Source organism: Homo sapiens, chromosome 19 (assembly GCF_000001405.40).
Source record: "Homo sapiens chromosome 19, GRCh38.p14 Primary Assembly".
Classification (NCBI taxonomy): domain Eukaryota; kingdom Metazoa; phylum Chordata; class Mammalia; order Primates; family Hominidae; genus Homo; species Homo sapiens.
The window spans coordinates 24,561,512-24,705,690 of NC_000019.10; the positions used below are offsets into that span (position 1 = coordinate 24,561,512).

Consider the following 144,179-nt stretch of genomic DNA (forward strand, 5'->3'; position numbering starts at 1 on the left):
AGCAGTTTTGAAACACTCTGTAGAATCTGAAAGTGGATATTTGGAACTCTTTGAGGGCTATGGCGGAAAAGAAAATATATTCACATTAAACTAGACAGCAGCATTCCCAGAAACTTCTTTAGGATGTTTGCAGTAAACTCACAGATTTGAACATACCTTTCCGTAGAGCAGTTTTGAAACACTCTGTTTGTGGGATCCGCAAGTGGATATTTGGACCGCTTTGAGACCTTTGCTGGAAACGGGAATATCTTCACATGTAAACTGGACAGAAGCATTTTCAGAAACTTCTTCGTGATGTGTGCATTCTATTCCCAAATTTGAATCTTCCTTTTCATGAAGCAGTTTTGAAACACTCTGTTTGTGCAATCCACAATTGGATAATTGGAAAGCTTTGATGCCCATGGTAGAAAAGGAAATATCCTCATATAAAAACTAGACAGAAGGATTCACAGAAAATGCTTTGTGATGTGTGCATTCAAATCACGGAGTTGAATCTTTCTTTTGTCAGAGCAGTTTTGAAACACTGTTACTGTGGAATCTTCCAGCGGACACTTGGAGCGCTTTGAGGGCTATGGTGGAGAAGGAAATATCTTCACATAAAAACTAGAAAGAAGCATTCTCAGAACCATTTATGTGAAGCGTGCATTCAACTCACAGAGTTGAACCTTCCTTTTGATAGAACAGTTTTGAAACACTCTTTTGAACAATTGCAGGTGAATATTTGGAGGGCTTTGAAGCCTTTGTTGGAAATGGGAATATCTTCACACACGAACTAGCCAGAAGCATTCTCAGAAACTTCTTTGTGATGTGTGCGTTGAACCCAGAGAGATGAACTTTTCCTTTGATAGAGCAGTTTTGAAACGTGTTTTTGTAAGATCGGCAAGTGGATAATTGGCTTCGCTTTGTGTCCTTTGGTGGAAACGGGAATATCTTCTAATAAAAACTAGACAGAAATATTCTCAGAATCTCCTTTGTGATGTGGGCATTCAACTAACACAGTTGAACATTTCTTTTCACAGAGCAGTTTGGAACACTCTTTTGGTAGAATCTGCCAGTGGATATTTGGAGCGCTTGGAGGGCTATTGTGCCAATGGAAATATCTGCCCCTGAAAACTAGACAGAAGCATTCTCAGAAACTACTTCGTGATGTTTGCATTCAACACACAGAGTTGAACATACCTCTTCACAGAGCAGTTTTGAAAACCTCTTTCTGTAGAATATGCAAGTGGATATTCGGACCACTTTGAGGCCTTCATTGGAAACAGTAATATCTTCACATAAAAACTAGATAGAAACATTGTCAGAAAGTTCTTTGTGATGTGTGAATTCAACTCACAGAGTTGAATCTTCCTTTAATAGAGCAGTTTTGAAACACTCTTTTTCTAGAATCTGCCAGTAGATATTTGGAGCGCTTTGAGGCCTTCGTTGGAAACCGGAATATCTTCACATAAAAAGTAGATAGAGGCATCTCAGAAACTTTTTTGTGATATGTAGATTCAACTCACAGCGTTGAACCTTTCTTTGGATGGAGCAGTTTTGAAAAACTCTTTTATCGAATCTGCAGGTAGACATTTGGGGTGCTTTGAGGGCTGTGGTGCAAAAGGAAATGTCTTCCCATAGAAACTAGACTGAAGCATTCTCAGCAACTTCTTTGTGACGTTTGCATTGATCTCACAGTGTTGAACATACCTTTGCATAGAGTAGTTTTGAAACACTATTTTTGTAGAATCTGCAAGTGGATATTTGGACTGCTTTGAGGCCTCCATCGGAAACGGGAATATCTTCACATAAACACTGGACAGAAGCATTCTCAGAAACTTCTTTGTGATCTGTCCATTCAACTCACAGAGTTGAACCTTCCTTTTTATGGAGCAGTTTTGAAACACTGTTCTTGGAGAATCTGCAAGTGGATATTTGGAGCGCTTTGAGGCCTGTGGTAGAAAAAGAAATATCTGCCTCTAAAAACTAGACAGAAGCATTCTGAGAAACTTCTTTGTGATGTTTGCCTTCAACTACCAGAGTTGAACCTTCCTTTTGATAGGGCAGTTTGGAAACACTCTTTTTGTAGAATCTGCATGTGGATATCTGGAGCGAATTGAGGCCTACCGTCCAAAAGGAAATATCTTCCTGGGAAAAATAGACGAAAGCATTCTCAGAAAGTGCTTTGTGATATGTGCATTCGACTCACCGAGTTGAAACCTTTTTTTGATAGAGCAGTTTTGAAACACTCTGTAGAATCTGAAAGTGGATATTTGGAGCTCTTTGAGGGCTATGGCGGAAATGAAAATATATTCACATTAAAGTAGACAGCAGCATTCCCAGTAAACTTCTTTAGGATGTTTGCAGTAAACTCACAGAGTTGAACATACCTTTCCGTAGAGCAGCTTTGAAACACTCTGTGTGTGGGATCCGCAAGTGGATATTTGGACCGCTTTGAGACCTTTGCTGGAAACGGGAATATCTTCACATATAAACTGGACAGAAGCATTCTCAGAAACTTCTTCGTGATGTGTGCATTCTCCTCCCGAATTTGAATCTTCCTTTTCATGAAGCAGTTTTGAAACACTCTGTTTGTGCAATCCACAATTGGATAATGGGAACGCTTTGATGCCCATGGTAGAAAAGGAAATATCCTCATATAAAAACTAGACAGAAGGATTCACAGAAAATGCTTTGTGATGTGTACATTCAAATCACAGAGTTGAATCTTTCTTTTGTCAGAGCAGTTTTGAAACACTGTTTCTGTGGAATCTGCCAGCGGACACTTGGAGCGCTTTGAGGGCTATGGTGGAGAAGGAAATATCTTCCCATAAAAACTAGAGAGAAGCATTCTGAGAACCATTTATGTGAAGCGTGCGTTCCTCTCACAGAGTTGAACCTTCCTTTTGATAGAACAGTTTTGAAACACTCTTTTGAACAATTGCAGGTGAATATTTGGAGGGCTTTGAAGCCTTTGTTGGAAATGGGAATATCTTCACACACAAACTAGCCAGAAGCATTCTCAAGAAACTTCTTTGTGATGTGTGCGTTGAACCCAGAGAGATGAACCTTTCCTTGGATAGAGCAGTTTTGAAACGTGTTTTTGTAAGATCTGCAAGTGGATAATTGGCTTCGCTTTGTGTCCTTTGGTGGAAACGGGAATATCTTCTAATAAAAACTAGACAGAAATATTCTCAGAATCTTCTTTGTGATGAGGGCATTCAACTAACACATTTGAACATTTCTTTTCACAGAGCAGTTTTGAAACACTCTTTTGGTGGAATCTGCCAGAGGATATCTGGAGCGCTTTGAGGGCTATTGTGCCAATGGAAATATCTTCCCCTAAAAACTAGACAGAAACATTCTCAGAAACTACTTTGTGATGTTTGCATTCAACTCACAGAGTTGAACATACCTCTTCATAGAGCAGTTTTGAAAACCTCTTTTTGTAGAATCTGCAAGTGGATATTCGGACCACTTTGAGGCCTTCATAGGAAACAGTAATATCTTCACATAAAAACTAGATAGAAGCATTGTCAGGAAGTTCTTTGTGATGTGTGAATTCAACTCACAGAGTTGAACCTTCCTTTAATAGAGCAGTTTTGAAACACTCTTTTTCTAGAATCTGCAAGTAGATATTTGGAGCGCTTGGAGGCCTTCTTTGGAAACCATAATATCTTCACAGGAAATGTAGATAGAGGCATTCTCAGAAACTTATTTGTGATATGTAGATTCAACTCACAGCGTTGAACCTTTCTTTGGATGGAGCAGTTTTGAAAAACTCTTTTATCGAATCTGCAGGTAGACATTCGGGGTGCTTTGAGGGCTGTGGTGCAAAAGGAAATGTCTTCCCATAGAAACTAGACTGAAGCATTCTCAGAAACTTCTTGGTGACGTTTGCATTCATCTCACAGTGTTGAACATACCTTTCCATAGAGTAGTTTTGAAACACTGTTTTTGTAGAATCGGCAAGTGGATATTTGGACTGCATTGAGGCCTTCATCGGAAACGGGAATATCTTCACATAAACACTAGAGAGAAGCATTCTCAGAAACTTCTTTGTGATCTGTCCATTCAACTCACAGAGTTGAACCTTCCTTTTTATGGAGCAGTTTTGAAACACTGTTTTTGGAGAATCTGCAAGTGGATATTTGGAGCGCTTTTAGGCCTATGGTAGAAAAAGAAATATCTGCCTATTACAACTAGACTGAAGCATTCCGAGAAACTTCTTTGTGATGTTTGCATTCAACTAGCAGAGTTGAACCTTCCTTTTGATAGGGCAGCTTGGAAACACTCTTTTTGTAGAACCCGCATGTGGATATCTGGAGCGGTTTGAGGCCTACGGTCAAAAAGGAAATATCTTCCTGGGAAAAATAGACGAAAGCATTCTCAGAAACTGCTTTGTGATATGTGCATTCGACTCACCGAGTTGAAACATTTTTTTGATAGAGCAGTTTTGAAACACTCTGTAGAATCTGAAAGTGGATATTTGGAGCTCTTTGAGGGCTATGGCGGAAAAGAAAATATATTCACATTAAACTAGACAGCAACATTCTCAGAAACTTCCTTAGGATGTTTGCAGTAAACTCACAGAGTTGAACATACCTTTCCGTAGAGCAGTTTTGAAACACTCTGTTTGTGGGATCCGCAAGTGGATATTTGGACCGCTTTGAGACCTTTGCTGGAAATGGGAATATCTTCACATATAAACTAGACAGAAGCATTCTCAGAAACTTCCTCGTGATGTGTGCATTCTACTCCCGAATTTGAATCTTCCTTTTCCTGAAGCAGTTTTGAAACACTCTGTTTGTGCGATCCACAATTGGATAATTGGAACGCTTTGATGCCCATGGTAGAAAAGGAAATATCCTCATATGAAAACTAGACAGAAGGATTCACAGAAAATGCTTTGTGATGTGTGCATTCAAATCACGGAGTTGAATCTTTCTTTTCTCAGAGCAGTTTTGAAACACTGTTTCTGTGGAATCTGCCAGCGGACACTTGGAGCGCTTTGAGGGCTATGGTGGAGAAGGAAATATCTTCCCATAAAAACTAGAAAGAAGCATTCTCAGAAACATTTATGTGAAGCGTGCATTCAACTCACAGAGTTGAACCTTCCTTTTGATACAACAGTTTTGAAACACCCTTTTGAACAATTGCAGGTGAATCTTTGGAGCGCTTTGAAGCCTTTGTTGGAAATGGGAATATCTTCACACACAAACTAGCCAGAAGCATTCTCAGAAACTTCTTTGTGATGTGTGCGTTGAACCCAGAGAGATGAACCTTTCCTTTGATAGAGCTGTTTTGAAACGTGTTTTTGTAAGGTCTGCAAGCGGATAATGGGCTTCGCTTTGTGTCCTTTGGTGGAAACGGGAATATCTTCTAATAAAAACTAGACAGAAATATTCTCACAATCGTCTTTGTGATGTGGGCATTCAACTAACACAGTTGAACATTTCTTCTCACAGAGCAGTTTTGAAACACTCTTTTGCTAGAATCTGCCAGTGGATACTTGGAGCGCTTTGAGGGCTATTGTGCCAATGGAGATATCTTCCCCTAAAAACTAGACAGAAGCATTCTCAGAAACTACTTTGTGATGTTTGCATTCAACTCACAGAGTTGAACATACCTCTTCATAGAGCAGTTTTGAAAACCTCTTTTTGTAGAATCTGCAAGTGGATATTCGGACCACTTTGAGGCCTTCATAGGAAACAGTAATACCTTCACATGAAAACTAGATAGAAGCATTGTCAGAAAGTTCGTTGTGATGTGTGAATTTAACTCACAGAGTTGAAGCTTCCTTTAATAGAGCAGTTTTGAAACACTCTTTTTCTAGAATCTGCAAGTAGATATTTGGAGCGCTTTGAGGCCTTCGTTGGAAACCGGAATATCTTCACATAAAAAGTAGATAGAGGCATTCTCAGAAACTTTTTTGTGATATGTAGATTCAACTCACAGCGTTGAACCTTTCTTTGGATGGAGCAGTTTTGAAAAACTCTTCTATCGAATCTGCAGGTAGACATTTGGGGTGCTTTGAGGGCTGTGGTGCAAAAGGAAATGTCTTCCCATAGAAACTAGACAGAAGCATTCTCAGCAACTTCTTTGTGACGTTTGCATTCATCTCACAGTGTTGAACTTACCTTTCCATAGAGTAGTTTTGAAGCACTATTTTTGTAGAATCTGCAAGTGGATATTTGGACTGCTTTGAGGCCTTCATCGGAAACGGGAATATCTTCACATAAACACTAGACAGAAGCATTCTCAGAAACTTCTTTGTCATCTGTCCATTCAACTCACAGAGTTGAACCTTCCTTTTTATGGAGCAGTTTTGAAACACTGTTCTTGGAGAATCTGCAAGTGGATATTTGGAGCGCTTAGAGGCCTGTGGTAGAAAAAGAAATATCTGCCTCTAAAAACTAGACAGAAGCATTCTGAGAAACTTCTTTGTGATGTTTGCATTCAACTAGCAGAGTTGAACCTTCCTTTTGATAGGGCAGTTTGGAAACACTCTTTTGTAGAATCTGCATGTGGATATCTGGAGCGATTTGAGGCCTACGGTCAAAAAGGAAATATCTTCCTGGGAAAAATAGACGAAAGCATTCTCAGAAACTGCTTTGTGATATGTGCATTCGACTCACCGAGTTGAAACTTTTTTTGGATAGAGCAGTTTTGAAACACTCTGTAGAATCTGAAAGTGGATATTTGGAGCTCTTTGAGGGCTATGGTGGAAAAGAAAATATATTCACATTAAACTATACAGCAGCATTCTCAGAAACATCTTTAGGATGTTTGCAGTAAACTCATAGAGTTCAACATACCTTTCCGTAGAGCAGCTTTGAAACACTCTGTTTGTGGGATCCGCAAGTGGATATTTGGACCGCTTTGAGACCTTTGCTGGAAATGGGAATATCTTCACATATAAACTAGACAGGAAGCATTCTCAGAAACTTCTTCGTGATGTGTGCATTCTACTCCCGAATTTGAATCTTCCTTTTCATGAAGCAGTTTTGAAACACTCTGTTTGTGCAATCCACAATTGGATAATTGGAACGCTTTGATGCCCATGGTAGAAAAGGAAATAGCCTCATATAAAAACTAGACAGAAGGATTCACAGAAAATGCTTTGTGATGTGTGCATTCAAATCACGGTGTTGAATCTTTCTTTTGTTAGAGCAGTTTTGAAACACTGTTTCTGTGGAATCTGCCAGCGGACACTTGGAGCGCTTTGAGGGCTACGGTGGAGAAGGAAATATCTTCACATAAAAACTAGAAAGAAGCATTCTCAGAAACATTTATGTGAAGCGTGCATTCAACTCACAGAGTTGAACCTTCCTTTTGATAGAACAGTTTTGAAACACTCTTTTGAACATTGCAGGTGAATCTTTGGAGCGCTTTGAAGCCTTTGTTGGAAATGGGAATATCTTCACACACAAACTAGCCAGAAGCATTCTCAGAAACTTCTTTGTGATGTGTGCGTTGAACCCAGAGAGATGAACCTTTCCTTCGATAGAGCAGTTTTGAAACGCGTTTTTGTAAGATCGGCAAGCGGATAATTGGCTTCGCTTTGTGTCCTTTGGTGGAAACGGGAATATCTTCTAATAAAAACTAGACAGAAATATTCTCAGAATCTTCTTTGTGATGTGGGCATTCAACTAACACAGTTGAACGTTTCTTTTCACAGAGCAGTTTTGAAACACTCTTTTGGTAGAATCTGCCAGTGGATATTTGGAGCGCTTTGAGGGCTCTTGTGCCAACGGAAATATCTGCCCCTAAAAACTAGACAGAAGCATTCTCAGAAACTACTTTGTGATGTTTGCATTCAACTCACATAGTTGAACATACCTCTTCATAGAGCAGGTTTGAAAACTTCTTTTTGTATTATCTGCAAGTGGATATTTGGACCACTTTGAGGCCTTCATAGGAAACAGTAATATATTCTCATAAAAACTCGATAGAAGCATTGTCAGAAAGTTCTTTGTGATGTGTGAATTCAACTCACAGAGTTGAACCTTCCTTTCATAGAGCAGTTTTGAAACACTCTTTTTCTAGAATCTGCAAGTAGATATTTGGAGCGCTTTGAGGCCTTCGTTGGAAACCGGACTATCTTCACGTAAAAAGTAGATAGAGGCATTCTCAGAAACTTTTTTTGTGATATGTAGATTCAACTCACAGCGTTGAACCTTTCTTTGGATGGAGCAGTTTTGAAAAACTCTTTTATCGAATCTGCAGGTAGACATTTGGGGTGCTTTGAGGGCTGTGGTGCAAAAGGAAATGTCTTCCCATAGAAACTAGACTGAAGCATTCTCAGCAACTTCTTGGTGACGTTTGCATTCATCTCACAGTGTTGAACATACCTTTCCATAGAGTAGTTTTGAAACACTGTTTGTGTAGAATAGGCAAGTGGATATTTGGACTGCTTTGAGGCCTTCATCGGAAACGGGAATATCTTCACATAAACACTAGAGAGAAGCATTCTCAGAAACTTCTTTGTGATCTGTCCGTTCAACTCACAGAGTTGAACCTTCCTTTTTATGGAGCAGTTTTGAAACACTGCTTGTGGAGAATCTGCAAGTGGATATTTGGAGCGCCTTGAGGCCAATGGTAGAAAAAGAAATATCTGCCTCTAAATACTAGACTGAAGCATTCCGAGAAACTTTTTTGTGATGTTTGCATTCAACTAGCAGAGTTGAACCTTCCTTTTGTAGGGCAGTTTGGAAATACTCATTTTGTAGAATCTGCATGTGGATATCTGGAGCGGTTTGAGGCCTACGGTCAAAAAGGAAATATCTTCCTGGGAAAAATAGACGAAAGCATTCTCAGAAACTGCTTTGTGATATGTGCATTCGACTCACCGAGTTGAAACTTTTTTTTGATAGAGCAGTTTTGAAACACTCTGTAGAATCTGAAAGTAGATATTTGGAGCTCTTTGATGGCTATGGCGGAAATTAAAATATATTCACATTAAAGTAGACAGCAGCATTCTCAGAAACTTCTTTAGGATGTTTGCAGTAAACTCACAGAGTTAAACATATCTTTCCGTAGAGCAGTTTTGAAACACTCTGTTTGTGGGATCCGCAAGTGGATATTTGGGCCCCTTTGAGACCTTTGCTGGAAATGGGAATATCTTCACATATAAACTAGACAGAAGCATTCTCAGAAACTTCTTCGTGATGTGTGCATTCTACTCCCAAATTTGAATCTTCTTTCTCATGAAGCAGTTTTGAAACACTCTATTTGTGCAATCTACAATTGGATAATTGGAACCCTTTGATGCCCATGGTAGAAAAGGAAATATCCTCATATAAAAACTAGACAGAAGGATTCACAGAAAATGCTTTGTGATGTGTGCATTCAAATCACGGAGTTGAATCTTTCTTTTGTTAGAGCAGTTTTGAAACACTGTTTCTGTGGAATCTCCCAGGGGACACTTGGAGCGCTTTGAGGGCTACGGTGGAGAAGGAAATATCTTCTCATAAAAACTAGAAAGAAGCATTCTCAGAAACATTTATGTGAAGCGTGCATTCAACTCACAGAGTTGAAACTTCCTTTTGATAGAACAGTTTTGAAACACTCTTTTGAACAATTGCAGGTGAATCTTTGGAGCGCTTTGAAGCCTTTGTTGGAAATGGGAATATCTTCACACACAAACTAGCCAGAAGCATTCTAAGAAACTTCTTTGTGATGTGTGCGATGAACCCAGAGAGATGAACCTTTCCTTTGATAGAGCAGTTTTGAAAAGTGTTTTTGTAAGATCTGCAAGCGGATAATTGGCTTCCCTTTGTGTCCTCTGGTGGAAATGTGAATATCTTCTAATAAAAACTAGACAGAAATATTCTCAGAATCTTCTTTGTGATGTGGGCATTCAACAAACACAGTTGAACGTTTCTTTTCACAGAGCAGTTTTGAAACACTCTTTTGGTAGAATCTGCCAGTGGATATTTGGAGCGCTTTGAGGGCTATTGTGCCAACGGAAATATCTGCCCCTAAAAAGTAGACAGAAGCATTCTCAGAAACTGCTTTGTGATGTTTGCATTCAACTCACAGAGTTGAACATACCTTTTCATAGAGCAGTTTTGAAAACCTCTTTTTGTAGAATCTGCAAGTGGATATTCGGACCAGTTTGAGGCCTTCATAGGAAACAGTAATATCTTCACATAAAAACTAGATAGAAGCATTGTCAGAAAGTTCTTTGTGATGTGTGAATTCAACTCAGAGAGTTGAACCTTCCTTTAATAGAGCAGTTTTGAAACACTCTTTTTCTAGAATCTGCCAGTAGATATTTGGAGCGCTTTGAGGCCTTCGTTGGAAACCGGAATATCTTCACATAAAAAGTAGATAGAGGCATTCTCAGAAACTTTTTCGTGATATGTAGATTCAACTCACAGCGTTGAACCTTTCTTTTGATAGAGCAGTTTTGTAAAACTCTTTTATCGAATCTGCAAGTAGACATTTGAGTGCTTTGAGGGCTGTTGTGCAAAAGGAAATGTCTTCCCATAGAAACTGGACTGAATCATTCTCAGCAACTTCTTGGTGACGTTTGCATTCATCTCACAGTGTTGAACATACCTTTGCATAGATTAGTTTTGAAACACTGTTTTTGTAGAATCTGCAAGTGGACATTTGGACTGCTTTGAGGCCTTCATTGGAAACGGGAATATCTTCACATAAACACTAGACAGAAGCATTCTCAGAAACTTCTTTGTCATCTGTCCATTCAACTCACAGAGTTGAACCTTCCTTTTTATGGAGCAGTTTTGAAACACTCCTTTTGGAGAATCTGCAAGTGGATATTTGGAGCGCTTTGAGGCCTAGGGTAGAAACAGAAATATCTGCCTCTAAAAACCAGACAGAAGCATTCAGAGAAACTTCTTTGTGATGTTTGCATTCAACTACCAGAGTTGAACCTTCCTTTTGATAGGGCAGTTTGGAAACACTCTTTTTGTAGAATCTGCATGTGGATATCTGGAGCGATTTGAGGCCTACGGTCAAAAAGGAAATATCTTCCTGGGAAAAATAGACGAAAGCATTCTCAGAAACTGCTTTGTGATATGTGCATTCGACTCACCGAGTTGAAACTTTTTTTTTGATAGAGCAGTTTTGAAAAACTCTATAGATTCTGAAAGTGCATATTTGGAGCTCTTTGAGGGCTATGGCGGAAAAGAAAATATATTCACATTAAACTAGACAGCAGCATTCTCAGAAACTTCTTTAGGATGTTTGCAGTAAACTCACAGAGTTGAACATACCTTTCCGTAGAGCAGTTTTGAAACACTCTGTTTGTGGGATCCGCAAGTGGATATTTGGACCGCTTTGGGACCTTTGCTGGAAATGGGAATATCTTCACGTATAAACTAGACAGAAGCATTCTCAGAAACTTCCTCGTGATGTGTGCATTCTACTCCCGAATTTGAATCTTCCTTTTCATGAAGCAGTTTTGAAACACTCTGTTTGTGCAATCCACAATTGGATAATTGGAACGCTTTGATGCCCATGGTAGAAAACGAAATATCCTCATATAAAAACTAGACAGAAGGATTCACAGAAAATGCTTTGTGATGTGTGCATTCAAATCACGGAGTTGAATCTTTCTTTTGTCAGAGCAGTTTTGAAACACTGTTTCTGTGGAATCTGCCAGCGGACACTTGGAGCGCTTTGAGGGATATGGTGGAGAAGGAAATATCTTCCCATAAAAACTAGAAAGAAGCATTCTCAGAAACATTTATGTGAAGCGTGCATTCAACTCACAGAGTTGAACCTTCCTTGTGATACAACAGTTTTGAAACACTCTTTTGAACAATTGCAGGTGAATCTTTGGAGCGCTTTGAAGCCTTTGTTGGAAATGGGAATATCTTCACACACAAACTAGCCAGAAGCATTCTCAGAAACTTCTTTGTGATGCGTGCGTGGAACCCAGAGAGATGAACCTTTCCTTTGATAGAGCAGTTTTGAAACGTGTTTTTGTAAGATCTGCAAGTGGATAATCGGCTTCGCTTTGTGTCCTTTGGTGGAAACGGGAATATCTTCTAATAAAAACTAGACAGAAATATTCTCAGAATCTTCTTTGTGATGAGGGCATTCAACTAACACATTTGAACATTTCTTTTCACAGAGCAGTTTTGAAACACTCTTTTGGTGGAATCTGCCAGTGGATATCTGGAGCGCTTTGAGGGCTATTGTGCCAATGGAAATATCTTCCCCTAAAAACTAGACAGAAGCATTCTCAGAAACTACTTCGTGATGTTTGCATTCAACACACAGAGTTGAACATACCTCTTCACAGAACAGTTTTGAAAACCTCTTTCTGTAGAATCTGCAAGTGGATATTCGGACCACTTTGAGGCCTTCACAGGAAACAGTAATATCTTCACATAAAAACTAGACAGAAGCATTGTCAGAAAGTTCTTTGTGATGTGTGAATTCAACTCACAGAGTTGAACCTTCCTTTAATAGAGCAGTTGTGAAACACTCTTTTTCTAGAATCTGCAAGTAGATATTTGGAGCGCTTTGAGGCCTTCGTTGGAAACCGGAATATCTTCACAGGAAAAGTAGATAGAGGCATTCTCAGAAACTTTTTCGTGATATGTGGATTCAACTCACAGCGTTGAACCTTTCTTTTGATAGAGCAGTTTTGTAAAACTCTTTTATCGAATCTGCATGTAGACATTTGGAGTGCTTTGGGGGCTGTGGTGCAAAAGGAAATGTCTTCCCATAGAAACTAGACTAAAGCATTCTCAGCAACTTCTTTGTGACGTTTGCATTCATCTCACAGTGTTGAACATACCTTTCCATAGAGTAGTTTTGAAACACTGTTTTTGTAGAATCGGCAAGTGGATATTTGGACTGCTTTGAGGCCTTCATCGGAATCGGGAATATCTTCACATAAACACTAGAGAGAAGCATTCTCAGAAACTTCTTTGTTATCTGTCCATTCAACTCACAGAGTTGAACCTTCCTTTTTATGGAGCAGTTTTGAAACACTGTTTGTGGAGAATCTGCAAGTGGATATTTGGAGCGTCTTGAGGCCAATGGTAGAAAAAGAAATATCTGCCTCTAAATACTAGACTGAAGCATTCCGAGAAACTTCTCTGTGATGTTTGCATTCAACTAGCAGAGTTGAACCTTCCTTTTGATAGGGCAGTTTGGAAACACTCTTTTTGTAGAATCTGCATGTGGATATACTGGAGCGGTTTGAGGCCTACGGTCAAAAAGGAAATATCTTCCTGGGAAAAATAGACGAAAGCATTCTCAGAAACTGCTTTGTGATATGTGCATTCGACTCTCCGAGTTGAAACTTTTTTTTGATAGAGCAGTTTTGAAACACTCTGTAGAATCTGAAAGTGTATATTTGGAGCTCTTCGAGGGCTATGGCGGAAAAGAAAATATATTCACATTAAACTAGACAGCAGCATTCTCAGAAACTTCTTTAGGATGTTTGCAGTAAACTCACAGAGTTGAACCTATCTTTCCGTAGAGCAGTTTTGAAACACTCTGTTTGTGGGATCCGCAAGGGGATATTTGGACCGCTTTGAGACCTTTGCTGGAAATGGGAATATCTTCACATATAAACTAGACAGAAGCATTCTCAGAAACTTCTTCGTGATGTGTGCATTCTACCCCCAAATTTGAATCTTCCTTTTCATGAAGCAGTTTTGAAACACTCTATTTGTGCAATCTACAATGGGATAATTGGAACGCTTTGATGCCCATGGTAGAAAAGGAAATATCCTCATATAAAAACTAGACAGAAAGGATTCACAGAAAATGCTTTGTGATGTGTGCATTCAAATCACGGAGTTGAATCTTTCTTTTGTTAGAGCAGTTTTGAAACACTGTTTCTGTGGAATCTGCCAGCGGACACTTGGAGCGCTTTGAGGGCTATGGTGGAGAAGGAAATATCTTCACATAAAAACTAGAAAGAAGCATTCTCAGAAACATTTATGTGAAGTGTGCATTCAACTCACAGAGTTGAACCTTCCTTTTGATAGAACAGTTTTGAAACACTCTTTTGAACAATTGCAGGTGAATCTTTGGAGCGCTTTAAAGCCTTTGTTGGAAATGGGAATATCTTCACACACAAACTAGCCAGAAGCATTCTCAGAAACTTCTTTGTGATGTGTGCGTTGAACCCAGAGAGATGAACCTTTCCTTTGATAGAGCAGTTTTGAAACGTGTTTTTGTAAGATCTGCAAGCGGATAATTGGCTTCGCTTTGTGTCCTTTGTTGGAAACCGGAATATCTTCTAATAAAAACTAGACAGAAATATTCTCAGAATCTTCTTTGTGATGTGGGCATTCAACTAACACAGTTGAACATTTCTTTTCACAGAGCAGTTTTGAAACACTCTTTTGGTGGAATCTGCCAGTGGATATTTGGAGCGCTTTGAGGGCTATTGTGCCAACGGAAATATCTTCCCCTAAAAACTAGACAGAAGCATTCTCAGAAACTACTTCGTGATGTTTGCATTCAACACACAGAGTTGAACATACCTCTTCACAGAGCAGTTTTGAAAACCTCTTTCTGTAGAATCTGCAAGTGGATATTCGGACCACTTTGAGGCCTTCATAGGAAACAGTAATATCTTTGCCTAAAAACTAGATAGAAAGCATTGTCAGAAAGTTCTTTGTGATGTGTGAATTCAACTCACAGAGTTGAACCTTCCTTTAATAGAGCAGTTTTGAAACACTCTTTTTCTAGAATCTGCTAGTAGATATTTGGAGTGCTTGGAGGCCTTCTTTGGAAACCGGAATATCTTCACAGGAAATGTAGATAGAGGCATTCTCAGAAACTTTTTCGTGATATGTGGATTCAACTCACAGCGTTGAACCTTTCTTTTGATAGAGCAGTGTGGTAAAACTCTTTTATCGAATCTGCAAGTAGACATTTGGAGTGCTTTGGGGGCTGTGGTGCAAAAGGAAATGTCTTCCCATAGAAACTAGACTGAAGCATTCTCAGCAACTTCTTGGTGACGTTTGCATTCATCTCACAGTGTTGAACATACCTTTCCATAGAGTGGTTTTGAAACACTGTTTTTGTAGAATCGGCAAGTGGATATTTGGACTGCTTTGAGGCCTTCATCGGAAACGGGAATATCTTCACATAAACACTAGACAGAAGCATTCTCAGAAACTTCTTTGTGGTCTGTCCATTCAACTCACAGAGTTGAACCTTCCTTTTTATGGAGCAGTTTTGAAACACTGTTTTTGGAGAATCTGCAAGTGGATATTTGGAGCCCTTTGAGGCCTATGGTAGAAAAAGAAATATCTGCCTATGAGAACAAGACAGAAGCATTCTGAGAAACTTCTTTGTGATGTTTGCATTCAACTACCAGAGTTGAACCTTCCTTTTGATAGGGCAGTTTGGAAACACTCTTTTTGTAGAGTCTGGATGTGGATATCTGGAGCGATTTGAGGCCTACGGTCCAAAAGGAAATATCTTCCTGGGAAAAATAGACGAAAGCATTCTCAGAAAGGGCTTTGTGATATGCGCATTCGACTCACCGAGTTGAAACTTTTTTTTGATAGAGCAGTTTTGAAACACTCTGTAGAATCTGAAAGTGGATATTTGGAGCTCTTTGAGGGCTATGGCGGAAAAGAAAATATATTCACATTAAAAAAGTAGACAGCGGCATTCTCAGAAACTTCTTTAGGATGTTTGCAGTAAACTCACAGAGTGGAACCTACCTTTCCGTAGAGCAGTTTTGAAACACTCTGTTTGTGGGATCCGCAAGTGGATATTTGGACCGCTTTGAGACCTTTGCTGGAAATGGGAATATCTTCACATATAAACTAGACAGAAGCATTCTCAGAAACTTCTTCGTGATGTGTGCATTCTACTCGCAAATTTGAATCTTCCTTCTCATGAAGCAGTTTTGAAACTCTCTATTTGTGCAATCTACAATTGGATAATTGGAACCCTTTGATGCCCATGGTAGAAAAGGAAATATCCTCATATAAAAACTAGACAGAAGGATTCACAGAAAATGCTTTGTGATGTGTGCATTCAAATCACGGAGTTGAATCTTTCTTTTGTCAGAGCAGTTTTGAAACACTGTTTCTGTGGAATCTGCCAGCGGACACTTGGAGCACTTTGAGGGCTATGGTGGAGAAGGAAATATCTTCCCATAAAAACTAGAGAGAAGTATTCTCAGAAACATTTATGTGAAGCGTGCATTCAACTCACAGAGTTGAACCTTACTTTTGATACAACAGTTTTGAAACACTCTTTTGAACAATTGCAGGTGAATCTTTGGAGCGCTTTGAAGCCTTTGTTGGAAATGGGAATATCTTCACACACAAACTAGCCAGAAGCATTCTCAGAAACTTCTTTGTGATGTGTGCGTTGAACCCAGAGAGATGAACCTTTCCTTTGATAGAGCAGTTTTGAAACGTGTTTTTGTAAGATCGGCAAGCGGATAATTGGTTTCGCTTTGTGTCCTTTGGTGGAAACGGGAATATCTTCTAATAAAAACTAGACAGAAATATTCTCACAATCTCCTTTGTGATGTGGGCATTCAACTAACACAGTTGAACATTTCTTTTCACAGAGCAGTTTTGAAACACTCTTTTGGTAGAATCTGGCAGTGGATATTTGGAGCGCTTTGAGGGCTGTTGTGCCAATGGAAATATCTGCCCCTAAAATCTAGACAGAAGCATTCTCAGAAACTACTTCGTGATGTTTGCATTCAACTCACAGAGTTGAACATACCTCTTCACAGAGCAGTATTGAAAACCTCTTTTTGTAGAATCTGCAAGTGGATATTCGGAGCACTTTGAGGCCTTCATAGGAACCAGTAATATCTTCGCATAAAAACTAGATAGAAGCATTGTCAGAAAGTTCTTTGTGATGTGTGAATTCAACTCACAGAGTTGAACCTTCCTTTAATAGAGCAGTTTTGAAACACTCTTTTTCTAGAATCTGCAAGTAGATATTTGGAGCGCTTGGAGGCCTTCGTTGGAAACCGGAATATCTTCACAGGAAATGTAGATAGAGGCATTCTCAGATACTTTTTCGTGATATGTGGATTCAACTCACAGCGTTGAACCTTTCTTTTGATAGAGCAGTTTTGTAAAACTCTTTTATCGAATCTGCAAGTAGACATTTGGAGTGCTTTGGGGGCTGTGGTGCAAAAGGAAATGTCTTCCCATAGAAACTAGACTGAAGCATTCTCAGCAACTTCTTTGTGACGTTTGCATTCATCTCACAGTGTTGAACATACCTTTCCATAGAGAAGTTTTGAAACACTAATTTTGTAGAATCTGCAAGTGGATATTTGGACTGCTTTGAGGCCTTCATTGGAAACGGGAATATCTTCACATAAACACTAGACAGAAGCATTCTCAGAAACTTCTTTGTGATCTGTCCATTCAACTCACAGAGTTGAACCTTCCTTTTTATGGAGCAGTTTTGAATCACTGTTTTTGGAGAATCTGCAAGTGGATATTTGGAGCGCTTTGAGGCCTATGGTAGAAAATGAAATATCTGCCTCTAAAAACCAGACAGAAGCATTCTGAGAAACTTCTTTGTGATGTTTGCATTCAACTACCAGTAGTTGAACCTTCCTTTTGATAGGGCAGTTTGGAAACACTCTTTTTGTAGAATCTGCATGTGGATATCTGGAGCGATTTGAGGCCTACGGTCAAAAAGGAAATATCTTCCTGGGAAAAATAGACGAAAGCATTCTCAGAAACTGCTTTGTGATATGTGCATTCGACTCAGCGAGTTGAAACTTTTTTTTGATAGAGCAGTTTTGAAACACTCTGTAGAATCTGAAAGTGGATATTTGGAGCTCTTTGAGGGCTATGGCGGAAAAGAAATTATATTCACATGAAACTAGACAGCAGCATTCCCAGAAGCTTCTTTAGGATGTTTGCTGTAAACTCACAGAGTTGAACATACCTTTCCGTAGAGCAGCTTTGAAACACTCTGTGTGTGGGATCCGCAAGTGGATATTTGGACCGCTTTGAGACCTTTGCTGGAAACGGGAATATCTTCACATATAAACTGGACAGAAGCATTCTCAGAAACTTCTTCGTGATGTGTGCATTGTACTCCCAAATTTGAATCTTCCTTCTCATGCAGCAGTTTTGAAACACTCTGTTTGTGCAATCTACAATTGGAGAATTGGAACGCTTGGATGCCCGTGGTAGAAAAGGAAATATCCTCATATAAAAACTAGACAGAAGGATTCACAGAAAATGCTTTGTGATGTGTGCATTCAAATCACGGAGTTGAATCTTTCTTTCGTCAGAGCAGTTTTGAAACACTGTTTCTGTGGAATCTGCCAGCGGACACTTGGAGCGCTTTGAGGGCTATGGTGGAGAAGGAAATATCTTCCCATAAAAACTAGAAAGAAGCATTCTCAGAAACATTTATGTGAAGCGTGCATTCAACTCACAGAGTTGAACCTTCCTTTTGATACAACAGTTTTGAAACACTCTTTTGAACAATTGCAGGTGAATCCTTGGAGCGCTTTGAAGCCTTTGTTGGAAATGGGAATATCTTCACACACAAACTAGCCAGAAGCATTCTCAGAAACTTCTTTGTGATGTGTGCGTTGAACCCAGAGAGATGAACTTTTCCTTTGATAGAGCAGTTTTGAAACGTGTTTTTGTAAGATCGGCAAGTGGATAATTGGCTTCGCTTTGTGTCCTTTGTTGGAAACGGGAATATCTTCTAATAAAAACTAGACAGAAATATTCTCAGAATCTCCTTTTTGATGTGGGCATTCAACTAACACAGTTGAACATTTCTTTTCACAGAGCAGTTTTGAAACACTCTTTTGGTAGAATCTGCCAGTGGATATTTGGAGCGCTTGGAGGGCTATTGTGCCAATGGAAATATCTGCCCCTGAAAACTAGACAGAAGCATTCTCAGAAACTACTTTGTGATGTTTGCATTCAACTCACAGAGATGAACATACCTCTTTATAGAGCAGTTTTGAAATCCTCTTTCTGTAGAATCTGCAAGTGGATATTCGGACCACTTTGAGGCCTTCATAGAAAACAGTAATATCTTCACATAAAAACTAGATTCAAGCATTCTCGGAAACTTCTTTGTGATGTGTGAATTCACCTCACAGAGTTGAACCTTCGATAAATAGAGCAGTTTTGAAACACTCTTTTTGTAGAATCTGCAATAGATATTTGGAGCGCTTTGAGGCCTTCGTTGGAAAACGGAATGTCTTCACATAAAAAGTAGATAGAAGCATTCTCAGAAACTACTTTGTGATCTCTCCATTCAACTCACAGATTTGAACCTTCCTTTTGATAGAGCGGTTTTGAAAAACTCTTATATCGAATCTGCAAGTAGATATTTGGAGTGCTTTGAGGGCTGTGGTGCAAAAGGAAATGTCTTCCCATAGAAACTAGACTGAAGCATTCTCAGCAACTTCTTTGTGACGTTTGCATTCATCTCACAGTGTTGAACATACCTTTTCATAGAGCAGTTTTGAAACACTATTTTTGTAGTATCTGCAAGTGGATATTTGGACTGCTTTGAGGCCTTCATTGGAAACGGGAATATCTTCACATAAACACTAGACAGAAGCATTCTCAGAAACTTCTTTGTGATCTGTCCATTCAACTCACAGAGTTGGACCTTCCTTTTTATGGAGCAGTTTTGAATCACTGTTTTTGGAGAATCTGCAAGTGGATATTTGGAGCGCTTTGAGGCCTATGGTAGAAAAAGAAATATCTGCCTCTAAAAACCAGACAGAAGCATTCTGAGAAACTTCTTTGTGATGTTTACATTCAACTACCAGAGTTGAACCTTCCTTTTGATAGGGCAGTTCGGAAACACTCTTTTTGTAGAATCTGCATGTGGATATCTGGAGCGATTTGAGGCCTACGGTCCAGAAGGAAATATCTTCCTGGGAAAAATGGACGAAAGCATTCTCAGAAACTGCTTTGTGATATGTGCATTTGACTCACCGAGTTGAAACTTTTTTTTGATAGAGCAGTTTTGAAACACTCTGTAGAATCTGAAAGTGGATATTTGGAGCTCTTTGAGGGCTATGGCGGCAAAGAAACTATATTCACATTAAAGTAGACAGCAGCATTCTCAGAAACTTCTTTAGGATGTTTGCAGTAAACTCACAGAGTTGAACATACCTTTCCGTAGAGCAGTTTTGAAACACTCTGTTTGTGGGATCCGCACGTGGATATTTGGACCGCTTTGAGACCTTTGCTGGAAATGGGAGTATCTTCACGTATAAACTAGACAGAAGCATTCTCAGAAACTTCTTCGTGATGTGTGCATTGTACTCCCAAATTTGAATCTTCCTTCCCAAGGAGCAGTTTTGAAACACTCTGTTTGTGCAATCTACAATTGGAGAATTGGAACGCTTGGATGCCCGTGGTAGAAAAGGAAATATCCTCATATAAAAACTAGACAGAAGTATTCACAGAAAATGCTTTGTGATGTGTGCATTCAAATCACGGAGTTGAATCTTTCTTTTGTTAGAGCAGTTTTGAAACACTGTTTCTGTGGAATCTGCCAGCGGACACTTGGAGCGCTTTGAGGGCTACGGTGGAGACGGAAATATCTTCACATAAAAACTAGAAAGAAGCATTCTCAGAAACATTTATGTGAAGCGTGCATTCAACTCACAGAGTTGAACCTTCCTTTGGATACAACAGTTTTGAAACACTCTTTTGAACAATTGCAGGTGAATCTTTGGAGCGCTTTGAAGCCTTTGTTGGAAATGGGAATATCTTCACACACAAACTAGCCAGAAGCATTCTCAGAAACTTCTTTGTGATGTGTGCGTTGAACCCAGAGAGATGAACCTTTCCTTTGATAGAGCAGTTTGGAAACGTGTTTTTGTAAGATCTGCAAGCGGATAATTGGCTTCGCTTTGTGTCCTTTGGTGGAAACGGGAATATCTTCTAATAAAAACTAGACAGAAATATTCTCAGAATCTTCTTTGTGATGTGGGCATTCAACTAACAGAGTTGAACGTTTCTTTTCACAGAGCAGTTTTGAAACACTCTTTTGGTAGAATCTGCCAGTGGATATTTGGTGCGCTTTGAGGGCTATTGTGCCAACGGAAATATCTGTCCCTAAAAACTAGACAGAAGCATTCTCAGAAACTGTTCGTGATGTTTGCATTCAACTCACAGACTTGAACATACCTCTTCATAGAGCAGTTTTGAAAACCTCTTTTTGTAGAATCTGCAAGTGGATATTCGGACCACTTTGAGGCCTTCATAGGAAACAGTAATATCTTCACATAAAAACTAGATAGAAGCATTGTCAGAAAGTTCTTTGTGATGTGTGAATTCAACTCACAGAGTTGAACCTTCCTTTAATAGAGCAGTTTTGAAACACTCTTCTTCTAGAATCTGCACGTAGATATTTGGAGCGCTTTGAGGCCTTCGTTGGAAACCGGAATATCTTCACAGAAAAAGTAGATAGAGGCATTCTCAGAAACATTTTTTGTGATATGTAGACTCAACTCACAGCAGTTGAACCTTTCTTTGGATGGAGCAGTTTTAAAAAACTCTTTTATCGAATCTGCAGGTAGACATTTGGGGTGCTTTGAGGGCTGTGGTGCAAAAGGAAATGTCTTCCCATAGAAACTAGACTGAAGCATTCTCAGCAACTTCTTTGTGACGTTTGCATTCATCTCACAGTGTTGAACATACCTTTCCATAGGGTAGTTTTGAAGCACTATTTTTGTAGAATCTGCAAGTGGATATTTGGACTGCTTTGAGGCCTTCATCGGAAACGGGAATATCTTCACATAAACACTAGACAGAAGCATTCTCAGAAATTTCTTTGTGGTCTGTCCATTCAACTCACAGAGTTGAACCTTCCTTTTTATGGAGCAGTTTTGAAACACTGTTTTTGGAGAATCTGCAAGTGGATATTTGGAGCGCTTTGAGGCCTATGGTAGAAAAAGAAATATCTGCCTATGACAACAAGACAGAAGCATTCCGAGAAACTTCTTTGTGATGTTTGCATTCAACTAGCAGAGTTGAACCTTCCTTTTGATAGGGCAGTTTGGAAACACTCTTTTTGTAGAATCTGCATGTGGATATCTGGAGCGGTTTGAGGCCTACGGTCAAAAAGGTAATATCTTCCTGGGAAAAATAGACGAAAGCATTCTCAGAAACTGCTTTGTGATATGGGCATTCGACTCACCGAGTTGAAACTTTTTTTTGATAGAGCAGTTTTGAAACACTCTGTAGAATCTGAAAGTGGATATTTGGAGCTCTTTGAGGGCTATGGCGGAAAAGAAAATATATTCACATTAAAGTAGACAGCAGCATTCTCAGAGACTTCTTTAGGATGTTTGCAGTAAACTCACAGAGTTGAACATACCTTTCCGTAAAGCAGTTTTGAAACCTTCTGTTTGTGGGATCTGCAAGTGGATATTTGGACCGCTTTGAGACCTTTGCTGGAAATGGGAATATCTTCACATATAAACTAGCCAGAAGCATTCTCAGAAACTTCTTCGTGATGTGTGCATTCTACTCCCAAAGTTGAACCTTCCTTTTCATAAAGCAGTTTTGAAACACTCCTTTTGTACAATCTACAATTGGATAATTGGAACGCTTTGATGCCCGTGGAAGAAAAGGAAATCTCCTCATATAAAAACTAGACAGAAGGATTCACAGAAAATGCTTTGTGATGTGTGCATTCAAATCACGGAGTTGAATCTTTCTTTTGTCAGAGCAGTTTTGAAACACTGTTTCTGTGGAATCTGCCAGCGGACACTTGGAGCACTTTGAGGGCTATGGTGGAGAAGGAAATATCTTCCCATAAAAACTAGAAAGAAGCATTCTCAGAACCATTTATGTGAAGCGTGCATTCAACTCACAGAGTTGAACCTTCCTTTTGATAGAACAGTTTTGAAACACTCTTTTGAACAATTGCAGGTGAATCTTTGGAGCGCTTTGAAGCCTTTGTTGGAAATGGGAATATCTTCACACACAAACTAGCCAGAAGCATTCTCAGAAACTTCTTTGTGATGTGTGCTTTGAACCCAGAGAGATGAACCTTTCTTTTGATAGAGCAGTTTTGAAACGTGTTTTTGTAAGTTCGGCAAGCGGATAATTGGCTTCGCTTTGTTTCCTTTGGTGGAAACGGGAATATCTTCTAATAAAAACTAGACAGAAATATTCTCAGAATCTGCTTTGTGATGTGGGCATTCAACTAACACAGTTGAACATTTCTTTTCACAGAGCAGTTTTGAAACACTCTTTTGGTAGAATCTGCCAGTGGATATTTGGAGCGCTTGGAGGGCTATTGTGCCAATGGAAATATCTGCCCCTGAAAACTAGACAGAAGCATTCTCAGAAACTACTTCGTGATGTTTGCATTCAACTCACCGAGTTGAACATACCTCTTCATAGAGCAGTTTTGAAAACCTCTTTCTGTAGAATCTGCAAGTGGATATTCGGACCACTTTGAGGCCTTCATAGGAAACAGTAATATCTTCACATAAAAACTAGATAGAAGCATTGTCAGAAAGTTCTTTGTGATGTGTGAATTCAACTCACAGAGTTGAACCTTCCTTTAATAGAGCAGTTGTGAAACACTCTTTTTCTAGAATCTGCAAGTAGATATTTGGAGCGCTTGGAGGCCTTCGTTGGAAACCGGAATATCTTCACAGGAAATGTAGATAGAGGCATTCTCAGATACTTTTTCGTGATATGTGGATTCAACTCACAGCTTTGAACCTTTCTTTTGATAGAGCAGTTTTGTAAAACTCTTTTATCGAATCTGCAAGTAGACATTTGGAGTGCTTTGAGGGCTGTGGTGCAAAAGGAAATGTCTTCCCATAGAAACTAGACTGAAGCATTCTCAGCAACTTCTTTGTGACGTTTGCATTCATCTCACAGTGTTGAACATACCTTTCCATAGAGTAGTTTTGAAGCACTATTTTTGTAGAATCTGCAAGTGGATATTTGGACTGCTTTGAGGCCTTCATCGGAAACGGGAATACCTTCTCATAAACACTAGACAGAAGCATTCTCAGAAACTTCTTTGTGATCTGTCCATTCAACTCACAGAGTTGAACCTTCCTTTTTATGGAGCAGTTTTGAAAGACTGTTTGTGGAGAATCTGCAAGTGGATATTTGGAGCGCCTTGAGGCCAATGGTAGAAAAAGAAATATCTGCCTCTAAATACTAGACTGAAGCATTCCGAGAAACTTCTTTGTGATGTTTGCATTCAACTAGCAGAGTTGAACCTTCCTTTTGATAGGGCAGTTTGGAAACACTCTTTGTGTAGAATCTGCATGTGGATATCTGGAGCGGTTTGAGGCCTACGGTCAAAAAGGAAATATCTTCCTGGGAAAAATAGACGAAAGCATTCTCAGAAACTGCTTTGTGATATGGGCATTCGACTCATCGAGTTGAAACTTTTGTTTGATAGAGCAGTTTTGAAACACTCTGTAGAATCTGAAAGTGGATATTTGGAGATCTTTGAGGGCTATGGCGGAAAACAAAATATATTCACATTAAAGTAGACAGCAGCATTCTTAGAAACTTCTTTAGGATGTTTGCAGTAAACTCACAGAGTTGAACCTACCTTTCCGTAGAGGAGTTTTGAAACACTCTGTTTGTGGGATCCGCAAGTGGATATTTGGACCGCTTTGAGACCTTTGCTGGAAATGGGAATATCTTCACATATAAACTAGACAGAAGCATTCTCAGAAACTTCTTTGTGATGTGTGCGTTGAACCCAGAGAGATGAACTTTTCCTTTGATAGAGCAGTTTTGAAACGTGTTTTTGTAAGATCTGCAAGCGGATAATTGGCTTCGCTTTGTGTCCTTTGGTGGAAACGGGTATATCTTCTAATAAAAACTAGACAGAAATATTCTCAGAATCTCCTTTGTGATGTGGGCATTCAACTAACACAGTTGAACATTTCTTTTAACAGAGCAGTTTTGAAACACTCTTTTGGTAGAATCTGCCAGTGGATATTTGGAGCGCTTGGAGGGCTATTGTGCCAATGGAAATATCTGCCCCTGAAAACTAGACAGAAGCATTCTCAGAAACTACTTTGTGATGTTTGCATTCAACTCACAGAGTTGAACATACCTCTTCATAGAGCAGTCTTGAAAACCTCTTTTTGTAGAATCTGCAAGTGGATATTCGGACCACTTTGAGGCCTTCATAGGAAACAGTAACATCTTCACATAAAAACTAGATAGAAAACATTGTCAGAAAGTTCTTTGTGATGTGTGAATTCAACTCACAGAGTTGAACCTTCCTTTAATAGAGCAGTTTTGAAACACTCTTTTTCTAGAATCTGCAAGTAGATATTTGGAGCGCTTTGAGGCCTTCGTTGGAAACCGGAATATCTTCACAGGAAAAGTAGATAGAGGCATGCTCAGAAACTTTTTTGTCATATGTAGATTCAACTCACAGCGTTGAACCTTTCTTTTGATAGAGCAGTTTTGAAAAACTCTTTTATCGAATCTGCAAGTAGACATTTGGAGTGCTTTGAGGGCTGTGGTGCAAAAGGAAATGTCTTCCCATAGAAACTAGACTGAAGCATTCTCAGCAACTTCTTTGTGACGTTTGCATTCATCTCACAGTGTTGAACATACCTTTTCATAGAGTAGTTTTGAAACACTATTTTTGTAGAATCTGCAAGTGGATATTTGGACTGCATTGAGGCCTTCATTGGAAACGGGAATGTCTTCACATAAACACTAGACAGAAGCATTCTCAGAAACTACTTTGTGATCTGTCTATTCAACTCACAGAGTTGAACCTTCCTTTTTATGGAGCAGTTTTGAAACACTGTTTTTGGAGAATCTGCAAGTGGATATTTGGAGCGCTTTGAGGCCTATGGTAGAAAAAGAAATATCTGCCTATTACAACTAGACAGAAGCATTCTGAGAAACTTCTTTGTGATGTTTGCATTCAACTACCAGAGTTGAACCTTCCTTTTGATAGGGCAGTTTGGAAACACTCTTTTTGTAGAATCTGCATGTGGATATCTGGAGCGATTTGAGGCCTACGGTCCAAAAGGAAATATCTTCCTGGGAAAAAAAGACGAAAGCATTCTCAGAAAGTGCTTTGTGATATGTGCATTCGACTCACCGAGTTGAAACTTTTTTTTGATAGAGCAGTTTTGAAACACTCTGTAGAATCTGAAAGTGGATAGTTGGAGCTCTTTGACGGCTATGGCGGAAAAGAAAATATATTCACATTAAAGTAGACAGCAGCATTCTCAGAAACTTCTTTAGGATGTTTGCAGTAAACTCACAGAGTTGAACATACCTTTCCGTAGAGCAGTTTTGAAACACTCTGTTTGTGGGATCCGCAAGTGGATATTTGGACCGCTTTGAGACCTTTGCTGGAAATGGGAATATCTTGACGTATAAACTAGACAGAAGCATTCTCAGAAACTTCTTCGTGATGTGTGCAGTCTACTCCCGAATTTGAATCTTCCTTTTCATGAAGCAGTTTTGAAACACTCTGTTTGTGCAATCCACAATTGGATAATTGGAACGCTTTGATGCCCATGTTAGAAAAGGAAATATCCTCATATAAAAACTAGACAGAAGGATTCACAGAAAATGCTTTGTGATGTGTGCATTCGAATCACGGAGTTGAATCTTTCTTTTGTTAGAGCAGTTTTGAAACACGGTTTCTGTGGAATCTGCCAGCGGACACTTGGAGCGCTTTGAGGGCTATGGTGGAGAAGGAAATATCTTCCCATAAAAACTAGAAAGAAGCATTCTCAGAAACATGTATGTGAAGCGTGCATTCAACTCACAGAGTTGAACCTTCCTTTTGATACAACAGTTTTGAAACACTCTTTTGAACAATTGCAGGTGAATCTTTGGAGCGCTTTGAAGCCTTTGTTGGAAATGGGAATATCTTCTCACACAAACTAGTCAGAAGCATTCTCAGAAACTTCTTTGTGATGTGTGCGTTGAACCCAGAGAGATGAACCTTTCCTTGGAAAGAGCAGTTTTGAAACGTGTTTTTGTAAGATCGGCAAGCGGATAATTGGCTTCGCTTTGTGTCCTTTGGTGGAAACGGGAATATCTTCTAATAAAAACTAGACAGAAATATTCTCAGAATCTCCTTTGTGATGTGGGCATTCAACTAACACAGTTGAACATTTCTTTTCACAGAGCAGTTTTGAAACACTCTTTTGGTAGAATCTGCCAGTGGATATTTGGAGCGCTTGGAGGGCTATTGGGCCAATGGAAATATCTGCCCTTGAAAACTAGACAGAAGCATTCTCAGAAACTGCTTTGTGATGTTTGCATTCAACTCACAGAGTTGAACATACCTTTTCATAGAGCAGTTTTGAAAACCTCTTTTTGTAGAATCTGCAAGAGGATATTCGGACCACTTTGAGGCCTTCATAGGAAACAGTAATATCTTCACGTAAAAATTAGATAGAAAGCATTGTCAGAAAGTTCTTTGTGATGTGTGAATTCAACTCACAGAGTTGAACCTTCCTTTAATAGAGCAGTTTTGAAACACTCTTTTTCTAGAATCTGCCAGTAGATATTTGGAGCGCTTTGAGGCCTTCGTTGGAAACCGGAATATCTTCACATAAAAAGTAGATAGAGGCATGCTCAGAAACTTTTTTGTCATATGTAGATTCAACTCACAGCGTTGAACCTTTCTTTTGATAGAGCAGTTTTGAAAAACTCTTTTATCGAATCTGCAAGTAGACATTTGGAGTGCTTTGAGGGCTGTGGGGCAAAAGGAAATGTCTTCCCATAGAAACTAGACTGACGCATTCTCAGCAACTTCTTTGTGACGTTTGCATTCATCTCACAGTGTTGAACATACCTTTCCATAGAGTAGTTTTGAAGCACTATTTTTGTAGAATCTGCAAGTGGATATTTGGACTGCTTTGAGGCCTTCATCGGAAACGGGAATATCTTCACATAAACACTAGACAGAAGCATTCTCAGAAACTTCTTTGTGATCTGTCCATTCACCTCACAGAGTTGAACCTTCCTTTTTATGGAGCAGTTTTGAAACACTGTTTGTGAAGAATCTGCAAGTGGATATTTGGAGCGCCTTGAGGCCAATGGTAGAAAAAGAAATATCTGCCTCTAAATACTAGACTGAAGCATTCTGAGAAACTTCTTTGTGATGTTTGCATTCAACTACCAGAGTTGAACCTTCCTTTTGATAGGGCAGTTTGGAAACACTCTTTTTGTAGAATCTGCATGTGGATATCTGGAGCGATTTGAGGCCTATGGTCAAAAAGGAAATATCTTCCTGGGAAAAATAGACGAAAGCATTCTCAGCAACTGCTTTGTGATATGTGCATTCGACTCACCGAGTTGAAACTTTTTTTTGATAGAGCAGTTTTGAAACACTCTGTAGAATCTGAAAGTGGATATTTGGAGATCTTTGAGGGCTATGGCGGAAAAGAAAATATATTCACATTAAAGTAGACAGCAGCATTCCCAGAAACTTCTTTAGGTTGTTTGCAGTAAACTCACAGAGTTGAACACACCTTTCCGTAGAGCAGTTTTGAAACACTCTGTTTGTGGGATCCGCAAGTGGATATTTGGACCCCTTTGAGACCTTTGCTGGAAATGGGAATATCTTCACATATAAACTAGACAGAAGCATTCTCAGAAACTTCTTCGTGATGTGTGTATTCTACTCCCAAATTTGAATCTTCCTTTTCATGAAGCAGTTTTGAAACACTCTATTTGTGCATTCTACAATTGGATGATTGGAACGCTTTGATGCCCATGGTAGAAAAGGAAATATCCTCATATAAAAACTAGACAGAAGGATTCACAGAAAATGCTTTGTGATGTGTGCATTCAAATCACGGAGTTGAATCTTTCTTTTGTTAGAGCAGTTTTGAAACACTGTTTCTGTGGAATCTGCCAGCGGACCCTTGGAGCGCTTTGAGGGCTACGGTGGAGAAGGAAATATCTTCACATAAAAACTAGAAAGAAGCCTTCTCAGAAACATGTATGTGAAGCGTGCATTCAACTCACAGAGTTGAACCTTCCTTTTGATAGAACAGTTTTGAAACACTCTTTTGAACAATTGCAGGTGAATCTTTGGAGCGCTTTGAAGCCTTTGTTGGAAATGGGAATATCTTCACACACAAACTAGCCAGAAGCATTCTCAGAAACTTCTTTGTGATGTGTGCGTTGAACCCAGAGAGATGAACCTTTCCTTTGATAGAGCAGTTTGGAAACGTGTTTTTGTAAGATCGGCAAGCGGATAATTGGCTTCGCTTTGTGTCCTTTGGTGGAAACGGGAATATCTTCTAATAAAAACTAGACAGAAATATTCTCAGAATCTTCTTTGTGATGTGGGTATTCAACTAACACAGTTGAACCTTTCTTTTGACAGAGCAGTTTTGAAACACACTTTTAGTAGAATCTGCCCGTGGATATTTGGGGCGCTTTGAGGGCTATTGTGCAAATGGAAATATCTTCACCTAAATACTAGACAGAAGCATTCTCAGAAACTGCTTTGTGATGTTTGCATTCAACTGACAGAGTTGAACATACCTCTTCATAGAGCAGTTTTGAAAACCTCTTTTTGTAGAATCTGCAAGTGGATATTCGGACCACTTTGAGGCCTTCATAGGAAACAGTAATATCATCACACAAAAACTAGATAGAAGCATTGTCAGAAAGTTCGTTGTGATGTGTGAATTCAACTCACAGAGTTGTAGCTTCCTTTAATAGAGCAGTTTTGAAACACTCTTTTTCTAGAGTCTGCAAGTAGATATTTGGAGCGCTTTGAGGCCTTCGTTGGAAACCGGAATATCTTCACATAAAAAGTAGATAGAGGCATGCTCAGAAACTTTTTTGTCATATGTAGATTCAACTCACAGCGTTGAACCTTTCTTTTGATAGAGCAGTTTTGAAAAACTCTTTTATCGAATCTGCAAGTAGACATTTGGAGTGCTTTGACGGCTCTGGTGCAAAAGGAAATGTCTTCCCATAGAAACTAGACTGAAGCATTCTCAGCAACTTCTTGGTGACGTTTGCATTCATCTCACAGTGTTGAACATACCTTTCCATAGAGTGGTTTTGAAACACTGTTTTTGTAGAATCGGCAAGTGGGTGTTTGGACTGCTTTGAGGCCTTCATCGGAAACGGGAATATCTTCACATAAACACTAGAGAGAAGCACTCTCAGAAACTTCTTTGTGATCTGTCCATTCAACTCACAGAGTTGAACCTTCCTTTTTCTGGAGCAGTTTTGAAACACTCTTTTTGGAGAATCTGCAAGTGGATATTTGGAGCGCTTTGAGGCCTATGGTAGAAAAAGAAATATCTGCCTCTAAAAACCAGACAGAAGCATTCCGAGAAACTTCTCTGTGATGTTTGCATTCAAGTAGCAGAGTTGAACCTTCCTTTTGATAGGGTAGTTTGGAAACACTCTTTTTGTAGAATCTGCATGTGGATATCTGTAGCGGTTTGAGGCCTACGGTCAAAAAGGAAATATCTTCCTGGGAAAAATAGACGAAAGCATTCTCAGAAAGGGCTTTGTGATATGCGCATTCGACTCACCGAGTTGAAACTTTTTTTTGATAGAGCAGTTTTGAAACACTCTGTAGAACCTGAAAGTGGATATTTGGAGCTCTTTCAGGGCTATGACGGAAAAGAAAATATATTCACATTAAAGTAGACAGCAGCATTCTCAGAAACTTCTTTAGGATGTTTGCAGTAAACTCACAGAGTTGAACCTACCTTTCCGTAGAGCAGTTTTGAAACACTTTGTTTGTGGGATCCGCAAGTGGATATTTGGACCGCTTTGAGACCTTTGCTGGAAATGGGAATATCTTCACATATAAACTAGACAGAAGCATTCTCAGAAACTTCCTCTTGATGTGTGCATTCTACTCCCGAATTTGAATCTTCCTTTTCATGAAGCAGTTTTGAAACACTCTGTTTGTGCAATCCACAATTGGATAATTGGAACGCTTTGATGCCCATGGTAGAAAAGGAAATATCCTCATATAAAAACTAGACAGAAGGATTCACAGAAAATGCTTTGTGATGTGTGCATTCAAATCACCGGAGTTGAATCTTTCTTTTGTTAGAGCAGTTTTGAAACACTGTTTCTGTGGAATCTGCCAGCGGACACTTGGAGCGCTTTGAGGGCTATGGTGGAGAAGGAAATATCTTCACATAAAAACTAGAAAGAAGCATTCTCGGAAACATTTATGTGAAGCGTGCCTTCAACTCACAGAGTTGAACCTTCCTTTTGATAGAACAGTTTTGAAACACTCTTTTGAACAATTGCAGGTGAATCTTTGGAGCGCTTTGAAGGCTTTGTTGGAAATGGGAATATCTTCCCACACAAACTAGCCAGAAGCATTCTCAGAAACTTCTTTGTGATGTGTGCGTTGAACCCAGCAGAGATGAACCTTTCCTTTGATAGAGCAGTTTTGAAACGTGTTTTTGTAAGGTCTGCAAGCGGATAATGGGCTTCGCTTTGTGTCCTTTGGTGGAAACGGGAATATCTTCTAATAAAAACTAGACAGAAATATTCTCAGAATCTCCTTTGTGATGTGGGCATTCAACTTACACAGTTGAACATTTCTTTTCACAGAGCAGTTTTGAAACACTCTTTTGGTAGAATCTGCCAGTGGATATTTGGAGCGCTTGGAGGGCTATTGTGCCAATGGAAATATCTGCCCCTGAAAACTAGACAGAAGCATTCTCAGAAACTGCTTTGTGATGTTTGCATTCAACTCACAGAGTTGAACCTACCTCTTCATAGAGCAGTTTGGAAAACCTCTTCTTGTAGAATCTGCAAGTGGGTATTCGGACCACTTTGAGGCCTTCATAAGAAACAGTAATATCTTCACATAAAAACTAGATAGAAGCATTGTCAGAAAGCTCTTTGTGATGTGTGAATTCAACTCACAGAGTTGAACCTTCCTTTAATAGAGTAGTTTTGAAACACTCTTTTTCTAGAATCTGCAAGTAGATATTTGGAGTGCTTTGAGGCCTTCGTTGGAAACCGGAATATCTTCACAGGAAAAGTAGATAGAGGCATTCTCAGAAACTTTTTTGTGATATGTAGATTCATCTCACAGCGTTGAACCTTTCTTTTGATAGAGTAGTTTGGAAAAACTCTTTTATCGAATCTGCAAGTAGACATTTGGAGTGCTTTGAGGGCTGTGGTGCAAAAGGAAATGTCTTCCCATAGAAACTAGACTGAAGCATTCTCAGCAACTTCTTTGTGACGTTTGCATTGATCTCACAGTGTTGAACATACCTTTGCATAGAGTAGTTTTGAAACACTATTTTTGTAGAATCTGCAAGTGGATATTTGGACTGCTTTGAGGCCTTCATCGGAAACGGGAATATCTTCACATAAACACTGGACAGAAGCATCCTCAGAAACTTCTTTGTCATCTGTCCATTCAACTCACAGAGTTGAACCTTCCTTTTTCTGGAGCAGTTTTGAAACACTCTTTTTGGAGAATCTGCAAGTGGATATTTGGAGCGCTTTGAGGCCTATGGTAGAAAAAGAAATATCTGCCCCTAAACACCAGACAGAAGCATTCCGAGAAACTTCTTTGTGATGTTTGCATTCAACTAGCAGAGTTGAACCTTCCTTTTGATAGGGCAGTTTGGAAACACTCTTTTTGTAGAACCTGCATGTGGATATCTGGAGCGGTTTGAGGCCTACGGTCAAAAAGGAAATATCTTCCTGGGAAAAATAGACGAAAGCATTCTCAGAAACTGCTTTGTGATATGTGCATTCGACTCTCCGAGTTGAAACTTTTTTTTGATAGAGCAGTTTTGAAACACTCTGTAGAATCTGAAAGTGGATATTTGGAGCTCTTCGAGGGCTATGGCGGAAAAGAAAATATATTCACATTAAACTAGACAGCAAGCATTCCCAGAAACTTCTTTAGGTTGTTTGCAGTAAACTCACAGAGTTGAACACACCTTTCCGTAGAGCAGTTTTGAAACACTCTGTTTGTGGGATCCGCAAGTGGATATTTGGACCCCTTTGAGACCTTTGCTGGAAACGGGAATATCTTCACATATAAACTAGACAGAAGCATTCTCAGAAACTTCTTCGGTGATGTGTGCATTGTACTCCCAAATTTGAATCTTCCTTCTCATGGAGCAGTTTTGAAACACTCTGTTTGTGCAATCTACAATTGGAGAATTGGAACGCTTGGATTCCCATGGTAGAAAAGGAAATATCCTCATATAAAAACTAGACAGAAGGATTCACAGAAAATGCTTTGTGATGTGTGCATTCAAATCACGGAGTTGAATCTTTCTTTTGTTAGAGCAGTTTTGAAAGACTGTTTCTGTGGAATCTGCCAGCGGACACTTGGAGCGCTTTGAGGGCTACGGTGGAGAAGGAAATATCTTCACATAAAAACTAGAAAGAAGCATTCTCAGAAACATTTATGTGAAGCGTGCATTCAACTCACAGAGTTGAACCTTCCTTTTGATACAACAGTTTTGAAACACTCTTTTGAACAATTGCAGGTGAATCTTTGGAGCGCTTTGAAGCCTTTGTTGGAAATGGGAATATCTTCACACACAAACTATCCAGAAGCATTCTCGGAAACTTCTTTGTGATGTGTGCGTTGAACCCAGAGAGATGAACCTTTCCTTTGATAGAGCAGTTTTGAAACGTGTTTTTGTAAGATCTGCAAGCGGATAGTTGGCTTCGCTTTGTGTCCTTTGGTGGAAACGGGAATATCTTCTAATAAAAACTAGACAGAAATATTCTCAGAATCTTCTTCGTGATGTGGGCATTCAACTAACACAGTTGAACCTTTCTTTTCACAGAGCAGTTTTGAAACACCCTTTTGGTAGAATCTGCCAGTGGATATTTGGAGCGCTTTGAGGGCTATTGTGCCAACGGAAATATCTGCCCCTAAAAACTAGACAGAAGCATTCTCAGAAACTGCTTCGTGATGTTTGCATTCAACTCACAGGGTTGAACATACCTCTGCATGGAGCAGTTTTGAAAACCTCTTTTTGTAGAATCTGCAAGTGGATATTCGGACCACTTTGAGGCCTTCATAGGAAACAGTAATATCTTCACATAAAAACTAGATAGAAGCATTGTCAGAAAGTTCTTTGTGATGTGTGAATTCAACTCACAGAGTTGAACCTTCCTTCAATAGAGCAGTTGTGAAACATTCTTTTTCTAGAATCTGCAAGTAGATACTTGGAGCGCTTTGAGGCCTTCGTTGGAAACCGGAATATCTTCACAGGAAAAGTAGATAGAGGCATTCTCAGAAACTTTTTTGTGATATGTAGATTCAACTCACAGCGTTGAACCTTTCTTTGGATGGAGCAGTTTTGAAAAACTCTTTTATCGAATCTGCAGGTAGACATTTGGGGTGCTTTGAGGGCTGTGGTGCAAAAGGAAATGTTCTTCCCATAGAAACTAGACTGAAGCATTCTCAGCAACTTCTTGGTGACGTTTGCATTCATCTCACAGTGTTGAACATACCTTTCCATAGAGTGGTTTTGAAGCACTGTTTCTGTAGAATCGGCAAGTGGATATTTGGACTGCTTTGAGGCCTTCATCGGAAACGGGAATATCTTCACATAAACACTAGAGAGAAGCATTCTCAGAAACTTCTTTGTCATCTGTCCATTCAACTCACAGAGTTGAACCTTCCTTTTTATGGAGCAGTTTTGAAACACTCCTTTTGGAGAATCTGCAAGTGGATATTTGGAGCGCTTTGAGGCCTATGGTAGAAAAAGAAATATCTGCCTCTAAAAACCAGACGGAAGCATTCCGAGAAACTTCTGTGTGATGTTTGCATTCAACTAGCAGAGTTGAACCTTCCTTTTGATAGGGCAGTTTGGAAACACTCTTTTTGTAGAATCTGCATGTGGATATCTGGAGCGGTTTGAGGCCTACGGTCAAAAAGGAAATATCTTCCTGGGAAAAATAGACGAAAGCATTCTCAGAAAGTGCTTTGTGATATGTGCATTCGACTCAGCGAGCTGAAACTTTTTTTTGATAGAGCAGTTTTGAAACACTCTGTAGAATCTGAAAGTGGATATTTGGAGCTCTTTGAGGGCTATGGCGGAAAAGAAAATATATTCACATTAAAAAAGTAGACAGCAGCATTCTCAGAAACTTCTTTAGGATGTTTGCAGTAAACTCGCAGAGTTTAACATACCTTTCCGTAGAGCAGTTTTGAAACACTCTGTTTGTGGGATCCGCAAGTGGATATTTGGACCGCTTTGAGACCTTTGCTGGAAATGGGAATATCTTCACGTATAAACTAGACAGAAGCATTCTCAGAAACTTCTTTTTGATGTGTGCATTGTACTCCCAAATTTGAATCTTCCTTCTCATGTAGCAGTTTTGAAACACTCTGTTTGTGCAATCTACAATTGGATAATTGGAACCCTTTGATGCCCATGGTAGAAAAGGAAATATCCTCATATAAAAACTAGACAGAAGGATTCACAGAAAATGCTTTGTGATGTGTGCATTCAAATCACGGAGTTGAATCTTTCTTTTGTTAGAGCAGTTTTGAAACACTCTTTCTGTGGAATCTGCCAGCGGACACTTGGAGTGCTTTGAGGGCTGTGGTGGAGAAGGAAATATCTTCCCATAAAAACTAGAAAGAAGCATTCTCAGAAACATTTATGTGAAGCGTGCATTCAACTCACAGAGTTGAACCTTCCTTTTGATACAACAGTTTTGAAACACGCTTTTGAACAATTGCAGGTGAATCTTTGGAGCGCTTTGAAGCCTTTGTTGGAAATGGGAATATCTTCACACACAAACTAGCCAGAAGCATTCTCAGAAACTTCTTTGTGATGTGTGCGTTGAACCCAGAGAGATGAACCTTTCCTTTGATAGAGCAGTTTTGAAACGTGTTTTTGTAAGATCTGCAAGTGGATAATTGTCTTCGCTTTGTGTCCTTTGGTGGAAACGGGAATATCTTCTAATAAAAACTAGACAGAGATATTCTCAGAAATTTCTTTGTGATGTGGGCATTCATCTAACACAGTCGAAGATTTCTTTTCACAGAGCAGTTTTGAAACACTCTTTTGGTCGAATCTGCCAGTGGATATTTGGAGCGCTTTGAGGGCTATTGTGCCAATGGAAATATCTGCCCCTAAAAACTAGACAGAAGCATTCTCAGAAACTACTTTGTGATGTTTGCATTCAACTCACAGAGTTGAACATACCTCTTCATAGAGCAGTTTTGAAAACCTCTTTTGGTAGAATCTGCAAGTAGATATTCGGACCACTTTGAGGCCTTCATAGGAAACAGTAATACCTTCACATAAAAACTAGATAGAAGCATTGTCAGGAAGTTCTTTGTGATGTGTGAATTAAACTCACAGAGTTGAAACTTCCTTTAATAGAGCAGTGTTGAAACACTCTTTTTCTAGAATCTGCAAGGAGATATTTGGGGCGCTTGGAGGCCTTCGTTGTAAACCGGAATATCTTCACAGGAAATGTAGATAGACGCATTCTCAGAAACTCTTTGTGATATGTAGATTCAACTCACAGCGTTGAACCTTTCTTTGGATGGAGCAGTTTTGAAAAACTCTTTTATCGAATCTGCAGGTAGACATTTGGGGTGCTTTGAGGGCTGTGGTGCAAAAGGAAATGTCTTCCCATAGAAACTAGCCTGAAGCATTCTCAGCAAATTCCTTGTGACGTTTGCATTCATCTCACAGTGTTGAACATACCTTTCCATAGAGTAGTTTTGAAACACTATTTTTGTAGAATCTGCAAGTGGATATTTGGACTGCTTTGAGGCCTTCATCGGAAACGGGAATATCTTCACATAAACACTAGACAGAAGCATTCTCAGAAACTTCTTTGTGATCTCTCCATTCAACTCACAGAGTTGAACCTTCCTTTTTATGGAGCAGTTTTGAAACACTCCTTTTGGAGAATCTGCAAGTGGATATTTGGAGCGCGTTGAGGCCTATGGTAGAAAAAGAAATATCTGCCTCTAAAAACCAGACAGAAGCATTCTGAGAAACTTCTTTGTGATGTTTGCCTTCAACTACCAGAGTTGAACCTTCCTTTTGATAGGGCAGTTTGGAAACACTCTTTTTGTAGAATCTGCATGTGGATATCTGGAACGATTTGAGGCCTACGGTCCAAAAGGAAATATCTTCCTGGGAAAGATAGACGAAAGCATTCTCAGAAAGTGCTTTGTGATATGTGCATTCGACTCACCGAGTTGAAACCTTTTTTTGATAGAGCAGTTTTGAAACACTCTGTAGAATCTGAAAGTGGATATTTGGAGCTCTTTGAGGGCTATGGCGGAAAAGAAAATATATTCACATTAAAGTAGACAGCAGCATTCTCAGAAACTTCTTTAGGATGTTTGCAGTAAACTCACAGAGTTGAACATACCTTTCCGTAGAGCAGTTTTGAAACACTCTGTCTGTGGGATCCGCAAGTGGATATTTGGGCCGCTTTGAGACCTTTGCTGGAAATGGGAATATCTTCACATATAAACTAGACAGAAGCATTCTCAGAAACTTCCTCGTGATGTGTGCATTCTACTCCCGAATTTGAATCTTCCTTTTCATGAAGCAGTTTTGAAACACTCTGTTTGTGCAATCCACAATTGGATAATTGGAACGCTTTGATGCCCATGGTAGAAAAGGAAATATCCTCATATAAAAACTAGACAGAAGGATTCACAGAAAATGCTATGTGATGTGTGCATTCAAATCACGGAGTTGAATCTTTCTTTTGTCAGAGCAGTTTTGAAACACTGTTTCTGTGGAATCTGCCAGCGGACACTTGGAGCGCTTTGAGGGCTATGGTGGAGAAGGAAATATCTTCCCATAAAAACTAGAAAGAAATATTCTCAGAATCTTCTTTGTGATGTGGGCATTCAACTAACACAGTTGAACATTTCTTTTCACAGAACAGTTTTGAAACACTCTTTTGAACAATTGCAGGTGAATCTTTGGAGCGCTTTGAAGCCTTTGTTGGAAATAGGAATATATTCACACACAAACTAGCCAGAAGCATTCTCAGAAACTTCTTTGTGATGTGTGCGTTGAACCCAGAGAGATGAACCTTTCCTTGGATAGAGCAGTTTTGAAACGTGTTTTTGTAAGATCTGCAAGTGGATAATTGGCTTCGCTTTGTGTCCTTTGGTGGAAACGGGAATATCTTCTAATAAAAACTAGACAGAAATATTCTCACAATCGTCTTTGTGATGTGGGCATTCAACTAACACAGTTGAACATTTCTTTTCACAGAGCAGTTTTGAAACACTCTTTTGCTAGAATCTGCCAGTGGATACTTGGAGCGCTTTGAGGGCTATTGTGCCAATGGAGATATCTTCCCCTAAAAACTAGACAGAATCATTCTCAGAAACTGCTTTGTGATGTTTGCATTCAACTCACAGAGTTGAACCTACCTCTTCATAGAGCAGTTTGGAAAACCTCTTCTTGTAGAATCTGCAAGTGGATATTCGGACCACTTTGAGACCTTCATAGGAAACAGTAATATCTTCACATAAAAACTAGATAGAAGAATTGTCAGAAAGTTCTTTGTGATGTGTGAATTCAACTCACAGAGTTGAACCTTCCTTTAATAGAGTAGTTTTGAAACACTCTTTTTCTAGAATCTGCCAGTAGATATTTGGAGCGCTTTGAGGCCTTCGTTGGAAACCGGAATATCTTCACATAAAAAGTAGATAGAGGCATTCTCAGAAACTTTTTCGTGTTATGTGGATTCAACTCACAGCGTTGAACCTTTCTTTTGATAGAGCAGTTTTGTAAAACTCTTTTATCGAATCTGCAAGTAGACATTTGGAGTGCTTTGAGGGCTGTGGTGCAAAAGGAAATGTCTTCCCATAGAAACTAGACTGAAGCATTCTCAGCAACTTCTTGGTGACGTTTGCATTCATCTCACAGTGTTGAACATACGTTTCCATAGAGTGGTTTTGAAACACTGTTTTTGTAGAATCGGCAAGTGGATATTTGGACTGCTTTCAGGCCTTCATCGGAAACGGGAATATTCTTCACATAAACACTAGAGAGAAGCATTCTCAGAAACTTCTTTGTGATCTGTCCATTCAACTCACAGAGTTGAACCTTCCTTTTTATGGAGCAGTTTTGAAACACTGTTTTTGGAGAATCTGCAAGTGGATATTTGGAGCGCTTTGAGGCCTATGGTAGAAAAATAAATATCTGCCTCTAAAAACTAGACAGAAGCATTCTGAGAAACTTCTTTGTGATGTTTGCATTCAACTACCAGGGTTGAACCTTGCTTTTGATAGGTCAGTTTTGAAACACTCTTTTTGTAGAATCTGCATGTGGATATCTGGAGCGATTTGAGGCCTACGGTCCAAAAGGAAATATCTTCCTGGGAAAAATAGACGAAAGCATTCTCAGAAACTGCTTTGTGATATGTGCATTCGACTCTCCGAGTTGAAACTTTTTTTGGATAGAGCAGTTTTGAAACACTCTGTAGAATCTGAAAGTGGATATTTGGAGCTCTTTGAGGGCTATGGCGGAAAAGAAAAGATATTCACATTAAACTAGACAGCAGCATTCTCAGAAACTTCTTTAGGATGTTTGCAGTAAACTCACAGAGTTGAACATACCTTTCCGTAGAGCAGTTTTGAAACACTCTGTTTGTGGGATCCGCAAGTGGATATTTGGACCGCTTTGAGACCTTTGCTGGAAATGGGAATATCTTCACGTATAAAATAGACAGAAGCATTCTCAGAAACTTCTTCGTGATGTGTGCATTCTCCTCCCGAATTTGAATCTTCTTTTTCATGAAGCAGTTTTGAAACACTCTGTTTGTGCAATCCACAATTGGATAATTGGAACGCTTTGATGCCCATGGTAGAAAAGGAAATATCCTCATATAAAAACTAGACAGAAGGATTCACAGAAAATGCTTTGTGAAGTGTGCATTCAAATCACGGAGTTGAATCTTTCTTTTGTTAGAGCAGTTTTGAAACACTGTTTCTGTGGAATCTGCCAGCGGACACTTGGAGCGCTTTGAGGGCTGTGGTGGAGAAGGAAATATCTTCCCATAAAAACTAGAAAGAAGCATTCTCAGAACCATTTATGTGAAGCGTGCATTCAACTCACAGAGTTGAACCTTCCTTTTGATAGAACAGTTTTGAAACACTCTTTTGTACAATTGCAGGTGAATATTTGGAGGGCTTTGAAGCCTTTGTTGGAAATGGGAATATCTTCACACACAAAGTAGCCAGAAGCATTCTCAGAAACTTCTTTGTGATGTGTGCGTTGAACCCAGAGAGATGAACCTTTCCTTTGATAGAGCAGTTTTGAAACGTGTTTTTGTAAGATCTGCAAGGGGATAATGGGCTTCGCTTTGTGTCCTTTGGTGGAAACGGGAATATCTTCTAATAAAAACTAGACAGAAGCATTCTCAGAAACTTCTTTGTGATGTGTCCATTCAACTCACAGAGTTGAACCTTCCTTTTTATGGAGCCGTTTTGAAACACTGTTTTTGTAGAATCTGCAAGTGGATATTTGGAGCGCTTTGAAGCCTATGGTAGAGAAAGAAATATCTGCATATCAAAACTAGACAGAAGCATTCTCAGAAACTGCTTTGTGATGTTTGCATTCAACTACCAGAGTTGAACTTCCCTCTTCATAGAGCAGTTTTGAAATCCTCTTTTTGTAGAATCTGCAAGTGGATATTTGGACCACTTTGAGGCCTTCAGAAGAAATAGTAATATCTTCACATAAAAACTAGATAGTAGCATTCTCAGAAACTTCTTTGTGATGTGTGAATTCAACTCACAGAGTAGAACCTTCCTTCAATAGAGCAGTTTTCAAACACTCTTTTGGTAGAATCTGCAAGTAGATATTTGGAGCACTTTGAGGCCTTCATTGGAAACTGGAATATCTTCACATAAAAAGTAGATAGAGGCATGCTCAGAAACTTTTTTGTCATATGTAGATTCAACTCACAGCGTTGAACCTTTCTTTTGATAGAGCAGTTTCGAAAAACTCTTTTATCGAATCTGCAAGTAGACATTTGGAGTGCTTTGAGGGCTCTGGTGCAAAAGGAAATGTCTTCCCATAGAAACTAGACTGAAGCATTCTCAGCAACTTCTTTGTGACGTTTGCATTCATCTCACAGTGTTGAACATACCTTTCCATAGAGAAGTTTTGAAACACTAATTTTGTAGAATCTGCAAGTGGATATTTGGACTGCTTTGAGGCCTTCATCGGAAACGGGAATATCTTCACATAAACACTAGACAGAAGCATTCTCAGAAACTACTTTGTGATCTGTCCATTCAACTCACAGAGTTGAACCTTCCTTTTTATGGAGCAGTTTTGAAACACTGTTTTTGGAGAATCTGCAAGTGGATATTTAGAGCGCTTTGAGGCCTATGGTAGAAAAAGAAATATCTGCCTCTAAAAACTAGACAGAAGCATTCCGAGAAACTTCTTTGTGATGTTTGCATTCAACTAGCAGAGTTGAACCTTCCTTTTGATAGGGCAGTTTGGAAACACTCTTTTTGTAGAACCCGCATGTGGATATCTGGAGCGGTTTGAGGCCTACGGTCAAAAAGGAAATATCTTCCTGGGAAAAATAGACGAAAGCATTCTCAGAAAGTGCTTTGTGATATGTGCATTCGACTCACCGAGTTGAAACTTTTTTTTGATAGAGCAGTTTTGAAACACTCTGCAGAATCTGAAAGTGGATATTTGGAGCTCTTTGAGGGCTATGGCGGAAAAGAAATTATATTCACATTAAAGTAGACAGCAGCATGCCCAGAAACTTCTTTAGGATGTTTGCAGTAAACTCACAGAGTTGAACATACCTTTCCGTAGAGCAGTTTTGAAACACTCTGTTTGTGGGATCCGCAAGTGGATATTTGGACCGCTTTGAGACCTTTGCTGGAAACGGGAATATCTTCACATATAAACTAGACAGAAGCATTCTCAGAAACTTCCTCGTGATGTGTGCATTCTACTCCCGAATTTGAATCTTCCTTTTCATGAAGCAGTTTTCAAACACTCTGTTTGTGCAATCCACAATTGGATAATTGGAACGCTTTGATGCCCATGGTAGAAAAGGAAATATCCTCATATAAAAACTAGACAGAAGGATTCACAGAAAATGCTTTGTGATGTGTGCTTTCAAATCACGGAGTTGAATCTTTCTTTTGTCAGAGCAGTTTTGAAACACTGTTTCTGTGGAATCTGCCAGCGGACACTTGGAGCGCTTTGAGGGCTGTGGTGGAGAAGGAAATATCTTCCCATAAAAACTAGAAAGAGAAGCATTCTCAGAAACATTTATGTGAAGCGTGCATTCAACTCACAGAGTTGAACCTTCCTTTGGATACAACAGTTTTGAAACACTCTTTTGAACAATTGCAGGTGAATCTTTGGAGCGCTTTGAAGCCTTTGTTGGAAATGGGAATATCTTCACACACAAACTAACCAGAAGCATTCTCAGAAACTTCTTTGTGATGTGTGCGTTGAACCCAGAGAGATGAACCTTTCCGTTGATAGAGCAGTTTTGAAACGTGTTTTTGTAAGATCGGCAAGCGGATAATTGGCTTCGCTTTGTGTCCTTTGGTGGAAACGGGAATATCTTCTAATAAAAACTAGACAGAAATATTCTCAGAATCTCCTTTGTGATGTGGGCATTCAACTAACACAGTTGAACATTTCTTTTCACAGAGCAGTTTTGAAACACACTTTTGGTCGAATCTGCCAGTGGATATTTGGAGCGCTTTGAGGGCTGTTGTGCCAATGGAAATATCTGCCCCTAAAATCTAGACAGAAGCATTCTCAGAAACTACTTCGTGATGTTTGCATTCAACTCAGAGAGTTGAACATACCTCTTCACAGAGCACTTTTGAAAACCTCTTTTTGTAGAATCTGCAAGTGGATATTCGGAGCACTTTGAGGCCTTCATAGGAAACAGTAATATCTTCGCATAAAAACTAGATAGAAGCATTGTCAGAAAGTTCTTTGTGATGTGTGAATTCAACTCACAGAGTTGAACCTTCCTTTAATAGAGCAGTTTTGAAACACTCTTTTTCGAGAATCTGCCAGTAGATATTTGGAGCGCTTTGAGGCCTTCGTTGGAAACCGGAATATCTTCACATAAAAAGTAGATAGAGGCATTCTCAGAAACTTTTTTGTGATATGTAGATTCAACTCACAGCGTTGAATCTTTCTTTGGATGGAGCAGTTTTGAAAAACTCTTTTATCGAATCTGCAGGTAGACATTTGGGGTGCTTTGCGGGCTCTGGTGCAAAAGGAAAAGTCTTCCCATAGAAACTAGACTGAAGCATTCTCAGCAACTTCTTTGTGACGTTTGCATTCATCTCACAGTGTTGAACATACCTTTCCATCGAGTACTTTTGAAACACTGTTTTTGTAGAATCTGCAAGTGGATATGTGGACTGCTTTGAGGCCTTCATCGGAAACGGGAATATCTTCACATAAACACTAGAGAGAAGCATTCTCAGAAACTTCTTTGTGGTCTGTCCATTCAAATCACAGAGTTGAACCTTCCTTTTTATGGAGCAGTTTTGAAACACTGTTTTTGGAGAATCTGCAAGTGGATATTTGGAGCGCTTTGAGGCCTATGGTAGAAAAAGAAATATCTGCCTATGACAAATAGACAGAAGCATTCTGAGAAACTTCTTTGTGATGTTTGCATTCAACTACCAGAGTTGAACCTTCCTTTTGATAGGGCAGTTTGGAAACACTCTTTTTGTAGAATCTGCATGTGGATATCTGGAGTGATTTGAGGCCTACGGTCCAAAAGGAAATATCTTCCTGGGAAAAAAAGACGAAAGAATTCTCAGAAACTGCTTTGTGATATGTGCATTCGACTCACCGAGTTGAAACTTTTTTTTGATAGAGCAGTTTTGAAACACTCTGTAGAATCTGAAAGTGGATATTTGGAGCTCTTTGAGGGCTATGGCGGAAAAGAAAATATATTCACATTAAACTAGACAGCAGCATTCCCAGAAACTTCTTTAGGATGTTTGCAGTAAACTCACAGAGTTGAACATACCTTTCCGTAGAGCAGTTTTGAAACACTCTGTTTGTGGGATCCGCAAGTGGATATTTGGACCGCTTTGAGACCTTTGCTGGAAACGGGAATATCTTCACATATAAACTAGATAGAAGCATTCTCAGAAACGTCTTCGTGATGTGTGCATTGTACTCCCAAATTTGAATCTTCCTTCTCATGGAGCAGTTTTGAAACACTCTGTTTGTGCAATCTACAATTGGAGAATTGGAAGGCTTAGATGACCGTGGTAGAAAAGGAAATATCCTCATATAAAAACTAGACAGAAGGATTCACAGAAAATGCTTTGTGATGTGTGCATTCAAATCACGGAGTTGAATCTTTCTTTTGTTAGAGCAGTTTTGAAACACTGTTTCTGTGGAATCTGCCAGCGGACACTTGGAGCGCTTTGAGGGTTATGGTGGAGAAGGAAATATCTTCACATAAAAACTAGAAAGAAAGCATTCTCAGTAAACATTTATGTGAAGCGTGCATTCAACTCACAGAGTTGAACCTTCCTTTGGATACAACAGTTTTGAAACACTCTTTTGAACAATTGCAGGTGAATCTTTGGAGCGCTTTGAAGCCTTTGTTGGAAATGGGAATATCTTCACACACAAACTAGCCAGAAGCATTCTCAGAAACTTCTTTGTGATGTGTGCGTTGAACCCAGAGAGATGAACCTTTCCTTGGATAGAGCAGTTTTGAAACGTGTTTTTGTAAGATCGGCAAGCGGATAATTGGCTTCGCTTTGTGTCCTTTGGTGGAAACGGGAATATCTTCTAATAAAAACTAGACAGAAATATTCTCACAATCATCTTTGTAATGTGGGCATTCAACTAACACAGTTGAACATTTCTTTTCACAGAGCAGTTTTGAAACACTCTTTTCCTAGAATCTGCCAGTGGATACTTGGAGCGCTTTGAGGGCTATTGTGCCAATGGAGATATCTTCCCCTAAAAACTAGACAGAAGCATTCTCAGAAACTGCTTCGTGATGTTTGCATTCAACTCACAGGGTTGAACATACCTCTGCATAGAGCAGTTTTGAAAACCTCTTTTTGTAGAATCTGCCAGTGGATATTCGGACCACTTTGAGGCCTTCATAGGAAACAGTAATATCTTCACATAAAAACTAGATAGAAGCATTGTCAGAAAGTTCTTTGTGATGTGTGAATTCAACTCACAGAGTTGAACCTTCCTTTAGTAGAGCAGTTTTGAAACACTCTTTTTCTAGAATATGCAAGTAGATATTTGGAGCGCTTTGAGGCCTTCGTTGAAAACCGGAATATCTTCACATAGAAAGTAGATAGAGGCATTCTCAGAAACTTTTTTGTGATATGTTGATTCATCTGACAGCGTTGAACCTTTCTTTTGATAGAGCAGTTTTGAAAAACTCTTTTGTTGAATCTGCAAGTAGACATTTGGAGTGCTTTGAGGGCTGTGGTGCCAAAGGAAATGTCTTCCCATGGAAACTAGACTGAAAGCATTCTCAGCAACTTCTTTGTGACGTTTGCATTGATCTCACAGTGTTGAACATACCTTTGCATAGAGTAGTTTTGAAACACTATTTTTGTAGAATCTGCAAGTGGATATTTGGACTGCTTTGAGGCCTCCATCGGAAACGGGAATATCTTCACATAAACACTGGACAGAAGCATTCTCAGAAACTTCTTTGTGATCTGTCCATTCAACTCACAGAGTTGAACCTTCCTTTTTATGGAGCAGTTTTGAATCACTGTGTTTGGAGAATCTGCAAGTGGATATTTCGAGCGCTTTGAGGCCTATGGTAGAAAAAGAAATATCTGCCTCTAAAAACCAGACAGAAGCATTCCGAGAAACTTCTTTGTGATGTTTGCATTCAACTAGCAGAGTTGAACCTTCCTTTTGATAGGGCAGTTTGGAAACACTCTTTTTGTAGAATCTGCATGTGGATATCTGGAGCGGTTTGAGGCCTACGGTCAAAAAGGAAATATCTTCCTGGGAAAAATTGACGAAAGCATTCTCAGAAAGTGCTTTGTGATATGTGCATTCGACTCACCGAGTTGAAACTTTTTTTTGATACAGCAGTTTTGAAACACTCTGTAGAATCTGAAAGTGGATATTTGGAGCTCTTTGAGGGCTATGGCGGAAAAGAAAATATATTCACATTAAAGTAGACAGCAGCATTCTCAGAAACTTCTTTAGGATGTTTGCAGTAAACTCACAGAGTTGAACCTACCTTTCTGTAGAGCAGTTTTGAAACACTCTGTTTGTGGGATCCGCAAGGGGATATTTGGACCGCTTTGAGACCTTTGCTGGAAATGGGAATATCTTCACATATAAACTAGACAGAAGCATTCTCAGAAACTTCTTCGTGTTGTGTGCATTCTCCTCCCGAATTTGAATCTTCCTTTTCATGAAGCAGTTTTGAAACACTCTGTTTGTGCAATCCACAATTGGATAATTGGAACGCTTTGATGCCCATGGTAGAAAAGGAAATATCCTCATATAAAAACTAGACAGAAGGATTCACAGAAAATGCTTTGTGATGTGTGCATTCAAATCACGGAGTTGAATCTTTCTTTTGTCAGAGCAGTTTTGAAACACTGTTTCTGTGGAATCTGCCAGGGGACACTTGGAGCGCTTTGAGGGCTATGGTGGAGAAGGAAATATCTTCCCATAAAAACTAGAGAGAAGCATTCTCAGAAACATTTATGTGAAGCGTGCATTCAACTCACAGAGTTGAACCTTCCTTTTGATAGAACAGTTTTGAAACACTCTTTTGAACAATTGCAGGTGAATCTTTGGAGCGCTTTGAAGCCTTTGTTGGAATTGGGAATATCTTCACACACAAACTAGCCAGAAGCATTCTCAGAAACTTCTTTGTGATGCGTGCGTTGAACCCAGAGAGATGAACCTTTCCTTTGATAGAGCAGTTTTGAAACGTGTTTTTGTAAGGTCTGCAAGCGGATAATCGGCTTCGCTTTGTGTCCTTTGGTGGAAACGGGAATATCTTCTAATAAAAACTAGACAGAAATATTCTCAGAATCTCCTTTGTGATGTGGGCATTCAACTAACACAGTTGAACATTTCTTTTCACAGAGCAGTTTTGAAACACTCTTTTGGTAGAATCTGCCAGTGGATATTTGGAGCGCTTGGAGGGCTACTGTGCCAATGGAAATATCTGCCCCTGAAAACTAGACAGAAGCATTCTCAGAAACTACTTCGTGATGTTTGCATTCAACACACAGAGTTGAACATACCTCTTCACAGAGCAGTTTTGAAAACCTCTTTCTGGAGAATCTGCAAGTGGATATTCGGACCACTTTGAGGCCTTCATAGGAAACAGTAATATCTTCACATAAAAACTAGATAGAAGCATGGTCAGAAAGTTCTTTGTGATGTGTGAATTCAACTCACAGAGTTGAACCTTCCTTTAATAGAGCAGTTTTGAAACACTCTTTTTCTAGAATCTGCAAGTAGATATTTGGAGCGCTTTGAGGCCTTCGTTGGAAACCGGAATATCTTCACAGGAAAAGTAGATAGAGGCATTCTCAGAAGCTTTTTTGTGATATGTAGATTCAACTCACAGTGTTGAACCTTTCTTTGGATGGAGCAGTTTTGAAAAACTCTTTTATCGAATCTGCAGGTAGACATTCGGGGTGCTTTGAGGGCTGTGGTGCAAAAGGAAATGTCTTCCCATAGAAACTAGACTGAAGCATTCTCAGCAACTTCTTGGTGACGTTTGCATTCATCTCACAGTGTTGAACATACCTTTCCATAGAGTGGTTTTGAAACACTGTTTTTGTAGAATCGGCAAGTGGATATTTGGACTGCTTTGAGGCCTTCATCGGAAACGGGAATATCTTCAAATAAACACTAGAGAGAAGCATTCTCAGAAACTTCTTTGTGGTCTGTCCATTCAACTCACAGAGTTGAACCTTCCTTTTTATGGAGCAGTTTTGAAACACTGTTTTCGGAGGATCTGCAAGTGGATATTTGGAGCACTTTGAGGCCTATGGTAGAAAAAGAAATATCTGCCTATGACAACTAGACAGAAGCATTCCGAGAAACTTCTCTGTGATGTTTGAATTCAAGTAGCAGAGTTGAACCTTCCTTTTGATAGGGTAGTTTGGAAACACTCTTTTTGTAGAATCTGCATGTGGATATCTGGAGCGGTTTGAGGCCTACGGTCAAAAAGGAAATATCTTCCTGGGAAAAATAGACGAAAGAATTCTCAGAAACTGCTTTGTGATATGTGCATTCGACTCACCGAGTTGAAACTTTTTTTTTGATAGAGCAGTTTTGAAACACTCTGTAGAATCTGAAAGTGGATATTTGGAGCTCTTTGAGGGCTATGGCGGAAAAGAAAATATATTCACATTAAACTAGACAGCAGCATTCCCAGAAACTTCTTTAGGATGTTTGCAGTAAACTCACAGAGTTGAACATACCTTTCCGTAGAGCAGTATTGAAACACTCTGTTTGTGGGATCCGCAAGTGGATATTTGGACCGCTTTGAGACCTTTGCTGGAAACGGGAATATCTTCACATATAAACTAGACAGAAGCATTCTCAGAAACTTCTTCGTGATGTGTGCATTCTCCTCGCGAATTTGAATCTTCCTTTTCATGAAGCAGTTTTGAAACACTCTGTTTGTGCAATCCACAATTGGATAATTGGAACGCTTTGATGCCCATGGTAGAAAAGGAAGTATCCTCATATAAAAACTAGACAGAAGGATTCACAGAAAATGCTTTGTGTTGTGTGCATTCAAATCACGGAGTTGAATCTTTCTTTTGTCAGAGCAGTTTTGAAACACTGTTTCTGTGGAATCTGCCAGCGGACACTTGGAGCGCTTTGAGGGCTATGGTGGAGAAGGAAATATCTTCCCATAAAAACTAGAAAGAAGCATTCTCGGAATCATTTATGTGAAGCGTGCCTTCAACTCACAGAGTTGAACCTTCCTTTTGATAGAACAGTTTTGAAACACTCTTTTGAACAATTGCAGGTGAATCTTTGGAGCGCTTTGAAGCCTTTGTTGGAAATGGGAATATCTTCACACACAAACTAGCCAGAAGCATTCTCAGAAACTTCTTTGTGATGTGTGCGTTGAACCCAGAGAGATGAACCTTTCCTTTGATAGAGCAGTTTTGAAACGTGTTTTTGTAAGATGCTGCAAGCGGATAATTGGCTTCGCTTTGTGTCCTTTGGTGGAAACGGGAATATCTTCTAATAAAAACTAGACAGAAATATTCTCAGAATCTTCTTTGTGATGTGGGCATTCAACAAACACAGTTGAACATTTCTTTTCACAGAGCAGTTTTGAAACACTCTTTTGGTAGAATCTGCCAGTGGATATTTGGAGCGCTTTGAGGGCTATTGTGCCAATGGAAATATCTTCCCCTAAAAACTAGACAGAAGCATTCTCAGAAACTACTTCGTGATGTCTGCATTCAACACACAGAGTTGAACATACCTCTTCAGAGAGCAGTTTTGAAAACCTCTTTCTGTAGAATCTGCAAGTGGATATTCGGGCCACTTTGAGGCCTTCATAGGAAACAGTAATATCTTCACATAAAAACTAGATAGAAGCATTGTCAGAAAGTTCTTTGTGATGTGTGAATTCAACTCACAGAGTTGAACCTTCCTTCAATAGAGCAGTTTTGAAACACTCTTTTTCTAGAATCTGCAAGTAGATATTTCGAGCGCTTTGAGGCCTTCGTTGGAAACCGGAATATCTTCACAGGAAAAGTAGATAGAGGCATTCTCAGAAACATTTTTGTGATATGTAGATTCAACTCACAGCGTTGAACCTTTCTTTGGATGGAGCAGTTTTGAAAAACTCTTTTATCGAATCTGCAGGTAGACATTTGGGGTGCTTTGAGGGCTGTGGTGCAAAAGGAAATGTCTTCCCATAGAAACTAGACTGAATCATTCTCAGCAACTTCTTGGTGACGTTTGCATTCATCTCACAGTGTTGAACATACCTTTGCATAGAGTAGTTTCGAAACACTATTTTTGTAGAATCTGCAAGTGGACATTTGGACTGCTTTGAGGCCTTCATCGGAAACGGGAATATCTTCACATAAACACTAGACAGAAGCATTCTCAGAAACTTCTTTGTGGTCTGTCCATTCAACTCACAGAGTTGAACCTTCCTTTTTATGGAGCAGTTTTGAAACACTGTTTTTGGAGGATCTGCAAGTGGATATTTGGAGCGCTTTGAGGCCCATCGTAGAAAAAGAAATATCTGCCTATGACAACTAGACAGAAGCATTCTGAGTAAACTTCTTTGTGATGTTTGCATTCAACTACCAGAGTTGAATCTTCCTTTTGATAGGGCAGTTTGGAAACACTCTTTTTGTAGAATCTGCATGTGGATATCTGGAGCGATTTGAGGCCTACGGTCCAAAAGGAAATATCTTCCTGGGAAAAATAGAGGAAAGCATTCTCAGAAAGTGCTTTGTGATATGTGCATTCGACTCACCGATTTGAAACCTTTTTTTGATAGAGCAGTTTTAAAACACACTGTAGAATCTGAAAGTGGATATTTGGAGCTCTTTGAGGGCTATGGCGGAAAAGAAAATATATTCACATTAAAGTAGACAGCAGCATTCCCAGAAACTTCTTTAGGATGTTTGCAGTAAACTCACAGAGTTGAACATACCTTTCCGTAGAGCAGCTTTGAAACACTCTGTTTGTGGGATCCGCAAGTGGATATTTGGACCGCTTTGAGACCTTTGCTGGAAACGGGAATATCTTCACATATAAACTGGACAGAAGCATTCTCAGAAACTTCTTCGTGATGTGTGCATTCTACTCCCGAATTTGAATCTTCCTTTTCATGAAGCAGTTTTGAAACACTCTGTTTGTGCAATCCACAATTGGATAATTGGAACGCTTTGATGTCCATGGTAGAAAAGGAAATATCCTCATATAAAAACTAGACAGAAGGATTCACAGAAAATGCTTTGTGATGTGTGCATTCAGATCACGGAGTTGAATCTTTCTTTTGTGAGAGCAGTTTTGAAACACTGTTTCTGTGCAATCTGCCAGCGGACACTTGGAGCGCTTTGAGGGCTATGGTGGAGAAGGAAATATCTTCACATAAAAACTAGAAAGAAGCATTCTCAGAAACATTTATGTGAAGCGTGCCTTCAACTCACAGAGTTGAACCTTCCTTTTGATACAACAGTTTTGAAACACTCTTTGGAACAATTGCAGGTGAATCTTTGGAGCGCTTTGAAGCCTTTGTTGGAAATGGGAATATCTTCACACACAAACTAGCCAGAAGCATTCCCAGAAACTTCTTTGTGATGTGTGCGTTGAACCCAGAGAGATGAACCTTTCCTTTGATAGAGCAGGTTTGAAACGTGTTTTTGTAAGATCTGCAAGCGGATAATTGGCTTTGCTTTGTGTCCCTTGGTGAAAACGGGAATATCTTCTAATAAAAACTAGACAGAAATATTCTCACAATCATCTTTGTGATGTGGGCATTCAACTAACACAGTTGAAGATTTCTTTTCACAGAGCAGTTTTGAAACACTCTTTTGCTAGAATCTGCCAGTGGATACTTGGAGCGCTTTGAGGGATATTGTGCCAATGGAAATATCTTCCCCTAATAACTAGACAGAAGCATTCTCAGAAACTACTTCGTGATGTTTGCATTCAACTCACAGCGTTGAACATACCTCTTCATAGAGCAGTTTTGAAAACCTCTTTCTGTAGAATCTGCAAGTGGATATTCGGACCACTTTGAGGCCTTCATAGGAAACAGTAATATCTTCACATAAAAACTAGATAGAAGCATTGTCAGAAAGTTCTTGGTGATGTGTGAATTAAACTCACAGAGTTGAACCTTCCTTTAATAGAGCAGTTTTGAAACACTCTTTTTCTAGAATCTGCAAGTAGATATTTGGAGCGCTTTGAGGCCTTCGTTGGAAACCGGAATATCTTCACAGGAAAAGTAGATAGAGGCATTCTCAGAAACTTTTTTGTGATATGTAGATTCAACTCACAGCGTTGAACCTTTCTTTGCATGGAGCAGTTTTGAAAAACTCTTTTATCGAATCTGCAGGTAGACATTTGGGGTGCTTTGAGGGCTCTGGTGCAAAAGGAAAAGTCTTCCCATAGAAACTAGACTGAAGCATTCTCAGCAACTTCTTGGTGACGTTTGCATTCATCTCACAGTGTTGAACATACCTTTCCATAGAGTGGTTTTGAAACACTGTTTTTGTAGAATCGGCAAGTGGATATTTGGACTGCTTTGAGGCCTTCATCGGAAACGGGAATATCTTCACATAAACACTACAGAGAAGCATTCTCAGAAACTTCTTTGTCATCTGTCCATTCAACTCACAGAGTTGCACCTTCTTTTTTATGGAGCAGTTTTGAAACACTCCTTTTGGAGAATCTGCAAGTGGATATTTGGAGCGCTTTGAGGCCTATGGTAGAAAAAGAAATATCTGCCTCTAAAAACCAGACAGAAGCATTCCGAGAAACTCCTTTGTGATGTTTGCATTCAACTAGCAGAGTTGAACCTTCCTTTTGATAGGGCAGTTTGGAAACACTCTTTTTGTAGAATCTGCATGTGGATATCTGGAGCGGTTTGAGGCCTACGGTCAGAAAGGAAATATCTTCCTGGGAAAAATAGACGAAAGCATTCTCAGAAAGTGCTTTGTGATATGTGCATTCGACTCACCGAGTTGAAACTTTTTTTTGATAGAGCAGTTTTGAAACACTCTGCAGAATCTGAAAGTGGATATTTGGAGCTCTTTGAGGGCTATGGCGGAAAAGAAAATATATTCACAGTAAAGTAGACAGCAGCATTCCCAGAAACTTCTTTAGGATGTTTGCAGTAAACTCACAGAGTTGAACATACCTTTCCGTAGAGCAGCTTTGAAAAACTCTGTGTGTGGGATCCGCAAGTGGATATTTGGACCGCTTTGAGACCTTTGCTGGAAACGGGAATATCTTCACATATAAACTGGACAGAAGCATTCTCAGAAAATTCTTCGTGATGTGTGCATTGTACTCCCAAATTTGAATCTTCCTTCTCATGGAGCAGTTTTGAAACACTCTGTTTGTGCAATCTACAATTGGAGAATTGGAACGCTTGGATGCCCGTGGTAGAAAAGGAAATATCCTCATATAAAAACTAGACAGAAGGATTCACAGAAAATGCTTTGTGATGTGTGCATTCAAATCACGGAGTTAAATCTTTCTTTTGTTAGAGCAGTTTTGAAACACTGTTTCTGTGGAATCTGCCAGCGGACCCTTGGAGCGCTTTGAGGGCTACGGTGGAGAAGGAAATATCTTCACATAAAAACTAGAAAGAAGCATTCTCGGAAACATTTATGTGAAGCGTGCATTCAACTCACAGAGTTGAACCTTCCTTTTGATAGAACAGTTTTGAAACACTCTTTTGAACAATTGCAGGTGAATCTTTGGAGCGCTTTGAAGCCTTTGTTGGAAATGGGAATATCTTCACACACAAACTAGCCAGAAGCATTCTCAGAAACTTCTTTGTAATGTGTGCGTTGAACCCAGAGAGATGAACCTTTCCTTCGATAGAGCAGTTTTGAAACGTGTTTTTGTAAGATCGGCAAGCGGATAATTGGCTTCGCTTTGTGTCCTTTGGTGGAAACGGGAATATACTTCTAATAAAAACTAGACAGAAATATTCTCAGAATCTCCTTTGTGATGTGGGCATTCAACTAACACAGTTGAACATTTCTTTTCACAGAGCAGTTTTGAAACACTCTTTTGGTAGAATCTGCATGTGGATATTTGGAGCGCTTGGAGGGCTATTGTGCCAATGGAAATATCTGCCCCTGAAAACTAGACAGAAGCATTCTCAGAAACTGCTTCAGGATGTTTGCATTCAACTCACAGAGTTGAACATACCTCTGCATAGAGCAGTTTTGAAAACCTCTTTTTGTAGAATCTGCAAGTGGATATTCGGACCACTTTGAGGCCTTCATGGGAAACAGTAATATCTTCACATAAAAACTAGATAGAAGCATTGTCAGAAAGTTCTTTGTGATGTGTGAATTCAACTCACAGAGTTGAACCTTCCTTTAATAGAGCAGTCTTGAAACACTCTTTTTCTAGAATCTGCAAGTAGATATTTGGAGCGCTTTGAGGCCTTCGTTGGAAACCGGAATATCTTCACATAAAACGTAGATAGAGGCATTCTCAGAAACTTTTTTTGTGATATGTAGATTCAACTCACAGCGTTGAACCTTTCTTTGGGTGGAGCAGTTTTGAAAACCTCTTTTATCGAATCTGCAGGTAGACATTTGGGGTGCTTTGAGGGCTGTGGTGCAAAAGGAAATGTCTTCCCATAGAAACTAGACTGAAGCATTCTCAGCAACTTCTTTTTGACGTTTGCATTCATCTCACAGTGTTGAACATACCTTTCCATAGAGTAGTTTTGAAGCACTATTTTTGTAGAATCTGCAAGTGGATATTTGGACTGCTTTGAGACCTTCATCGGAAACGGGAATATCTTCACATAAACACTAGACAGAAGCATTCTCGGAAATTACTTTGTGGTCTGTCCATTCAAATCACAGAGTTGAACCTTCCTTTTTATGGAGCAGTTTTGAAACACTGTTTTCGGAGAATCTGCAAGTGGATATTTGGAGCGCTTTGAGGCCTATGGTAGAAAAAGAAATATCTGCCTATGACAACTAGACAGAAGCATTCCGAGAAACTTCTTTGTGATGTTTGCATTCAACTAGCAGAGTTGAACCTTTCTTTTGATAGGGCAGTTTGGAAAAACTCTTTTTGTAGAATCTGCATGTGGATATCTGGAGCGGTTTGAGGCCTACAGTCAAAAAGGAAATATCTTCCTGGGAAAAATAGACGAAAGCATTCTCAGAAACTGCTTTGTGATATGTGCATTCGACTCACCGAGTTGAAACTTTTTTTGGATAGAGCAGTTTTGAAACACTCTGTAGAATCTGAAAGTGGATATTTGGAGCTCTTTGAGGGCTATGGAGAAAAGAAAATATATTCACATTAAACTAGACAGCAGCATTCCCAGAAACTTCTTTAGGATGTTTGCAGTAAACTCACAGAGTTGAACACACCTTTCCGTAGAGCAGTTTTGAAACACTCTGTTTGTGGAATCCGCAAGTGGATATTTGGACCGCTTTGAGACCTTTGCTGGAAACGGGAATATCTTCACATATAAACTGGACAGAAGAATTCTCAGAAACTTCTTCGTGATGTGTGCATTCTACTCCCAAATTTGAATCTTCCTTTTCATGAAGCAGTTTTGAAACACTCTATTTGTGCATTCTACAATTGGATGATTGGAACGCTTTGATGCCCATGGTGGGAAAAGGAAATATCCTCATATAAAAACTAGACAGAAGGATTCACAGAAAATGCTTTGTGATGTGTGCATTCAAATCACGGAGTTGAATCTTTCTTTTGTTAGAGCAGTTTTGAAACACTGTTTCTGTGGAATCTGCCAGCGGACACTTGGAGCGCTTTGAGGGCTGTGGTGGAGAAGGAAATATCTTCCCATAAAAACTAGAAAGTAGCATTCTCGGAAACATTTATGTGAAGCGTGCATTCAACTCACAGAGTTGAACCTTCCTTTTGATAGAAGAGTTTTGAAACACTCTTTTGAACAATTGCAGGTGAATCTTTGGAGCGCTTTGAAGCCTTTGTTGGAAATGGGAATATCTTCACACACAAACTAGCCAGAAGCATTCTCAGAAACTTCTTTGTGATGTGTGCGTTGAACCCAGAGAGATGAACCTTTCCTTTGATAGAGCAGTTTTGAAACGTGTTTTTGTAAGATCGGCAAGCGGATAACTGGCTTCGCTTTGGGTCCTTTGGTGGAAACGGGAATATCTTCTAATAAAAACTAGACAAAAATATTCTCAGAATCTTCTTTGTGATGTGGGCATTCAACTAACACAGTTGAACGTTTCTTTTCACAGAGCAGTTTTGAAACACTCTTTTGGTAGAATCTGCCAGTGGATATTTGGAGCGCTTTGAGGGCTATTGTGCCAATGGAAATATCTGCCCTTAAAACTAGACAGAAGCATTCTCAGAAACTGCTTTGTGATGTTTGCATTCCACTCACAGAGTTGAACATACCTTTTCATAGAGCAGTTTTGAAAACCTCTTTTTGTAGAATCTGCAAGTGGATATTCGGACCAGTTTGAGGCCTTCATAGGAATCAGTAATATCTTCACATAAAAACTAGATAGAAGCATTGTCAGAAAGTTGTTGGTGATGTGTGAATTCAACTCACAGAGTTGAACCTTCCTTTAATAGAGCAGTTTTGAAACACTCTTTTTCTAGAATCTGCAAGTAGATATTTGGAGCGCTTTGAGGCCTTCGTTGGAAACCGGAATATCTTCACAGGAAAAGTAGATAGAGGCATTCTCAGAAAATTTTCGTGATATGTGGATTCAACTCACAGCGTTGAACCTTTCTTTTGATAGAGCAGTTTTGTAAAACTCTTTTATCGAATCTGCAAGTAGACATTTGGAGTGCTTTGAGGGCTGTGGTGCAAAAGGAAATGTCTTCCCATAGAAACTAGACTGAAGCATTCTCAGCAACTTCTTTGTGACGTTTGCATTCATCTCACAGTGTTGAACATACCTTTCCATAGAGTAGTTTTCAAACACTATTTTTGTAGAATCTGCAAGTGGATATTTGGACTGCTTTGAGGCCTTCATCGGAAACGGGAATATCTTCACATCAACACTAGAGAGAAGCATTCTCAGAAACTACTTTGTGATCTGTCCATTCAACTCACAGAGTTGAACCTTCCTTTTTATGGAGCAGTTTTGAAACAATGTTTTTGGAGAATCTGCAAGTGGATATTTGGAGCGCTTTGAGGCCTATGGTAGAAAAAGAAATATCTGCCTCTAAAAACTAGACAGAAGCATTCTGAGAAACTTCTTTGTGATGTTTGCATTCAACTAGCAGAGTTGAACCTTCCTTTTGATAGGGCAGTTTGGAAACACCCTTTTGTAGAATCTGCATGTGGATATCTGGAGCGATTTGAGGCCTACGGTCAAAAAGGAAATATCTTCCTGGGAAAAATAGACGAAAGCATTCTCAGTAAACTGCTTTGTGATATGTGCATTCGACTCTCCGAGTTGAAACTTTTTTTTGATAGAGCAGTTTTGAAACACTCTGTAGAATCTGAAAGTGGATATTTGGAGCTCTTCGAGGGCTATGGCGGAAAAGAAAATATATTCACATTAAACTAGACAGCAGCATTCTCAGAAACCTCTTTAGGATGTTTGCAGTAAACTCACAGAGTTGAACATACCTTTCCGTAGAGCAGTTTTGAAACACTCTGTTTGTGGGATCCGCAAGTGGATATTTGGACCGCTTTGAGACCTTTGCTGGAAATGGGAATATCTTCACATATAAACTAGACAGAAGCATTCTCAGAAACTTCTTCATGATGTGTGCATTCTACTCCCAAATTTGAATCTTCCTTTTCATGAAGCAGTTTTGAAACACTCTGTTTGTGCAATCCACAATTGGATAATTGGAACGCTTTGATGCCCATGGTAGAAAAGGAAATATCCTCATATAAAAACTAGACAGAAGGATTCACAGAAAATGCTTTGTGATGTGTGCATTCAAATCACGGAGTTGAATCTTTCTTTTGTCAGAGCAGTTTTGAAACACTGTTTCTGTGGAATCTGCCAGCGGACACTTGGAGCGCTTTGAGGGCTATGGTGGAGAAGGAAATGTCTTCCCATAAAAACTAGAAAGAAGCATTCTCAGAAACATTTATGTGAAGCGTGCATTCAACTCACAGAGTTGAACCTTCCTTTTGATAGAAGAGTTTTGAAACACTCTTTTGAACAATTGCAGGTGAATATTTGGAGCGCTTTGAAGCCTTTGTTGGAAATGGGAATATCTTCACACACAAACTAGCCAGAAGCATTCTCAGAAACTTCTTTGTGATGTGTGCATTGAACCCAGAGAGATGAACCTTTCCTTTGATAGAGCAGTTTTGAAACGTGTTTTTGTAAGATCTGCAAGCGGATAGTTGGCTTCGCTTTGTGTCCTTTGGTGGAAACGGGAATATCTTCTAATAAAAACTAGACAGAGATATTCTCAGCAAACTTCTTTGTGATGTGGGCATTCAACTGACACAGTTGAACATTTCTTTTCACAGAGCAGTTTTGAAACACTCTTTTGGTCGAATCTGCCAGTGGATATTTGGAGCGCTTTGAGGGCTATTGTGCCAATGGAAATATCTGCCCCTAAAAACTAGACAGAAGCATTCTCAGAAACTACTTCGTGATGTTTGCATTCAACTCACAGAGTTGAACATACCTCTTCACAGAGCAGTATTGAAAACCTCTTTTTGTAGAATCTGCAAGTGGATATTCGGAGCACTTTGAGGCCTTCATAGGAAACAGTAATATCTTCGCATAAAAACTAGATAGAAGCATTGTCAGAAAGTTCTTTGTGATGTGTGAATTCAACTCACAGAGTTGAACCTTCCTTTAATAGAGCAGTTTTGAAACACTCTTTTTCTAGAATCTGCAAGTAGATATTTGGAGCGCTTGGAGGCCTTCGTTGGAAACCGGAACATCTTCACAGGAAATGTAGATAGAGGCATTCTCAGAAACTTTTTCGTGATATGTGGATTCAACTCACAGCGTTGAACCTTTCTTTTGATAGAGCAGTTTTGTAAAACTCTTTTATCGAATCTGCAAGTAGACATTTGGAGTGCGTTGAAGGCTGTGGTGCAAAAGGAAATGTCTTCCCATAGAAACTAGACTGAAGCATTCTCAGCAACTTCTTTGTGACGTTTGCCTTCATCTCACAGTGTTGAGCATACCTTTCCATAGAGTTGTTTTGAAGCACTATTTTTGTAGAATCTGCAAGTGGATATTTGGACTACTTTGAGGCCTTCATCGGAAACGGGAATATCTTCACATAAACACTAGACAGAAGCATTCTCAGAAACTTCTTTGTCATCTGTCCATTCAACTCACAGAGTTGAACCTTCCTTTTTATGGAGCAGTTTTGAATCACTGTTTTTGGGGAATCTGCAAGTGGATATTTCGAGCGCTTTGAGGCCTATGGTAGAAAAAGAAATATCTGCCTCTAAAAACCAGACAGAAGCATTCTGAGAAACTTCTTTGTGATGTTTGCATTCAACTAGCAGAGTTGAACCTTCCTTTTGATAGGGCAGTTTGGAAACACTCTTTTTGTAGAATCTGCATGTGGTTATCTGGAGCGGTTTTAGGCCTACGGTCAAAAAGGAAATATCTTCCTGGGAAAAATAGACGAAAGCATTCTCAGAAACTGCTTTGTGATATGTGCATTCGACTCACCGAGTTGAAACTTTGTTTTGATAGAGCAGTTTTGAAACACTCTGTAGAATCTGAAAGTGGATATTTGGAGCTCTTTGAGGGCTATGGCGGAAAAGAAAATATATTCACATTAAACTAGACAGCAGCATTCCCAGAAACTTCTTTAGGATGTTTGCAGTAAACTCACAGTAGTTGAACATACCTTTCCGTAGAGCAGTTTTGAAACACTCTGTTTGTGGGATCCGCAAGTGGATATTTGGACCGCTTTGAGACCTTTGCTGGAAACGGGAATATCTTCACATATAAACTAGACAGAAACATTCTCAGAAACTTCTTCGTGATGTGTGCATTCTACTCCCGAATTTGAATCTTCCTTTTCATGAAGCAGTTTAGAAACACTCTGTTTGTGCAATCCACAATTGGATAATTGGAACGCTTTGATGCCCATGGTAGAAAAGGAAATATCCTCATATAAAAACTAGACAGAAGGATTCACAGAAAATGCTTTGTGATGTGTGCATTCAAATCACGGAGTTGAATCTTTCTTTTGTTAGAGCAGTTTTGAAACACTGTTTCTGTGGAATCTGCCAGCGGACACTTGGAGCACTTTGAGGGCTATGGTGGAGAAGGAAATATCTTCCCATAAAAACTAGAAAGAAGCATTCTCAGAACCATTTATGTGAAGCGTGCGTTCAACTCACAGAGTTGAACCTTCCTTTTGATAGAACAGTTTTGAAACACTCTTTTGAACAATTGCAGGTGAATATTTGGAGGGCTTTGAAGCCTTTGTTGGAAATGGGAATATCTTCACACACAAACTAGACAGAAGCATTCTCAGAAACTTCTTTGTGATGTGTGCGTTGAACCCAGGGAGATGAACCTTTCCTTTGATAGAGCAGTTTTGAAACGTGTTTTTGTAAGATCTGCAAGCGGATAATTTGTCTCGCTTTGTGTCCTTTGGTGGAAACGGGAATATCTTCTAATAAAAACTAGACAGAAATATTCTCAGAATCTTCTTTGTGATGTGGGCATTCAACTAACACAGTTGAACCTTTCTTTTCACAGAGCAGTTTGGAAACACCCTTTTGGTAGAATCTGCCAGTGGATATTTGGAGCGCTTTGAGGGCTATTGTGCCAACGGAAATATCTGCCCCTAAAAACTAGACAGAAGCATGCTCAGAAACTGCTTTGTGATGTTGGCATTCAACTCACAGAGTTGAACATACCTCTTCATAGAGCAGTTTTGAAAACCTCTTTTTGTAGAATCTGCAAGTGGATATTCGGACCACTTTGAGGCCTTCATAGGAAACAGTAATATCTTCACATAAAAACTAGATAGAAGCATTGTCAGAAAGTTCTTTGTGATGTGTGAATTCAACTCACAGAGTTGAACCTTCCTTTAATAGAGCAGTTTTGAAACACTCTTCTTCTAGAATCTGTAAGTAGATATTTGGAGCGCTTTGAGGCCTTCGTTGGAAACCGAAATATCTTCACAGAAAAAGTAGATAGAGGCATTCTCAGAAACTTTTTTGTGATATGTTGATTCCACTCACAGCGTTGAACCTTTCTTTTGATAGAGCAGTTTTGAAAAACTCTTTTATCGAATCTGCAGGTAGACATTTGGTGTGCTTTGAGGGCTGTGGTGCAAAAGGAAATGTCTTCCCATAGAAACTAGACTGAAACATTCTCAGCAACTTCTTTGTGACGTTTGCATTCATCTCACAGCGTTGAACATACCTTTCCAAAGAGTAGTTTTGAAACACTATTTTTGTAGAATCTGCAAGTGGATATTTGGACTGCTTTGAGGCCTTCATCGGAAACGGGAATATCTTCACATAAACACTAGAGAGAAGCATTCTCAGAAACTTCTTTGTGATCTGTCCATTCAACTCACAGAGTTGAACCTTCCTTTTTATGGAACAGTTTTGAAACACTCCTTTTGGAGAATCTGCAAGTGGATATTTGGAGCGCTTTGAGGCCTATGGTAGAAAAAGAAATATCTGCCTCTAAAAACCAGACAGAAGCATTCCGAGAAACTTCTTTGTGATGTTTGCATTCAACTAGCAGAGTTGAACCTTCCTTTTCATAGGGCAGTTTGGAAACACTCTTTTTGTAGAATCTGCATGTGGATATCTGGAGCGGTTTGAGGCCTACGGTCAAAAAGGAAATATCTTCCTGGGAAAAATAGACGAAAGCATTCTCAGAAACTGCTTTGTGATATGGGCATTCGACTCACCGAGTTGAAACTTTTTTTTGATAGAGCAGTTTTGAAACACTCTGTAGAGATCTGAAAGTGGATATTTGGAGCTCTTTGAGGGCTATGGCGGAAAAGAAAATATATTCACATTAAACTAGAGAGGAGCATTCCCAGAAACTTCTTTAGGATGTTTGCAGTAAACTCACAGAGTTGAACATACCTTTCCGTAGAGCAGTTTTGAAACACTCTGTTTGTGGGATCCGCAAGTGTATATTTGGACCGCTTTGAGACCTTTGCTGGAAACGGGAATATCTTCACATATAAACTAGACAGAAGCATTCTCAGAAACTTCTTCGTGATGTGTGCATTCTCCTCGCGAATTTGAATCTTCCTTTTCATGAAGCAGTTTTGAAACACTCTGTTTGTGCAATCCACAATTGGATAATTGGAACGCTTTGATGCCCATGGTAGAAAAGGAAATATCCTCATATAAAAACTAGACAGAAGGATTCACAGAAAATGCTTTGTGATGTGTGCATTCAAATCACGGAGTTGAATCTTTCTTTTGTTAGAGCAGTTTTGAAACACTGTTTCTGTGGAATCTGCCAGCGGACACTTGGAGCACTTTGAGGGCTGTGGTGGAGAAGGAAATATCTTCCCATAAAAACTAGAAAGAAGCATTCTCAGAAACATTTATGTGAAGCGTGCATTCAACTCACAGAGTTGAACCTTCCTTTTGATACAACAGTTTTGAAACACCCTTTTGAACAATTGCAGGTGAATCTATGGAGCGCTTTGAAGCCTTTGTTGGAAATGGGAATATCTTCACACACAAACTAGCCAGAAGCATTCTCAGAAACTTCTTTGTGATGTGTGCGTTGAACCCAGAGAGGTGAACCTTTCCTTTGATAGAGCAGTTTTGAAACGTGTTTTGGTAAGATCTGCAAACGGATAATTGACTTCGCTTTGTGTATTTTGGTGGAAACGGGAATATCTTCTAATAAAAACTAGACAGAAATATTCTCAGAATCTCCTTTGTGATGTGGGCATTCAACTAACACAGTTGAACATTTCTTTTCACAGAGCAGTTTTGTAACACACTTTTGGTAGAATCTGCCAGTGGATATTTTGAGCGCTTTGAGGGCTGTTGTGCCAATGGAAATATCTGCCCCTAAAATCTAGACAGAAGCATTCTCAGAAACTGCTTCGGGATGTTTGCATTCAACTCACAGAGTTGAACATACCTCTGCATAGAGCAGTTTTGAAAACCTCTTTTTGTAGAATCTGCAAGTGGATATTCGGACCACTTTGAGGCCTTCATGGGAAACAGTAATATCTTAACATAAAAACTAGATAGAAGCATTGTCAGAAAGTTCTTTGTGATGTGTGAATTCAACTCACAGAGTTGAACCTTCCTTCAATAGAGCAGTTTTGAAACACTCTTTTTCTAGAATCTGCAAGTAGATATTTGGAGTGCTTGGAGGCCTTCGTTGGAAACCGGAATATCTTCACAGGAAAAGTAGATAGAGGCATTGTCAGAAACTTTTTTGTGATATGTAGATTCAACTCACAGCGTTGAACCTTTCTTTGGATGGAGCAGTTTTGAAAAACCCTTTTATCGAATCTGCAGGTAGACATTCGGGGTGCTTTGAGGGCTGTGGTGCAAAAGGAAATGTCTTCCCATAGAAACTAGACTGAAGCATTCTCAGCAACTTCTTTGTGATGTTTGCATTCATCTCACAGTGTTGAACATACCTTTGCATAGAGTAGTTTTGAAACACTATTTTTGTAGAATCTGCAAGTGGATATTTGGACTGCTTTGAGGCCTTCATCGGAAACGGGAATATCTTCACATAAACACTGGACAGAAGCATTCTCAGAAACTTCTTTGTGATCTGTCCGTTCAACACACAGAGTTGAACCTTCCTTTTTATGGAGCAGTTTTGAAACACTGTTTGTGGAGAATCTGCAAGTGGATATTTGGAGCGCCTTGAGGCCAATGGTAGAAAAAGAAATATCTGCCTCTAAATACTAGACTGAAGCATTCTGAGAAACTTCTTTGTGATGTTTGCCTTCAACTACCAGAGTTGAACCTTCCTTTTGATAGGGCAGTTTGGAAACACTCTTTTTGTAGAATCTGCATGTGGATATCTGGAGCGATTTGAGGCCTACGGTCCAAAAGGAAATATCTTCCTGTGAAAGATAGACGAAAGCATTCTCAGAAAGTACTTTGTGATATGCGCATTCGACTCACCGAGTTGAAACTTTTTTTTGATAGAGCAGTTTTGAAACACTCTGTAGAATCTGAAAGTGGATATTTGGAGCTCTTTGAGGGCTATGGCGGAAAAGAAAATATATTCACATTAAAGTAGACAGCAGCATTCTCAGAAACTTCTTTAGGATGTTTGCAGTAAACTCACAGAGTTGAACATACCTTTCCGTAGAGCAGTTTTGAAACACTCTGTTTGTGGGATCCGCAAGTGGATATTTGGACCGCTTTGAGACCTTTGCTGGAAATGGGGATATCTTCACGTATAAACTAGACAGAAGCATTCTCAGAAACTTCTTCGTGATGTGTGCATTGTACTCCCAAATTTGAATCTTCCTTCTCATGGAGCAGTTTTGAAACACTCTGTTTGTGCAATCTACAATTGGAGAATTGGAACGCTTGGATGACCGTGGTAGAAAAGGAAATATCCTCATATAAAAACTAGACAGAAGGATTCACAGAAAATGCTTTGTGATGTGTACATTCAAATCACGGAGTTGAATCTTTCTTTTGTCAGAGCAGTTTTGAAACACTGTTTCTGTGGAATCTGCCAGCGGACACTTGGAGCGCTTTGAGGGCTATGGTGGAGAAGGAAATATCTTCCCATAAAAACTAGAGAGAAGCATTCTCAGAAACATTTATGTGAAGCTTGCATTCAACTCACAGAGTTGAACCTTCCCTTTGATACAACAGTTTTGAAACACCCTTTTGAACAATTGCAGGTGAATCTTTGGAGCGCTTTGAAGCCTTTGTTGGAAATGGGAATATCTTCACACACAAACTAGCCAGAAGCATTCTCAGAAACTTCTTTGTGATGTGTGCGTTGAACCCAGAGAGATGAACCTTTCCTTTGATAGAGCAGTTTTGAAACGTGTTTTTGTAAGGTCGGCAAGTGGATAATTGGCTTCGCTTTGTGTCCTTTGGTGGAAACGGGAATATCTTCTAATAAAAACTAGACAGAAATATTCTCAGAATCTCCTTTGTGATGTGGGCATTCAACTAACACAGTTGAACATTTCTTTTCACAGAGCAGTTTTGAAACACTCTTTTGGTCGAATCTGCCAGTGGATATTTGGAGCGCTTGGAGGGCTATTGTGCCAATGGAAATATCTGCCCCCGAAAACTAGACAGAAGCATTCTCAGAAACTGCTTCGTGATGTTTGCATTCAACTCACAGGGTTGAACATACCTCTGCATAGAGCAGTTTTGAAAACCTCTTTTTGTAGAATCTGCAAGTGGATATTCGGACCACTTTGAGGCCTTCATAGGAAACAGTAATATCTTCACATAAAAACTAGACAGAAGCATTGTCAGAAAGTTCTTTGTGATGTGTGAATTCAACTCACAGAGTTGAACCTTCCTTTAATAGAGCAGTTTTGAAACACTCTTTTTCTAGAATCTGCCAGTAGATATTTGGAGCGCTTTGAGGCCTTCGTTGGAAACCAGAATATCTTCACATAAAAAGTAGATAGATGCATTCTCAGAAACTTTTTCGTGATATGTAGATTCAACTCACAGCGTTGAGCCTTTCTTTTGATAGAGCAGTTTCGTAAAACTCTTTTATCGAATCTGCAGGTAGACATTTGGAGTGCTTTGAGGGCTGTGGTGCAAAAGGAAATGTCTTCCCATAGAAACTAGACTGAAGCATTCTCAGCAACTTCTTGGTGACGTTTGCATTCATCTCACAGTGTTGAACATACCTTTCCCTAGAGTGGTTTTAAAACACTGTTTTTGTAGAATCGGCAAGTGGATATTTGGACTGCTTTGAGGCCTTCATCGGAAAAGGGAATATCTTCACATAAACACTAGAGAGAAGCATTCTCAGAAACTTCTTTGTCATCTGTCCATTCAACTCACAGAGTTGAACCTTCCTTTTTATGGAGCAGTTTTGAAACACTCCTTTTGGAGAATCTGCAGGTGGATATTTGGAGTGCTTTGAGGCCTATGGTAGAAAAAGAAATATCTGCCTCTAAAAAAAAGACAGAAGCATTCCGAGAAACTTCTTTGTGATGTTTGCATTCAACTCGCAGAGTTGAACCTTCCTTTTGATAGGGCAGTTTGGAAACACTCTTTTTGTAGAATCTGCATGTGGATATCTGGAGCGGTTTGAGGCCTACGGTCAAAAAGGAAATATCTTCCTGGGAAAAATAGACGAAAGCATTCTCAGAAAGTGCTTTGTGATATGCGCATTCGACTCACCGAGTTGAAACTTTTTTTTGATACAGCAGTTTTGAAACACTCTGTAGAATCTGAAAGTGGATATTTGGAGCTCTTTGAGGGCTATGGCGGAAAAGAAAATATATTCACGTTAAAAAAGTAGACAGCAGCATTCCCAGAAACTTCTTTAGGATGTTTGCTGTAAACTCACAGAGTTGAACATACCTTTCCGTAGAGCAGTTTTGAAACACTCTGTTTGTGGGATCCGCAAGTGGATATTTGGACCGCTTTGAGACCTTTGCTGGAAACGGGAATATCTTCACATATAAACTAGACAGAAGCATTCTCAGAAACTTCTTCGTGATGTGTGCATTCTACTCCCAAATTTGAATCTTCCTTCTCATGAAGCAGTTTTATAACTCTCTATTTGTGCAATTTACAATTGGATAATTGGAACCCTTTGATGCCCATGGTAGAAAAGGAAATATCCTCATATAAAAACTAGACAGAAGGATTCACAGAAAATGCTTTGTGATGTGTGCATTCAAATCACGGAGTTGAATCTTTCTTTTGTTAGAGCAGTTTTGAAACACTGCTTCTGTGGAATCTGCCAGCGGACACTTGGAGCGCTTTGAGGGCTATGGTGGAGAAGGAAATATCTTCACATAAAAACTAGAAAGAAGCATTCTCAGAACCATTTATGTGAAGCGTGCATTCAACTCACAGAGTTGAACCTTCCTTTTGATAGAACAGTTTTGAAACACTCTTTTGAACAATTGCAGGTGAATATTTGGAGGGCTTTGAAGCCTTTGTTGGAAATGGGAATATCTTCACACACAAACTAGCCAGAAGCATTCTCAGAAACTTCTTTGTGATGTGTGCGTTGAACCCAGAGAGATGAACCTTTCCTTTGATAAAGCAGTTTTGAAACGCGTTTTTGTAAGATCGGCAAGCGGATAATTGGCTTCGCTTTGTGTCCTTTGGTGGAAACGGGAATATCTTCTAATAAAAACTAGACAGAGATATTCTCAGAAATTTCTTTGTGATGTGGGCATTCATCTAACACAGTCGAAGATTTCTTTTCACAGAGCAGTTTTGAAATACTCTTTTGGTCGAATCTGCCAGTGGATATTTGGAGCGCTTTGAGGGCTATTGTGCCAATGGAAATATCTGCCCCTAAAAACTAGACAGAAGCATTCTCAGAAACTACTTCATGATGTTTGCATTCAACTCAGAGAGTTGAACATACCTCTTCACAGAGCAGTTTTGAAAACCTCTTTTTGTAGAATCTGCAAGTGGATATTCGGAGCACTTTGAGGCCTTCATAGGAAACAGTAATATACTTCGCATAAAAACTAGATAGAAGTATTGTCAGAAAGTTCTTTGTGATGTGTGAATTCAACTCACAGAGTTGAACCTTCCTTCAATAGAGCAGTTGTGAAACACTCTTTTTCTAGAATCTGCAAGTAGATACTTGGAGCGCTTTGAGGCCTTCGTTGGAAACCGGAATATCTTCACAGGAAAAGTAGATAGAGGCATTCTCAGAAACTTTTTTGTGATATGTAGATTCAACTCACAGCGTTGAACCTTTCTTTGGATGGAGCAGTTTTGAAAAACTCTTTTATCGAATCTGCAGGTAGACATTCGGCGTGCTTTGAGGGCTGTGGTGCAAAAGGAAATGTCTTCCCATAGAAACTAGACTGAAGCATTCTCAGCAACTTCTTGGTGACGTTTGCATTTATCTCACAGTGTTGAACATACCTTTCCATAGAGTGGTTTTGAAACACTGTTTTTGTAGAATCGGCAATTGGATATTTGGACTGCTTTGAGGCCTTCATCGGAAACGGGAATATCTTCACATAAACACTAGAGAGAAGCATTCTCAGAAACTTCTTTGTGATCTGTCCATTCAACTCACAGAGTTGAACCTTCCTTTTTATGGAGCAGTTTTGAAACACTCCTTTTGGAGAATCTGCAAGTGGATATTTGGAGCGCTTTGAGGCCTATGGTAGAAAAAGAAATATCTGCCTCTAAAAACCAGACAGAAGCATTCTGAGAAACTTCTTTGTGATGTTTGGCATTCAACTACCAGAGTTGAACCTTCCTTTTGATAGGGCAGTTTGGAAACACTCTTTTTGTAGAATCTGCATGTGGATATCTGGAGCGATTTGAGGCCTACGGTCCAAAAGGAAATATCTTCCTGGGAAAAATAGACGAAAGCATTCTCAGAAAGTGCTTTGTGATATGTGCATTCGACTCACCGAGTTGAAACTTTTTTTTGATAGAGCAGTTTTGAAACACTCTGTAGAATCTGAAAGTGGATAGTTGGAGCTCTTTGAGGGCTATGGCGGAAAAGAAAATATATTCACATTAAAGTAGACAGCAGCATTCTCAGAAACTTCTTTAGGATGTTTGCAGTAAACTCACAGAGTTGAACCTACCTTTCCGTAGAGCAGTTTTGAAACACTCTGTTTGTGGGATCCGCAAGGGGATATTTGGACCGCTTTGAGACCTTTGCTGGAAATGGGAATATCTTCACATATAAACTAGACAGAAGCATTCTCAGAAGCTTCTTCGTGATGTGTGCATTCTACTCCCAAATTTGAATCTTCCTTTTCATGAAGCAGTTTTGAAACACTCTGTTTGTGCAATCCACAATTGGATAATTGGAACGCTTTGATGCCCATGGTAGAAAAGGAAATATCCTCATATAAAAACTAGACAGAAGGATTCACAGAAAATGCTTTGTGATGTGTGCATTCAAATCACGCAGTTGAATCTTTCTTTTGTTAGAGCAGTTTTGAAACACTGTTTCTGTGGAATCTGCCAGCGGACACTTGGAGCGCTTTGAGGGCTATGGTGGAGAAGGAAATATCTTCACATAAAAACTAGAAAGAAAGCATTCTCAGAACCATTTATGTGAAGCGTGCATTCAACTCTCAGTAGTTGAACCTTCCTTTTGTTAGAACAGTTTTGAAACACTCTTTTGAACAATTGCAGGTGAATATTTGGAGCGCTTTGAAGCCTTTGCTGGAAATGGGAATATCTTCACGCACAAAGTAGCCAGAGCATTCTCAGAAACTTCTTTGTGATGTGTGCGTTGAACCCAGAGAGATGAACCTTTCCTTTGATAGAGCAGTTTTGAAACGTGTTTTTGTAAGATCTGCAAGCGGATAATTGGCTTCTCTTTGTGTCCTTTGGTGGAAACGGGAATATCTTCTAATAAAAACTAGACAGAAATATTCTCAGAATCTCCTTTGTGATGTGGGCATTCAACTAACACAGTTGAACATTTCTTTTCACAGAGCAGTTTTGAAACACCCTTTTGGTAGAATCTGCCAGTGGATATTTGGAGCGCTTGGAGGGCTATTGTGCCAATGGAAATATCTGCCCCTGAAAACTAGACAGAAGCATTCTCAGAAACTGCTTCGTGATGTTTGCATTCAACTCACAGACTTGAACATACCTCTGCATAGAGCACTTTTGGAAACCTCTTTTTGTAGAATCTGCAAGTGGATATTCGGAACACTCTGAGGCCTTCATAGGAAACAGTAATATCTTCACATAAAAACTAGATAAAAGCATTGTCAGAAAGTTCTTTGTGATGTGTGAATTCAACTCACAGAGTTGAACCTTCCTTTAATAGAGCAGTTTTGAAACACTCTTTTTCTAGAATCTGCAAGTAGATATTTGGAGCGCTTTGAGGCCTTCGTTGGAAACCAGAATATCTTCACAGGAAAAGTAGATAGAGGCATTCTCAGAAAACTTTTTTGTGATATGTAGATTCAACTCACAGCGTTGAACCTTTCTTTGGATGGAGCAGTTTTGAAAAACTCTTTTATCGAATCTGCAGGTAGACATTCGGGGTGCTTTGAGGGCTGTGGTGCAAAAGGAAATGTCTTCCCATAGAAACTAGACTGAAGCATTCTCAGCAACTTCTTTGTGATGTTTGCATTCATCTCACAGTGTTGAACATACCTTTCCATAGGGTAGCTTTGAAGCACTATTTTTGTAGAATCTGCAAGTGGATATTTGGACTGCTTTGAGGCCTTCATCGGAAACGGGAATATCTTCACATAAACACTAGACAGAAGCATTCTCAGAAACTTCTTTGTCATCTGTCCATTCAACTCACAGAGTTGAACCTTCCTTATTCTGGAGCAGTTTTGAAACACTCTTTTTGGAGAATCTGCAAGTGGATATTTGGAGCGCTTTGAGGCCTATGGTAGAAAAAGAAATATCTGCCCCTAAACACCAGACAGAAGCATTCTGAGAAACTTCTTTGTGATGTTTGCATTCAACTACCAGATTTGAACCTTCCTTTTGATAGGGCAGTTTGGAAACACTCTTTTTGTAGAATCTGCATGTGGACATCTGGAGCGATTTGAGGCCTACGGTCAAAAAGGAAATATCTTCCTGGGAAAAATAGACGAAAGCATTCTCAGAAAGTGCTGTGTGATATGTGCATTCGACTCCCCGAGTTGAAACTTTTTTTTGATAGAGCAGTTTTGAAACACTCTGTAGAATCTGAAAGTGGATATTTGGAGCTCTTTGAGGGCTATGGCGGAAAAGAAAATATATTCACATTAAAGTAGACAGCAGCATTCCCAGAAACTTCTTTAGGATGTTTTTCAAGTTAAACTCACAGAGTTGAACATACCTTTCCGTAGAGCAGTTTTGAAACACTCTGTTTGTGGGATCCGCAAGTGGATATTTGGACCCCTTTGAGACCTTTGCTGGAAACGGGAATATCTTCACATATAAACTAGACAGAAGCATTCTCAGTAAACTTCTTCGTGATGTGTGCATTCTACTCCCGAATTTGAATCTTCCTTTTCATGAAGCAGTTTTGAAACACTCTGTTTGTGCAATCCACAATTGGATAAATGGAACGCTTTGATGCCCATGGTAGAAAAGGAAATATCCTCATATAAAAACTAGACAGAAGGATTCACAGAAAATGCTTTGTGATGTGTGCATTCAAATCACGGAGTTGAATCTTTCTTTTGTGAGAGCAGTTTTGAAACACTGTTTCTTTGGAATCTGCCAGCGGACTCTTGGAGCTCTTTGAGGGCTATGGTGGAGAAGGAAATATCTTCCCATAAAAACTAGAAAGAAGCATTCTCAGAACCATTTATGTGAAGCGTGCGTTCAACTCACAGAGTTGAACCTTCCTTTTGATAGAACAGTTTTGAAACACTCTTTTGAACAATTGCAGGTGAATATTTGGAGGGCTTTGAAGCCTTTGTTGGAAATGGGAATATCTTCACACACGAACTAGCCAGAAGCATTCTCAGAAACTTCTTTGTGATGTGTGCGTTGAACCCAGAGAGATGAACCTTTCCTTTGATAGAGCAGTTTTGAAACGTGTTTTTGTAAGGTCTGCAAGCGGATAATGGGCTTCGCTTTGTGTCCTTTGGTGGAAACGGGAATATCTTCTAATAAAAACTAGACAGAAATATTCTCACAATCATCTTTGTGATGTGGGCATTCAACTAACACAGTTGAACATTTCTTTTCACAGAGCAGTTTTGAAACACTCTTTTGCTAGAATCTGCCAGTGGATACTTGGAGCGCTTTGAGGGCTATTGTGCCAATGGAGATATCTTCCCCTAAAAACTAGACAGAAGCATTCTCAGAAACTACTTTGTGATGTTTGCATTCAACTCACAGAGTTGAACATACCTCTTCATAGAGCAGTTTTGAAATCCTCTTTTTGTAGAATCTGCAAGTGGATATTCAGACCACTTTAAGGCCTTCATAGGAAACAGTAATACCTTCACGTAAAAACTAGATAGAAGCATTGTCAGAAAGTTCTTTGTGATGTGTGAATTCAACTCACAGAGTTGAACCTTCCTTTAATAGAGCAGTTTTGAAACACTCTTCTTCTAGAATCTGCAAGTAGATATTTGGAGCGCTTTGAGGCCTTTGTTGGAAACCGGAATATCTTCACAGAAAAAGTAGATAGAGGCATTCTCAGAAACTTTTTTGTGATATGTAGATTCAACTCACAACGTTGAACCTTTCTTTTGATAGAGCAGTTTTGAAAAACTCTTTTATCGAATCTGCCCGTAGACCTTTTGAGTGCTTTGAGGGCTGTGGTGCAAAAGGAAATGTCTTCCCATAGAAACTAGACTGAAGCATTGTCAGCAACTTCTTGGTGACGTTTGCATTCATCTCACAGCGTTGAACATACCTTTCCATAGAGTGGTTTTGAAACACTGTTTTTGTAGAATCGGCAAGTGGATATTTGGACTGCTTTGAGGCCTTCATCGGAAACGGGAATATCTTCACATAAACACTAGAGAGAAGCATTCTCAGAAACTTCTTTGTGATCTGTCCATTCAACTCACAGAGTTGAACCTTCCTTTTTATGGAGCAGTTTTGAAACACTGTTCTTGGAGAATCTGCACGTGGATATTTGGAGCGCTTTGAGGCCTGTGGTAGAAAAAGAAATATCTGCCTCTAAAAACTAGACAGAAGCATTCTGAGAAACTTCTTTGTGATGTTTGCATTCAAGTACCAGAGTTGAACCTTCCTTTTGATAGGGCAGTTTGGAAACACTCTTTTTGTAGAATCTGCATGTGGATATCTGGAGCGATTTGAGGCCTACGGTCAAAAAGGAAATATCTTCCTGGGAAAAATAGACGAAAGCATTCTCAGAAACTGCTTTGTGATATGCGCATTCGACTCACCGAGTTGAAACTTTTTTTTGATAGAGCAGTTTTGAAACACTCTGTAGAATCTGAAAGTGGATATTTGGAGCTCTTTGAGGGCTATGGCGGAAAAGAAAATATATTCACATTAAAGTAGACAGCAGCATTCCCAGAAACTTCTTTAGGATGTTTGCAGTAAACTCACAGAGTTGAACATACCTTTCCGTAGAGCAGTTTTGAAACACTCTGTTTTTGGGATCCGCAAGTGGATATTTGGACCACTTTGAGACCTTTGCTGGAAACGGGAATATCTTCACATATAAACTAGACAGAAGCATTCTCAGAAACTTCTTCATGATGTGTGCATTCTAATCCCAAATTTGAATCTTCCTTTTCATGAAGCAGTTTTGAAACACTCTATTTGTGCATTCTACAATTGGATGATTGGAACGCTTTGATGCCCATGGTAGAAAAGGAAATATCCTCATATAAAAACTAGACAGAAGGATTCACAGAAAATGCTTTGTGATGTGTGCATTCAAATCACGGAGTTGAATCTTTCTTTTGTGAGAGCAGTTTTGAAACACTGTTTCTGTGGAATCTGCCAGCGGACACTTGGTTCGCTTTGAGGGCTATGGTGGAGAAGGAAATATCTTCCCATAAAAACTAGAAAGAAGCATTCTCAGAAACATTTATGTGAAGCGTGCATTCAACTCACAGAGTTGAACCTTCCTTTTGATACAACAGTTTTGAAACACTCTTTTGAACAATTGCAGGTGAATCTTTGGAGCGCTTTGAAGCCTTTGTTGGAAAAGGGAATATCTTCACACACAAACTAGCCAGAAGCATTCTCAGAAACTTCTTTGTGATGTGTGCGTTGAACCCAGAGAGATGAACCTTTCCTTTGATAGAGCAGTATTGAAACGTGTTTTTGTAAGATCTGCAAGCGGATAGTTGGCTTCGCTTTGTGTCCTTTGGTGGAAACGGGAATATCTTCTAATAAAAACTAGACAGAAATATTCTCAGAATCTTCTTTGTGATGTGGGCATTCAACTAACACAGTTGAACGTTTCTTTTCACAGAGCAGTTTTGAAACACTCTTTTGGTAGAATCTGCCAGTGGATATTTGGAGCGCTATGAGGGCTCTTGTGCCAACGGAAATATCTGCCCCTAAAAACTAGACAGAAGCATTCTCAGAAACTGCTTTGTGATGTTTGCATTCAACTCACAGAGTTGAACATACCTTTTCATAGAGCAGTTTTGAAAACCTCTTTTTGTAGAATCTGCAAGAGGATATTCGGACCACTTTGAGGCCTTCATAGGAAACAGTAATATCTTCACGTAAAAACTAGATAGAAGCATTGTCAGAAAGTTCTTTGTGATGTGTGAATTCAACTCACAGAGTTGAACCTTCCTTTAATAGAGCAGTTTTGAAACACTCTTTTTCTAGAATCTGCAAGTAGATATTTGGAGCGCTTTGAGGCCATCGTTGGAAACTGGAATATCTTCACATAAAAAGTAGACAGAGGCATTCTCAGAAACTTTTTTGTGATATGTAGATTCAACTCACAGTGTTGAACCTTTCTTTGGATGGAGCAGTTTTGAAAAACCCTTTTATCGAATCTGCAGGTAGACATTTGGGGTGCTTTGAGGGCTGTGGTGCAAAAGGAAATGTCTTCCCATAGAAACTAGACTGAAGCATTCTCAGCAACTTCTGTGTGACGTTTGCATTCATCTCACAGTGTTGAACATACCTTTCCATAGAGTAGTTTTGAAACACTGTTTTTGTAGAATCGGCAAGTGGATATTTGGACTGCTTTGAGGCCTTCATCGGAAACGGGAATATCTTCACATAAACACTAGAGAGAAGCATTCTCAGAAACTTCTTTGTGGTCTGTCCATTCAACTCACAGAGTTGAACCTTCCTTTTTATGGAGCAGTTTTGAAACACTGTTTTTGGAGGATCTGCAAGTGGATATTTGGAGCGCTTTGAGGCCTACGGTAGAAAAAGAACTATCTGCCTATGACAACTAGACAGAAGCATTCTGAGAAACTTCTTTGTGATGTTTGCATTCAACTACCAGAGTTGAACCTTCCTTTTGATAGGGCAGTTTGGAAACACTCTTTTTGTAGAATCTGCATGTGGATATCTGGAGCGATTTGAGGCCTACGGTCCAAAAGGAAATATCTTCCTGGGAAAAATAGAGGAAAGCATTCTCAGAAACTGCTTTGTGATATGTGCATTCGACTCAACGAGTTGAAACTTTTTTTTGATAGAGCAGTTTTGAAACACTCTGTAGAATCTGAAAGTGGATATTTGGAGCTCTTTGAGGGCTATGGCGGAAAAGAAAACATATTCACATTAAACTGGACAGCAGCATACTCAGAAACTTCTTTAGGATGTTTGCAGTAAACTCACAGAGTTGAACATACCTTTCCGTAGAGCAGTTTTGAAACACTCTGTTTGTGGGATCCGCAAGTGGATATTTGGACCGCTTTGAGACCTTTGCTGGAAATGGGAATATCTTCACATATAAACTAGACAGAAGCATTCTAAGAAACTTCTTCTTGATGTGTGCATTCTACTCCCGAATTTGAATCTTCCTTCTCATGAAGCAGTTTTGAAACACTCTATTTGCGCAATCTACTATTGGATAATTGGAACGCTTTGATGCCCATGGTAGAAAAGAAAATATCCTCATATAAAAACTAGACAGAAGGATTCACAGAAAATGCTTTGTGATGTGTGCATTCAAATCACGGAGTTGAATCTTTCTTTTGTTAGAGCAGTTTTGAAACACTGTTTCTGTGGAATCTGCCAGCGGACACTTGGAGCGCTTTGAGGGCTACGATGGAGAAGGAAATATCTTCACATAAAAACTAGAAAGAAGCATTCTCAGAAACATTTATGTGAAGCGTGCATTCAACTCACAGAGTTGAACCTTCCTTTGGATACAACAGTTTTGAAACACTCTTTTGAACAATTGCAGGTGAATCTTTGGAGCGCTTTGAAGCCTTTGTTGGAAATGGGAATATCTTCACACACAAACTAGCCAGAAGCATTCTCAGAAACTTCTTTGTGATGTGTGAGTTGAACCCAGAGAGATGAACCTTTCCTTGGATAGAGCAGTTTTGAAACGTGTTTTTGTAAGATCTGCAAGTGGATAATTGGCTTCGCTTTGTGTCCTTTGGTGGAAACGGGAATATCTTCTAATAAAAACTAGACAGAAATATTCTCAGAATCTCCTTTGTGATGTGGGCATTCAACTAACACAGTTGAACATTTCTTTTCACAGAGCAGTTTTGAAACACTCTTTTGGTAGAATCTGCCAGTGGATATTTGGAGCGCTTTGAGGGCTGTTGTGCCAATGGAAATATCTGCCCCTGAAATCTAGACAGAAGCATTCTCAGAAACTACTTCGTGATGTTTGCATTCAACTCAGAGAGTTGAACATACCTCTTCACAGAGCAGTTTTGAAAACCTCTTTTTGTAGAATCTGCAAGTGGATATTCGGAGCACTTTGAGGCCTTCATAGGAAACAGTAATATCTTCGCATAAAAACTAGATAGAAGCATTGTCAGAAAGTTCTTTGTGATGTGTGAATTCAACTCACAGAGTTGAACCTTCCTTTAATAGAGCAGTTTTGAAACACTCTTTTTCTAGAATCTGCAAGTAGATATTTGGAGCGCTTTGAGGCCATCGTTGGAAACCGGAATATCTTCACATAAAAAGTAGACAGAGGCATTGTCAGAAACTTTTTTGGTGATATGTAGATTCAACTCACAGCGTTGAACCTTTCTTTGGATGGAGCAGTTTTGAAAAACCCTTTTATCGAATCTGCAGGTAGACATTCGGGGTGCTTTGAGGGCTGTGGTGCAAAAGGAAATGTCTTCCCATAGAAACTAGACTGAAGCATTCTCAGCAACTTCTTGGTGACGTTTGCATTCATCTCACAGTGTTGAACATACCTTTCCATAGAGTGGTTTTGAAACACTGTTTTTGTAGAATCGGCAAGTGGATATTTGGACTGCTTTCAGGCCTTCATCGGAAACGGGAATATCTTCACATAAACACCAGAGAGAAGCATCCTCAGAAACTTCTTTGTCATCTGTCCATTCAACTCACAGATTTGAACCTTCCTTTTTCTGCAGCAGTTTTGAAACACTGTTTTTGGAGAATCTGCAAGTGGATATTTGGAGCGATTTGAGGCCTATGGTAGAAAAAGAAATATCTGCCTCTAAAAACCAGACAGAAGCATTCCGAGAAACTTCTTTGTGATGTTTGCATTCAACTAGCAGAGTTGAACCTTCCTTTTGATAGGGCAGTTTGGAAACACTCTTTTTGTAGAATCTGCATGTGGATATACTGGAGTGGTTTGAGGCCTACGGTCAAAAAGGAAATATCTTCCTGGGAAAAATAGACGAAAGCATTCTCAGAAACTGCTTTGTGATATGTGCATTCGACTCACCGATTTGAAACTTTTTTTTGATAGAGCAGTTTTGAAACACTCTGTAGAATCTGAAAGTGGATATTTGGAGCTCTTTGAGGGCTATGGCGGAAAAGAAAATATATTCACATTAAACTACACAGCAGCATTCTCAGAAACTTCTTTAGGATGTTTGCAGTAAACTCACAGAGTTGAACCTACCTTTCCATAGAGCAGTTTTGAAACACTCTGTTTGTGGGATCCGCAGGTGGATATTTGGACCGCTTTGAGGCCTTTGCTGGAAATGGGAATATCTTCACATATAAACTAGACAGAAGCATTCTCAGAAACTTCCTCGTGATGTGTGCATTCTACTCCCGAATTTGAATCTTCCTTTTCCTGAAGCAGTTTTGAAACACTCTGTTTGTGCAATCCACAATTGGATAATTGGAACGCTTTGATGCCCATGGTAGAAAAGGAAATATCCTCATATGAAAACTAGACAGAAGGATTCACAGAAAATGCTTTGTGATGTGTGCATTCAAATCACGGAGTTGAATCTTTCTTTTGACAGAGCAGTTTTGAAACACTGTTTCTGTGGAATCTGCCAGCGGACACTTGGAGCGCTTTGAGGGCTACGGTGGAGAAGGAAATATCTTCCCATAAAAACTAGAAAGAAGTATTCTCAGAACCATTTATGTGAAGCGTGCGTTCAACTCACAGAGTTGAACCTTCCTTTTGATAGAACAGTTTTGAAACACTCTTTTGAACAATTGCAGGTGAATATTTGGAGGGCTTTGAAGCCTTTGTTGGAAATGGGAATATCTTCACACACAAACTAGCCAGAAGCATTCTCAGAAACTTCTTTGTAATGTGTGCGTTGAACCCAGAGAGATGAACCTTTCCTTCGATAGAGCAGTTTTGAAACGTGTTTTTGTAAGATCGGCAAGCGGATAATTGGCTTCGCTTTGTGTCCTTTGGTGGAAACGGGAATATCTTCTAATAAAAACTAGACAGAAATATTCTCAGAATCTTCTTTGTGATGTGGGCATTCAACTAACACATTTGAACATTTCTTTTCACAGAGCAGTTTTGAAACACTCTTTTGGTGGAATCTGCCAGTGGATATTTGGAGCGCTTTGAGGGCGATTGTGCCTATGGAAATATCTGCCCCTAAAAACTAGACAGAAGCATTCTCAGAAACTGCTTCGTGATGTTTGCATTCAACTCACAGGGTTGAACATACCTCTGCATAGAGCAGTTTTGAAAACCTCTTTTTGTAGAATCTGCAAGTGGATATTCGGACCACTTTGAGGCCTTCATAGGAAATAGTAATATCTTCACATAAAAATTAGATAGAAGCATTGTCAGAAAGTTCTTTGTGATGTGTGAATTCAACTCACAGAGTTGAACCTTCCTTTAATAGAGCAGTTTTGAAACACTCTTTTTCTAGAATCTGCAAGTAGATATTTGGAGCGCTTTGAGGCCTTCTTTGGAAACCGGAATATCTTCACAGGAAAAGTAGATAGAGGCATTCTCAGAAACTTTTTTGTGATATGTAGATTCAACTCACAGCGTTGAACCTTTCTTTGGATGGAGCAGTTTTGAAAAACCCTTTTATCGAATCTGCAGGTGGACATTTGGGGTGCTTTGAGGGCTGTGGTGCAAAAGGAAATGTCTTCCCATAGAAACTAGACTGAAGCATTCTCAGCCACTTATTTGTGACGTTTGCATTCATCTCACAGTGTTGAACATACCTTTCCATAGAGTAGTTTTGAAGCACTATTTTTGTAGAATCTGCAAGTGGATATTTGGACTGCTTTGAGGCCTTCATCGGAAACGGGAATACCTTCACATAAACACTAGACAGAAGCATTCTCAGAAACCTCTTTGTGGTCTGTCCATTCAACTCACAGAGTTGAACCTTCCTTTTTATGGAGCAGTATTGAAACACAGTTTTTGGAGAATCTGCAAGTGGATATTTGGAGCGCTTTGAGGCCTATGGTAGAAAAAGAAATATCTGCCTATGACAACTAGACAGAAGCATTCTGAGAAACTTCTTTGTGATGGGTGCATGCAACTACAAGAGTTGAACCTTCCTTTTGATAGGGCAGTTTGGAAACACTCTTTTTGTAGAATCTGCATGTGGATATCTGGAGCGATTTGAGGCCTATGGTCAAAAAGGAAATATTTTCCTGGGAAAAATAGACGAAAGCATTCTCAGAAACTGCTTTGTGACATGTGCATTCGACTCACCGTGTTGAAACTGTTTTTCGATAGAGCAGTTTTGAAACACTCTGTAGAATCTGAAAGTGGATATTTGGAGCTCTTTGAGGGCTATGGCGGAAAAGAAAATATATTCACATTAAACTAGACAGCAGCATTCTCAGAGACTTCTTTAGGATGTTTGCAGTAAACTCACAGAAGTTGAACATACCTTTCCGTAAAGCAGTTTTGAAACCCTCTGTTTGTGGGATCTGCAAGTGGATATTTGGACCGCTTTGAGACCTTTGCTGGAAATGGGAATATCTTCACATATAAACTAGACAGAAGCATTCTCAGAAACTTCTTCGTGATGTGTGCATTCTCCTCCCAAATTTGAATCTTCCTTTTCATGAAGCAGTTTTGAAACACTCCGTTTGTGTAATCTACAATTGGATAACTGGAAGGCTTTGATGCCCATGGTAGAAAAGGAAATAACCTCATATAAAAACTAGACAGAAGGATTCACAGAAAATGCTTTGTGATGTGTGCATTCAAATCACGGAGTTGAATCTTTCTTTTGTTAGAGCAGTTTTGAAACACTGTTTCTGTGGAATCTGCCAGCGGACACTTGGAGCGCTTTGAGGGCTATGGTGGAGAAGGAAATAACTTCCCATAAAAACTAGAAAGAAGCATTCTCAGAACCATTTATGTGAAGCGTGCATTCAACTCACAGAGTTGAACCTTCCTTTTGATAGAACAGTTTTGAAACACTCTTTTGAACAATTGCAGGTGAATATTTGGAGGGCTTTGAAGCCTTTGTTGGAAACGGGAATATCTTCACACACGAACTAGCCAGAAGCATTCCCAGAAACTTCTTTGTGATGTGTGCGTTGAACCCAGAGAGATGAACCTTTCTTTGATAGAGCAGTTTTGAAACGTGTTTTTGTAAGATCGGCAAGCGGATAATTGGCTTCGCTTTGTGTCCTTTGGTGGAAACGGGAATATCTTCTAATAAAAACTAGACAGAAATATTCTCAGAATCTCCTTTGTGATGTGGGCATTCAACTAACACAGTTGAACATTTCTTTTGACACAGCAGTTTTGAAACACACTTTTGGTAGAATCTGCCAGTGGATATTTGGAGCGCTTGGAGGGCTATTGTGCCAATGGAAATATCTGCCCCTGAAATCTGGACAGAAGCATTCTCAGAAACTGCTTCGTGATGTTTGCATTCAACTCACAGAGTTGAACATACGTGTGCATAGAGCAGTTTTGAAAACCTCTTTTTGTAGAATCTGCAAGTGGATATTCGGACCACTTTGAGGCCTTCATAGGAAACAGTAATATCTTCACATAAAAACTAGATAGAAGCATTCTCAGAAAGTTCTTTGTGATGTGTAAATTCAACTCACAGAGTTGAACCTTCGTTTAATAGAGCAGTTTTGAAACACTCTTTTTCTAGAATCTGCAAGTAGATATTTGGAGCGCTTTGAGGCCTTCGTTGGAAACCGGAATATCTTCACACAAAAAGTAGATAGAGGCATGCTCAGAAACTTTTTTGTCATATGTAGATTCAACTCACAGCGTTGAACCTTTCTTTTGATAGAGCAGTTTTGAAAAACTCTTTTATCGAATCTGCAAGTAGACATTTGGAGTGCTTTGAGGGCTTCTGGTGCAAAAGGAAATGTCTTCCCATAGAAACTAGACTGAAAGCATTCTCAGCAACTTCTTGGTGACGTTTGCATTCATCTCACAGTTTTGAACATACCTTTCCATAGAGTGGTTTTGAAACACTGTTTTTGTATAATCGGCAAGTGGATATTTGGACTGCTTTCAGGCCTTCATCGGAAACGGGAATATCTTCACATAAACACTAGAGAGAAGCATTCTCAGAAACTTCTTTGTGGTCTGTCCATTCAACTCACAGAGTTGAACCTTCCTTTTTATGGAGCAGTTTTGAAACCCTGTTTTTGGAGAATCTGCAAGTGGATATTTGGAGCGCTTTGAGGCCTATGGTAGAAAAAGAAATATCTGCCTATGACAACTAGACAGAAGCATTCTGAGAAACTTCTTTGTGATGTTTGCCTTCAACTACCGGAGTTGAACCTTCCTTTTGATAGGGCAGTTTGGAAACACTCTTTTTGTAGAATCTGCATGTGGATATCTGGAGCGATTTGAGGCCTACGGTCCAAAAGGAAATATCTTCCTGGGAAAGATAGACGAAAGCATTCTCAGCAACTGCTTTGTGATATGTGCATTCGACTCACCGAGTTGAAACTTTTTTTTGATAGAGCAGTTTTGAAACACTCTGTAGAATCTGAAAGTGGATATTTGGAGATCTTTGAGGGCTATGGCGGAAAAGAAAGTATATTCACATTAAAGTAGACAGCAGCATTCCAAGAAACTTCCTTAGGATGTTTGCAGTAAACTCACAGAGTTGAGCATTCCTTTCCGTAGAGCAGTTTTGAAACACTCTGTTTGTGGGATCCGCAAGTGGACATTTGGACCGCTTTGAGACCTTTGCTGGAAATGGGAATATCTTCACATATAAACTGGACAGAAGCATTCTCAGAAACTTCTTCATGATGTGTGCATTCTCCTCGCGAATTTGAATCTTCCTTTTCATGAAGCAGTTTTGAAACACTCTGTTTGTGCAATCCACAATTGGATAATTGGAACGCTTTGATGCCCATGGTAGAAAAGGAAATATCCTCATATAAAAACTAGACAGAAGGATTCACAGAAAATGCTTTGTGATGTGTGCATTCAAATCACGGAGTTCAATCTTTCTTTTGTTAGAGCAGTTTTGAAACACTGTTTCTGTGGAATCTGCCATCGGACACTTGGAGCGCTTTGAGGGCTGTGGTGGAGAAGGAAATATCTTCCCATAAAAACTAGAAAGAAGCATTCTCATAAACATTTATGTGAAGCGTGCATTCAACTCACAGAGTTGAACCTTCGTTTTGATAGAACAGTTTGGAAACACTCTTTTGAACAATTGCAGGTGAATCTTTGGAGCGCTTTGAAGCCTTTGTTGGAAATGGGAATATCTTCACACACAAACTAGCCAGAAGCATTCTCAGAAAGTTCTTTGTGATGTGTGCGTTGAACCCAGAGAGATGAACCTTTCCTTGGATAGAGCAGTTTTGAAACGTGTTTTTGTAAGATCTGCAAGTGGATAATTGGCTTCGCTTTGTGTCCTTTGGTGGAAACGGGAATATCTTCTAATAAAAACTAGACAGAAATATTCTCAGAATCTCCTTTGTGATGTGGGCATTCAACTAACACAGTTGAACATTTCTTTTCACAGAGCAGTTTTGAAACACTCTTTTGGGAGAATCTGCCAGTGGATATTTGGAGCGCTTGGAGGGCTATTGTGCCAATGGAAATATCTGCCCCTGAAAACTAGACAGAAGCTTTCTCAGAAACTACATAGTGATGTTCGCATTCGACTCACAGAGTTGAACATACCTCTTCATAGAGCAGTTTTTAAAACCTTTTTTGTAGAACCTGAAAGTGGATATTCGGACCACTTTGAAGCCTTCATAGGAAACAGTAATATCTTCACATAAAACCTAGATAGAAGCATTGTCAGAAACTTCTTTGTGATGTGTGAATTCAACTCACAGAGTTGAACCTTCCTTTAATAGAGCAGTTGTGAAACACTCTTTTTCTAGAATCTGCAAGTAGATATTTGGAGCGCTTTGAGGCCTTCGTTGGAAACCGGAATATCTTCACAGGAAAAGTAGATAGAGGCATTCTCAGAAACTTGTTTTGTGATATGTAGATTCAACTCACAGCGTTGAACCTTTCTTTGGATGGAGCAGTTTTGAAAACCTCTTTTATCGAATCTGCAGGTAAACATTTGGGGTGCTTTGAGGGCTGCGGTGCAAAAGGAAATGTCTTCCCATAGAAACTAGACTGAAGCATTCTCAGCAACTTCTTCGTGAGGTTTGCATTCATTTCACAGTGTTGAGCATACCTTTCCACAGAGTAGTTTTGAAACACTATTTTTGTAGAATTTGCAACTGGATATTTGGACTGCTTTGAGGCCTTCATCGGAAACGGGAATATCTTCACATAAACACTAGACAGAAGCATTCTCAGAAACTTCTTTGTGATCTGTCCATTCAACTCACAGAGTTGAACCTTCCTTTTTATGGAGCAGCTTTGAAACACTGTTTTTGGAGAATCTGCAAGTGGATATTCGGAGCGGTTTGAGGCCTATGGTAGAAAAAGAAACATCTGCCTCTAAAAACTAGACTGAAGCATTCTGAGAAACTTCTTTGTGATGTTTGCATTCAACTACCAGAGTTGAACCTTCCTTTTGATTGCGCAGTTTGGAAACACTCTTTTTGTAGAATCTGCATGTGGATATCTGGAGCGATTTGAGGCCTACGGTCAAAAAGGAAATATCTTCCTGGGAAAAATAGACGAAATCATTCTCAGAAACTACTTTGTGTTATGAGCATTCAACTCACAGAGTTGAACCTTTTTTTTGATAGAGCAGTTTTGAAACACTCTGTAGAATCTGAAAGTGGATATTTGGAGCTCTTTGAGGGCTATGGTGGAAAAGAAAATATATTCACATTAAACTAGACAGCAGCATTCTCAGTAACTTCTTTAGGATGTTTGCAGTAAACTCACAGAGTTGAACATAACTTTCCGTAGAGCAGTTTTGAAACACTCTGTTTGTGGGATCCGCAAGGGGATATTTGGACCGCTTTGAGACCTTTGCTGGAAATGGGAATATCTTCACATATAAACTAGACAGAAGCATTCTCAGAAACTTCTTCGTGATGTGTGCATTCTACTCCCAAATTTGAAACTTCCTTTTCATGAAGCAGTTTTGAAACACTCTATTTGTGCATTCTACAATTGGATGATTGGAACGCTTTGATGCCCATGGTAGAAAAGGAAATATCCTCATATAAAAACTAGACAGAAGGATTCACAAAAAATGCTTTGTGATGTGTGCATTCAAATCACGGAGTTGAATCTTTCTTTTGTTAGAGCAGTTTTGAAACACTGTTTCTGTGGAATCTGCCAGCGGACACTTGGAGCGCTTTGAGGGCTGTGGTGGAGAAGGAAATATCTTCCCATAAAAACTAGAAAGAAGCATTCTCAGAAACATTTATGTGAAGCGTGCTTTCAACTCACAGAGTTGAACCTTCCTTTTGATACAACAGTTTTGAAACACCCTTTTGAACAATTGCAGGTGAATCTTTGGAGCGCTTTGAAGCCTTTGTTGGAAATGGGAATATCTTCACACACAAACTAGCCAGAAGCATTCTCAGAAACTTCTTTGTGATGTGTGCGTTGAACCCAGAGAGATGAACCTTTCCTTGGATAGAGCACTTTTGAAACGTGTTTTTGTAAGATCTGCAAGCGGATAATTGGCTTCGCTTTGTGTCCTTTGGTGGAAACGGGAATATCTTCTAATAAAAACTAGACAGAAATATTCTCAGAATCTCCTTTGTGATGTGGGCATTCAACTAACACAGTTGAACATTTCTTTTCACAGAGCAGTTTTGAGACACTCTTTTGGTAGAATCTGCCAGTGGATATTTGGAGCGCTTTGAGGGCTGTTGTGCCAATGGAAATATCTGCCCCTAAAATCTAGACAGAAGCATTCTCAGAAACTACTTCGTGATGTTTGCATTCAACACACAGAGTTGAACATACCTCTTCACAGAGCAGTTTTGAAAACCTCTTTCTGTAGAATCTGCAAGTGATATTCGGACCACTTTGAGGCCTTCATAGGAAACAGTAATATCTTCACATAAAAACTAGATAGAAGCATTGTCAGAAAGTTCTTTGTGATGTGTGAATTGAAATCACAGAGTTGAACCTTCCTTTAATAGAGCAGTTTTGAAACACTCTTTTTCTAGAATCTGCAAGTAGATATTTGGAGAGCTTTGAGGCCTTCGTTGGAAACCGGAATATCTTCACATAAAAAGTAGATAGAGGCATTCTCAGAAACTTTTTTGTGATATGTAGATTCAACTCACAGCGTTGAACCTTTCTTTGGATGGAGCAGTTTTGAAAAACTCTTTTATCGAATCTGCAGGTAGACATTTGGGGTGCTTTGAGGGCTGTGGCGCAAAGGGAAATGTCTTCCCATAGAAACTAGACTGAAGCATTCTCAGCAACTTCTTTGTGACGTTTGCATTCATCTCACAGTGTTGAACATACCTTTCCATAGAGTAGTTTTGAAACACTGTTTTTGTAGAATCGGCCAGTGGATATTTGGACTGCTTTGAGGCCTTCATCGGAAACGGGAATATCTTCACATAAACACTAGAGAGAAGCATTCTCAGAAACTTCTTTGTCATCTGTCCATTCAACTCACAGAGTTGAACCTTCCTTTTTATGGAGCAGTTTTGAAACACTCCTTTTGGAGAATCTGCAAGTGGATATTTGGAGCGCTTTGAGGCCTATGGTAGAAAAAGGAATATCTGCCTCTGAAAACCAGACAGAAGCATTCCGAGAAACTTCTTTGTGATGTTTGCATTCAACTAGCAGAGGTGAACCTTCCTTTTGATAGGGCAGTTTGGAAACACTCTTTTTGTAGAATCTGCATGTGGATATCTTGAGCGGTTTGAGGCCTACGGTCAAAAAGGAAATATCTTCCTGGGAAAAATAGACGAAAGCATTCTCAGAAAGGGCTTTGTGATATGCGCATTCGACTCACCGAGTTGAAACTTTTTTTTGATACAGCAGTTTTGAAACACTCTGTAGAACCTGAAAGTGGATATTTGGAACTCTTTGAGGGCTATGACGGAAAAGAAAATATATTCACATTAAAGTAGACAGCAGCATTCTCAGAAACTTCTTTAGGATGTTTGCAGTAAACTCACAGAGTTGAACATACCTTTCCGAAGAGCAGTTTTGAAACACTCTGTTTGTGGGATCCGCAAGTGGATATTTGGACCGCTTTGAGACCTTTGCTGGAAATGGGAATATCTTCACATATAAACTAGACAGAAGCATTCTCAAAAACTTCTTCGTGATGTGTGCATTCTACTCCCAAATTTGAATCTTCCTTTTCATGAAGCAGTTTTGAAACACTCTATTTCTGCAATCTACAATTGGATAATTGGAACGCTTTGATGCCCAAGGTAGAAAAGGAAATATCCTCATATAAAAACTTGACAGAAGGATTCACAGAAAATGCTTTGTGATGTGTGCATTCAAATCACGGGGTTGAATCTTTCTTTTGTTAGAGCCGTTTTGAAACACTGTTTCTGTGGAATCTGCCAGCGGACACTTGGAGCGCTTTGAGGGCCATGGTGGAGAAGGAAATATCTTTCCATAAAAACTAAAAAGAAGCATTCTCAGAAACATTTATGTGAAGCGTGTATTCAACTCACAGAGTTGAACCTTCCTTTTGATAGAACAGTTTTGAAACACTCTTTTGAACAATTGCAGGTGAATCTTTGGAGCGCTTTGAAGCCTTTGTTGGAAATGGGAATATCTTCACACACAAACTAGCCAGAAGCATTCTGAGAAACTTCTTTGTGATGTGTGCGTTGAACCCAGAGAGATGAACGTTTCCTTTGATAGAGCAGTTTTGAAACGTGTTTTTTTAAGATCTGCAAGCGGATAATTGGCTTCGCTTTGTGTCCTTTGGTGGAAACGGGAATATCTTCTAATAAAAACTAGACAGAAATATTCTCAGAATCTCCTTTGTGATGTGGGCATTTAACTAACACAGTTGAACATTTCTTTTCACAGAGCAGTTTTGAGACACTCTTTTGGTAGAATCTGCCAGTGGATATTTGGAGCGCTTTGAGGGCTGTTGTGCCAATGGAAATATCTGCCCCTAAAATCTAGACAGAAGCATTCTCAGAAACTACTTCGTGATGTTTGCATTCAACACACAGAGTTGAACATACCTCTTCACAGAGCAGTTTTGAAAACCTCTTTCTGTAGAATCTGCAAGTGGATATTCGGACCACTTTGAGGTCATCATAGGAAACAGTAATATCTTCACATAAAAACTAGATAGAAGCATTGTCAGAAAGTACTTTGTGATGTGTGAATTCAACTCACAGAGTTGAACCTTCCTTTAATAGAGCAGTTGTGAAACACTCTTTTTCTAGAATCTGCAAGTAGATATTTGGAGCGCTTTGAGGCCTTCGTTGGAAACCGGAATATCTTCACAGGAAAATTAGATAGAGGCATTCTCAGAAACTTTTTTGTGATATGTAGATTCAACTCACAGTGTTGAACCTTTCTTTGGATGGAGCAGTTTTGAAAAACTCTTTTATCGAATCTGCAGGTAGACATTTGGGGTGCTTTGAGGGCTCTGGTGCAAAAGGAAAAGTCTTCCCATAGAAACTAGACTGAAGCATTCTCAGCAACTTCTTGGTGACGTTTGCATTCATCTCACAGTGTTGAACATACCTCTCCATAGAGTGGTTTTGAAACACTGTTTTTGTAGTATCGGCAAGTGGATATTTGGACTGCTTTGAGGCCTTCATCGGAAACGGGAATATCTTCACATAAACACTAGAGAGAAGCATTCTCAGAAACTTCTTTGTCATCTGTCCATTCAACTCACAGAGTTGAACCTTCCTTTTTATGGAGCAGATTTGAAACACTCCTTTTGGAGAATCTGCAAGTGGATATTTGGAGCGCTTTGAGGCCTATGGTAGAAAAAGAAATATCTGCTTCTAAAAACCAGACAGAAGCATTCCGAGAAACTTCTCTGTGATGTTTGCATTCAAGTAGCAGAGTTGAACCTTCCTTTTGATAGGGCAGTTTGGAAACACTCTTTTTGTAGAATCTGCATGTGGATATCTGGAGCGGTTTGAGGCCTACGGTCAAAAAGGAAATATCTTCCTGGGAAAAATAGACGAAAGCATTCTCAGAAAGGGCTTTGTGATATGCGCATTCGACTCACCGAGTTGAAACTTTTTTTTGATACAGCAGTTTTGTAACACTCTGTAGAATCTGAAAGTGGATATTTGGAGCTCTTTGAGGGCTATGGCGGAAAAGAAAATATATTCACATTAAAGTTGACAGCAGCATTCTCAGAAACTTCTTTAGGATGTTTGCAGTAAACTCAAGGAATTGAACATACCTTTCCGTAGAGCAGTTTTGAAACACTCTGTTTGTGGGATCCGCAAGTGGATATTTGGACAGCTTTGAGACCTTTGCTGGAAATGGGAAAATCTTCACATATAAACTAGACAGAAGCATTCTCAGAAACTTCTTCGTGATGTGTGCATTCTCCTCCCGAATTTGAATCTTCCTTTTCCTGAAGCAGTTTTGAAACACTCTGTTTGTGCAATCCACAATTGGATAATTGGAACGCTTTGATGCCCATGGTAGAAAAGGAAATATCCTCATATAAAAACTAGACAGAAGGATTCACAGAAAATGCTTTGTGATGTGTGCATTCAAATCACGGAGGTGAATCTTTGTTTTGTTAGAGCAGTTTTGAAACACTGTTTCTGTGGAATCTGCCAGCGGACACTTGGAGCGCTTTGAGGGCTATGGTGGAGAAGGAAATGTCTTCACATAAAAACTAGAAAGAAGCATTCTCAGAAACATGTATGTGAAGCGTGCATTCAACTCACAGAGTTGAACCTTCCTTTTGATACAACAGTTTTGAAACACTCTTTTGAACAATTGCAGGTGAATCTTTGGAGCGCTTTGAAGCCTTTGTTGGAAATGGGAATATCTTCACACACAAACTAGCCAGAAGCATTCTCAGAAACTTCTTTGTGATGTGTGCGTTGAACCCAGAGAGATGAACCTTTCCTTTGATAGAGCAGTTTTGAAACGTGTTTTTGTAAGATCTGCAAGGGGATAATGGGCTTCGCTTTGTGTCCTTTGGTGGAAACGGGAATATCTTCTAATAAAAACTAGACAGAAAATATTCTCAGTATCTCCTTTGTGATGTGGGCATTCAACTAACACAGTTGAACATTTCTTTTCACAGAGCAGTTTTGAAACACTCTTTTGGTAGAATCTGCCAGTGGATATTTGGAGCGCTTGGAGGGCTATTGTGCCAATGGAAATATCTGCCCCTGAAAACTAGACAGAAGCATTCTCAGAAACTACTTCGTCATGTCTGCATTCAACACACAGAGTTGAACATACCTCTTCACAGAGCAGTTTTGAAAACCTCTTTCTGTAGAATCTGCAAGTGGATATTCGGACCACTTTGAGGCCTTCATAGGAAACAGTAATATCTTCACATAAAAACTAGATAGAGGCATTCTCAGAAAGTTTTTTGTGATATGTAGATTCAACTCACAGCATTGAACCTTTCTTTGGATGGAGCAGTTTTGAAAAACCCTTTTATCGAATCTGCAGGTAGACATTTGGGGTGCTTTGAGGGCTGTGGTGCAAAAGGAAATGTCTTCCCATAGAAACTAGACTGAAAGCATTCTCAGCAACTTCTTTGTGACGTTTGCATTCATCTCACAGTGTTGAACATACCTTTCCATAGAGTAGTTTTGAGACACTATTTTTGTAGAATCTGCAAGTGGATATTTGGACTGCTTTGAGGCCTTCATCGGAGACGGGAATATCTTCACATAAACACTAGGCAGAAGCATTCTCAGAAACTACTTTGTGATCTGTCCATTCAACTCACAGAGTTGAACCTTCCTTTTTATGGAGCAGTTTTGAAACACTGTTTTTGGAGAATCTGCAAGTGGATATTTGGAGCGCTTTGAGGCTTATGGTAGAAAAAGAAATATCTGCCTCTAAAAACTAGACAGAAGCATTCTGAGAAACTTCTTTGTGATGTTTGCATTCAACTACCAGAGTTGAATCTTCCTTTTGATAGGGCAGTTTGGAAACACTCTTTTTGTAGAATCTGCATGTGGATATCTGGAGCGATTTGAGGCCTATGGTCAAAAAGGAAATATCTTGCCTGGGAAAAATAGACGAAAGCATTCTCAGAAACTGCTTCGTGATATGTGCATTCGACTCACCGAGTTGAAACTTTTTTTTGATAGAGCAGTTTTGAAACACCCTGTAGAATCTGAAAGTGGATATTTGGAGCTCTTTGAGGGCTATGGCGGAAAAGAAAAGATATTCACATTAAGCTAGACAGCAGCATTCTCAGAAACCTCTTTAGGATGTTTGCAGTAAACTCACAGAGTTGAACATACCTTTCCTTAGAGCAGTTTTGAAACACTCTGTTTGTGGGATCCGCAAGTGGATATTTGGACCGCTTTGAGACCTTTGCTGGAAATGGGAATATCTTCACATATAAACTAGACAGAAGCATTCTCAGAAACTTCTTCGTGATGTGTGCATTCTCCTCCCGAATTTGAATCTTCCTTTTCATGAAGCAGTTTTGAAACACTCTGTTTGTGCAATCCACAATTGGATAATTGGAACGCTTTGATGCCCATGGTAGAAAAGGAAATATCCTCATATAAAAATTAGACAGAAGGATTCACAGAAAATGCTTTGTGATGTGTGCATTCAGATCACGGAGTTGAATCTTTCTTTTGTTAGAGCAGTTTTGAAACACCGTTTCTGTGGAATCTGCCAGCGGACACTTGGAGCGCTTTGAGGGCTATGGTGGAGAAGGAAATATCTTCACATAAAAACTAGAAAGAAGCATTCTCAGAAACATTTATGTGAAGCGTGCATTCAACTCACAGAGTTGAACCTTCGTTTTGATAGAACAGTTTTGAAACACTCTTTTGAACAATTACAGGTGAATCTTTGGAGCGCTTTGAAGCCTTTGTTGGAAATGGGAATATCTTCACACACAAACTAGCCAGAAGCATTCTCAGAAACTTCTTTGTGATGTGTGCGTTGAACCCAGAGAGATGAACCTTTCCTTGGATAGAGCAGTTTTGAAACGTGTTTTTGTAAGATCTGCAAGCGGATAATTGGCTTCGCTTTGTGTCCTTTGGTGGAAACAGGAATATCTTCTAATAAAAGCTAGACAGAAATATTCTCAGAATCTCCTTTGTGATGTGGGCATTCAACTAACACAATTGAACATTTCTTTTCACAGAGCAGTTTTGAAACACAGTTTTGGTAGAATCTGCCAGTGGATATTTGGAGCACTTGGAGGGCTACTGTGCCAATGGAAATATCTGCCCCTGAAAATTAGACAGAAGCATTCTCAGAAACTACATTCTGATGTTTGCATTCGACTCACAGAGTTGAACATACCTCTTCATAGAGCCGTTTTGAAAACCTTTTTTGTAGAATCTGAAAGTGGATATTCGGACCACTTTGAGGCCTTCATAGGAAACAGTAATATCTTCACATAAAAACTAGATAGAAGCATTGTCAGAAAGTTCTTGGTGATGTGTGAATTCAACTCACAGAGTTGAACCTTCCTTTAATAGAGCAGTTTTGAAACACTCTTTTTCTAGAATCTGCAAGTAGATACTTGGAGCGCTTTGAGGCCTTCGTTGGAAACCGGAATATCTTCACAGGAAAAGTAGATAGAGGCATTCTCAGAAACTTTTTTGTGATATGTAGATTCAACTCACAGCGTTGAACCTTTCTTTTGATAGAGCAGTTTTGAAAAACTCTTTTATCGAATCTGCAAGTAGACATTTGGAGTGCTTTGAGGGCTGTGGTGCAAAAGGAAATGTCTTCCCATAGAAACTAGACTGAAGCATTCTCAGCAACTTCTTTGTGACGTTTGCATTCATCTCACAGGGTTGAACATACCTTTGCATAGAGTAGTTTTGAAACACTGTTTTTGTAGAATCTGCAAGTGGATATTTGGACTGCTTTGAGGCCTTCATCGGAAACGGGAATATCTTCACATAAACACTAGACAGAAGCATTCTCAGAAACTTCTTTGTGATCTGTCCATTCAACTCACAGAGTTGAACCTTCCTTTTTATGGAGCAGTTTTGAATCACTGTTTTTGGAGAATCTGCAAGTGGATATTTCGAGCGCTTTGAGGCCTATGGTAGAAAAAGAAATATCTGCCTCTAAAAACCAGACAGAAGCATTCCGAGAAACTTCTCTGTGATGTTTGCATTGAACTAGCAGAGTTGAACCTTCCTTTTGATAGGGCAGTTTGGAAACACTCTTTTTGTAGAATCTGCATGTGGATATCTGGAGCGGTTTGAGGCCTACGGTCAAAAAGGAAATATCTTCCTGGGAAAAATAGACGAAATCATTCTCAGAAACTACTTTGTGTTATGTGCATTCAACTCACAGAGTTGAACCTTTTTTTTGATAGAGCAGTTTTGAAACACTCTGTAGAATCTGAAAGTGGATATTTGGAGCTCTTTGAGGGCTATGGTGGAAAAGAAAATATATTCACATTAAACTAGACAGAAGCATTCTCAGTAACTTCTTTAGGATGTTTGCAGTAAACTCACAGAGTTGAACATACCTTTCCGTAGAGCAGTTTTGAAACACTCTGTTTGTGGGATCCGCAAGGGGATATTTGGACCGCTTTGAGACCTTTGCTGGAAATGGGAATATCTTCACATATAAACTAGACAGAAGCATTCTCAGAAACTTCTTCGTGATGTGTGCATTCTCCTCCCAAATTTGAATCTTCCTTTTCATGAAGCAGTTTTGAAACACTCTGTTTGTGCAATCCACAATTGGATAATTGGAACGCTTTGATGCCCATGGTAGAAAAGGAAATATCCTCATATAAAAACTAGACAGAAGGATTCACAGAAAATGCTTTGTGATGTGTGCATTCAAATCATGGAGTTGAATCTTTCTTTTGTCAGAGCAGTTTTGAAACACTGTTTCTGTGGAATCTGCCAGCGAACACTTGGAGCGCTTTGAGGGCTATGGTGGAGAAGGAAATATCTTCCCATAAAAACTAGAAAGAAGCATTCTCAGAAACATTTATGTGAAGCATGCATTCAACTCACAGAGTTGAACCTTCCTTTTGATAGAACAGTTTTGAAACACTCTTTTGAACAATTGCAGGTGAATCTTTGGAGCGCTTTGAAGCCTTTGTTGGAAATGGGAATATCTTCACACACAAACTAGCCAGAAGCATTCTCAGAAACTTCTTTGTGATGTGTGCGTTGAACCCAGCAGAGATGAACCTTTCCTTGGATAGAGCAGTTTTGAAACGTGTTTTTGTAAGATCTGCAAGCGGATAATTGGCTTCGCTTTGTGTCCTTTGGTGGAAACGGGAATATCTTCTAATAAAAACTAGACAGAAATATTCTCAGAATCTTCTTTGTGATGTGGGCATTCAACTAACACAGTTGAACATTTCTTTTCACAGAGCAGTTTTGAAACACTCTTTTGGTAGAATCTGCCAGTGGATATTTGGAGCGCTTTGAAGACTATTGTGCCAATGGAAATATCTGCCCCTAAAAACTAGACAGAAGCATTCTCAGAAACTACTTCGTGATGTTTGCATTCAACACACAGAGTTGAACATACCTCTTCACAGAGCAGTTTTGAAAACCTCTTTCTGTAGAATCTGCAAGTGGATATTCGGACCACTTTGAGGCCTTCATAGGAAACAGTAATATCTTCACATAAAAACTACATAGAAGCATTGTCAGAAAGTTCTTTGTGATGTGTGAATTCAACTCACAGAGTTGAACCTTCCTTTAATAGAGCAGTTTTGAAACACTCTTTTTCTAGAATCTGCAAGTAGATATTTGGAGCGCTTTGAGGCCTTCGATGGAAACCGGAATATCTTCACAGGAAAAGTAGATAGAGGCATTCTCACGAAACTTTTTTGTGATATGTAGATTCAACTCACAGCGTTGAACCTTTCTTTGGATGGAGCAGTTTTGAAAAACTCTTTTATCGAATCTGCAGGTAGACATTTGGGGTGCTTTGAGGGCTGTGGTGCAAAAGGAAATGTCTTCCAATAGAAACTAGACTGAAGCATTCTCAGCAACTTCTTTGTGACGTTTGCATTCATCTCACAGTGTTGAACATACCTTTCCATCGAGTACTTTTGAAACACTGTTTTTGTAGAATCTGCAAGTGGATATTTGGACTGCTTTGAGGCCTTCATCGGAAACGGGAATATCTTCACATAAACACTAGAGAGAAGCATTCTCAGAAACTTCTTTGTGGTCTGTCCATTCAACTCACAGTGTTGAACCTTCCTTTTTATGGAGCAGTTTTGAAACCCTGTTTTTGGAGAATCTGCAAGTGGATATTTGGAGCGCTTTGAGGCCTATGGTAGAAAAAGAAATATCTGCCTATGACAACTAGACAGAAGCATTCTGAGAAACTTCTTTGTGATGTTTGCATTCAACTAGCAGAGTTGAACCTTCCTTTTGATAGGGCAGTTTGGAAACACTCTTTTTGTAGAATCTGCATGTGGATATCTGGAGCGGTTTGAGGCCTACGGTCAAAAAGGAAATATCTTCCTGGGAAAAATAGACGAAAGCATTCTCAGAAAGTGCTTTGTGATATGTGCATTCGACTCACCGAGTTGAAACTTTTTTTTGATAGAGCAGTTTTGAAACACTCTGTAGAATCTGAAAGTGGATATTTGGAGCTCTTTGAGGGCTATGGCAGAAAAGAAAATATATTCACATTAAAGTAGACAGCAGCATTCTCAGAAACTTCTTTAGGATGTTTGCAGTAAACTCACAGAGTTGAACATACCTTTCCAAAGAGCAGTTTTGAAACACTCTGTTTGTGGGATCCGCAAGTGGATATTTGGGCCGCTTTGAGACCTTTGCTGGAAATGGGAATATCTTCACATATAAACTACACAGAAGCATTCTCAGAAACTTCTTCGTGATGTGTGCATTCTACTCCCAAATTTGAATCTTCCTTCTCATGAAGCAGTTTTGAAACACTCTGTTTGTGCAATCTACAATTGGATAATTGGAACGCTTTGATGCCCATGGTAGAAAAGGAAATATCCTCATATAAAAACTAGACAGAAGGATTCACAGAAAATGCTTTGTGATGTGTGCATTCAAATCACGGTGTTGAATCTTATTTTGTTAGAGCAGTTTTGAAACACTGTTTCTGTGGAATCTGCCCGCGGACACTTGGAGCGCTTTGAGGGCTGTGGTGGAGAAGGGAATATCTTCCCATAAAAACTAGAAAGAAGCATTCTCAGAAACATTTATGTGAAGCGTGCATTCAACTCACAGAGTTGAACCTTCCTTTTGATACAACAGTTTTGAAACACTCTTTGGAACAATTGCAGGTGAATCTTTGGAGCGCTTTGAAGCCTTTGTTGGAAATGGGAATATCTTCACACACAAACTAGCCAGAAGCATTCTCAGAAAATTCTTTGTGATGTGTGCGTTGAACCCAGAGAGATGAACCTTTCCTTTGATAGAGCAGTTTTGAAGCGTGTTTTTGTAAGATCGGCAAGCGGATAATTGGCTTCGCTTTGTGTCCTTTGGTGGAAACGGGAATATCTTCTAATAAAAACTAGACAGAAATATTCTCAGAATCTTCTTTGTGATGTGGGCATTCAACTAACACAGTTGAACCTTTCTTTTCACAGAGCAGTTTTGAAACAACCTTTTGGTAGAATCTGCCAGTGGATATTTGGAGCGCTTTGAGGGCTATTGTGCCAACGGAAATATCTGCCCCTAAAAACTAGACAGAAGCATTCTCTGAAACTACTTTGTGATGTTTGCATTCAACTCACAGAGTTGAACATACCTCTTCATAGAGCAGTTTTGAAAACCTCTTTTTGTAGAATCTGCAAGTGGATATTCGGACCACTTTGAGGCCTTCATAGGAAACAGTAATACCTTCACATAAAAACTAGATAGAAGCATAGTCAGAAAGTTCTTTGTGATGTGTGAATTCAAATCACAGAGTTGAACCTTCCTTTAATAGAGCAGTTTTGAAACACTCTTTTTCTAGAATCTGCAAGTAGATATTTGGAGCGCTTTGAGGCCTTCGTTGGAAACCGGAATATCCTCACATAAAAAGCAGATAGAGGCATTCTCAGAAACTTTTTCGTGATATGTGGATTCAACTCACAGCGTTGAACCTTTCTTTTGATAGAGCAGTTTTGTAAAACTCTTTTATCGAATCTGCAAGTAGACATTTGGAGTGCTTTGAGGGTTGTGGTGCAAAAGGAAATGTCTTCCCATAGGAACTAGACTGAAGCATTCTCAGCAACTTCTTGGTGACGTTTGCATTCATCTCACAGTGTTGAACATACCTTTCCATAGAGTGGTTTTGAAACACTGTTTCTGTAGAATCGGCAAGTGGATATTTGGACTGCTTTGAGGCCTTCATCGGAAATGGGAATATCTTCACATAAACACTAGAGAGAAGCATTCTCAGAAACTTCTTTGTGATCTGTCCATTCAACTCACAGAGTTGAACCTTCCTTTTTATGGAGCAGTTTTGAAACACTCTTTTTGGAGAATCTGCAAGTGGATATTTGGAGCGCTTTGAGGCCTATGGTAGAAAAAGAAATATCTGCCTCTAAAAACCAGACAGAAGCATTCCGAGAAACTTCTCTGTGATGTTTGCATTCAACTAGCAGAGTTGAACCTTCCTTTTGATAGGGCAGTTTGGAAACACTCTTTTGTAGAATCTGCATGTGGATATCTGGAGCGGTTTGAGGCCTACGGTCAAAAAGGCAATATCTTCCTGGGAAAAATAGACGAAAGCATTCTCAGAAACTGCTTTGTGATATGTGCATTCCAGTCACCGAGTTGAAACTTTTTTTTGATAGAGCAGTTTTGAAACACTCTGTAGAATCTGAAAGTGGATATTTGGATCTCTTTGAGGGCTATGGCGGAAAAGAAAATATATTCACATTAAAGTAGACAGCAGCATTCCCAGAAACTTCTTTAGGATGTTTGCAGTAAACTCACAGAGTTGAACATACCTTTCCGTAGAGCAGTTTTGAAACACTCTGTTTGTGGGATCCGCAAGTGGATATTTGGACCGCTTTGAGACCTTTGCTGGAAACGGGAATATCTTCACATATCAACTAGACAGAAGCATTCTCAGAAACTTCTTCGTGATGTGTGCATTCTACTCCCGAATTTGAATCTTCCTTTTCATGAAGCAGTTTTGAAACACTCTGTTTGTGCAATCCACAAGTGGATAATTGGAACGCTTTGATGCCCATGGTAGAAAAGGAAATATCCTCATATAAAAATTAGACAGAAGGATTCACAGAAAATGCTTTGTGATGTGTGCATTCGAATCACGGAGTTGAATCTTTCTTTTGTTAGAGCAGTTTTGAAACACAGTTTCTGTGGAATCTGCCAGCGGACACTTGGAGCGCTTTGAGGTCTATGGTGGAGAAGGAAATATCTTCCCATAAAAACTAGAAAGAAGCATTCTCAGAACCATTTATGTGAAGCGTGCATTCAACTCACAGAGTTGAACCTTCCTTTTGATAGAACAGTTTTGAAACACTCTTTTGAACAATTGCAGGTGAATATTTGGAGGGCTTTGAAGCCTTTGTTGGAAACGGGAATATTCTTCACACACGAACTAGCCAGAAGCATTCTCAGAAACTTCTTTGTGATGTGTGCGTTGAACCCAGAGAGATGAACCTTTCCTTTGATAGAGCAGTTTTGAAACGTGTTTTTGTAAGATCTGCAAGCGGATAATTGGCTTCGCATTGTGTCCTTTGGTGGAAACGGGAATATCTTCTAATAAAAACTAGACAGAGATATTCTCAGAAACTTCTTTGTGATGTGGGCATTCAACTAACACAGTTGAACATTTCTTTTCACAGAGCAGTTTTGAAACACTCTTTTGGTCGAATCTGCCAGTGGATATTTGGAGCGCTTTGAGGGCTATTGTGCCAATGGAAATATCTGCCCCTAAAAACTAGACAGAAGCATTCTCAGAAACTACTTCGTGATGTTTGCATTCAACACACAGAGTTGAACATACCTCTTCACAGAGCAGTTTTGAAAACCTCTTTCTGTAGAATCTGCAAGTGGATATTTGGACCACTTTGAGGCCTTCTTAGGAAACAGTAATATCTTCACATAAAAACTAGATAGAAGCATTGTCAGAAAGTTCTTTGTGATGTGTGAATTCAACTCACAGAATTGAACCTTCCTTTAATAGAGCAGTTTTGAAACACTCTTTTTCTAGAATCTGCCAGTAGATATTTGGAGCGCTTTGAGGCCTTCGTTGGAAACCGGAATATCTTCACATAAAACGTAGATAGAGGCATTCTCAGAAACTTTTTCGTGATATGTGGATTCAACTCACAGCGTTGAACCTTTCTTTTGATAGAGCAGTTTTGTAAAACTCTTTTATCGAATCTGCAAGTAGACATTTAGAGTGCTTTGAGGGCTGTGGTGCAAAAGGAAATGTCTTCCCATAGAAACTAGACTGAAGCATTCTCAGCAACTTCTTTGTGACGTTTGCATTCATCTCACAGTGTTGAACATACCTTTCCATACAGTAGTTTTGAAGCACTATTTTTGTAGAATCTCCAAGTGGATATTTGGACTGCTTTGAGGCCTTCATCGGAAACGGGAATATCTTCACATAAACACTAGACAGAAGCATTCTCAGAAACTTCTTTGTGATCTGTCCATTCAACTCACAGAGTTGAACCTTCCTTTTTATGGAGCAGTTTTGAAACACTGTTTTTGGAGAATCTTCAAGTAGATATTTGGAGCGCTTTGTGGCCTATGGTAGAAAAAGAAATATCTGCCTATAACAACTAGACAGAGGCATTCTCAGAAACTTCTTTGTGATGTTTGCATTCAACTCACAGAGTTGAACATACCTCTTCATAGAGCAGTTTTGAAAACCTCTTTTTGTAGAATCTGCAAGTGGATATTTGGACCACTTTGAGGCCTTCATAGAAAACAGTAATATCTTCACATAAAAACTAGATGGAAGCATTCTCAGAAACTGCTTTGTGATATGTGCATTCGACTCACCGAGTTGAAACTTTTTTTGGATAGAGCACTTTTGAAACACTCTGTAGAATCTGAAAGTGGATATTTGGAGCTCTTTGAGGGCTATGGCGGAAAAGAAAAGATATTCACATTAAACTAGACAGCAGCATTCCCAGAAACTTCTTTAGGATGTTTGCAGTAAACTCACAGAGTTGAACATACCTTTCCGTAGAGCAGTTTTGAAACACTCTGTTTGTGGGATCCGCAAGTGGATATTTGGACCCCTTTGAGACCTTTGCTGGAAACGGGAATATCTTCACACATAAACTAGACAGAAGCATTCTCAGAAACTTCTTCGTGATTTGTGCATTGTACTCCCAAATTTGAATCTTCCTTCCCAAGGAGCAGTTTTGAAACACTCTGTTTGTGCAATCTACAATTGGAGAATTGGAACGCTTGGATGCCCGTGGTAGAAAAGGAAATATCCTCATATAAAAACTAGACAGAAGGATTCACAGAAAATGCTTTGTGATGTGTGCATTCAGATCACGGAGTTGAATCTTTCTTTTGTTAGAGCAGTTTTGAAACACTGTTTCTGTGGAATCTGTCAGCAGACACTTGGAGTGCTTTGAGGGCTATGGTGGAGAAGGAAATATCTTCACATAAAAACTAGAAAGAAGCATTCTCAGAAACATTTATGTGAAGCTTGCATTCAACTCACAGAGTTGAACCTTCCCTTTGATACAACAGTTTTGAAACACCCTTTTGAACAATTGCAGGTGAATCTTTGGAGCGCTTTGAAGCCTTTGTTGGAAATGGGAATATCTTCACACACAAACTAGCCAGAAGCATTCTCAGAAACTTCTCGTGATGTGTGCGTTGAACCCAGAGAGATGAACCTTTCCTATGATAGAGCAGTTTTGAAACGTGTTTTTGTAAGATCTGCAAGCGGATAATTGGCTTCGCTTTGTGTCCTTTGGTGGAAACGGGAATATCTTCTAATAAAAACTAGACAGAGATATTCTCAGAAACTTCTTTGTGATGTGGGCATTCAACTAACACAGTTGAACATTGCTTTTCACAGAGCAGTTTTGAAACACTCTTTTGGTCGAATCTGCCAGTGGATATTTGGAGCGCTTTGAGGGCTATTGTGCCAATGGAAATATCTGCCCCTAAAAACTAGACAGAAGCATTCTCAGAAACTGCTTTGTGATGTTTGCATTCAACTCACAGAGTTGAACATACCTCTTCATAGAGCAGTTTTGAAAACCTCTTTTTGTAGAATCTGCAAGTGGATATTTGGACCACTTTGAGGCCTTCATAGATACAGTAATATCTTCACATAAAAACTAGATGGAAGCATTGTCAGAAAGTTCTTTGTGATGTGTGAATTCAACTCACAGAGTTGAACCTTCCTTTAATAGAGCAGTTTTGAAACACTCTTTTTCTAGAATCTGCCAGTAGATATTTGGAGCGCTTTGAGGCCTTCGTTGGAAACCGGAATATCTTCACATAAAACGTAGATAGAGGCATTCTCAGAAACTTTTTTTGTGATATGTAGATTCAACTCACAGCGTTGAACCTTTCTTTGGATGGAGCAGTTTTGAAAAACCCTTTTATCGAATCTGCAGGTAGACATTCGGGGTGCTTTGAGGGCTGTGGTGCAAAAGGAAATGTCTTCCCATAGAAACTAGACTGAAGCATTCTCAGCAACTTCTTTGTGACGTTTGCATTCATCTCACAGTGTTGAACATACCTTTCCATAGAGTAGTTTTGAAGCACTATTTTTGTAGAATCTGCAAGTGGATATTTGGACTGCTTTCAGGCCTTCATCGGAAACGGGAATATCTTCACATAAACACTAGACAGAAGCATTCTCAGAAACTTCTTTGTGGTCTGTCCATTCAACTCACAGAGTTGAACCTTCCTTTTTATGGAGCAGTTTTGAAACCCTGTTTTTGGAGAATCTGCAAGTGGATATTTGGAGTGCTTTGAGGCCTATGGTAGAAAAAGAAATATCTGCCTATGACAGCTAGACAGAAGCATTCCGAGAAACTTCTTTGTGATGTTTGCATTCAACTAGCAGAGTTGAACCTTCCTTTTGATAGGGCAGTTTGGAAACACTCTTTTTGTAGAATCTGCATGTGGATATCTGGAGCGGTTTGAGGCCTACGTTCAAAAAGGAAATATCTTCCTGGGAAAAATAGACGAAAGCATTCTCAGAAAGTGCTTTGTGATATGTGCATTCGACTCACCGAGCTGAAACTTTTTTTTGATAGAGCAGTTTTGAAACACTCTGTAGAATCTGAAAGTGGATATTTGGAGCTCTTTGAGGGCTATGGCGGAAAAGAAAATATATTCACATTAAAAAAGTAGACAGCAGCATTCTCAGAAACTTCTTTAGGATGTTTGCAGTAAACTCACAGAGTTGAACATACCTTTCCGTAGAGCAGTTTTGAAACACTCTGTTTGTGGGATCCGCAAGTGGATATTTGGACCGCTTTGAGACCTTTGCTGGAAATGGGAATAACTTCACATATAAACTAGACAGAAGCATTCTCAGAAACTTCTTCGTGATGTGTGCATTCTACTCCCAAATTTGAATCTTCCTTTTCATGAAGCAGTTTTGAAACACTCTGTTTCTGCCATCTACAATTGGATAATTGGAACGCTTTGATGCCCAAGGTAGAAAAGGAAATATCCTCATATAGAAACTAGACAGAAGGATTCACAGAAAATGCTTTGTGATGTGTGCATTCAAATCACCGGAGTTGAATCTTTCTTTTGTTAGAGCAGTTTTGAAACACTGTTTCTGTGGAATCTGCCAGCGGACACTTGGAGCGCTTTGAGGGCTGTGGTGGAGAAGGAAATATCTTCCCATAAAAACTAGAAAGAAGCATTCTCAGAAACATTTATGTGAAGCGTGCATTCAACTCACAGAGTTGAACCTTCCTTTTGATACAACAGTTTTGAAACACTCTTTTGTACAATTGCATGTGAATCTTTGGAGCGCTTTGAAGCCTTTGTTGGAAATGGGAATATCTTCACACACAAACTAGCCAGAAGCATTCTCAGAAACTTCTTTGTGATGTGTGCGTTGAACCCAGAGAGATGAACCTTTCCTTTGATAGAGCAGTTTTCAAACGTGTTTTTGTAAGATCGGCAAGCGGATAATTGGCTTCGCTTTGTGTCCTTTGGTGGAAACGGGAATATCTTCTAATAAAAACTAGACAGAAATATTCTCAGAATCTCCTTTGTGATGTGGGCATTCAACTAACACAGTTGAACATTTCTTTTCACAGAGCAGTTTTGAAACACTCTTTTGGTAGAATCTGCCAGTGGATATTTGGAGCGATTTGAGGGCTATTGTGCCAATGGAAATTTCTGCCCCTGAAAACTAGACAGAAGCATTCTCAGAAACTGCTTTGTGATGTTTGCATTCAACTACCAGAGTTGAACTTCCCTCTTCATAGAGCAGTTTTGAAATCCTCTTTTTGTAGAATCTGCAAGTGGATATTTGGACCACTTTGAGGCCTTCAGAGTAAATAGTAATATCTTCACATAAAAACTAGATAGAAGCATTCTCAGAAACTTCTTTGTGATGTGTGAATTCAACTCACAGAGTTGAACCTTCCTTTAATAGTGCAGTTTTCAAACACTCTTTTTGTAGAATCTGCAAGTAGATATTTGGAGCACTTTGAGGCCTTCATTGGAAACTGGAATATCTTCACATAAATAGTAGATAGAGGCATTCTCAGAAACTTTTTTGTTATATGTAGATTCAACTCACAGTGTTGAAGCTTTCTTTTGATTGAACAGTTTTGAAGAACTCTTTTATCGAATCTGCAAGTAGACATTTGGAGTTCTTTGAGGGCTGTAGTCGAAAAGGAAATATCATCACATAGAAACTAGACTGAAGCATTCTCAGCAACTTCTTGGTGACGTTTGCATTCATCTCACAGTGTTGAACATACCTTTCCATAGAGTGGTTTTGAAACACTGTTTTTGTAGAATCGGCAAGTGGATATTTGGACTGCTTTGAGGCCTTCATCGGAAACGGGAATATACTTCACATAAACACTAGAGAGAAGCATTCTCAGAAACTTCTTTGTCATCTGTCCATTCAACTCACAGAGTTGAACCTTCCTTTTTCTGGAGCAGTTTTGAAACACTCCTTTTGGAGAATCTGCAAGTGGATATTTGGAGCGCTTTGAGGCCTATGGTAGAAAAAGAAATATCTGCCTCTAAAAACCAGACAGAAGCATTCCAAGTAAACTTCTCTGTGTTGTTTGCATTCAACTAGCAGAGTTGAACCTTCCTTTTGATAGGGCAGTTTGGAAACACTCTTTTTGTAGAATCTGCATGTGGATATCTGGAGCGGTTTGAGGCCTACGGTCAAAAAGGAAATATCTTCCTGGGATAAATAGACGAAAGCATTCTCAGAAACTGCTTTGTGATATGGGCATTCGACTCACCGAGTTGAAACTTTTTTTTGATAGAGCAGTTTTGAAACACTCTATAGAATCTGAAAGTGGATATTTGGAGCTCTTTGAGGGCTATGGCGGAAAAGAAAATATATTCACATTAAAGTAGACAGCAGCACTCCCAGAAACTTCTTTAGGATGTTTACAGTAAACTCACAGAGTTGAACATACCTTTCTGTAGAGCAGTTTTGAAACACTCTGTTTGCGGGATCCGCAAGTGGATATTTGGACCGCTTTGAGACCTTTGCTGGAAATGGGAATATCTTCACATATGAACTAGACAGAAGCATTCTCAGAAACTTCTTCGTGATGTGTGCATTCTACTCCCAAATTTGAATCTTCCTTTTCATGAAGCAGTTTTGAAACACTCTGTTTGTGCAATCCACAATTGGATAATTGGAAAGCTTTGATGCCCATGGTAGAAAAGGAAATATCCTCATATAAAAACTAGACAGAAGGATTCACAGAAAATTCTTTGTGATGTGTGCATTCAAATCACGGAGTTGAATCTTTCTTTTGTTAGAGCAGTTTTGAAACACTGTTTCTGTGGAATCTGCCAGCGGACACTTGGAGCGCTTTGAGGGCTATGGTGGAGAAGGAAATATCTTCACATAAAAACTAGAAAGAAATATTCTCAGAATCTTCTTTGTGATGTGGGCATTCAACTAACACAGTTGAACATTTCTTTTCACAGAACAGTTTTGAAACACTCTTTTGAACAATTGCAGGTGAATCTTTGGAACGCTTTGAAGCCTTTGTTGGAAATAGGAATATATTCACACACAAACTAGCCAGAAGCATTCTCAGAAATTTCTTTGTGATGTGTGCGTTGAACCCAGAGAGATGAACCTTTCCTTCGATAGAGCAGTTTTGAAACGTGTTTTTGTAAGATCGGCAAGCGGATAATTGGCTTCGCTTTGTGTCCTTTGGTGGAAACGGGAATATCTTCTAATAAAAACTAGACAGAAATATTCTCAGAATCTCCTTTGTGATGTGGGCATTCAACTAACACAGTTGAACATTTCTTTTCACAGAGCAGCTTTGAAACACTCTTTGGTAGAATCTGCCGGTGGATATTTGGAGCGCTTGGAGGGCTATTGTGCCAGTGGAGATATCTGCCCCTGAAAACTAGACAGAAGCATTCTCAGAAACTACTTCGTGATGTTTGCATTCAACACACAGAGTTGAACATACCTCTTCACAGAGCAGTTTTGAAAACCTCTTTCTGTAGAATCTGCAAGTGGATATTCGGACCACTTTGAGGACTTCATAGGAAACAGTAATATCTTCACATAAAAACTAGATAGAAGCATTGTCAGAAAGTTCTTTGTGATGTGTGAATTCAACTCACAGAGTTGAACCTTCCTTTAATAGAGCAGTTTTGAAACACTTTTTTTCTGGAATCTGCAAGTAGATATTTGGAGCGCTTTGAGGCCTTCGTTGGAAACCGGAGTATCTTCACAGGAAAAGTAGATAGAGGCATGCTCAGAAACTTTTTTGTCATATGTAGATTCAACTCACAGCGTTGAACCTTTCTTTTGATAGAGCAGTTTTGAAAAACTCTTTTATCGAATCTGCAAGTAGACATTTGGAGTGCTTTGACGGCTCTGGTGCAAAAGGAAATGTCTTCCCATAGAAAGTAGACTGAAGCATTCTCAGCAACTTCTTGGTGACGTTTGCATTCATCTCACAGTGTTGAACATACCTTTCCATAGAGTGGTTTTGAAACACTGTTTTTGTAGAATCGGCAACTGGATATTTGGACTGCTTTGAGGCCTTCATCGGAAACGGGAATATCTTCACATAAACACTAGAGAGAAGCATTCTCAGAAACTTCTTTGTCATCTGTCCATTCAACTCACAGAGTTGAACCTTCCTTTTTATAGAGCAGTTTTGAAACACTCCTTTTGGAGAATCCGCAAGTGGATATTTGGAGCGCTTTGAGGCCTATGGTAGAAAAAGAAATATCTGCCTCTAAAAACCAGACAGAAGCATTCTGAGAAACTTCTTTGTGATGTTTGCATTCAACTACCAGAGTTGAACCTTCCTTTTCATAGGGCAGTTTGGAAACACTCTTTTTGTAGAATCTGCATGTGGATATCTGGAGCGATTTGAGGCCTACGGTCAAAAAGGAAATATCTTCCTGGGAAAAATAGACGAAAGCATTCTCAGAAAGTGCTTTGTGATATGTGCATTCGACTCACCGAGTTGAAACTTTTTTTTGATAGAGCAGTTTTGAAACACTCTGCAGAATCTGAAAGTGGATATTTGGAGCTCTTTGAGGGCTTAGGCGGAAAAGAAAATATATTCACATTAAAGTAGACAGCAGCATTCTCAGAGACTTCTTTAGGATGTTTGCAGTAAACTCACAGAGTTGAACATACCTTTCCGTAAAGCAGTTTTGAAACCCTCTGTTTGTGGGATCTGCAAGTGGATATTTGGACCGCTCCGAGACCTTTGCTGGAAATGGGAATATCTTCACATATAAACTAGACAGAAGCATTCTCAGAAACTTCTTGGTGATGTGTGCATTGTACTCCCAAATTTGAATCTTCCTTCTCATGGAGCAGTTTTGAAACACTCTGTGCAATCTACAATTGGAGAATTGGAACGCTTGGATGCCCGTGGTAGAAAAGGAAATATCCTCATATAAAAACTAGACAGAAGGATTCACAGAAAATGCTTTGTGATGTGTGCATTCAGATCACGGAGTTGAATCTTTCTTTTGTTAGAGCAGTTTTGAAACACTGTTTCTGTGGAATCTGCCAGCGGACACTTGGAGCGCTTTTAGGGCTATGGTGGAGAAGGAAATATCTTCACATAAAAACTAGAAAGAAGCATTCTCAGAACCATTTATGTGAAGCGTGCATTCAACTCACAGAGTTGAACCTTCCTTTTGATAGAACAGTTTTGAAACACTCTTTTGAACAATTGCAGGTGAATATTTGGAGGGCTTTGAAGCCTTTGTTGGAAACGGGAATATCTTCACACACGAACTAGCCAGAAGCATTCTCAGAAACTTCTTTGTGATGTGTGCGTTGAACCCAGAGAGATGAACCATTCCTTTGATAGAGCAGTTTTGAAACGTGTTTTTGTAAGATCTGCAAGCGGATAGTTGGCTTCGCTTTGTGTCCTTTGGTGGAAACGGGAATATCTTCTAATAAAAACTAGACAGAAATATTCTCACAATCTCCTTTGTGATGTGGGCATTCAACTAACACAGTTGAACATTTCTTTTCACAGAGCAGTTTTGAGACACTCTTTTGGTAGAATCTGTCAGTGGATATTTGGAGCGCTTTGAGGGTTGTTGTGCCAATGGAAATATCTGCCCCTAAAATCTAGACAGAAGCATTCTCAGAAACTGCTTCGTGATGTTTGCATTCAACTCACAGACTTGAACATACCTCTTCATAGAGCAGTTTTGAAAACCTCTTTTTGTAGAATCTGCAAGTGGATATTCGGACCACATTGAGGCCTTCATAGGAAACAGTAATATCTTCACATAAAAACTAGATAGAAGCATTGTCAGAAAGTTCTTTGTGATGTGTGAATTCAACTCACAGATTTGAACCTTCCTTTAATAGAGCAGTTTTGAAACACACTTTTTCTAGAATCTGCAAGTAGATATTTGGAGCGCTTTGAGGCCTTCGTTGGAAACCGGAATATCTTCACAGGAAAAGTAGATAGAGGCATTCTCAGAAACTTTTTCGTGATATGTGGATTCAACTCACAGCGTTGAACCTTTCTTTTGATAGAGCAGTTTTGTAAAACTCTTTTATCGAATCTGCAAGTAGACATTTGGAGTGCTTTGAGGGCTGTGGTGCAAAAGGAAATGTCTTCCCATAGAAACTAGACTGAAGCATTCTCAGCAACTTCTTGGTGACGTTTGCATTCATCTCACAGTGTTGAACATACCTTTCCATAGAGTGGTTTTGAAACACTGTTTTTGTAGAATCGGCAAGTGGATATTTGGACTGCTTTGAGGCCTTCATCGGAAACGGGAATATCTTCTCATAAACACTAGAGAGAAGCATTCTCAGAAACTTCTTTGTGATCTGCCCATTCAACTCACAGAGTTGAACCTTCCTTTTTATGGAGCAGTTTTGAAACACTGTTTTTGGAGAATCTGCAAGTGGATATTTGGAGCGCTTTGAGGCCTATGGTAGAAAAAGAAATATCTGCCTCTAAAAACTAGACAGAAGCATTCCGAGAAACTTCTTTGTGATGTTTGCATTCAACTAGCAGAGTTGAACCTTCCTTTTGATAGGGCAGTTTGGAAACACTCTTTTTGTAGAAGCTGCATGTGGATATCTGGAGCGGTTTGAGGCCTACGGTCAAAAAGGAAATATCTTCCTGGGAAAAATAGACGAAAGCATTCTCAGAAAGTGCTTTGTGATATGTGCATTCGACTCACCGAGTTGAAATTTTTTTTTGATAGAGCAGTTTTGAAACACTCTGTAGAATCTGAAAGTGGATATTTGGAGCTCTTTGAGGGCTATGGCGGCAAAGAAACTATATTCACATTAAAGTAGACAGCAGCATTCTCAGAAACTTCTTTAGGATGTTTGCAGTAAAGTCACAGAGTTGAACATACCTTTCCGTAGAGCAGTTTTGAAACACTCTGTTTGTGGGATCCGCAAGTGGATATTTGGACCGCTTTGAGACCTTTGCTGGAAATGGGAATATCTTCACATATAAACTAGACAGAAGCATTCTCAGAAACTTCTTCGTGATGTGTGCATTGTACTCCCAAATTTGAATCTTCCTTCTCATGGAGCAGTTTTGAAACACACTGTTTGTGCAATCTACAATTGGAGAATTGGAACGCTTGGATGCCCGTGGTAGAAAAGGAAATATCCTCATATAAAAACTAGACAGAAGGATTCACAGAAAATGCTTTGTGATGTGTGCATTCAAATCACGGAGTTGAATCTTTCTTTTGTCAGAGCAGTTTTGAAACACTGTTTCTGTGGGATCTGCCAGCGGACACTTGGAGCGCTTTGAGGGCTGTGGTGGAGAAGGAAATATCTTCCCATAAAAACTAGAAAGAAGCATTCTCAGAAACATTTATGTGAAGCGTGCATTCAACTCACAGAGTTGAACCTTCCTTTGGATACAACAGTTTTGAAACACTCTTTTGAACAATTGCAGGTGAATCTTTGGAGCGCTTTGAAGCCTTTGTTGGAAATGGGAATATCTTCACACACAAACTAACCAGAAGCATTCTCAGAAACTTCTTTGTGATGCGTGCGTTGAACCCAGAGAGATGAACCTTTCCTTTGATAGAGCAGTTTTGAAACGTGTTTTTGTAAGATCTGCAAGCGGATAATTGGCTTCGCTTTGTGTCCTTTGGTGGGAACGGGAATATCTTCTAATAAAAATTAGACAGAAATATTCTCAGAATCTTCTTTGTGATGTGGGCATTCAACTAACACAGTTGAACATTTCTTTTCACAGAACAGTTTTGAAACACTCTTTTGAACAATTGCAGGTGAATCTTTGGAGCGCTTTGAAGCCTTTGTTGGAAATAGGAATATATTCACAAACAAACTAGCCAGAAGCATGCTCAGAAACTACTTCGTGATGTCTGCATTCAACACACAGAGTTGAACATACCTCTTCACAGAGCAGTTTTGAAAACCTCTTTCTGTAGAATCTGCAAGTGGATATTCGGACCACTTTGAGGCCTTCATAGGAAACAGTAATATCTTCACATAAAAACTAGATAGAAAGCATTGTCAGAAAGTTCTTTGTGATGTGTGAATTCAACTCACAGAGTTGAACCTTCCTTTAATAGAGCAGTTTTGAAACACTCTTTTTCTAGAATCTGCAAGTAGATATTTGGAGCGCTTTGAGGCCTTCTTTGGAAACCGGAATATCTTCACATAAAAAGTAGATAGGGCATTCTCAGAAACTTTTTCGTGATATGTGGATTCAACTCACAGCGTTGAACCTTTCTTTTGATAGAGCAGTTTTGTAAAACTCCTTTATCGAATCTGCAAGTAGACATTTGGAGTGCTTTGGGGGCTGTGGTGCAAAAGGAAATGTCTTCCCATAGAAACTAGACTGAAGCATTCTCAGCAACTTCTTTGTGACGTTTGCTTTCATCTCACAGTGTTGAACATACCTTTCCATAGAGTAGTTTTGAAGCACTATTTTTGTAGAATCTGCAAGTGGATATTTGGACTGCTTTGAGGCCTTCATCGGAAACGGGAATATCTTCACATAAACACTAGACAGAAGCATTCTCAGAAACTTCTTTGTGGTCTGTCCATTCAACTCACAGAGTTGAACCTTCCTTTTTATGGAGCAGTTTTGAAACACTGTTTTCGGAGGATCTGCAAGTGGATATTTGGAGCACTTTGAGGCCTACGGTAGAAAAAGAAATATCTGCCTATGACAACTAGACAGAAGCATTCCGAGAAAAGTTCTTTGTGATGTTTGCATTCAACTAGCAGAGTTGAACCTTCCTTTTGATAGGGCAGTTTGGAAACACTCTTTTTGTAGAATCTGCATGTGGATATCTGGAGCGGTTTGAGGCCTACAGTCAAAAAGGAAATATCTTCCTGGGAAAAATAGACGAAAGCATTCTCAGAAACTGCTTTGTGATATGCGCATTCGACTCACCGAGTTGAAACTTTTTTTTGATACAGCAGTTTTGAAACACTCTGTAGAATCTGAAAGTGGATATTTGGAGCTCTTTGAGGGCTATGGCGGAAAAGAAAATATATTCACATTAAAGTAGACAGCAGCATTCTCAGAAACTTCTTTAGGATGTTTGCAGTAAACTCACAGAGTTGAACATACCTTTCCGTAGAGCAGTTTTGAAACACTCTGTTTGTGGGATCCGCAAGTGGATATTTGGACCGCTTTGAGACCTTTGCTGGAAATGGGAATATCTTCACGTATAAACTAGACAGAAGCATTTTCAGAAACTTCTTCGTGATGTGTGCATTCTACTCCCAAATTTGAATCTTCCTTCTCATGAAGCAGTTTTGAAACACTCTGTTTGTGCAATCCACAATTGGATATTTGGAACGCTTTGATGCCCGTTGTAGAAAAGGTAATATCCTCATATAAAAACTAGACAGAAGGATTCACAGAAAATGCTTTGTGATGTGTGCATTCAAATCACGGAGTTGAATCTTTCTTTTGTTAGAGCAGTTTTGAAACACTCTTTCTGTGGAATCTGCCAGCGGACACTTGGAGCGCTTTGAGGGCTGTGGTGGAGAAGGAAATATCTTCCCATAAAAACTAGAAAGAAGCATACTCAGAAACATTTATGTGAAGCGTGCATTCAACTCACAGAGTTGAACCTTCCTTTTGATACAACAGTTTTGAAACACTCTTTTGAACAATTGCAGGTGAATCTTTGGAGCGCTTTGAAGCCTTTGTTGGAAATGGGAATATCTTCACACACAAACTAGCCAGAAGCATTCTCAGAAACTTCTTTGTGATGTGTGCGTTGAACCCAGAGAGATGAACCTTTCCTTTGATAGAGCAGTTTTGAAACGTGTTTTTGTAAGATCGGCAAGCGGATAATTGGCTTCGCTTTGTGTCCTTTGGTGGAAACGCGAATATCTTCTAATAAAAACTAGACAGAAATATTCTCAGAATCTCCTTTGTGATGTGGGCATTCAACTAACACAGTTGAACATTTCTTTTCACAGAGCAGTTTTGAAACACTCTTTTGGTAGAATCTGCCAGTGGATATTTGGAGCGCTTGGAGGGCTATTGTGCCAATGGAAGTATCTGCCCCTGAAAACTATACAGAAGCATTCTCAGAAACTACTTCGTGATGTTTGCATTCAACTCACAGAGTTGAACATACCTCTTCATAGAGCAGTTTTGAAAACCTCTTTCTGTAGAATCTGTAAGTGGATATTCGGACCACTTTGAGGCCTTCATAGGAAACAGTAATATCTTCACATAAAAACTAGATAGAAGCATTGTCAGAAAGTTCTTTGTGATGTGTGAATTCAACTCACAGAGTTGAACTTTCCTTTAATAGAGCAGTTTTGAAACACTCTTTTTCTAGAATCTGCAAGTAGATATTTGGAGCGCTTTGAGGCCTTCGTTGGAATCCGGAATATCTTCACATAAAACGTAGATAGAGGCATGCTCAGAAACTTTTTTGTCATATGTAGATTCAACTCACAGCGTTGAACCTTTCTTTTGATAGAGCAGTTTTGAAAAACTCTTTTATCGAATCTGCAAGTAGACATTTGGAGTGCTTTGAGGGCTCAGGTGCAAAAGGAAATGTCTTCCCATAGAAACTAGACTGAAGCTTTCTCAGCAACTTCTTGGTGACGTTTGCATTCATCTCACAGTGTTGAACATACCTTTCCATAGAGTAGTTTTGAAACACTGTTTTTGTAGAATCGGCAAGTGGATATTTGGACTGCTTTGAGGCCTTCATCGGAAACGGGAATATCTTCACATAAACACTAGAGAGAAGCATTCTCAGAAACTTCTTTGTCATCTGTCCATTCAACTCACAGAGTTGAACCTTCCTTTTTATGGAGCAGTTTTGAAACACTCCTTTTGGAGAATCTGCAAGTGGATATTTGGAGCGATTTGAGGCCTATGGTAGAAAAAGAAATATCTGCCTCTAAAAACCAGACAGAAGCATTCCGAGAAACTTCTTTGTGATGTTTGCATTCAACTAGCAGAGTTAAAACTTCCTTTTGATAGGGCAGTTTGGAAACACTCTTTTTGTAGAATCTGCATGTGGATATCTGGAGCGGTTTGAGGCCTACGGTCAAAAAGGAAATATCTTCCTGGGAAAAATAGACGAAAGCATTCTCAGAAAGTGCTTTGTGATATGCGCATTCGACTCACCGAGTTGAAACTTTTTTTTGATAGAGCAGTTTTGAAACACTCTGTAGAATCTGAAAGTGGATATTTGGAGCACTTTGAGGGCTATGGCGGAAAAGAAAATATATTCACATTAAAGTAGACAGCAGCATTCTCAGAAACTTCTTTAGGATGTTTGCAGTAAACTCACAGAGTTGAACCTACCTTTCCGTAGAGCAGTTTTGAAACACTCTGTTTGTGGGATCCGCAAGGGGATATTTGGAACGCTTTGAGACCTTTGCTGGAAATGGGAATATCTTCACATATAAACTAGACAGAAGCATTCTCAGTAAACTTCTTCGTGATGTGTGCATTCTACTCCCAAATTTGAATCTTCCTTTTCATGAAGCAGTTTTGAAACACTCTGTTTGTGCAATCCACAATTGGATAATTGGAACGCTTTGATGCCCATGGTAGAAAAGGAAATATCCTCATATAAAAACTAGACAGAAGGATTCACAGAAAATGCTTTGTGATGTGTACATTCAAATCACGGAGTTGAATCTTTCTTTTGTCAGAGCAGTTTTGAAACACTGTTTCTGTGGAATCTGCCAGCGGACACTTGGAGCGCTTTGAGGGCTGTGGTGGAGAAGGAAATATCTTCCCATAAAAACTAGAAAGAAGCATTCTCAGAACCATTTATGTGAAGCGTGCATTCAACTCACAGAGTTGAACCTTCCTTTTGATAGAACAGTTTTGAAACACTCTTTTGAACAATTGCAGGTGAGTATTTGGAGGGCTTTGAAGCCTTTGTTGGAAATGGGAATATCTTCACACACAAACTAGCCAGAAGCATTCTCAGAAACTTCTTTGTGATGTGTGCATTGAACCCAGAGAGATGAACCTTTCCTTTGATAGAGCAGTTTTGAAACGTGTTTTTGTAAGATCTGCAAGCGGATAGTTGGCTTCGCTGTGTGTCCTTTGGTGGAAACGGGAATATCTTCTAATAAAAACTAGACAGAGATATTCTCAGAAACTTCTTTGTGATGTGGGCATTCAACTAACACAGTTGAACATATCTTTTCACAGAGAAGTTTTGAAACACTCTTTTGGTCGAATCTGCCAGTGGATATTTGGAGCGCTTTGAGGGCTATTGTGCCAATGGAAATATCTGCCCCTAAAAACTAGACAGAAACATTCTCAGAAACTGCTTTGTGATGTTTGCATTCAACTCACACAGGTGAACATACCTCTTCATAGAGCAGTTTTGCAAACCTCTTTTTGTAGAATCTGCAAGTGGATATTCGGACCACTTTGAGGCCTTCATAGGAAACAGTAATATCTTCACATAAAAACTAGACAGAAGCATTGTCAGAAAGTTCTTTGTGATGTGTGAATTCAACTCACAGAGTTGAACCTTCCTTTAATAGAGCAGTTTTGAAACTCTCTTTTTGTAGAATCTGCAAGTAGATATTTGGAGCGCTTTGAGGCCTTCTTTGGAAACCGGAATATCTTCACATAAAAAGTAGATAGAGGCATTCTCAGAAACTTTTTCGTGATATGTGGATTCAACTCACAGCGTTGAACCTTTCTTTTGATAGAGCAGTTTTGTAAAACTCTTTTATCGAATCTGCAAGTAGACATTTGGAGTGCTTTGGGGGCTGTGGTGCAAAAGGAAATGTCTTCCCATAGAAACTAGACTGAAGCATTCTCAGCAACTTCTTGGTGACGTTTGCATTCGTCTCACAGTGTTGAACATACCTTTCCATAGAGTGGTTTTGAAACACTGTTTTTGTAGAATCGGCAAGTGGATATTTGGACTGCTTTGAGGCCTTCATCGGAAACGGGAATATCTTCACATAAACACTAGAGAGAAGCATTCTCAGAAACTTCTTTGTCATCTGTCCATTCAACTCACAGAGTTGAACCTTCCTTTTTATGGAGCAGTTTTGAAACACTCCTTTTGGAGAATCTGCAAGTGGATATTTGGAGCGCTTTGAGGCCTATGGTAGAAAAAGAAATATCCGCCCCTAAAAACCAGACAGAAGCATTCTGAGAAACTTCTTTGTGATGTTTACATTCAACTACCAGAGTTGAACCTTCCTTTTGATAGGGCAGTTTGGAAACACTCTTTTTGTAGAATCTGCATGTGGATATCTGGAGCGATTTGAGGCCTACGGTCCAAAAGGAAATATCTTCCTGGGAAAAATGGACGAAAGCATTCTCAGAAACTGCTTTGTGATATGTGCATTCAACTCACCGAGTTGAAACTTTTTTTGGATAGAGCAGTTTTGAAACACTCTGTAGAATCTGAAAGTGGATATTTGGAGCTCTTTGAGGGCTATGGTGGAAAAGAAAATATATTCACATTAAACTATACAGCAGCATTCTCAGAAACATCTTTAGGATGTTTGCAGTAAACTCATAGAGTTCAACATACCTTTCCGTAGAGCAGCTTTGAAACACTCTGTTTGTGGGATCCGCAAGTGGATATTTGGACCGCTTTGAGACCTTTGCTGGAAATGGGAATATCTTCACATATAAACTAGACAGAAGCATTCTCAGAAACTTCTTCGTGACGTGTGCATTGTACTCCCAAATTTGAATCTTCCTTCTCATGGAGCAGTTTTGAAACACTCTGTTTGTGCAATCTACAATTGGAGAATTGGAAGGCTTGGATGCCCATGGTAGAAAAGGAAATATCCTCATATAAAAACTAGACAGAAGGATTCACAGAAAATGCTTTGTGATGTGTGCATTCAAATCACGGGGTTGAATCTTTCTTTTGTTAGAGCAGTTTTGAAACACTGTTTCTGAGGAATCTGCCAGCGGACACTTGGAGCGCTTTGAGGGTCATGGTGGAGAAGGAAATATCTTTCCATAAAAACTAGAAAGAAGCATTCTCAGAAACATTTATGTGAAGCGTGCATTCAACTCACAGAGTTGAACCTTCCTTTTGATACAACAGTTTTGAAACACTCTTTTGAACAATTGCAGGTGAATCTTCGGAGCGCTTTGAAGCCTTTGTTGGAAATGGGAATATCTTCACACACAAACTAGCCAGAAGCATTCTCAGAAACATCTTTGTGATGTGTGCGTTGAACCCAGAGAGATGAACCTTTCCTTTGATAGAGCAGTTTTGAAACGTGTTTTTGTAAGGTCTGCAAGCGGATAATGGGCTTCGCTTTGTGTCCTTTGGTGGAAACGGGAATATCTTCTAATAAAAACTAGACAGAAATATTCTCAGAATCTTCTTTGTGATGTGGGCATTCAACTAACACAGTTGAACGTTTCTTTTCACAGAGCAGTTTTGAAACACTCTTTTGGTAGAATCTGCCAGTGGATATTTGGAGCGCTTTGAGGGCTATTGTGCCAACGGAAATATCTGCCCCTAAAAACTAGACAGAAGCATTCTCAGAAACTACTTCGTGATGTTTGCATTCAACACACAGAGTTGAACATACCTCTTCACAGAGCAGTTTTGAAAACCTCTTTCTGTACAATCTGCAAGTGGATATTCGGACCACTTTGAGGCCTTCATAGGAAACAGTAATATCTTTGCATAAAAACTAGATAGAAGCATTGTCAGAAAGTTCTTTGTGATGTGTGAATTCAACTCACAGAGTTGAACCTTCCTTCAATAGAGCAGTTTTGAAACACTCTTTTTCCAGAATCTGCAAGTAGATATTTCGAGCGCTTTGAGGCCTTCGTTGGAAACCGGAATATCTTCACAGGAAAAGTAGATAGAGGCATTCTCAGAAACTTTTTTGTGATATGTAGATTCAACTCACAGCGTTGAACCTTTTTTTGGATGGAGCAGTTTTGAAAAACTCTTTTATCGAATCTGCAGGTAGACATTTGGGGTGCTTTGAGGGCTGTGGTGCAAAAGGAAATGTCTTCCCATAGAAACTAGACTGAAGCATTCTCAGCAACTTCTTGGTGACGTTTGCATTCATCTCACAGTGTTGAACATACCTTTCCATAGAGTGGTTTTGAAACACTGTTTTTGTAGAATCGGCAAGTGGATATTTGGACTGCTTTCAGGCCTTCATCACAAACGGGAATATCTTCACATAAACACTAGAGAGAAGCATTCTCAGAAACTTCTTTGTCATCTGTCCATTCAACTCACAGAGTTGAACCTTCCTTTTTCTGGAGCAGTTTTGAAACACTCTTTTTCGAGAATCTGCAAGTGGATATTTGGAGCGCTTTGAGGCCTATGGTAGAAAAAGTAATATCTGCCTCTAAAAACCAGACAGAAGCATTCTGAGAAACTTCTTTGTGATGTTTGCCTTCAACTACCAGAGTTGAACCTTCCTTTTGATAGGGCAGTTTGGAAACACTCTTTTTGTAGAATCTGCATGTGGATATCTGGAGCGATTTGAGGCCTACGGTCCAAAAGGAAATATCTGCCTGGGAAAGATAGACGAAAGCATTCTCAGAAAGTGCTTTGTGATATGTGCATTCGACTCACCGAGTTGAAACTTTTTTTTGATAGAGCAGTTTTGAAACACTCTGTAGAATCTGAAAGTGGATATTTGGAGCTCTTTGAGGGCTATGGCGGAAAAGAAAATATATTCACATTAAGGTAGACAGCAGCATTCTTAGAAACTTCTTTAGGATGTTTGCAGTAAACTCACAGAGTTGAACCTACCTTTCCGTAGAGCAGTTTTGAAACACTCTGTTTGTGGGATCCGCAAGTGGATATTTGGACCGCTTTGAGACCTTTGCTGGAAATGGGAATATCTTCACATATAAACTAGGCAGAAGCATTCTCAGAAACTTCTTCGTGATGTGTGCATTCTACTCCCAAATTTGAATCTTCCTTTTCATGAAGCAGTTTTGAAACACTCGGTTTGTGCAATCCACAATTGGATAATTGGAACGCTTTGATGCCCATGGTAGAAAAGGAAATATCCTCATATAAAAACTAGACAGAAGGATTCACAGAAAATGCTTTGTGATGTGTGCATTCAAATCACGGAGTTGAATCTTTCTTTTGTCAGAGCAGTTTTGAAACACTGTTTCTGTGGAATCTGCCAGCGGACTCTTGGAGCTCTTTGAGGGCTATGGTGGAGAAGGAAATATCTTCCCATAAAAAGTAGAAAGAAGCATTCTCAGAAACATTTATGTGAAGCGTGCATTCAACTCACAGAGTTGAACCTTCCTTTTGATACAACAGTTTTGAAACACTCTTTTGAACAATTGCAGGTGAATCTTTGGAGCGCTTTGAAGCCTTTGTTGGAAATGGGAATATATTCACACACAAACTAGCCAGAAGCATTCCCAGAAACTTCTTTGTGATGTGTGCGTTGAACCCAGAGAGATGAACCTTTCCTTTGATAGAGCAGTTTTGAAACGTGTTTTTGTAAGATCGGCAAGCGGATAATTGGCTTCGCTTTGTGTCCTTTGGTGGAAACGGGAATATCTTCTAATAAAAACTAGACAGAAATATTCTCACAATCTCCTTTGTGATGTGGGCATTCAACTAACACAGTTGAACATTTCTTTTCACAGAGCAGTTTTGAGACACTCTTTTGGTAGAATCTGCCAGTGGATATTTGGAGCGCTTTGAGGGCTGTTGTGCCAATGGAAATATCTGCCCCTAAAATCTAGACAGAAGCATTCTCAGAAACTGTTTTGTGATGTTTGCATTCAACTCACAGAGGTGAACATACCTCTTCATAGAGCAGTTTTGCAAACCTCTTTTTGTAGAATCTGCAAGTGGATATTCGGACCACTTTGAGGCCTTCATAGGAAACAGTAATATCTTCACATAAAAACTAGATAGAAGCATTGTCAGAAAGTTCTTTGTGATGTGTGAATTCAACTCACAGAGTTGAACCTTCCTTTAATAGAGCAGTTTTGAAACACTCTTTTTCTAGAATCTGCCAGTAGATATTTGGAGCGCTTTGAGGCCTTCGTTGGAATCCGGAATATCTTCACATAAAAAGTTGATAGAGGCATTCTCAGAAACTTTTTTGTGATATGTAGATTCAACTCACAGCGTTGAACCTTTCTTTGGATGGAGCAGTTTTGACAAACCCTTTTATCGAATCTGCAGGTAGACATTTGGGGTGCTTTGAGGGCTGTGGTGCAAAAGGTAATGTCTTCCCATAGAAACTAGACTGAAGCATTCTCAGCAACTTCTTGGTGACGTTTGCATTCATCTCACAAGTGTTGAACATACCTTTCCATAGAGTAGTTTTGAAACACTGTTTTTGTAGAATCGGCAAGTGGATATTTGGACTGCTTTGAGGCCTTCATCGGAAACGGGAATATCTTCACATAAACACTAGAGAGAAGCATTCTCAGAAACTACTTTGTGATCTGTCCATTCAACTCACAGAGTTGAACCTTCCTTTTTATGGAGCAGTTTTGAAACACTGTTTTTGGAGAATCTGCAAGTGGATATTTGGAGCGCTTTTAGGCCTATGGTAGAAAAAGAAATATCTGCCTATTACAACTAGACTGAAGCATTCTGTGAAACTTCTTTGTGATGTTTGCCTTCAACTACCAGAGTTGAACCTTCCTTTTGATAGGGCAGTTTGGAAACACTCTTTTTGTAGAATCTGCATGTGGATATCTGGAGCGATTTGAGGCCTACGGTCCAAAAGGAAATATCTTCCTGGGAAAGATAGACGAAAGCATTCTCAGAAACTGCTTTGTGACATGTGCATTCGACTCACCGAGTTGAAACTTTTTTTGGATAGAGCAGTTTTGAAACACTCTGTAGAATCTGAAAGTGGATATTTGGAGCTCTTTGAGGGCTATGGCGGAAAAGAAAATATATTCACATTAAACTAGACAGCAGCATTCCCGGAAACTTCTTTAGGATGTTTGCAGTAAACTCACAGAGTTGAACATACCTTTCCGTAGAGCAGTTTTGAAACACTCTGTTTGTGGGATCCGCAAGTGGATATTTGGACCGCTTTGAGACCTTTGCTGGAAACGGGAATATCTTCACATATAAACTAGACAGAAGCATTCTCAGAAACTTCTTCGTGATGTGTGCATTCTACTCCCGAATTTGAATCTTCCTTTTCATGAAGCAGTTTTGAAACACTCTGTTTGTGCAATCCACAATTGGATAAATGGAACGCTTTGATGCCCATGGTAGAAAAGGAAATATCCTCATATAAAAACTAGACAGAAGGATTCACAGAAAATGCTTTGTGATGTGTGCATTCAAATCACAGAGTTGAATCTTTCTTTTGTTAGAGCAGTTTTGAAAGACTGTTTCTGTGGAATCTGCCAGCGGACACTTGGAGCGCTTTGAGGGCTACGGTGGAGAAGGAAATATCTTCACATAAAAACTAGAAAGAAGCATTCTCAGAAACATTTATGTGAAGCGTGCATTCAACTCACAGAGTTGAACCTTCCTTTGGATACAACAGTTTTGAAACACTCTTTTGAACAATTGCAGGTGAATCTTTGGAGCGCTTTGAAGCCTTTGTTGGAATTGGGAATATCTTCACACACAAACTAGCCAGAAACATTCTCAGAAACTTCTTTGTGATGTGTGCGTTGAACCCAGAGAGATGAACCTTTCCTTTGATAGAGCAGTTTTGAAACGTGTTTTTGTAAGATCTGCAAGCGGATAGTTGGCTTCGCTTTGTGTCCTTTGTTGGAAACGGGAATATCTTCTAATAAAAACTAGACAGAAATATTCTCAGAATCTTCTTCGTGATGTGGGCATTCAACTAACACAGTTGAACCTTTCTTTTCACAGAGCAGTTTGGAAACACCCTTTTGGTAGAATCTGCCAGTGGATATTTGGAGCGCTTTGAGGGCTATTGTGCCAACGGAAATATCTGCCCCTAAAAACTAGACAGAAGCATTCTCAGAAACTGCTCTGTGATGTTTGCATTCAACTCACAGAGTTGAACATACCTCTTCATAGAGCACTTTTGGAAACCTCTTTTTGTAGAATCTGCAAGGGGATATTCGGACCACTTTGAGGCCTTCATAGGAAACAGTAATATCTTCACATAAAAACTAGATAGAAGCATTGTCAGAAAGTTCTTTGTGATGTGTGAATTCAACTCACAGAGTTGAACCTTCCTTCAATAGAGCAGTTGTGAAACACTCTTTTTCTAGAATCTGCAAGTGGATACTTGGAGCGCTTTGAGGCCTTCGTTGGAAACCGGAATATCTTCACAGGAAAAGTAGATAGAGGCATTCTCAGTAAACTTTTTTGTGATATGTAGATTCAACTCACAGCGTTGAACCTTTCTTTGGATGGAGCAGTTTTGAAAAACTCTTTTATCGAATCTGCAGGTAGACATTTGGGGTGCTTTGAGGGCTGTGGTGCAAAAGGAAATGTCTTCCCATAGAAACTAGACTGAAGCATTCTCAGCAACTTCTTTGTGACGTTTGCATTCATCTCACAGTGTTGAACATACCTTTCCATAGAGTAGTTTTGAAACACTGTTTTTGTAGAATCTGCAAGTGGATATTTGGACTGCTTTGAGGCCTTCATCGGAAACGGGAATATCTTCACATAAACACTAGACAGAAGCATCCTCAGAAACTTCTTTGTCATCTGTCCATTCAACTCACAGATTTGAACCTTCCTTTTTCTGCAGCAGTTTTGAAACACTCTTTTTGGAGAATCTGCAAGTGGATATTTGGAGCGCTTTGAGGCCTATGGTAGAAAAAGAAATATCTGCCTCTAAAAACCAGACAGAAAGCATTCCGAGAAACTTCTCTGTGATGTTTGCATTCAACTAGCAGAGTTGAACCTTCCTTTTGATAGGGCAGTTTGGAAACACTCTTTTTGTAGAATCTGCATGTGGATATCTGGAGCGGTTTGAGGCCTACGGTCAAAAAGGAAATATCTTCCTGGGAAAAATAGACAAAAGCATTCTCAGAAACTGCTTTGTGATATGGGCATTCGACTCACCGAGTTGAAACTTTTTTTTGATAGAGCAGTTTTGAAACACTCTGTAGAATCTGAAAGTGGATATTTGGAGCTCTTTGAGGGCTATGGCGGAAAACAAAATATATTCACATTAAAGTAGACAGCAGCATTCCCAGAAACTTCTTTAGGATGTTTGCAGTAAACTCACAGAGTTGAACATACCTTTCCGTAGAGCTGTTTTGAAACACTCTGTTTGTGGGATCCGCAAGTGGATATTTGGACCGCTTTGAGACCTTTGCTGGAAACGGGAATATCTTCACATATAAACTAGACAGAAGCATTCTCAGAAACTTCTTCGTGATGTGTGCATTCTACTCCCAAATTTGAATCTTCCTTTTCATGAAGCAGTTTTGAAACACTCTATTTGTGCATTCTACAATTGGATGATTGGAACGCTTTGATGCCCATGGTAGAAAAGGAAATATCCTCATATAAAAACTAGGCAGAAGGATTCACAGAAAATGCTTTGTGATGTGTGCATTCAGATCACGGAGTTGAATCTTTCTTTTGTTAGAGCAGTTTTGAAACACTGTTTCTGTGGAATCTGCCAGCGGACACTTGGAGCGCTTTGAGGGCTATGGTGGAGAAGGAAATATCTTCACATAAAAACTAGAAAGAAGCATTCTCAGAACCATTTATGTGAAGCGTGCGTTCAACTCACAGAGTTGAACCTTCCTTTTGATAGAACAGTTTTGAAACACTCTTTTGAACAATTGCAGGTGAATATTTGGAGGGCTTTGAAGCCTTTTTTGGAAATGGGAATATCTTCACACACAAACTAGCCAGAAGCATTCTCAGAAACTTCTTTGTGATGTGTGCGTTGAACCCAGAGAGATGAACCTTTCCTTTGATAGAGCTGTTTTGAAACGTGTTTTTCTAACATCTGCAAGCGGATAATTGGCTTCGCGTTGTGTCCTTTGGTGGAAACGGGAATATCTTCTAATAAAAACTAGACAGAAATATTCTCAGAATCTTCTTTGTGATGTGGGCATTCAACTAACACAGTTGAACGTTTCTTTTCACAGAGCAGTTTTGAAACACTCTTTTGGTAGAATCTGCCAGTGGATATTTGGAGCGCTTTGAGGGCTATTGTGCCAATGGAAAATCTGCCCCTAAAAACTAGACAGAAGCATTCTCAGAAACTACTTCGTGATGTTTGCATTCAACTCACAGAGTTGAACATACCTCTTCACAGAGCAGTTTTGAAAACCTCTTTTTGTAGAATCTGCAAGTGGATATTCGGAGCACTTTGAGGCCTTCATAGGAAACAGTAATGTCTTCGCATAAAAACTAGATAGAAGCATTGTCAGAAAGTTCTTTGTGATGTGTGAATTCAACTCACAGAGTTGAACCTTCCTTTAATAGAGCAGTTTTGAAACACTCTTTTTCTAGAATCTGCGAGTAGATATTTGGAGCGCTTTGAGGCCTTCGTTGGAAACCGGAATATCTTCACATAGAAAGTAGATAGAGGCATTCTCAGAAACTTTTTTGTGATATGTAGATTCAACTCACAGCGTTGAACCTTTCTTTGGATGGAGCAGTTTTGAAAAACTCTTTTATCGAATCTGCAGGTAGACATTTGGGGTGCTTTGAGGGCTGTGGTGCAAAAGGAATTGTCTTCCCATAGAAACTAGACTGAAGCATTCTCAGCAACTTCTTGGTGACGTTTGCATTCATCTCACAGTGTTGAACATACGTTTCCATAGAGTGGTTTTGAAACACTGTTTTTGTAGAATCGGCAAGTGGATATTTGGACTGCTTTGAGGCCTTCATCGGAAACGGGAATATCTTCACATAAACACTAGAGAGAAGCAATCTCAGAAACTTCTTTGTGATCTGTCCGTTCAACTCACAGAGTTGAACCTTCCTTTTTATGGAGCAGTTTTGAAACACTGTTTGTGGAGAATCTGCAAGTGGATATTTGGAGCGCCTTGAGGCCAATGGTAGAAAAAGAAATATCTGCCTCTAAATACTAGACTGAAGCATTCCGAGAAACTCCTTTGTGATGTTTGCATTCAACTAGCAGAGTTGAACCTTCCTTTTGATAGGGCAGTTTGGAAACACTCTTTTTGTAGAATCTGCATGTGGATATCTGGAGCGGTTTGAGGCCTACGGTCAAATAGGAAATATCTTCCTGGGAAAAATAGACGAAAGCATTCTCAGAAACTGCTTTGTGATATGTGCATTCGACTCACCGAGTTGAAACTATTTTTTGATAGAGCAGTTTTGAAACACTCTGTAGAATCTGAAAGTGGATATTTGGAGCTCTTTGAGGGCTATGGCGGAAAAGAAAATATATTCACATTAAAGTAGACAGCAGCATTCTCAGAAACTTCTTTAGGATGTTTGCAGTAAACTCAGAGAGTTGAACATACCTTACGGTAGAGTAGTTTTGAAACACTCTGTTTGTGGGATCCTCAAGTGGATATTTGGACCGCTTTGAGACCTTTGCTGGAAATGGGAATATCTTCACATATAAGCTAGACAGAAGCATTCTCAGAAACTTCTTGGTGATGTGTGCATTGTACTCCCAAATTTGAATCTTCCTTCTCATGGAGCAGTTTTGAAACACTCTGTTTGTGCAATCTACAATTGGAGAATTGGAATGCTTGGATGCCCGTGGTAGAAAAGGAAATATCCTCATATAAAAACTAGACAGAAGGATTCACAGAAAATGCTTTGTGATGTGTGCATTCAAATCACGGAGTTGAATCTTTCTTTCGTTAGAGCAGTTTTGAAACACTGTTTCTGTGGAATCTGCCAGCGGACACTTGGAGCGCTTTGAGAGCTATGGTGGAGAAGGAAATATCTTCACATAAAAACTAGAAAGAAGCATTCTCAGAAACATTTATGTGAAGCGTGCATTCAACTCACGGAGTTGAACCTTCCTTTTGATACAACAGTTTTGAAACACTCTTTGGAACAATTGCAGGTGAATCTTTGGAGCGCTTTGAAGCCTTTGTTGCAAATGGGAATATCTTCACACACAAACTAGCCAGAAGCATTCCCAGAAACTTCTTTGTGATGTGTGCGTTGAACCCAGAGAGATGAACCTTTCCTTTGATAGAGCAGTTTTGAAACGTGTTTTTGTAAGATCTGCAAGCGGATAATTGGCTTTGCTTTGTGTCCCTTGGTGAAAACGGGAATATCTTCTAATAAAAACTAGACAGAAATATTCTCAGAATCTCCTTTGTGATGTGGGCATTCAACTAACACAGTTGAACATTTCTTTTCACAGAGCAGTTTTGAAACACTCTTTTGGTAGAATCTGCCAGTGGATATTTGGAGCGCTTGGAGGGCTATTGTGCCAATGGAAATATCTGCCCCTGAAAACTGGACAGAAGCATTCTCAGAAACTACTTCGTGATGTTTGCATTCAACACACAGAGTTGAACATACCTCTTCACAGAGCAGTTTTGAAAACCTCTTTCTGTAGAATCTGCAAGTGGATATTCGGACCACTTTGAGGCCTTCATAGGAAACAGTAATATCTTCACATAAAAACTGGATAGAAGCATTGTCAGGAAGTTCTTTGTGATGTGTGAATTCAACTCACAGAGTTGAACCTTCCTTTAATAGAGCAGTTTTGAAACACTCTTTTTCTAGAATCTGCAAGTAGATATTTGGAGCGCTTGGAGGCCTTCTTTGGAAACCGGAATATCTTCAAAGGAAATGTAGATAGAGGCATTCTCAGAAACATTTTTTGTGATATGTAGACTCAACTCACAGCGTTGAACCTTTCTTTGGATGGAGCAGTTTTGAAAAACTCTTTTATCGAATCTGCAGGTAGACATTTGGGGTGCTTTGAGGGCTGTGGTGCAAAAGGAAATGTCTTCCCATAGAAACTAGACTGAAGCATTCTCAGCAACTTCTTTGTGACGTTTGCATTCATCTCACAGTGTTGAACATACCTTTCCATAGAGTAGTTTTGAAACACTGTTTTTGTAGAATCGGCAAGTGGATATTTGGACTGCTTTGAGGCCTTCATCGGAAACGGGAATATCTTCACATAAACGCTAGAGAGAAGCATTCTCAGAAACTTCTTTGTGATCTGTCCATTCAACTCACAGAGTTGAACCTTCCTTTTTCTGGAGCAGTTTTGAAACACTGTTCTTGGAGAATCTGCAAGTGGATATTTGGAGCGCTTTGAGGCCTGTGGTAGAAAAAGAAATATCTGCCTCTAAAAACTAGACAGAAGCATTCCGAGAAACTTCTCTGTGATGTTTGCATTCAACTAGCAGAGTTGAACCTTCCTTTTGATAGGGCAGTTTGGAGACACTCTTTTTTTAGAATCTGCATGTGGATATCTGGAGCGGTTTGAGGCCTACGGTCAAAAAGGAAATATCTTCCTGGGAAAAATAGACGAAAGCATTCTCAGAAACTGCTTTGTGATATGTGCATTCGACTCACCGAGTTGAAACTTTTTTTTGATAGAGCAGTTTTGGAACACTCTGTAGAATCTGAAAGTGTAGATTTGGAGCTCTTTGAGGGCTATGGCGGAGAAGAAAATATATTCACATTAAACTAGACAGCAGCATTCCCAGAAACTTCTTTAGGATGTTTGCAGTAAACTCACAGAGTTGAACATACCTTTCCGTAGAGCAGTTTTGAAACACTCTGTTTGTGGGATCCGCAAGTGGATATTTGGACCGCTTTGAGACCTTTGCTGGAAACGGGAATATCTTCACATATAAACTAGACAGAAGCATTCTCAGAAACTTCTTCGTGATGTGTGCATTCTACTCCCGAATTTGAATCTTCCTTTTCATGAAGCAGTTTTGAAACACTCTGTTTGTGCAATCCACAGTTGGATAATTGGAAGGCTTTGATGCCCATGGTAGAAAAGGAAATATCCTCATATAAAAACTAGACAGAAGGATTCACAGAAAATGCTTTGTGATGTGTGCATTCAAATCACGGAGTTGAATCTTTCTTTTGTCAGAGCAGTTTTGAAAAAATGTTTCTGTGGAATCTGCCAGCGGACACTTGGAGCGCTTTGAGGGCTATGGTGGAGAAGGAAATATCTTCCCATAAAAACTAGAAAGAAGCATTCTCAGAACCATTTATGTGAAGCGTGCATTCAACTCACAGAGTTGAACCTTCCTTTTGATAGAACAGTTTTGAAACACTCTTTTGAACAATTGCAGGTGAATATTTGGAGGGCTTTGAAGCCTTTGTTGGAAATGGGAATATCTTCACACACAAACTAGCCAGAAGCATTCTCAGAAACTTCTTTGTGATGTGTGCGTTGAACCCAGAGAGATGAACCTTTCCTTTGATAGAGCAGTTTTGAAACTTGTTTTTGTAAGATCGGCAAGCGGATAATTGGCTTCGCTTTGTGTCCTTTGGTGGAAACGGGAATATCTTCTAATAAAAACTAGACAGAAATATTCTCAGAATCTTATTTGTGATGTAGGCATTCCACTAACACAGTTGAAGATTTCTTTTCATAGAGTAGTTTTGAAACACTCTTTTGGTAGAATCTGCCAGTGGATATTTGGAGCGCTTTGAGGGCTATTGTGCCAATGGAAATATCTTCCCCTGAAAACTAGACAGAAGCATTCTCAGAAACTACTTCGTGATGTTTGCATTCAACTCACAGAGTTGAACATACCTCTTCATAGAGCAGTTTTGAAAACCTCTTTCTGTAGAATCTGCAAGTGGATATTCGGACCACTTTGAGGCCTTCATAGGAAACAGTAATATCTTCACATAAAAACTAGATAGAAGCATTGTCAGAAAGTTCTTTGTGATGTGTGAATTCAACTCACAGTAGTTGAAACTTCCTTTAATAGAGCAGTTTTGAAACACTCTTTTTCTGGAATCTGCAAGTAGATATTTGGAGCGCTTTGAGGCCTTCGTTGGAAACCGGAGTATCTTCACAGGAAAAGTAGATAGGGGCATTCTCAGAAACTTGTTTTGTGATATGTAGATTCAACTCACAGCGTTGAACCTTTCTTTGGATGGAGCAGTTTTGAAAACCTCTTTTATCGAATCTGCAGGTAAACATTTGGGGTGCTTTGAGGGCTGTGGTGCAAAAGGAAATGTCTTCCCATAGAAACTAGACTGAAGCATTCTCAGAAACTACTTTGTGACGTTTGCATTCATCTCACAGTGTTGAACATACCTTTCCATAGAGTAGTTTTGAAGCACTATTTTTGTAGAATCTGCAAGTGGATATTTGGACTGCTTTGAGGCCTTCATCGGAAACGGGAATATCTTCACATAAACACTAGACAGAAGCATTCTCAGAAACTTCTTTGTGATCTGTCCATTCAACTCACAGAGTTGAACCTTCCTTTTTATGGAGTAGTTTTGAATCACTGTTTTTGGAGAATCTGCAAGTGGATATTTGGAGCGCTTTGAGGCCTATGGTAGAAAAAGAAATATCTGCCTCTAAAAACCAGACAGAAGCATTCCGAGAAACTTCTCTGTGATGTTTGCATTCAACTAGCAGAGTTGTACCTTCCTTTTGATAGGGCAGTTTGGAAACACTCTTTTTGTAGAATCTGCATGTGGATATCTGGAGCGGTTTGAGGCCTACGGTCAAAAAGGAAATATCTTCCTGGGAAAAATAGACGAAAGCATTCTCAGAAACTGCTTTGTGATATGGGAATTCGACTCACCGAGTTGAAACTTTTTTTTGATAGAGCAGTTTTGAAACACTCTGTAGAATCTGAAAGTGGATATTTGGAGCTCTTGCAGGGCTATGGCGGAAAAGAAAATATATTCACATTAAAGTAGACAGCAGCATTCTCAGAAACTTCTTTAGGATGTTTGCAGTAAACTCACAGAGTTGAACCTACCTTTCTGTAGAGCAGTTTTGAAACACTCTGTTTGTGGGATCCGCAAGTGGATATTTGGACCGCTTTGAGACCTTTGCTGGAAATGGGAATATCTTCACATATAAACTAGACAGAAGCATTCTCAGAAACTTCTTCATGATGTGTGCATTCTCCTCCCGAATTTGAATCTTCCTTTTCATGAAGCAGTTTTGAAACACTCTGTTTGTGCAATCCACAATTGGATAATTGGAACGCTTTGATGCCCATGGTAGAAAAGGAAATATCCTCATATAAAAACTAGACAGAAGGATTCACAGAAAATGCTTTGTGATGTGTGCATTCAAATCACGGAGTTGAATCTTTCTTTTGTTAGAGCAGTTTTCAAACACTGTTTCTGTGGAATCTGCCAGCGGACACTTGGAGCGCTTTGAGGGCTGTGGTGGAGAAGGAAATATCTTCCCATAAAAACTAGAAAGAAGCATTCTCAGAAACATTTATGTGAAGCGTGCCTTCAACTCACAGAGTTGAACCTTCCTTTTGATACAACAGTTTTGAAACACTCTTTGGAACAATTGCAGGTGAATCTTTGGAGCGCTTTGAAGCCTTTGTTGGAAATGGGAATATCTTCACACACAAACTAGCCAGAAGCATTCTCAGAAACTTCTTTGTGATGTGTGCGTTGAACCCAGAGAGATGAACCTTTCCTTTGAAAGAGCAGTTTTGAAACGTGTTTTTGTAAGATCTGCAAGCGGATAGTTGGCTTCGCTTTGTGTCCTTTGGTGGAAACGGGAATATCTTCTAATAAAAACTAGACAGAAATATTCTCAGAATCTTCTTTGTGATGTGGGCATTCAACTAACACAGTTGAACCTTTCTTTTCACAGAGCAGTTTTGAAACACTCTTTTGGTAGAATCTGCCAGTGGATATTTGGAGCGCTTTGAGGGCTATTGTGCCAACGGAAATATCTGCCCCTAAAAACTAGACAGAAGCATTCTCAGAAACTACTTCGTGATGTTTGCATTCAACTCACAGAGTTGAACATACCTCATCACAGAGCAGTTTTGAAAACCTCTTTTTGTAGAATCTGCAAGTGTATATTCGGAGCACTTTGAGGCCTTCATAGGAAACAGTAATATCTTCGCATAAAAACTAGATAGAAGCATTGTCAGGAAGTTCTTTGTGATGTGTGAATTCAACTCACAGAGTTGAACCTTCCTTTAATAGAGCAGTTTTGAAACACTCTTTTTCTAGAATCTGCAAGTAGATATTTGGAGCGCTTAGAGGCCTTCTTTGGAAACCGGAATATCTTCACAGGAAATGTAGATAGAGGCATTCTCAGAAACATTTTTTGTGATATGTAGATTCAACTCACAGCGTTGAACCTTTCTTTGGATGGAGCAGTTTTGAAAAACTCTTTTATCGAATCTGCAGGTAGACATTTGGGGTGCTTTGAGGGCTGTGGTGCAAAAGGAAATGTCTTCCCATAGAAACTAGACTGAAGCATTCTCAGCAACTTCTTTGTGACGTTTGCATTCATCTCACAGTGTTGAACATACCTTTCCATAGAGTAGTTTTGAAATACTGTTTTTGTAGAATCGGCAAGTGGATATTTGGACTGCTTTGAGGCCTTCATCGGAAACGGGAATATCTTCACATAAACACTAGAGAGAAGCATTCTCAGAAACTTCTTTGTGATCTGTCCATTCAACTCACAGAGTTGAACCTTCCTTTTTATGGAGCAGTTTTGAAACACTCCTTTTGGAGAATCTGCAGGTGGATATTTGGAGCGCTTTGAGGCCTATGGTAGAAAAAGAAATATCTGCCTCTAAAAACCAGACAGAAGCATTCTGAGAAACTTCTTTGTGATGTTTGCCTTCAACTACCAGAGTTGAACCTTCCTTTTCATAGGGCAGTTTGGAAACACTCTTTTTGTAGAATCTGCATGTGGATATCTGGAGCGATTTGAGGCCTACGGTCCAAAAGGAAATATCTTCCTGGGAAAGATAGACGAAAGCATTCTCAGCAACTGCTTTGTGATATGTGCATTCGACTCACCGAGTTGAAACTTTTTTTTGATAGAGCAGTTTTGAAACACTCTGTAGAATCTGAAAGTGGATATTTGGAGATCTTTGAGGGCTATGTCGGAAAAGAAAATATATTCACATTAAAGTAGACAGCAGCATTCCCAGAAACTTCTTTAGGATGTTTGCAGTAAACTCACAGAGTTGAACATACCTTTCCATAGAGCAGCTTTGAAACACTCTGTGTGTGGGATCCGCAAGTGGATATTTGGACCGCTTTGAGACCTTTGCTGGAAACGGGAATATCTTCAAATATAAACTGGACAGAAGCATTCTAAGAAACTTCTTCTTGATGTGTGCATTCTACTCCAGAATTTGAATCTTCCTTCTCATGAAGCAGTTTTGAAACACTCTATTTGCGCAATCTACAATTGGATAATTGGAACGCTTTGATGCCCATGGTAGAAAAGGAAATATCCTCATATAAAAACTAGACAGAAGGATTCACAGAAAATGCTTTGTGATGTGTGCATTCAAATCACGGAGTTGAATCTTTCTTTTGTTATAGCAGTTTTGAAACACTGTTTCTGTGGAATCTGCCAGCGGACACTTGGAGCGCTTTGAGGGCTGTGGTGGAGAAGGAAATATCTTCCCATAAAAACTAGAAAGAAGCATTCTCAGAACCATTTATGTGAAGCGTGCGTTCAACTCACAGAGTTGAACCTTCCTTTTGACAGAACAGTTTTGAAACACTCTTTTGAACAATTGCAGGTGAATATTTGGAGGGCTTTGAAGCCTTTGTTGGAAATGGGAATATCTTCACACACAAACTAGCCAGAAGCATTCTCAGAAACTTCTTTGTGATGTGTGCGTTGAACCCAGAGAGATGAACCTTTCCTTTGACAGAGCAGTTTTGAAACGTGTTTTTGTAAGATCTGCAAGCGGATAGTTGGCTTCGCTGTGTGTCCTTTGGTGGAAACGGGAATATCTTCTAATAAAAACTAGACAGAAATATTCTCAGAATCTCCTTTGTGATGTGGGCATTCAACTAACACAGTTGAACATTTCTTTTCACAGAGCAGTTTTGAAACACTCTTTTGGTAGAATCTGCCAGTGGATATTTGGAGCGCTTGGAGGACTATTGTGCCAATGGAAATATCTGCCCCTGAAAACTGGACAGAAGCATTCTCAGAAACTAATTCGTGATGTTTGCATTCAACACACAGAGTTGAACATACCTCTTCACAGAGCAGTTTTGAAAACCTCTTTCTGTAGAATCTGCAAGTGGATATTCGGACCACTTTGAGGCCTTCATAGGAAACAGTAATATCTTCACATAAAAACTAGATAGAAGCATTGTCAGAAAGTTCCTTGTGATGTGTGAATTCAACTCACAGAGTTGAACCTTCCTTTAATAGAGCAGTTTTGAAACACTCTTCTTCTAGAATCTGCAATTAGATATTTGGAGCGCTTTGAGGCCTTCATTGGAAACCGGAATATCTTCACAGAAAAAGTAGATAGAGGCATTCTCAGAAACTTTTTTGTGATATGTAGATTCAACTCACAGCGTTGAACCTTTCTTTGGATGGAGCAGTTTTGAAAAACCCTTTTATCGAATCTGCAGGTAGACATTTGGGGTGCTTTGAGGGCTGTGGTGCAAAAGGAAATGTCTTCCCATAGAAACTAGACTGAAGCATTCTCTCAACTTCTTTGTGACGTTTGCATTCATCTCACAGTGTTGAACATACCTTTCCATCGAGTACTTTTGAAACACTGTTTTTGTAGAATCTGCAAGTGGATATTTGGACTGCTTTGAGGCCTTCATCGGAAACGGGAATATCTTCACATAAACACTAGAGAGAAGCATTCTCAGAAACTTCTTTGTCATCTGTCCATTCAACTCACAGAGTTGAACCTTCCTTTTTATGGAGCAGTTTTGAAACACTCCTTTTGGAGAATCTGCAAGTGGATATTTGGAGCGCTTTGAGGCCTATGGTAGAAAAAGAAATATCTGCCTCTGAAAACCAGACAGAAGCATTCCGAGAAACTTCTTTGTGATGTTTGCATTCAACTAGCAGAGTTGAACTTCCTTTTGATAGGGCAGTTTGGAGACACTCTTTTTGTAGAATCTGCATGTGGATATCTGGAGCGGTTTGAGGCCTACGGTCAAAAAGGAAATATCTTCCTGGGAAAAATAGACGAAAGCATTCTCAGAAACTGCTTTGTGATATGTGCATTCGACTCTCCGAGTTGAAACTTTTTTTTGATAGAGCAGTTTTGAAACACTCTGTAGAATCTGAAAGTGGATATTTGGAGCTCTTCGAGGGCTATGGCGGAAAAGAAAATGTATTCACATTAAACTAGACAGCAGCATTCCCAGAAACTTCTTTAAGATGTTTGCAGTAAACTCACAGAGTTGAACATACCTTTCCGTAGAGCAGCTTTGAAACACTCTGTGTGTGGGATCCGCAAGTGGATATTTGGACCGCTTTGAGACCTTTGCTGGAAACGGGAATATCTTCACATATAAACTGGACAGAAGCATTGTCAGAAACTTCTTCGTGATGTGTGCATTCTACTCCCGAATGTGAATCTTCCTTTTCATGAAGCAGTTTTGAAACACTCTGTTTGTGCAATCCACAATTGGATAATTGGAACGCTTTGATGCCCATGGTAGAAAAGGAAATATCTTCATATAAAAACTAGACAGAAGGATTCTCAGAAAATGCTTTGTGATGTGTGCATTCAAATCACGGAGTTGAATCTTTCTTTTGTTAGAGCAGTTTTGAAACACTGTTTCTGTGGAATCTGCCAGCGGACACTTGGAGCGCTTTGAGGGCTATGGTGGAGAAGGAAATATCTTCACATAAAAACTAGAAAGAAGCATTCTCAGAACCATTTATGTGAAGCGTGCATTCAACTCACAGAGTTGAACCTTCCTTTTGATAGAACAGTTTTGAAACACTCTTTTGAACAATTGCAGGTGAATATTTGGAGGGCTTTGAAGCCTTTGTTGGAAATGGGAATATCTTCACACACAAACTAGCCAGAAGCATTCTCAGAAACTTCTTTGTGATGTGTGCGTTGAACCCAGAGAGATGAACCTTTCCTTGGATAGAGCAGTTTTGAAACGTGTTTTTGTAAGATCGGCAAGCGGATAATTGGCTTCGCTTTGTGTCCTTTGGTGGAATCGGGAATATCTTCTAATAAAAACTAGACAGAAATATTCTCAGAATCTCCTTTGTGATGTGGGCATTCAACTAACACAGTTGAACATTTCTTTTCACAGAGCAGTTTTGAAACACTCTTTTGGTAGAATCTGCCAGTGGATATTTGGTGCGCTTGGAGGGCTATTTTGCCAATGGAAATATCTGCCCCTGAAAACTAGACAGAAGCATTCTCAGAAACTACTTCGTGATGTCTGCATTCAACACACAGAGTTGAACATACCTCTTCACAGAGCAGTTTTGAAAACCTCTTTCTGTAGAATCTGCAAGTGGATATTCGGACCACTTTGAGGCCTTCGTAGGAAACAGTATTATCTTCACATAAAAACTAGATAGAAGCATTGTCAGAAAGTTCTTTGTGATGTGTGAATTCAACTCACAGAGTTGAACCTTCCTTTAATACAGCAGTTTTGAAACACTCTTTTTCTAGAATCTGCAAGTAGATATTTGGAGCGCTTTGAGGCCTTCGTTGGAAACCGGAATATCTTCACAGGAAAAGTAGATAGAGGCATTCTCAGAAACTTTTTCGTGATATGTGGATTCAAGTCACAGCGTTGAACCTTTCTTTTGATAGAGCAGTTTTGTAAAACTCCTTTATCGAATCTGCAAGTAGACATTTGGAGTGCTTTGGGGGCTGTGGTGCAAAAGGAAATGTCTTCCCATAGAAAGTAGACTGAAGCATTCTCAGCAACTTCTTGGTGACGTTTGCATTCATCTCATAGTGTTGAACATACCTTTCCATAGAGTGGTTTTGAAACACTGTTTTTGTAGAATCGGCAAGTGGATATTTGGACTGCTTTGAGGCCTTCATCGGAAACGGGAATATCTTCACATAAACACTAGAGAGAAGCATTCTCAGAAACTACTTTGTGATCTGTCCATTCAACTCACAGAGTTGAACCTTCCTTTTTATGGAGCAGTTTTGAAACACTGTTTTTGGAGAATCTGCAAGTGGATATTTGGAGCGCTTTGAGGCCTATGGTAGAAAAAGAAATATCTGCCTATTACAACTAGACAGAAGCATTCTCAGAAACTTCTTTGTGATGTTTGCATTCAACTACCAGAGTTGAACCTTCCTTTTGATAGGGCAGTTTGGAAACACTCTTTTTGTAGAATCTGCATGTGGATATCTGGAGCGATTTGAGGCCTACGGTCCAAAAGGAAATATCTTCCTGGGAAAAATAGACGAAAGCATTCTCAGAAACTGCTTTTTGATATGTGCATTCGACTCACCGATTTGAAACTTTTTTTGGATAGAGCAGTTTTGAAACACTCTGTAGAATTTGCAAGTGTATATTTGGAGCTCTTTGAGGGCTATGGCGGAAAAGAAAATATATTCACATTAAACTAGACAGCAGCATTCCCAGAAACTTCTTTAGGATGTTTGCAGTAAACTCACAGATTTGAACATACCTTTCCGTAGAGCAGCTTTGAAAAACTCTGTTTGTGGGATCCGCAAGTGGATATTTGGACCGCTTTGAGACCTTTGCTGGAAACGGGAATATCTTCACATATAAACTGGACAGAAGCATTCTCAGAAACTTCTTCGTGATGTGCGCATTCTACTCCCAAATTTGAATCTTCCTTCTCATGAAGCAGTTTTGAAACTCTCTATTTGTGCAATCTACAATTGGATAATTGGAACCCTTTGATGCCCATGGTAGAAAAGGAAATATCCTCATATAAAAACTAGACAGATAAGGATTCACAGAAAATGCTTTGTGATGTGTGCATTCAAATCACGGAGTTGAATCTTTCTTTTGTTAGATCAGTTTTGAAACACTGTTTCTGTGGAATCTGCCAGCGGACACTTGGAGCGCTTTGAGGGCTATGGTGGAGAAGGAAATATCTTCACATAAAAACTAGAAAGAAGCATTCTCAGAACCATTTATGTGAAGCGTGCCTTCAACTCACAGAGTTGAACCTTCCTTTTGATAGAACAGTTTTGAAACACTCTTTTGAACAATTGCAGGTGAATATTTGGAGGGCTTTGAAGCCTTTGTTGGAAATGGGAATATCTTCACACACAAACTAGCCAGAAGCATTCTCAGAAACTTCTTTGTGATGTGTGCGTTGAACCCAGAGAGATGAACCTTTCCTTTGAAAGAGCAGTTTTGAAACGTGTTTTTGTAAGATCTGCAAGCGGATGGTTGGCTTCGCTTTGTGTCCTTTGGTGGAAACGGGAATATCTTCTAATAAAAACTAGACAGAAATATTCTCAGAATCTTCTTTGTGATGTGGGCATTCAACTAACAGAGTTGAACGTTTCTTTTGACAGAGCAGTTTTGAAACACTCTTTTGGTAGAATCTGCCAGTGGATATTTGGAGCGCTTTGAGGGCTATTGTGCCAACGGAAATATCTGCCCCTAAAAACTAGACAGAAGCATTCTCAGAAACTGCTTTGTGATGTTTGCATTCAACTCACAGAGGTGAACATACCTCTTCATAGAGCAGTTTTGCAAACCTCTTTTTGTAGAATCTGCAAGTGGATATTCGGACCACTTTGAGGCCTTCATAGGAAACAGTAATATCTTCACATAAAAACTAGATAGAAGCATTGTCAGAAAGTTCTTTGTGATGTGTGAATTCAACTCACAGAGTTGAACCTTCCTTTAATAGAGCAGTTTTGAAACACTCTTTTTCTAGAATCTGCAAGTAGATACTTGGAGCGCTTTGAGGCCTTCTTTGGAAACCGGGAATATCTTCACATAAAAAGTAGATAGAGGCATTCTCAGAAACTTTTTGTGATATGTAGATTCAACTCACAGCGTTGAACCTTTCTTTGGATGGAGCAGTTTTGAAAAACTCTTTTATCGAATCTGCAGGTAGACATTCGGGGTGCTTTGAGGGCTGTGGTGCAAAAGGAAATGTCTTCCCATAGAAACTAGACTGAAGCATTCTCAGCAACTTCTTGGTGACGTTTGCATTCATCTCACAGTGTTGAACATACCTTTCCATAGAGTGGTTTTGAAACACTGTTTTTGTAGAATGGGCAAGTGGATATTTGGACTGCTTTGAGGCCTTCATCGGAAACGGGAATATCTTCACATAAACACTAGAGAGAAGCATTCTCAGAAACTTCTTTATCATCTGTCCATTCAACTCACAGAGTTGAACCTTCCTTTTTATGGAGCAGTTTTGAAACACTCCTTTTGGAGAATCTGCAAGTGGATATTTGGAGCGCTTTGAGGCCTATGGTAGAAAAAGAAATATCTGCCTCTAAAAACAAGACAGAAGCATTCTCACAAAGTGCTTTGTGATATGTGCATTCGACTCACCGAGTTGAAACTTTTTTATGATAGAGCAGTTTTGAAACACTCTGTAGAATCTGAAAGTGGATATTTGGAGCTCTTCGAGGGCTATGGCGGAAAAGAAAATATATTCACATTAAACTAGACAGCAGCATTCTCAGAAACATCTTTAGGATGTTTGCAGTAAACTCACAGAGTTGAACATACCTTTCCGTAAAGCAGTTTTGAAACCCTCTGTTTGTGGGATCTGCAAGTGGATATTTGGACCGCTTTGAGACCTTTGCTGGAAATGGGAATATCTTCACATATAAACTAGACAGAAGCATTCTCAGAAGCTTCTTCGTGATGTGTGTATTCTACTCCCAAATTTGAATCTTCCTTTTCATGAAGCAGTTTTGAAACACTCTGTTTGTACAATCCACAATTGCATAATTGGAACGCTTTGATGCCCATGGTAGAAAAGGAAATATCCTCATATAAAAACTAGACAGAAGGATTCACAGAAAATGCTTTGTGATGTGTGCATTCAAATCACGGAGTTGAATCTTTCTTTTGTTAGAGCAGTTTTGAAACACTGTTTCTGTGGAATCTGCCAGCAGACACTTGGAGCGCTTTGAGGGCTATGGTGGAGAAGGAAATATCTTCCCATAAAAACTAGAAAGAAGCATTCTCGGAAACATTTATGTGAAGCGTGCATTCAACTCACAGAGTTGAACCTTTCTTTTGATAGAACAGTTTTGAAACACTCTTTTGAACAATTGCAGGTGAATCTTTGGAGCGCTTTGAAGGCTTTGTTGGAAATGGGAATATCTTCACACACAAACTAGCCAGAAGCATTCTCAGAAACTTCTTTGTGATGTGTGCGTTGAACCCAGAGAGATGAAACTTTCCTTTGATAGAGCAGTTTTGAAACGTGTTTTTGTAAGATCTGCAAGCGGATAATTGGCTTCGCTTTGTGTCCTTTGGTGGAAACGGGAATATCTTCTAATAAAATCTAGACAGAAATATTCTCAGAATCTCCTTTGTGATGTGGGCATTCAACTAACACAGTTGAACATTTCTTTTCACAGAGCAGTTTTGAGACACTCTTTTGGTAGAATCTGCCAGTGGATCTTTGGAGCGCTTTGAGGGCTGTTGTGCCAATGGAAATATCTGCCCCTAAAATCTAGACAGAAGCATTCTCAGAAACTGCTTCGTGATGTTTGCATTCAACTCACAGACTTGAACATACCTCTTCATAGAGCAGTTTTGAAAACCTCTTTTTGTAGAATCTGCAAGTGGATATTCGGACCACTTTGAGGCCTTCATAGGAAACAGTAATATCTTCACATAAAAACTAGATAGAAGCATTGTCAGAAAGTTCTTTGTGATGTGTGAATTCAACTCACAGAGTTGAACCTTCCTTCAATAGAGCAGTTGTGAAACACTCTTTTTCTAGAATCTGCAAGTAGATATTTGGAGCGCTTTGAGGCCTTCGTTGGAAACCGGAATATCTTCACAGGAAAAGTAGATAGAGGCATTCTCAGAAACTTTTTCGTGATATGTGGATTCAACTCACGGCGTTGAACCTTTCTTTTGATAGAGCAGTGTTGTAAAACTCTTTTATCGAATCTGCAAGTAGACATTTGGAGTGCTTTGGGGGCTGTGGTGCAAAAGGAAATGTCTTCCCATAGAAACTAGACTGAAGCATTCTCAGCAACTTCTTTGTGACGTTTGCATTCATCTCACAGTGTTGAACATACCTTTCCATAGAGTAGATTTGAAACACTATTTTTGTAGAATCTGCAAGTGGATATTTGGACTGCTTTGAGGCCTCCATCGGAAACGGGAATATATTCACATAAACACTAGACAGAAGCATTCTCAGAAACTTCTTTGTCATCTGTCCATTCAACTCACAGAATTGAACCTTCCTTTTTATGGAGCAGTTTTGAAACACTCTTTTGGTAGAATCTGCCAGTGGATATTTGGAGCGCTTGGAGGGCTATTGTGCCAATGGAAATATCTGCCCCTGAAAACTAGACAGAAGCATTCTGAGAAAAGTTCTTTGTGATGTTTGCATTCAACTAGCAGAGTTGAACCTTCCTTTTGATAGGGCAGTTTGGAAACACTCTTTTTGTAGAATCTTCATGTGGATATCTGGAGCGGTTTGAGGCCTACGGTCAAAAAGGAAATATCTTCCTGGGAAAAATAGACGAAAGCATTCTCAGAAAGTGCTTTGTGATATGCGCATTCGACTCACCGAGTTGAAACTTTTTTTTGATACAGCAGTTTTGAAACACTCTGTAGAATCTGAAAGTGGATATTTGGAGCTCTTTGAGGGCTATGGCGGAAAAGAAAATATATTCACATTAAAGTAGTCAGCAGCATTCTCAGAAACTTCTTTAGGATGTTTGCAGTAAACTCACAGAGTTGAACATACCTTTCCGTAGAGCAGTTTTGAAACACTCTGTTTGTGGGATCCGCAAGTGGATATTTGGACCGCTTTGAGACCTTTGCTGGAAATGGGAATATCTGCACATTTAAACTAGACAGAAGCATTCTCAGAAACTTCTTGGTGATGTGTGCATTGTACTCCCAAATTTGAATCTTCCTTCTCATGGAGCAGTTTTCAAACACTCTGTTTGTGCAATCTACAATTGGAGAATTGGAAGGCTTGGATGCCCGTGGTAGAAAAGGAAATATCCTCATATAAAAACTAGACAGAAGGATTCACAGAAAATGCTTTGTGATGTGTGCATTCAAATCACGGAGTTGAATCTTTCTTTTGTCAGAGCAGTTTTGAAACACTGTTTCTGTGGAATCTGCCAGCGGACACTTGGAGCGCTTTGAGGGCTATGGTTGAGAAGGAAATATCTTCCCATAAAAACTAGAAAGAAGCATTCTCAGAAACATTTATGTGAAGCGTGCATTCAACTCACAGAGTTGAACCTTCCTTTTGATAGAACAGTTTTGAAACACTCTTTTGAACAATTGCAGGTGAATCTTTGGAGCGCTTTGAAGCCTTTGTTGGAAATGGGAATATCTTCACACACAAACTAGCCAGAAGCATTCTCAGAAACTTCTTTGTGATGTGTGCGTTGAACCCAGAGAGATGAACCTTTCCTTCGATAGAGCAGTTTTGAAACGCGTTTTTGTAAGATCGGTAAGCGGATAATTGGCTTCGCTTTGTGTCCTTCGGTGGAAACGGGAATATCTTCTAATAAAAACTAGACAGAAATATTCTCAGAATCTCCTTTGTGATGTGGGCATTCAACTAACACAGTTGAACATTTCTTTTCACAGAGCAGTTTTGAAACACTCTTTTGGTAGAATCTGCCAGTGGATATTTGGAGCGCTTGGAGGGCTGTTGTGCCAATGGAAATACCTGCCCCTGAAATCTGGACAGAAGCATTCTCAGAAACTACTTCGTGATGTTTGCATTCAACACACAGAGTTGAACATACCTCTTCACAGAGCAGTTTTGAAAACCTCTTTCTGTAGAATCTGTAAGTGGATATTGGGACCACTTTGAGGCCTTCATAGGAAACAGTAATATCTTCACATAAAAACTAGATGGAAGCATTCTCAGAAAGTTCTTTGTGATGTGTGAATCCAACTCACAGAGTTGAACCTTCCTTTAATACAGCAGTGTTGAAACACTCCTTTTCTAGAATCTGCAAGTAGATATTTGGAGCGCTTTGAGGCCTTCGTTGGAAACCGGAATATCTTCACAGGAAAAGTAGATAGAGGCATTCTCAGAAACTTTTTTGTGATATGTTGATTCATCTGACAGCGTTGAACCTTTCCTTTGATAGAGCAGTTTTGAAAAACTCTTTTGTCGAATCTGCAAGTAGACATTTGGAGTGCTTTGAGGTCTGTGGTGCCAAAGGAAATGTCTTCCCATGGAAACTAGACTGAAGCATTCTCAGCAACTTCTTTGTGACGTTTGCATTCATCTCACAGTGTTGAACATACCTTTCCATAGAGTAGTTTTGAGACACTATTTTTGTAGAATCTGCAAGCGGATATTTGGACTGCTTTGAGGCCTTCATCGGAGACGGGAATATCTTCACATAAACACTAGGCAGAAGCATTCTCAGAAACTACTTTGTGATCTGTCCATTCAACTCACAGAGTTGAACCTTCCTTTTTATGGAGCAGTTTTGAAACACTGTTTTTGGAGAATCTGCAAGTGGATATTTGGAGCGCTTTGAGGCCTATGGTAGAAAAAGAAATATCTGCCTCTAAAAACTAGACAGAAGCATTCTGAGAAACTTCTTTGTGATGTTTGCATTCAACTACCAGAGTTGAATCTTCCTTTTGATAGGGCAGTTTGGAAACACTCTTTTTGTAGAATCTGCATGTGGATATCTGGAGCGATTTGAGGCCTATGGTCAAAAAGGAAATATCTTCCTGGGAAAAATAGACGAAAGAATTCTCAGAAACTGCTTTGTGACATGTGCATTCGACTCACCGTGTTGAAACTGTTTTTCGATAGAGCAGTTTTGAAACACTCTGTAGAATCTGAAAGTGGATATTTGGAGCTCTTTGAGGGCTATGGCGGAAAAGAAAATATATTCACATTAAAGTAGACAGCAGCATTCTCAGAAACTTCTTTAGGATGTTTGCAGTAAACTCACAGAGTTGAACATACCTTTCGGTAGAGCAGTTTTGAAACACTGTTTGTGGGATCCGCAAGTGGATATTTGCACCGCTTTGAGACCTTTGCTGGAAATGGGAATATCTTCACATATAAACTAGACGGAAGCATTCTCAGAAACTTCTTCGTGATGTGTGCATTCTACTCCCGAATTTGAATCTTCCTTTTCATGAAGCAGTTTTGAAACACTCTGTTTGTGCAATCCACAAGTGGATAATTGGAACGCTTTGATGCGCATGGTAGAAAAGGAAATATCCTCATATAAAAACTAGACAGAAGGATTCACAGAAAATGCTTTGTGATGTGTGCATTCAAATCACGGAGTTGAATCTTTCTTTTGTTAGAGCAGTTTTGAAACACTGTTTCTGTGGAATCTGCCAGCGGACACTTGGAGCGCTTTGAGGGCTATGGTGGAGAAGGGAAATATCTTCCCATAAAAACTAGAGAGAAGCATTCTCGGAAACATTTATGTGAAGCGTGCATTCAACTCACAGAGTTGAACCTTTCTTTTGAGAGAACAGTTTTGAAACACTCTTTTGAACAATTGCAGGTGAATCTTTGGAGCGCTTTGAAGGCTTTGTTGGAAATGGGAATATCTTCACACACAAACTAGCCAGAAGCATTCTCAGAAACTTCTTTGTGATGTGTGCGTTGAACCCAGAGAGATGAACCTTTCCTTTGATAGAGCAGTTTTGAAACGTGTTTTTGTAAGATCTGCAAGCGGATAGTTGGCTTCGCTTTGTGTCCTTTGGTGGAAACGGGAATATTTTCTAATAAAAACTAGACAGAAATATTCTCAGAATCTTCTTTGTGATGTGGGCATTCAACTAACACAGTTGAACCTTTCTTTTCACAGAGCAGTTTTGAAAGACTCTTTTGGTAGAATCTGCCAGTGGATATTTGGAGCGCTTTGAGGGCTATTGTGCCAATGGAAATATCTTCCCCTAAAAACTAGACAGAAGCATTCTCAGAAACTGCTTTGTGATGTTTGCATTCAACTCACAGAGTTGAACATACCTTTTCATAGAGCAGTTTTGAAAACCTCTTTTTGTAGAATCTGCAAGAGGATATTCGGACCACTTTGAGGCCTTCATAGGAAACAGTAATATCTTCGCATAAAAACTAGATAGAAGCATTGTCAGAAAGTTCTTTGTGATGTGTGAAATCAACTCACAGAGTTGAACCTTCCTTTAATAGAGCAGTTTTGAAACACTCTTTTTCTAGAATCTGCAAGTAGATATTTGGAGCGCTTTGAGGCCTTCTTTGGAAACCGGAATATCTTCACATAAAAAGTAGATAGAGGCATGCTCAGAAACTTTTCTGTCATATGTAGATTCAACTCACAGCGTTGAACCTTTCTTTTGATAGAGCAGTTTTGAAAAACTCTTTTATCGAATCTGCAAGTAGACATTTGGAGTGCTTTGAGGGCTGTGGTGCAAAAGGAAATGTCTTCCCGTAGAAACTAGACTGAAGCATTCTCAGCAACTTCTTGGTGACGTTTGCATTCATCTCACAGTGTTGAACATACCTCTCCATAGAGTGGTTTTGAAACACTGTTTTTGTAGAATCGGCAAGTGGATATTTGGACTGCTTTGAGGCCTTCATCGGAAACGGGAATATCTTCACATAAACACTAGAGAGAAGCATTCTCAGAAACTTCTTTGTGATCTGTCCATTCAACTCACAGAGTTGAACCTTCCTTTTTATGGAGCAGTTTTGAATCACTGTTTTTGGAGAATCTGCAAGTGGATATTTGGAGTGCTTTGAGGCCTATGGTAGAAAAAGAAATATCTGCCTCTAAAAACCAGACAGAAGCATTCTGAGAAACTTCTTTGTGATGTTTGCATTCAACTACCAGAGTTGAATCTTCCTTTTGATAGGGCAGTTTGGAAACACTCTTTTTGTAGAATCTGCATGTGGATATCTGGAGCGATTTGAGGCCTACGGTCCAAAAGGAAATATCTTCCTGGGAAAAATAGAGGAAAGCATTCTCAGAAACTGCTTTGTGATATGTGCATTCGACTCACCGAGTTGAAACTTTTTTTGGATAGAGCAGTTTTGAAACACTCTGTAGAATCTGAAGGTGGATATTTGGAGCTCTTTGAGGGCTATGGCGGAAAAGAAAAGATATTCACATTAAACTAGACAGCAGCATTCTCAGAGACTTCTTGAGGATGTTTGCAGTAAACTCACAGAGTTGAACATACCTTTCCGTAAAGCAGTTTTGAAACCCTCTGTTTGTGGGATCTGCAAGTGGATATTTGGACCGCTTTGAGACCTTTGCTGGAAATGGGAATATCTTCACATATAAACTAGACAGAAGCATTCTCAGAAACTTCTTCGTGATGTGTGCATTCTCCTCGCAAATTTGAATCTTCCTTTTCATGAAGCAGTTTTGAAACACTCTGTTTGTGCAATCCACAATTGGATAATTGGAACGCTTTGATGCCCATGGTAGAAAAGGAAATATCCTCATATAAAAACTAGACAGAAGGATTCACAGAAAATGCTTTGTGATGTGTGCATTCAGATCACGGAGTTGAATCTTTCTTTTGTTAGAGCAGTTTTGAAACACTGTTTCTGTGCAATCTGCCAGCGGACACTTGGAGCGCTTTGAGGGCTATGGTGGAGAAGGAAATATCTTCACATAAAAACTAGAAAGAAAAGCATTCTCAGAAACATTTATGTGAAGCGTGCATTCAACTCACAGAGTTGAACCTTCCTTTTGATACAACAGTTTTGAAACACTCTTTTGAACAATTGCAGGTGAATCTTTGGAGCGCTTTGAAGCCTTTGTTGCAAATGGGAATATCTTCACACACAAACTAGCCAGAAAGCATTCTCAGAAACTTCTTTGTGATGTGTGCGTTGAACCCAGAGAGATGAACCTTTCCTTTGATAGAGCAGTTTTGAAACGTGTTTTTGTAAGATCGGCAAGCGGATAATTGGCTTCGCTTTGTGTCCTTTGGTGGAAACGGGAATATCTTCTAATAAAAACTAGACAGAATATTCTCAGAATCTCCTTTGTGATGTGGGCATTCAACTAACACAGTTGAACATTTCTTTTCACAGAGCAGTTTTGAAACACTCTTTTGGTAGAATCTGCCAGTGGATACTTGGAG

The 144,179-nt window shown here is 39.5% G+C and overlaps 1 annotated feature.

The window, feature by feature from the left end:
* Positions 1 to 144,179: part of a centromere (Linear centromere model derived predominantly from reads generated in PMID: 17803354. This region does not represent an actual centromere sequence, as long-range ordering of repeats and unmapped WGS contigs is not provided by the model. For details of model production, see http://arxiv.org/abs/1307.0035.) that runs on past both edges of the window.